Below are 144179 nucleotides of genomic sequence, written 5' to 3'. Positions count from 1 at the left end.
CTTCTTATTGAATTGGTCCCTTTACCATTTTGTAATGGCCTTCTTTGTCTCTTTTGATCTTTGTAGGTTTAAAGCCTATTTTATCAGAGACTAAGATTGCAACCCCTGGTTTTTTATTTTGTTTTTGTTGTTGTTGTTGTTGTTTTTTTGTTTTGTTTTCCATTTGCTTGGTAGATCTTCCTTCATCCCTTTATTTTGAGCATATGTGTGTCTCTGCATGTGAGATGGGTCTCCTGAATACAGCACACTGGTGGGTCTTGACTATTTATCCAATTTGCCAGTCTGTGTCTTTTAATTGGGGACATTTAGCCCATTTACATTTAAGGTTAATATTGTTTTGTGTGAATTTGATCCTCTCATTATGATGTTAGCTGGTTATTTTGCCTGTTAATTGATACAGTTTCTTCATAGCATTGATAGTCTTTACAATTTGGCATGTTTTTGCAGTGGCTGGTACTGGTTATTTCTTTCCATGTTTAGTGCTTCCTTCTGGAGCTCTTGTAAGGGAGGCCTGGTGGTGACAAAATCTCTCAGCATTTGCTTGTCTGTAAAGGATTTTATTTCTCCTTCACTTATGAAGCTTAGTTTGGCTGGATATGAAATTCTGGGTTGAAAATTCTTTTCTTTAAGAATGTTGAATATTGGCCCCCACTCTCTTCTGGTTTGTAGGGTTTCTACCGAGAGATCCACTGTTCATCTGATGGGCTTCTCTTTGTGGGTAACCTAACCTTTCTCTCTGGCTGCCCTTAACATTCTTTCCTTCATTTCTACCTTGGGGAATCTGACAATTATGCGTCTTGGGGTTGCTCTTCTAGAGGAATATCTTTATGGTGTTCTCTGTATTTCCTGAATTTGAATGTTGGCCTGCCTTGCTAGGTTGGGGAGGTTCTCCTGGATAATATCCAGAAGAGTGTTTTCCAACTTGGTTCCATTCTCCCCATCACTTTCAGGTACCCCTGTCAAACGTAGATTTGGTCTTCTCACATATTTCTTGGAGGCTTTTTTCATTTCTTTCTACTCTTTTTTCTCTAACCTTGTGTTCTTGCTTCATTTCATTCATTTGATCTTCAATCACTGATACCCTTTCTTCCACTTGATCGAATCAGGTACTGAAGCTTGTGCAAGCATCACAAAGTTCTCGTGGCATGGTTTTCAGCTCCATCAGGTCATTTAAGGTCTTCTCTACACTGTTTATTCTAGTTAGCCATTCGTCTAACCTTTTTTCAAGGTTTTTAGCTTCCTTGCAATGGGTTTGAACATGCTCCTTTAGCTTGGAGTGGTTTGTTATTACCGACCTTGTGAAGCCTACTTCTGTCAACTCATCACAGTCATTCTCCATCCAGCTTTGTTCCTTTGCTGGCAAGGAGCTGTGATCCTTTGGAGGAGAAGAGGCACTCTGGTTTTTAGAATTTTCAGCTTTTCTGCTGTGTTTCTCCCCATCTTTGTGGTTTTATCTACCTTTGGTCTTTGATGTTGGTGACCTACAGATGGGGTTTTGGTGTAGATGTCCTTTTTGTTGATGTTGATGCTATTCCTTTCTGTTTGTTAATTTTCCTTTTAACAATCAGGTCCCTCAGCTGCAGTTCTGTTGGAGTTTGCTGGAGGTCCACTCCAGACCCTGTTTGCCTGGGTATCACCAGCAGAGGCTGCACAACAGCAAAGATTGCAGAACAGCAAATATTGTTGCCTGATCCTTCCTCTGGAAGCTTCATCCCAGAGGGGCACCCACCTATATGAGGTGTCTGTTGGCCCCTACTGGGAAGTGTCTCCCCATTAGGCTACATGGGAATCAGGGACCCACTTGAGGAGGCCGTCTGTCCATTCTCAGAGCTCAACAGCTGTGCTCAACCACTGCTCTCTTCAGAGCTGTCACACAGGGACAATTAACTCTGCAGAAGCTGTCTGCTTCCTTTTGTTCAGCTATGCCCTGCCCACAGAGGTGAAGTCTAAAGAGGCAGTAGGCTGTGCTGAGCTGTGGTGGGCTCTGCCCAGTTCAAGCTTCCCGGTGGCATTGTTTACCTACTCAAGCCTCAGTAATGGCAGATGCCCCTCCCTCAGCCAGGCTGCTGCCTTGCAGTTTGATCTCAGACTGCTGCATTAGCAGTGAGCAAGGCTCCGTGGGTGTGGGACCCACTGAGCCAGGCACAGGAGAGAATCTTCTTGTCTGCTGGTTGCTAAGACCTTGGGAAAACTGCAGTATTCAGGTGAGAGTGCCCGTTTTTCCAGGTACAGTCTGTCCCAGCTTCCCTTGGCTAGGAAAGGGAAATCCCCCGACTTCTTGTGCTTCCCAGGTGAGGCAACGCCCCACCCCATTTCGGCTTGCCCTCCATGGGCTGCACCCACTGTCCAACCAGTCCGAATAAGCTGAACCAGGTACCTTAGTGGGAAATGCAGAAATCACCTGTCTTCTGCATCGGTCATGCTGGGAACTACAGACCGGAGCTGTTCCTATTCAGCCATCTTGGAACGGATCTCTTCTCTACAGTTTTATAATATAAATTCTATGTCACAGAAGATAAAATCTGTTATACCTTTTCCTACTTAATTTGTATCATAAACATGTTTCCATATTATTTTCTTATTTTTTCATATGAGGCAGGAGAATCACTTGAATCTGGGAGGCAGAGGTTGCAGTGAGCCAAGATTACACCACTGCACTCCAGCCTGGTGACAGGGCAAGACTCTGTATCCCCCCCCAAAAAAAAAAAAAAAAAAAAGGATAGTGAAGAGGTAGGATCAGAAGATTTTTTAAAAAATCTACCTTTCTACTAAGAAGAAGTATCTTCTCTCCCTTTTAAAAATGACTATATAACTTTTCATATTGTGGCATTTCTACTGTTGAACATTTAAGTTGTTTTCAATTTTTTTCCCAGTATGAATAATATTTTGGGGAGTATCTTTAAATAAATATCTTTCTTTAAAATTATTTTCTGAAGAGAAATAATTGGGTAGAAAGGAATGGATTTTTTTTCATTTATTTTATTCTTGCTTATCAAAGTAAGATGAACTTATCACAAACAAGTAAAATATGATTAAACTGGGAAAGAAGAAACAAACACTCAAAATCCTCCACCCAGTTGCCAGAGGCAACTGATATTAGCGTTTTGCCACAACTTCTTTGGATATATGGAGCTACAGTATTTTCTTTCTTAGGAGGTTTCAAAGATATAAATATTTTTAAGGCTTTTGATAATACTGCCAAAATTGCTTTCAATTTATCAATTTGTTCTTCTTCTTGAAGTGTATTTGTGACTATTCTGGAACCATCAACATCTGAAAATTTTTGCATGAGCATGATTGTTTCAAAACTTCCCATGATTTTAGGTTGGCTCACCGAAAATCTGTCTGTGAACATGGGAAATGGCATAAAAAATATTGAACAAAATGTTACTTGGAAAACTCATCTCCAGCTTTGTTTTTGTTGTTGTTACTGGCGTTCATTTTGGGGCAACTGAAAATGTTTACTTGACAAGTAATTGTGGAAGTCAGCTCACTGGTTTTTCTAGATGAAGATAGGCTATTGGTTATTTATTAATATTTGTTTCCTGGGAGAGATAGAAAAAAAATAATCTTCTAGTTAGGAGTTCCCAATCTTTTTCATGGCATGGCATAGATAGAAAATAATAGTTGTTGCATGCCTTGGTCTCAGCTACTCAGGAGACTGAGGAGGGAGGATTGCTTGAGCCCAGGAGGCAGAGGTTGCAGTAAGCTAAGATTGCACCACTTCACTCCAACCCGGGTGACAAAGCAAGACCATGTCTCCAAAAAAAAAAAAAAAAAAAAAAGGAAAATAATAATTGTTACATTTATATATGTGTGTGTGTATATGTGTATATATATATATACACACACAATTTTTTAATATACATATACACACACAATTTTTTAAGAGACAGAGTTTCACTCTGTTATCCAGGCTGGAGTACAGTGGCATAATTGTAGTTCACTTTAGCCTCAAATTCATGGGCTCAAGCAATCCTCTTGCCTCAGCCTCCTGAGTAGCTGGGACTACAGACATGCACCACCATGCCCATATAATTTTTTAAAAACTTTTTGTAGAGACAAAGTCTCATTTTGCTGCCCAGGCTGTTCTCAAACTCTTGGGCTCAAGCAATCCTTCCACCCCAGTCTCCTGAGTAGCTGGGGTTACAGATGCGAGCCACCATGCCCAGCTTGATATTGTTCTATATGGTGAAGTAAATGAATAAGGCTAATGTAGTCCTGGGGCCCACCTGGCTGCCATGAGGGCTGAGAGATCAAGGTCTCAGTCTCCTGTAATTCATTGATGGTATGTCCCAGACAACTCTGCATCCTGGGGGAGTTATAATGTTATGAAAAGTGTATCTTTCTTTCGCTTTAAACATTGTTTCCCTAGTTCTTCTCTCCCACCTATTTCTTGCACCAGTTACACAGGGAGTTTACAACTGTGACACCCTTCCTTAGTAGAAAGGTAGATTAAAAAAAAAAAAAGTCTTCTAATCCTACCTCTTCACTATTTTTTTTTTTTTGATGGTGTCTCGCTGTGTTGCCAGGCTGGAGTGCAGTGGTGCAATGTTGGCTCACTGCAACCTCTGCCTCCCAAGTTCAAGTGATTCTCCTGCCTCAGCCTCCCAAGTAGCTGGGACTATAGGTGCCCGCCACCATGCCTGGCTAATTTTTGTATTTTTAGTAGAGACAGGGTTTTACCATGTTGGCCAGCATGGTCTCGATCTCTTGACCTAGTGATCCACCCGCCTCAGCCTCCCAAAGTGCTGGGATTGCAGGCGTGAGCCACTGCGCCCAGCCCCCTTTTCAATATTCTACACAAAATATGCTCAATTCCTTTTTTAAAAGCTTTGTGTATTTGGTTTCTCTCACCTGAAGTCATTCATTCAACAATTACTGAGTTCTATTATGTACTGGGCACTTTGATAAACACTGGAAATATATAGATGGTAAGGACAGCTTCTGACTGCAAGGTGTTCACAGTTAAATGGCGGGAAAAATAGGAAGGGCAAGGGAAAGTGAGAAGCACCTGAATGGCGGTAGGTCCAAAAGTCCAATGGCATTCTCCCTGGGGCAGGTTGGAAGGCTGCCCAGAAGCAGCGACATTTGAGGTATGACTTGAAGGAGGAATGGAAGTTTGACACTCTAAATCAGGAAACAGAGTACTGGATAAGAGACAGAAACTTGTGGGTTTGAGATATGGGTAAGCTTCTTGTTGGTGTAACTGGAACACCAATCCCAGGCAGCCCCTGGAAGAGTGACAGAGGGCAAGGCTGGAAAGGAAGGAAGGTGAGGCTGGTTTTTGAGGGGCTTTGCCTATCACATGGAACAGTTAAGATTTATGCCCTGAACCACTGGAAAAAATTTTTCAGCAGGAGACTGACACCTGCAGACTTGTTGTTTTGGACTATCGCTCTCACATCAATATGGAGAATGGAATTGGTGGTGAGTAGGGAAGTCCTTGGGAGACAGCTGCAACTTTAAAAACAGAAGTGATGAGGGTTTGACCTAGGGCCAGGGTGACAGAGGTGGATGAAAGAAGGCGGTGGTGATAGAATCCATGTGAATGGGCTGGGCGTAGTGGCTCAGGCCTGTAATCCCAGCACTTTGGGAGGCTGAGGCAGGTGGATCACGAGGTTAAGAGAATGAGACCATCCTGGCCAACATGGTGAAACCCCATCTCTACAAAAAATACAAAAATTAGCTGGGTATGGTGGCGCATGCATGTAGTCCCAGCTACTCGGGAGGTTGAGGCAGGAGAATTGTTTGAACTCAGGAGGTGGAGGTTGCAGTGAGCCGAGATCGCGCCACTGCACTCCAGCCTGGCAACAGAGCGAGACACTGTCTAAAAAAAAAAAAAAAAAAAAGAATCCATGCGAATGGCTGTAGGGGAACAGGAGGAGGGGCCAATTTGGGCAACTCAGTGAATGGTGATGCTGGTAGCAAAGACAGGGAGAAAGGCTTTACTCCACTTTCAGCTCCTCACATCCAACCTACCCTTTTCCACCCAGCCCAAGGACACTTTTCTTTACAAACCTTCTTCCATCCTTATTTCCTTAGAGACCACTTCTTCCCAGAGTGGCTATTCTGGGATTCAGCTGTGGGCAATTTGCTCTCTAAGCATGAGGTTATTATTTCACCTGTATTAGGTCTGTTCCCTGCATGGGATTGTAGGACTGTTCTCAGGCCCAGGTCACATGCTTCTGTGCTATTCCCCCCAGCCACTATTTCAGTGCCGGGCATTTACGAAGTCCAACAGGCAGTGGGGACTTGTGCTGTGCTTGCAAATGAAATCTTAAATATAAAATACATACCAAGTGGAGCTGCTCTGGTTAGTGTAGGGGGAGAAGGCCCAGAATCCAGGACCCTCGGCCTTCTCCTGTTTTTAGCAGCAGCCCCCGAGAACCTCCACTGTACCTAAGACCTCATTTCCTCTTCTAGGACAGAACTGGAAAACTTCTGGTTATGTGGACTGATCATGGGTTTTCAAGTCAGATAGATCTGGGTTCATAATCCTTGCTCTGTCACTTACTTAGGTATAATAGAGCAGACAAATGATGAAGACAAATGACAAGTGGCTCTAAGCCTCATTTTCCCCTCTGTAAAAAATATAACATTTTCTTTGTAGGGTTATTGTCAGGATGAAGTAAAATAATGCATGTAACAATCTCTGGCACTTATGAAATGCTCACTAGATTTTAATTGTCATTGCTAACAGTAAGAAGACACTTGTTAACTAATTGAGTGTCTGATCCTTATTGAATTGGTACATGTTCAGTCTAAATAAACTTCTTCATCCTCAGGTTAAGAAAAGCTAGGGTTGGGGTGAAGTCATGGTGAGCTTGGGATTATGAGAAGAATCAATCTTGTCTTACATTCCATCCACTCCATCAAACCAGAATCGCCTGCCTTTTCATGAAGGTCTATCAATATTTAATGTATGGGTGTCAGTTGCTGTAAACTGACCATACCCCAGCAACAACTTGAATTAATTATATGCAGGAGGAGAGAAAATAAAATGCCTTTTTCTCAGAGGCCCAAGTTTTACCAGCTACACGGAAAGCTGGAAACCACAAGGTGAACTTTCTGCAGATGGAGGACCCCGAAAAGAAAGTGAATCAGAAGAATGATGGCAAACCCCGGAAAGTACGATTTAAAATCTCCTCCTCCTACAGCGGTCGAGTACTGAAGCAGGTCTTTGAGGATGGGCAGGAATTAGAGTCACCAAAGGAGGAATACCCTCACAGTTTTCTGCAAGAGTCTCTTGAACCAATGGATGGTGTTTATGGGACTGGGGAAGCCCCCAGGCCCAGGGAAGCCCCCAGGCACCAGCTGTACTCCCCTAAGCTGACTGCTCAGAGGATCAGTGTGTTTAGAGAGGGTAATGCCTACACCTTGGCAGGCGGCCAGCCTCTGTTCAACGATTACAAGGCGAATGACCATAAGGTTGGTATTGTGCATGGCACATAGGCTTTAAGGGTAGGGCTTCCTAAAATGTGTTTAGAGAAATGCCTAAATGGTTCAGATTTGTGTCTTGCTCACCCTCTGGTACCAACGAGAGCAATTGGTGCACCAAATGGGAAGCTGTTATTAGACGAATATTTCCGGGGTAAAAATAACATGCTTGTTGACTACTAATTGGAAAGTGCAATGAGCATATATAGTATTCAAATTCCATCCAAGGTAATACATTGTAATTGGATCTTTGACTGAGTTTTCCTGGAATGTAAATTAAATAGAGGTGCAGTGGTTTTCAGGTTGTCAGACTGCGGTTTTAGACAATTATGCAGTCTTTTTGTTTCCTGAAAGAGCTGAGTATTTGAAAGTGCTCATTTTACTCCAGCCAATTATTCAGCTTGCAGTTTATCCATGTCTTGTTTTTTACCCCCATTGCCTTCCTCCTACTGCCTACTTTGTCTCTTTATTTTTCCTTTCCGTTGCTTGTTAGCATAAGCTCTGGGTAGTTGGAGTCCTGGGAAGGGATGGTGAAACGCAAATCAGCCAGAGGACATGTTACGTGGGGAAGAAGTTTGAGCTAATGGTTCAATTGAAACATGTGTTTAATCTATGAATTTCAATTACTTTCCAGTACCACAGATAATCAAAAGTCCATACATGATTTTCTTTTAAGGTAGTACCTGGAAAACATTCACTGATATCCAAAAATTCATAGGAGATGTATATATGCTGTCAGTGGGACCATTAATGCCTTTTTAAAAAAGATAAAATACAATTATGTAATGTATCCATGGTATTGATGAATAGCACACCAGGATGTGTTCTCATCTTTAAAGTGTGAGAGCCAGATAATTACTCTTGAATTATTTTTATTGTTAGTTTCCTAAGGGAATAGATAATGCATCTATTGCAGATAAATGTATTACTGGCTTTACTGGCATTGGTAATTATAGGCATGTTCACAATTACCAAAGATAACAGTAGGCTTGTTTTTGATATTAAAGGGGGCTGAAATGAATGACCTCTTATCTTAATGGGGTGACTTACGCATTACAAAGTGTCGTCACATGCTATCTCTGTCTGTATCAATGGCATTGGGTCTTCACCATAACCTTGGGGAGAAAAGCCAAAGTATGGTCATTCCCATTTTGCAGATGAGAAAAATTGAGGGCCAAGTTGTTAAGGGATCCATCTGATACTACAGGATCATTGGGTACAGAGTCAGAATAAGAATCCAGATCTGATTCTACAGATGTTTTTCTTTAGGGCATGTTCCTTTTTTCAGAGAACCATATTATTACATGATAATAATAGCTACCATTTGTTGAGTGCTTATTAGGTCCTAGGTACCTGGCTAGTCTTGTACTTACACTATTTCTTTTGAACTATGTCTTACTTGTAGATTTAGAATTCACAAAGTCACAGTTCATTCAAACCTTATACAAGGCCACAGTAGATACATTTTGGGTTGCTTGATCTTTATAAGTCATGTGCTAAATTTAGCATTGGTGTAAATGTATAATTTTTTTTTTTCTTTTTTAGAGACAGGGTCTCACTGTGTCACCCTGGTTGGAGTGCAGTGTTATGATCATAACTCACAGCAATCTCAAACTCCTGGGCTCAAGGGATCCTCCTGCCTCAGCTTCCCTGGTAGCTAGGACTATAGAATTTATAAATCTAGGTAAATGAGTCTCCATGGCAGCATGGCTCCGTTGGTTAAAACACAGTACTCTATGAGTTTTAGAGGCCACGTTGAAGGTCCAATTCCTGCTTGGCCTCGTTATCTCTGTTTTCTTTGTTTCCTGATCAAGTTCCCCATCCCAATCATAGCCAGCTTCTGAGCATGAGAGTGGCCAGGATGGATTCATGCAGCTCCATACCCTGGAACCGTTTGTCAATGTGGTATTTATGAAAAAGAAGAAAATGAGAGCTAATGTCATGACTTTTCAATAACGAATCCAAGTGTAAAACACCTCCTAGTAAATAGTGACTATGAGACTACATTGGGTAGCAATTAAGTGCAATAATTGAAAGCAAGGGCTCTGAACTCAAACAGATATATGTACACCATTGTTCATAGCAGCATTATTCTCAATTGCCTAAAGGTGGAAAGAACTCAAATGTCTATAGATTGATCAATGGATAAACAAGATGTGGTTTGTACATACAACACAATATTATTCAGCCTTGAAAAGGAAGGACATTTTGACACATGCACAACGTGGATGACCCTTGAAGACGTTATACTAAATGAAATAAGCCAGTCACGAAAACACAAATACTGTATGATTACACTTATTTGAGGTACCTAGAGTAGTCAAAATCATAGAGACAGCAAGCAGAATGGTGGTTGGCAGGGGCTGGGGGGTGGGGGCAGGGGAGAAGAAGAGTCATTGTTTCAATTTGGGAAGAAGAAAACGTTCTGGAGATGAATGGTGGTGATGGCTGCACAGTAATGTGAATGCGCTTAATGCCACTGAATTATACACTTAGAAAGGGTTAAAATGGTAAATTCTATGTTATGTACAGATTACCATGATGATAAATAGATATATTTTATATATGTATATAAAAAACAGGGCTTTGATGCCAGTCAAACCTGAGCTTGATGTTCAGTCCTACCCATTTACTGCCTAAGCTTGAACAAGCTAGTTAACTCTGTTGACCTTCGGCATCATTGTGATATGAGGGTAATCAAAGGACTTGCTTAAGAGAGTTGTTGTGATGATTTTAAAAGATAATACATAAGAAGCTCTTAGTATTGTGCCTGGCACATTTTATGCACTTAGCAAATGTTACCCACCATTGTAATAACGAGCAGGTTCTTATCAAAGAAATGTTGAGTCTTTTAAATTTTGTGTGATGGGTAGAGGAAAAGGTTATAAATAATTAAAATATTTTAAGCAATTAAAACTGAAGTTTATAAGGTTCAAAGAAAATGGAAGGGAAAAGGAAGGGAGGTAACATTTACTGAACACCTACTTTAAACATATTGCATAATTTCATCTTCACAAGATTTCTATGAGAGTTTTACAGATTGGAAAAACAGAAGTTCATAAGGGTTAACTAACTTGCAAATCTCACACAGTTGTCAAATAACATTTTAATACAATTTAAACTCAGGTCTGTCTATCTCCAAAGCCACTGAATTTCTAGTACCCAATAAGGCATTTCTGCATTTAAAAACAGAACAGTGGAAAGATTTAATAGTGCCTGATCAATAATCTCTAGGCATGTTGCCACAGACAAAAGAGTATTTACAAGTGCTCAATCACACAGGTTGCCATTCTGTGCACTAGGAGGAAATGAAAAATTCTTGGCTCTGTCCTGGCCCTCTATCATGTAGGAGTGGGTGTTCCTCATTGACATTTGATGTAACCACATAATGTGAACTTTCATTACACCCAGAGAGTTTCCTTAGACACAAGGAAGAATTTGCCTATCAGGGTAACTAAAACTTTTACACCTTAAAAGTGATTTGAGACCCTCCATCTTTGGGGTACATCAAAAAATAAACTTGCTATCTTGGGTGTCTCACTGAGCAGCTCAGAAACAGGGGTTTGGAGTAGGTGATCTCAGATTCTCTTAGCATATTGAGAGTTTTGTCTTGAAAAAAAGAAATCAGCTCTAGAAATGAAAAGCTTCCTAGTAACTGAACCTCATTGGCTATTACTAGTAGTAGAAATGGAACCTTCCAAAAGTACCACCATCCTTATCTTCTGATATTCAGAAACTGATAGTCCAGAGTGTGAAATAAGAATCCAGCCTGCATAAAACAATAGGAAATGGAAGCTGCTACACGATCCCTTGAAGAAAGGGAGAGAAAATAGGACCAGATAGGAAGCTTGTGGCTTAATAAATAATTATTGCAAACTCCATGGGTGTTTCAAGAAAGAGAGCCTGAATATTGAAGTCTTGCTCAAGCCAGGTTATGGCTGAATATACAAGGGCCTTAAATACAAGACTGCTTAACTGTAGCATATAAATAGATTTGGTTTATACAGTCTTACAAGCAGGGCAGAATATTTCATGCTGAGGTATTTAGTTGTGTAGTATGATTGTGCATGCACTACAGAAGAATAATTTTAAATAACAACAATGGCAACAATACTCACAATCTGCATAGTATCTCCAGCTTTTGTGAACACTGTTTTACAGGTTTTTCATGGCACCTCCCACCCCCAGAAGTTGACACAGGAACCTTGCTCAATCAGCAGAGAAGCCAATAGAGTGTTGGAGAAGGTACTGAGACTTGGGTTCCTAAGTATGAACTCTTACATCGCTAGGTTTAGGGATGTTAGAGGCTCCCTGAGGGGAGGCTGGGGTAATTGGAGGGCACTCAAGAGTCTCAGGACAACACATGTTTACCACTCATTTCTGTATTTTAATTACTAGCTTGTCTGTGGCGATGCTGGATGTCAGTCCCTTTGCAAATGAGCAAACTAAAGTTGAGAGGTTACATGACTTTCCTGTATGTCACAATCACACTACACAACTAAATACCTCAGCATGAAATATTCTGCTCTGCTTACAGAACTGTACAAACCAAATCTGTTTAGATGCTGCAGTCAGGCAGTCTTTTATTTAAAGTAATTTCTAAACAGTTACCCTCCAGTCCTCTTTTCTGCACTGTGGTATTGTCCAGGTTTATTCCTGAGCAAATGATTAAGAAACACATGAAAAATCCATGCAAGAGAACAAAAGCTATTAATAATGATGCTTTAGAAGTCTATTTATTGGCACAGATGATTTTCATATTATATAGGTAATGAAAAAATAGGTTGCAACAGAGTATATATTATGATCCTATTTTTTTGGGGGAGGAAATACTTTTAAATAGTGTGATATAGGTGTAAAAATATGGGCTTTAGGATGACAGATTGGATTTCAATTCTAGTCACAGTGCCCGAGTAACTCTGTCACCTTGGTGAGGCACTTAACCCCACTGAGGCTCAGTCTCCTCACCTTAAAATGTGGAAACCATAGCATCTGCCTCATAGGGATGTTTGGGGAGAAACCGAGACAATGTTGGTAAAATGCCTAGCATGATGCCTGAGACACAAATAGTGCCAATAAAAGGTATCTACTAATATTATTATTTATGCTGATAAAAAATTGGAGAGATATTTATATAAAACAAAAAAGTATCCCTCTGTATTTATTAAACACTCATTGTACCTAGTCCTGCATTGGCTGTTGGGGTATGCAGTACAAATAGAAGCTCTAGCCCCTGCCCTCCAGACTCTCATACTGAGTAGTTCAGCTTTGATTGGTCACCAGCAACAGGAAGAAGGAAGCTGGCTTTCATGGCTTTTAGAGAGAGCAAACAGACCAGGGAATGAACTGTGACTTTGGGGTCTGATGGGATCAAAAATGCTGGGTGGTGGAAGTTCCTTCTCTGCTCTTTCCTGGTGTGTTGGACAGGTTCTGCAGCCCTCTACTTGGTGATTGGTGGTAAAGTTTCCATGCTCATTCTCCATTTCTCTAGCCCCTACCTATTATAGATTTTGGAAAGATAATCATCTACACTAATAACCTGAAAATCATTCGAACCCCAATGGACAAGAGAGACTTTGTGAGGAAAATTCTCCAGAAGGAAGAAGAGGCTGAAGAAGAGTCTCTGATGAACAAAGAAGAAAGCTGTGGAGGCAGGGACCAGCAAGATAGACCTTTGGTGGAGGCAGAAAGCACATTCCCCCATAACCGGTATACACAGGTGCGTTGGGGAGCTTGACTGTCCTACTTGGAGTTGGCCCTACAGCAATGGTCTCCAAGCTGGCTTGATTGTGCACTGCTTAAGTAAAACCTTTTGAATATGAATACTTAAGATATCTAAATTTGAAGATATGAGGAATTTTAACATTTGTTATATTTTAATGGTACATTGTTAGCAATAGCAGTTATAAGTCCATATTTCAGATTCTCTAAATTTTTAATTTTTTGGCTGACTTCTTTTTAGATTTGATTAAATATTTATTGTTTTTGCTGTACAATGTGGTTTATGAACAGCTGGTTCTAGAGGTGGAAAAAAATCAGCCCTATTTTCTTTTTTCTTTCTTTCTTTTTTTTTTTGAGAAGGAGTTTCGCTCTTTTTGCCCAGGCTGGATTGCAATGGCATGATCTTCGCTTACTGCAACCTCTGTCTCCTGGATTCAAGTGATTCTCCTGCCTCAGCCTACAAAGAAGCTGGGATATCAGGCATCCACCACCATGCCTGTCTAATTTTTCTTGTATTTTTAGTAGAGACAGGGTTTCACCATGTTGGCCAGGCTGGTCTTGAACTCCTGTCTTCAAGTGATCCGCCTGCTTCGGCCCCCCAAAGTGCTGGGATTACAAGCATGAGCCACCACACCTGGCCTGGCCCTTTCTTTTCTTATAGGTTCACTTGTTCTTCTGTTATTGGTGTTATCCTTGATCCATAGTCTCCTGGAAGACATTATGTAAAGTCATGATTCCATTTGGCAGATCAGTTTAGTTAAAACTAAGGAGTATCCTTTGTAAATCCACTAGACCAGGCACAAGTAAACTGCAATATGTTGCAATGTGCTGAAAGTGAACAAATGAGCTGGACGCCACTGTCAGCAACATTTGAACGTCACTCTTACTCTAGGGTCCCTTGAGTACCACACTTGTCTAGTGACGGCCTAACCTAATATGGCTGTCGGTGTCCACCAGTTTATTAAAAGTTAGTATAAAAATTCCTTTAAAAATGTGAATAAAGCTTAATATCTGCCTAATTGTAGATAAAAAGCAAATATAAATAGTTCCAATGTTTTCCTCTCATACCCCTTAGAAGTGTGTACACACCACCCTGGAAACCATTGCTCAGACATGCTCACACTGGGGGAGGAGGGCTGATAGTCATTAATTCACAGTGTGAGGTTGGGGGTGGAGGAAGCAATTTTGATGAATTTAAGCCAAAAGATTAAAAGCTTGGGTAGCTGGATAAATGAATTTTCTCTCTCTTAGATTCCATCTCTTGGGACTTGATGTTTTCACTTTAATCTCCTGGGATCGCTATGGAAAAATGGGTCAGGGGCTTTCTGGAACTTGAGTGATGTCTCCACTCTGGGAGGGTTCAGATGATGGAACAAGAAGGTCATGACTGGGCTTTGAGTGATGGCCTTAGACAAGAGGCACCAAAGGCTCCTTCTTATCTCATTTCTCCCATATCATGAGTCTATCTACCTCTCCACAATTTCTCTAAAATCTACTTTTTTCTTTCTTCCTTTCTACCTCTCCTTCCTTTCCCCTAGAGCATAAGCAACTGGGACTCTAGCAAAAGGTTCTGAAAGCTCTGCTCACATCCACTCACGTACTTTCCAACCTGCCCCCACACTCAAAAATATATTTTTAAATGTAATCTGATTAGGTCATCCCCTTTGTCACTGTATTAGTCCGTTTTCACATTGCTATAAAGATGGTACTTGAGACTGAGTAATATATAAACAAAGGAGGTTTCATTGACTCACAGTTACAGATGGTTGGGAGGCCTCAGGAAACTTACAATCTTGCTGGAAGGTGAAGGGGAAGCAAGGCACGGCTTACATGGAAGTAGGGCAGAGAAAGAGAGAGACAGTGCTTGAGAAAGTCCCATGCTTTAAAACTACCAGCACTGGTGAGAACTCACTTATCACGAGAACAGCATGAGGGAAACCGCCCCCATGATCCAATCACCTTCCACCAGGTTCCCCCCTTGACACATGGAGATTACAATTCAAGATGAGATTTGGATAGGGACACAGAGCCAAACCATATCAGTCACCCCCTCTAAGCTTTCAGTGTCTTTTCATTGCTTGGGAGAAAACCCCAAACTCCTTACTTGTCCTAGAAAGCTCTGTGTAGCCTGGCCTCTGTTGGCCCCTCCAGCATCATCTCTTACACATCTCTTCTCATGCTCTTGGCCCCAGACACACTGCCCATCTCTCCATCTCCATCCCTCATGTATTATTTTCTCTTTCCTACCAGAGGCCAATCCCCTCTGCCTTGAATGTCCCCAGACTCCCTACCACCTTGCCTTCAGCTTCTGAGATCTCAGAAGAGGCATCACTTCCTCATAGGGAGGAAGTGATCCTCAGAGGGATCTTCCCTGGCTTCCATGAGGAAAAAATCCTATAGGATTGACCTGTCAGTGCACCTTACACCCCTCTTCACAGTTGCAATCTTACTTTAATTTGTGTGATTATTTGCTCTTACCAATTAGGTCTCCATGAGGGCAGGCCTGGCCATGTTTACGCTGGGTGCAACATTGTAGTTCCAGTATCAGAAAAATACAGCCTGGCATATAACAGATAACCAGTGAATATTAGTTAAATGTTTGTGGAAAGAATACTGGAATTTGAGACCAAAGTGCCAGCTGGTAAGAAGTCTGGCCATTACCTTCTCTCATCTTCTATGCAGAACTATTAAGAACCTATCCTGGGCCGGGTGTGGTAGTTCAGGCCTGTAATCCCAGGCAGAGGAGGGAGGATCCCTTGAGCCCAGGAGTTTGAGACTAGCCTGGGCAACATAATGAGACCTGTCTTTACAAAAAAATTTTTTTTTTATAAAAGAACCTAACCTGGCAGCAGGCAGATGACTGAACATGTTGATCCAAAGCGCTACCTTCCCACTATAAAATTTTTAAATTCTATTATCTATCATACTATATTGTAAGTTGTAGGAGCATGTATTTTCAGAAGAGGACCAGAAATGATAAAAGGCAGGTTATACTTCAGGCCTGATTACAAAAGCAAGAGTAAGCCTGATATGACAATTACCTTTAAGCTCAATTTGGAGAGATCTGTGTTTTTTAGCTGTAATACTATAAACTAGGACAGAGGTGTGCAGCAGAAGTTTGCTGTGAAAAGTTATATTTCACTTGTCTGTCCTTTAAACTCTGTTTTAAATTGCTATTTGTTTGCCCAATCCCTCATGCAGTAAATGCTCAGACAAGTTTTATTTCAAAAGAGAAGGTCAAAGAACATCAAGGAGCCCCTTCTGACCAAGACCCTCTTTGTTCTGTTAGGTGGAACGGGGCAGCAGTGAGAATCTGATGAAAGAGTAGCGCAAGGCTGAAAGCCGGGCCAGACTTGAGCCTCTGTATTAACTATCAAAGAAGAGGAGAGGAATAATTGAATTGAGCCACAGCAAAAGGTGGAAGGGGAAAAATTTGGCTTTGTGCTCAGTGAATTTGAGGCCATAAATCATCTGGGCTTCTTTATGCTTTATGTGATCTCACTCTGAGATAATAGCAATAATCATCTCATCATAATCAAAAGCATAATAGCTGCCATTTATTGAGGACTCACGATAGCTAGGCACCATGACCAATGCTCCATGCAATAGTTCATTTAACTCTTTCAAGAACCCTGTGAGGTAGATATTATTAAAAGTCACATTCTGCAGCTAGGGAAACTGAGGCTCAGAGAGGTTAAATAACTTGCCAGAGGACATTACAGCCAGTAGTCAAATCTAGGTCCATCTGTTGAACAATCTCATGACCATAACCACCCTATTTTGCAGTCTCAATTGGCGTTGGTTACCATCTTCAGGGCTACACAAGCCTTGGAGTCTTCAGTAAAAGATCAAGCCCCTCTTCTTGGTCATGGAGCTAGTAAGAGGTGGATTGGTGGGTCTGTTGGGTTCTAGAATCTAAGCAATGCTGTGCAACTATGTTCTATATCCTACTAAATATTTTCTGAGAATAATTTAAAAGATAGAAAGGAAGAAAGAGGCTTATAGTATATAAGTCTTGTATAGAGTGGTACTTATTAAATACTTGCTGAATTAACTGAATGATTAAAAAGAGCATGTTGAGGGTAAGTGGTCAGAGAGTGGTAACCCAGAATAAGAATGGAAACTCCAGTGAAACTTCTAATAATGTAGCGCACCCTAGAACTATATGACATTAGGTATAATTTGATGGGAGACTTGTTCTTATTCTCTACAGCAGGCTTACTAGGTCATTTCATTAATCTTTCAATATCTGATCTGGCATTTTATGCAAATGAATTTTTGGATCACATGTATAGCATTATGGTAGGATTTTACTGTACTTTCCCTTGCAGTGTGGACTTATATTATTAAAATCTCACGGGTATGAAGTACAAAACATAAAACCTAATGGATTTGGCAGGAAATGAATCGTGGCAATTTGTTTTAAGAATATTTTTGCAAATACGTATTATTTTGAATATTTTAAGAGAAGAAAACAAATTCTCCACTGTTAATATACTAAAATATGGTAACAATCAATAAAATATTAACAAAAGGGTACATAGACATGATTTGAGTTTTTGTCAATTGGGTAATTACTTTCACTCCTTAAATCTAGAATAAATAAAATTCGGTACCTTCTTAGGCAATTTGCAGCATGATGGAGCTATTTTCAAAACTTATGCCTCCCTTTTCAGGGATTATTTTTATTCTTACATTATAAATGAAAGCTGAATGAGTTGGGTAGAGCTACCCAGTGGACTCCTGCTGTCTTGTTGGTCCCTAGAATTTAAGAACAGGAAGGGTTCTCCAGACATCAGTGTTCATTTGTTTATTCATTTGGCACAAGTAGTGTGCCAGGCACTGCACTAGGTGTTTGGGAAGTGATGGTGAAATGGTACAAGTCCAGAGAGCTCCCTGTCTAATCAACAGGAACTTTCATTGGAGTATGGGATACCTGTCACGCCAGGGACAGTACAGGTGGCCATGGGGGTGGGGGAACTCCTGGTCCAGAGTGGTGGGTGGGCAAGGCTTCCTGGAGAAAGAGCTGCTAAGCTGATTTCTGGGGACAAGTAGGAGTTGGCCACATTGGGAGTGGGGAAAGGTCCCTAGAGACCAAGTACAGAGAGGCCCATGAACAAGATCCTGATGAAAGAAGTGACAAAAAATTTAAATCAGCTAAGGAGACTGGGTTTTATCCTGAGGTTTTATCTGGAGGGCAAGTGTTCATTAAAAAGTTTCCTGAGTGCTTTCTATGTGGCAGTGATACTGCAGGCAACTTAATGAGCATCAGTGGGGAGAACATACTACAAGACCAGAGGCATGGGTCCACACTCAGTTCATGCCATAGTCAGTGGGCTGTTGGGCTAGGATTGTAGTTCTGGGATGAAGAAAGCAGGATGGATTTGAGATTTTCAGAAGCTGAAATGGCCAGGACTTGGTACTGGATTCGCCAGGTTTCAATCTAGTGTCTCCCTTTATTTCTGGGAAGGTTCATAGTCTATAAGGAGTACCAAGATCACCAATTTCCTATGGCTTTAAGGGGGACAGCAAGACAATAGCCAAGAAACATTTTCTGGAGAGCGGGAGTCAATAACTGGAGATTTGTTAGCAAGGCTTAGAAGTGAACTAACTGTTATGGTAAACCTATGATCTGACAGATAATATTGCATTATATATATTCTCTCTTTAATGTTCCAGCTACTCAGAAGGGTAAGCATTATTATTCACATTCTATAAATAAAGAAACAGATTGGGAGAGGCGAAGGGAACTATTCAAGTTGCATGGCTGATGGCAGACATAGCCTCAGTCCTAGTCTATTAACTCCAAAGTACAGAGCTCTTAATCACTGGGCCTTAGCTCTCAAAGAGAATAAAGATATAAGTACTGTAGCATTCAGAGCTAAGCTTTGAAGGATTGTAACATTTATTGATTCATTCATTTCTCCACTCAGTCTCTCAGTCACACAGAACAGTCTTTCTTGGGCACTTACTATGGACAACTACAATGAGGGGCTGTGTACATAGGCATTAGGAGCATGCATTCTGGTGCTCAAATCCCTGGGATGAGAGCCCACCTCTTCCTCTTTCAAGCTGTGTGTGTGACCATTGGTAAACAACTTCTTAGTATCCCATTTTCCCATCTGCAACACAGGGATAATAATACACTATCTCACTGGGATTTTGTGAGGATTAGATGGATGATATATAGGAAGCTCTTAGAACAGCACCTGGCACCTATCAGGCATGCTACAAGGGTTCACTCGTAGTATTTGGCAATAAGGAAAATAAAGTCCTTGCCCTTTATGGAGCTTACAGAAAAAACAGGTCAGAGATAGTGACAAGGGCAATGAAGATCATGAAGTCTCGGAATGCAAAGTGTGGTGGCAGGGGATGCCATCTTAGAGATGTCCACCAGGGGAATCCTCTCTGATAAAATTGCTGTGACTGTTCTGGGTCCCAGCCGATTCTCTCACTGACATCCATGGGAAGCATTTTCCTCTATTCTGTCCCAGTCTTTGCTGTAGTCTAGTACTGTTTTGATCTGCATGTGAACAACAGACTTGAACTGCTGCTTTAACTAAACCCTAACCTGTTTCTTGCAGGAAGGGGATATTCCCGAGGACAGCTGTTTTCACTGCCGAGGGTCGGGCAGTGCCACCTGCTCTCTGTGCCACGGCAGCAAGTTCTCGATGCTGGCCAACAGATTTAAGGAGTCCTATCGGGCCCTGAGGTGCCCTGCCTGCAATGAGAATGGCCTACAGCCTTGCCAGATTTGCAATCAATAGTCCGTGGCTTTTGCATGTCCACTGTTATCTTACCCTCCCTGAAGTTCTTTCTAATAAACCACCCCCTTCTCCTTCTGCCTCTCCCAACAAGGAGGCCGCAGTGGCTGCAGTCACTCCCACTGCTGGCAAAACTCAATTATCTGGTGACATTTTGTGAGGCTGGTAACATCTCTGTGTGGGTCTAAGTGGCAGGGGCATTTTCGAATTAGAGTCTGCTTTGAAACTGGTTCTAAAATTATCCTTCCAGGATGGTGTGAGTGTATCTCACTTGACTTAGCTCAGTTTTCTCCTTGCTTCAGTGAACAAATACATGTACACTTCAGGCATCAGGTTGGGAGTTATTTTGCAAAATTATGTGGTGAGAAAGGAATAAGAAAGGCAGGTTTCTGATACACTGAATTCTTGTTGCTTATAATGCATCTCAAATGATTGTTGGTCAAATTGAATTTCTGATTAAGCAGAAGAAGAAAGAGGCAGCCAATGCTGAACGCACTAACAGGCCACAGCAAGCGAAATGGGATGTTCATTCTGGAGACAGGCAAGCCAAAAAGCCTTCCCTTTCAAAGTCCTGAACCTCTTCCATGCGGTGTGCTTGGATAATATTTATGCAGACGGTGAGCAATACTATTTCTTAAGTCAACAGGAGATAAGACATTTTTGCGTGCCTCTCACTACTGAGGTTATAAGCCAAGTCAAAGCTATTTATGATAAATTTGGTGCTCAAATATGTGTGTATGATATAACTTCTTCCAGCCCCTGAATTACTACCAAATAAATAAATCCACTTGAAGTCTAGAACCTAGCTATGATCTCTTCATAAAGGACTGCAGGTATTTTATAGATTACCTACTGGAAATCTCTAAAAGAAAAGAATTAACCAAGGCTGATTTTTAGCAGTAATGTTTCTACTCTCCATGAATATGCATAGTAAGGATGATTCTTTCCTCTTGAGGTTGGTTATAAAATTAGAACATACTTTTGTTAATGAACTTTTGTAGCTCTAACACCCACTCCCCAAGCCCTTAAGAATAACACTGCAAAATTTATCTCTTGAGACCTGCTGCGTTCTGTGATAATAATTTTGATTTCATAACTTAATAATTTCTCAGGATTTGTTTGTTATTCTCTAATATTCAGCATTTAATATAATTTAACAATGGAATGCTTTTCAGGCAATATAAATACTTCTAATAAAAAAGATTAAAATATTTTTGAAGCCATGATAGTTTTGCCTGTCCTTTCATACTCAGGAGTTACCATATTGCTCACCAGTTTTCTTTGCTCCTGTCCTTAACCATTATGCCTCCTGCTTCGGTTTATGTTTTCTCACAGCTGTTGGCTCTTCTGCCTTTTCAGAAGGAGGGATGTCGAGAGTGTATTCTGCTTTAAAATTTTTTTTTTATGGGAGACAGAGTCTGCTCAGTTGCTCAGGCTGGAGTGCAGTGGCACGATTTCGGTTCATTGCAACCTCTGCCTCCCAGGTTCAAGCAATATTCCTGCTTCTGCCTCCTGCGTAGCTGGGATCACAGGCACTCGCCACCACTCCCAGCTAAATTTTGTATTTTTAGTAGAGACGGGGTTTCATCATGTTGGCCAGGCTGGTCTCCAACTCCCCACCTCAGGTGATCCGCCCACCTCGCCTCCCAAAGTGCTGGGATTATAGGCGTGAACCACCACGCCTGGCCCTATTCTGTTTTTTGACAAGAACATTCCATCACAAATATTGTTTGAGCCCCGCTGCACACAGGACAGTATTCCAAAGTGCTTCATGTATCGTGTTACCCAGAGAGGCATCATCCCTTTGGTATCTCATGGGACTTAGTTTTAGAGGAGGAGATAGATACATAAATGGATAACTGAAATGCACTGTGACAAGTGCTGGGATAGGATCATTACAGGGAGCATTTGGAGCATGCAGAAGGGGCATCTAATTTAAGCCTTAGTGGGGTTATGGAGGTTGCCCAGAGGAAAAGGTGTGAGCAACCTCAGCTTCTGTAAAGAGCCTTTAATGTTTTTCATCACATAATAAATAACCTACTAATGATCACATTTATTGTGTTCATTTCACAAGTATTCATTTATTATTGTGGTAGGAACATTTGACATGAGAACTACCCTCGTAATGAATGTTTAAGTTTACACTATGTTATTGTTGACTATCCACAAGTATTTATGGAGCACCGAGGACGAATCATAGACAAACTAAATGCTCCTGCAAGCTTACATTTTGGTGAAGGAATGTAGACAACTAAATATATAGATTTATGAAATAATATATATGTTTATGCAATAAATATAGCCTATAGAACAAAATATATATATTTATATATAATAAGCTATATATATAACACATAAATTACATACATACATACACACACATATGTAAAATATAGTGTTAAAAAGGATAAAAGGCTGGGCGCAGTGGCTCACACCTGTAATCCCAGCACTTTGGGAGGCCGAGGCGGGCGGATCGCCCAAGGTCGGGAGATGGAGACCAGCCTGACCAGCATGGTGAAACCCCGTCTCTACTAAAAATACAAAAATTAGCTGGGCATGGTGGCAGGCACCTGTAATCCCAGCTACTCGGGAAGCTGAGCCAGGAGAATCGCTTGAATCCAGGAGGCGGAGGTTGCAGTGAGCCAAGATGGCGCCCTTAGGCTCCAGGCTGTGCAATAGAGTGATACTCTGTCTCAAAAAAAAAAAAAAAAAAAAAAAAGGATAAGAGGATTTATCCCTTTTCTGAAGTAAAAAAGAAAACACTAAGGAGGATGGAGGACTAGATCAGGTTGCAATTTTTGGTCGGGCGTGGTGGCTCATGCCTGTAATCCCAGCACTTTGGGAGGCTGAGGCGTTCGAGACTGGCCTGACCAACATGGTGAAACCCCCGTCTCTACTAAATACAAAAAAATAGCCAGACGTGGTGGCACATGCCTGTAATACCAGCTACTTGGGAGGGCGAGGCAGGAGAATCGCTTGAACCCGGGAGGTGGAGGTTGCAGTGAGCCAAGATTGTGCCATTGCACTCCAGCCTGGGCAACAAAAGCGAAACTCCGTGTAAAAAACAAAACAAAACAAAAAAACCCAAAAGGTTGCAATTTTTAAATTAGCTTGCAGGGAGGCTTCTTGAAAAGGTGCCATTTATCAGGTTGAGATTGATGTCTAGGACTACAAACTAAAAATAAAAATAAAAAATAAGAAAAGGTGTCATTTAAAGAAAGGCCTAAAGGAGTTGAGGGAGCGAGCTGGGAAGGTGTCTGGAGTAAGACTATCCCAGGCAGAGGAAACAGCAAATGCTAGACTCGGGAAGAAGAGCGCCCGCACCTTTGAAGAGTAGGGAAGGAGCCCCCGTGGCTGGTCTGGGTGAGCATGCGACAGCAGCGGGGATGACGTCGGAAGGGAAGGTTCTTGTGTGTCACGGCAGGGGCGCCTCGCTCTGAAGCCACCATGAGAACTCGGGTTTTACTCTGAGTGAGGGCCTGCTGTGGATAGAGCCTGTTTTCTGTTACAGCCCTCCTCACTCCCTTTCAATCCCCCGCCCCCTTGCTGCTGGGGCAGGAGAACTGCAAACTGCACTTCCCAGACCCCCTTGCCCGCTGGCTTCCTGTTAGGTGCGCCAGGACGCTGGGAGAGGAGAGGAAGAGCCTTCCTTTTTTTGAAACGGGTTCCCGGCAGCCTTCCCGTAGGGCAGCTGTAGGAGCAGCAGCAGCTGGAAATGCTGGCCGGCTGCTTGCTTCCACCGGTAGCTGCTTTAGTGACTCTGGTTGTGGGCTCGCTGTAACACCATTTTCCTTTTTGTTCCTCCTTCCTAGGGGTGGTAGTTGGCTACCTGCAATCACAAATCTTTGTAACCAGTTCCCTGTATTTCCTCTGTTGGAAATATCTGGAATGGTTTCTGTTTTCTTGATTGGACATTGACTGGAGCAGAGGAGGGTCATGGTCTGATGATTTATGTTTTAACAGGCCACTCGGGCTGCTGTCTTGAGAGGAGACACCACTGGCAAGGGCAGAAATGGGAGGCCAGCTAGGAGATATTGCAGTAATCTTGGTGGCAGCTAATGGTGCCAGTGTGGTATCAGTGGACGTGATAAAAAGTGGTCGGACTATGGATATATTGTGAAGATAGAACCATAAGCTCTACCGTCCTTTGAACTCAGGAATATTGCTGTGACCCCTTGTATGCAAAACATACATACCTGAGTTCTTTGCCTATTACTGGAGACAAGTTTGCACTAAAATATCCACTTCCTGATTTGTGAACTGTAAGTATTTGCCAGTGGGTTGGGCAGGGTTAGGGGTAAGTTTAAACAAGGTTAGCCAACTGGTACTCCACTAAGACTACAAGAATCCTTTCAGAGCTAGAAGCAAACACGAAGGTTAAAAAAATATCATCATGATGCTGTGATTAAAATAATACTATATCCTTAGAAAGCTAAAAAAAATTTAATAAATACACGTCTTAAAAATGTAACATTTATTCATTCATTTATTCATTGAATACTTTTTTGTTAGATTTCTACTATGTTCTGGGCATTTGTACTAGGTCCTCATAAGACAAAGATGAAAAAGGATTTAGTACTTATCGTTAATGAAATTACAGTCTTGGGCCTCTAGTTGGCATAGTAACTGAATTTGGCCCCACAGTTTGGGGAGGACACTATTGCTACCCTTTGCTACTTAGTCCAGTAACTTTCATTCGTCTGCTTGAGGTCAAGTTAGATTGGCCTGGTTTGGGGGCTGTGTTTGTTACAGAATGTATGTATGCTTTTATTTAAATTATCAAGCACCTATTAGCCTTAACTGCAAGCAAGGCATTGCTCTAAGCAGTTCACACTTAACCGGCTCCTAAATCGTCTTAAAGTTGAATTAATTCAGTTTATTGACCATCTCTTAGTCTCACTCATACTGTTCCTTTCCATGCCATGCTCAGCCAGAGTAAATACACAGGTCCTTTCTGTGATCCTCACAAACATCTTGCCTTACTAGGCCTTTGTGGGTGTAACTGTACTGAAACTGGGGATCTACCTAGGGGACTGATACTGCATCATAGTAATGAGAGGACTTCACAAGACTTCTGTAGACTGTGCCAGCCACTTAGCATCCTTCTTCTGGTTCCTCCTTCCCTCCCTGCCTTCCCATCCCAGCTGACCCTTATTCTTCTTACTCTGTTGCCAGAATGACTCATCTTTATGGCTCCTATTTCCAACTGTGGCTCAGCCTCAAGGCTTATCTACTCTTCACACACAAAGATCTGTAGAGACCAGGAAACTTCTTTTTCACAGACCCCACCCTCCTTGAAGGACACTTGTGGTTTGAAATGGCAATATGTTCCCCTCCCTACCTGCCTAAGGGGCTCTGTGCAGCGGGAAGGGCAGAGTCCATAGGCCTTAAACCTTTGCTCCTATAGCAACTCTACTTTTTCTTCCTTGTTTTCATTTTGGTTTCCAGGTAAGATCCCTGCTGAAGATAGCATAGTACATTTAAAAATTTTTGAAAACAGAGTTAACTATTTACTTTGTGATCCGTACTTTACTTTTCCAAATTAAACTGGCCAAAGACATCATTTAAACTTCAGTTCATAGGTAAGATGATGTTTTCCTAGTTTAACTCTTCTACAAATATGAATTGCTCTGGTAATATATTCATTTAGATGAGTGCTGGCAACATTTATAAAAAAAATTCTGTGGTTCACTAGAGCTTAATCGGAGTGAATTTTATGCTAAAGGTAAATTTGAAAGAAATGTTCGCAGTTGTTTTTTAATCACCTGTCCTCATTAGTTGCATCTCCTCATTTTCTAATTAAACACAATAATTATAGAGAGTCACATTCATGCAATTATGTGAGAGAGAAATGGAGTTATGTCAGTGTCAAAATTATGGCATATAATTACTGCCTGTGTTAAAGAACACATAAAACCAAGAGAAGAAAAGACCTAGAAACATAATACAGTAGAACTTCCTTATTGCTCGAGAGTTGGGGAAAGGAGGGAGGAAAGGGACAGTTAAATCAGACCTTGACAAAACTAAAATCTATGTTTATCTCCTTTCACACTATGAGTTTCCTCTGTGGATAGTCCCCTTAGCATCTCTTTTATCCAGCTCCCAGACACATTTGCCTCCATCAGTGATTATTTCCCAGAAGATTAGGACCATTAATTCACACTAAGGTGTAGATGACTGATAGATAATTGACCATGCCTGCTTTCTTAGGTTCAAAGTGTTATAATTTTTGAAGGCCTCCTATGTATCAGGCCATGTGTAAGTCATAAGCAGTCACACAGATGAAAGAGACATAGTATCTTCTCTCAAGGACATCATGGTCTTACAGGGAATTAGAGAATTAAACAAACATTTGCAAAATAAAATAATACATCCATATGAGGGGAAGAGAATAAAGATTGGTTAACTCTCCTTTCATTGTTGGTCTCCCTCATTCAACTTTGAGCTTCTTGAGGACAGGAACTGTGGCCATGCATCACTGTGTCCCCAGCATCTACACTGTGCTTGGTGCATAGAAGGTGTTCTATAAATATGTGGTGGTTTGGTGTTTGCAGAGACATGACATTTAATTGCATATACAGAGCCCTCAGTGTATTGTTGTATTATGGGCCAATGCCTTGTGAAAATTTCACCAGTGGACAGCTTCTAAAATGCCTCCCAATGATCCCCACCTCCTGGTATTCCTGGCCTGTGTAATCCCTTTCCCTTGAGTGTGGACTGGACCAAGTGACTTACTTCTAACAATAGGATATGGCAAAAGTGATGCGATGTCACTTCAAAGATGGAGTTGTCAAAGACTATGACTCTTTCTCTGGCTTTTTGCTTGCTCACCTGTTGAGGCCAACTGCCATGTTGCAAGGTGCCTTATGGAGAGGTCCATGCAGCAAGGAGCAGAAGATGGCTTCCAGCCAACTGCCAGCAAGGAACTGAGGCCCTCAGTCAGCAGCCTGCTGGGAATGGAATTCTGCCAACAGCCACATGAGTGAGCTTGGAAGAGGGTCTTTCCCCAGTTGAGCTTGAGATGACTGCAACCACAGCTGACAACTTAATTGCAGCCCATCAGAGACCTAGAGTCAGAACCACTCTGCTAAGCCGTGCCCAGATCTCTGACCTGTGGGATACAAAACGGTGAGATAATAAATGCTGTTTTGAGCCAATACATTTTGGGATGATTTGTTACATAAGAATAGATAACCAGTACAAGGTAAGACCATCTTCTGTCTAGGTCTTTGTTGATGGAGCCTTATATATCTGAAGGTTTTTCTCATGGAGAAGAATACTAGCAACCATTTGTTCTTTGTTTAATGCTCAATTTATTAAGCTCATAAATCGAACACCAAAAACTAATAACCAATTTTTCTTGGGGCCTTTAAACACTGATCACAAATTTATTAAGAAAACCACCGTAAACAATTTAAACAAACTGCAGTTAGATATTTGGAATGGCTAACCCTTTCAAACACTTCAAAACCATAATTCGCAAACAGATAGAAACAAAGACTACAGAACATATTGCTGTGGTTTCACATAAATTTACTTTAAGGCATCAATATCATGGGTTTGATGCTTTTCTTATTTCTGTGCTTGTTTTTCTATGCTTGTTTTGATATACCCTCAGGATTTCAGTGTTATTATTTTTATTTCTTTCTGGGGTCACACAATTTTTAGAAGGCCCAAAGAAAAGATTATCTTATCAGAACAGCCTAGATTGCAGGACTTGGTTTATTGACTGATTAATTCTTGGTTAGATTTGTTGCTTCTCCCAAGGTGATTCTAACCTAAACCACCTTTTTATAGTAAGCTTTTCTATAGTTCAATGATATCTGTTATGTCAGCAAGACTATTTCAGGCCTTATCTTACGCCTAGGGTTTAATTTTGCAACCTACTATCTACCCCTGAAATTGTTTTTGTAATTATCACTTGGCTGTTCTTACATAACTGATTCTCCTGTCATAATCAAATATCGATTTGGTCTCTTAGCATTAAAAACAGACAACTTCCTTATTAGCACTGAGATTTAATCTCCTAGGACTTGAGGATTGAGTCTGAGTAGTTAGCCTTCCTCTGTAGATTGTCTGGTAATTCATTACACTGGCAAACACTGCAAAACCGTCTTTCTGGTGGGTTATTGTAGGTATTCACTCAAACTGAATAGTGTTTTTGGCTTGCAGTTCCCAACATTTATTCTCCTTAAACAGACATAGAGAGACAGATGACTGTGTGTCATAAACACATAAAGTTAATGGAAGAAATATCAAGCCCTCTTCATTGTTAAAATCAGTAAGAAAATAAGTGTGCTCTATTATATTCACTGTTTTCTATTACAATGACCTTTTGCACAGACTTCATATTAACACATTTCTGTTTTGAGTTATTTTGAATGCATGGCCTTTGATAAGACTCACCTTTTTCCTATAATTCATGATGATGATGGTGGTGGTAATGATGATGGTGGTGGGAAGAGTGATTTTGATGCTCACATTGTAACTTAATCTTGAAAGGCATATCATTGTTTTAAAAAAATTGGAGAGGCTAAACTATAGTGTTTAGGAGTGCACATTCGGGTGATAATACTATAAAACGACAATGATGTCATTACTATTAGAGTGACGATATGCAGAAAGAAATGGGGATGTGGTTGGCATGAGGCTCATGGAAGGGGCTTATGAGGTGGGCAGCAAAGTTCTATATTTTTGACCTGGGCCTACATTTTACTTTTTTGGGGGCATATGTGCTTTCTTTTTATAAGGCAAATTTTATTTTTAAAAATTGTCACCATATAGTTAGTGGGGGCGCCCTGTATGCTGGCTCCCTTATTCTTTAACCACTGTCCCTGATGTTCTTGAAAATATTCTTGCTTTTTGGCAACAATAGAAGATTGAAGAAATGTTCTGATTTATTTCCATCTTAAATAATGAAATTAGCTATTCTCCAAGGAATTCTTTTTCCTTTTAGCAGGAAATAATTGTAAAGTCCGGGAGCTGGGATCTGGGAGTTGCACATGAGAATGTGTGCTGAGCCAGAATGCTATTGATGTGGCTGTTAGGCCACTCAGAGTTGAAAAAATACTACTTAAGCTTATTATTTCACACTGATATTTCCAATTTAACTTACTATGTTGCTATTCCATACTTTTTTATACTTTATAAGGTTTCATCAGCTACAAATCTTTCTCCTGAATTGACAATCTTTTCGGTGTGATGAAACTCCTGGATGGAGCTAAGACATGCCTTCTATCAATTCTCCTCTTTTGTATAGTAATTCATAAACTTCTGTCATTCACATAATTCATATTTTTGCCATATTTGTCAAATTTCTAATTTTGTACCACCTGTATTGTTCTTTTCTTAATATTTTATTTAATCAATTAAATTGAACCTCTTAAAATTCTTAGCTTCCTATTAAGCAATAATCTCTGTGAAATTGTAGGGTTTAATTAACTGGCATATATTGTTCCAGTTCACATTAAGATGAATACATAAGTATTGAGATTTGAATAGACTCAATAAATGTTACTTTCCCTTACTCAAGTTCTGCACCATCTGACAGAGAGATGAGAATCAGGAAGGTGGAGCTCAAAATAGTAGCTTCATTACTAGTGAAAGTTGAATTGGAGGATGCGGCTTAAGTGCTGGACAATTATGGGCTCCTTAAGAGTAAACTCCAGGTGTGGACAGACATGTACACTCATAGGTCTTCCCTGCAGTGGAGTGCTATTGATCTCACAGCCAAGAACAGTGCAGAATTTGTCCTCCCTGAAGGAGATAGAGTCAAAAAGTACAAGGAGTGAATGACTGAGCTACTATACTCAATTTTATTATTATTATCAATGAATTAACTTATTTTAATTGTCAAATAAAAATGAGATATGTGTATGGTGTACCATATGTTGTTTTGAAATATGCATACGTAGTGGAATGGCTAAATCAAGCTAATTAACATATGTATTACCTTGCATGTTTATCATTTATTTGTGGTGGTGAACACTTAAAATCTACCCTCAGCAATTTTGAAGTATACAATACAGTGTTATTAACTATAGTCACCTTGTTGTATGATAGATCTCCTGAACTTATTTCTCTTGCTTAACTAAAATTTTGCATTAAAAAAATTGAGACAAGATCTCACTCTGTTGCCGAGGCTGGAGTACAGTGGTGAGATCGTGGCTCACTACAACCTTGAGCTTCTTGGCTCAAGTGATTCTCTTGCCTCAGCCTCCCAAGTAGCTGGGACTACAGCCATGCACCACCATGCCAGGCTAATTTTTTAAATTTTTTGTAGAGATGGGGTTTCAGTATGTTGCCAAATTTTGTACTTTTTGACCAACATTGCCCTAATCCTTACCCTCACTCCTAGCCCCTGCTAGCCACCATTCTACTCTGCTATGAATTCAACTTTTTAAGATTCCACATATAAGTGTGATCATGCAGCATTTATGTTCCTATCCCTGGGTTATTTCACTTAACATATTGTCCTCCAGTTTCATTTATGTTGTTGCAAATGACAGGATTTCCTTCTTTTTAAAGGCTGAATAGTATTCCACTGTGTACATAAACCACATTTTCTTTATCTGTTCATCCACTGATGGCCACATCTAGTTATTCCTTCAAACTCACCAATGGGGCAGGTGTGACATTAAGCTAATGAACATTCCAGTAGGTAAAAATGCAAAATCAGGGAGTAACTACTAAGAATACATGTTTGTTCATGTATTGTGTCAGAACACCTCAAGTATACTTTTTGGGAATTTCTGCTGTAGTGAACAGTGCTATGATAAAGTGCCTGTGAAGTTCACCTTGTCAAATGTTGCTGGGTACCTTTTCTGCATCTCAGATTGCTATATATAGAGGAACGCATCTGATGTAGAAGAGTCTGTCTGAATCCAAGTCAGAGTGAGTCACATTGACCATGTGTCGCATAAACCATCTTGGCCATTTTCCAGATGCTTTTGTTAAAGAAACTACCAGTACAAAATCATAATCAAAAGCTTCTAGTCCTCATGTTACTGACTGTTATTTTACTCTCTTCATTCACAAATTGACCAGACTATGGCAAGGTCTTGTGTGTTATCATCCTGTATTTCCTTAATTGAGTCAGGAACATGTATCCCATTCAACAGTTTTGATGTGGTAACTTCCTGTGATTAGCCTCCATAGAATGTCAGTGCTTAAAGGAAAAGGAGAGACACCCTGAAAGTAGGAGGAGTGAGCTCCCCCTTGCTCACAGAGCTGAAGAAGTGAAGGTCTGAGGAGGCAAAAGACTTGTCCAAGGTCACATCCTACTTATTAACCAACTTAACCCCAGAACTGGAGTCTCCTTACTCAGCTTATGCCTTTTTTATGCTGCCCCCTGACGTTTTAACTTAAAGTCAAAGTGAGAAACCATGGGTTTTGGCAGAGAAAAATAATATCCTATCATTTTCTTTCTCTAAAATAAAGTTTGAATCTATCCATTCTTTTCTATGTTTTCTAACACTATAGACACAATCAACACCACCTGGACCACTGCAATAGCCACAAAACAGGTCTTCTCCATGTCAACCTCCAATTCCATTTCTTCCTCCAATTTAGTTGTTTCCCTTCACATAAGTTCTTTACTGGAATGCTTTATCTTTTATTTTTCACCATTTTCCTTGTACTCATATTATATGAGTTAGGGCTTTTTCTGTTTCTAAAGACAGAAAAACTTTGAAACTGGTAAATACAAGTCAGGATGAGCTAGGTTATGTTGCGGTAAAGAACAACTCTAAAATGTCAGTGCTTTCATTTCTCCATCTTGGTTGATGGGGAACTCTGCCCCCTGTCATGCTCTGTTAGGATCTTTAGGCTGACAGACTCCCCACCATTTGGAGTCTATTTGATTGCCATGGCAGGGGTGGAAAACATGGTGGAGTGTGCCCCAGCTCTTAAAGGCTTCTGCCTCAAAGTGATATATGTTACATCCGCTCACATTTCATTGGCCAAACCAAGTCCCATGTCTACTTCAAGGACTGAGGAAGTGCAGTCCTACCATATGTCCAGAGGAGCAGAACCAGAAGAAAAAAAAAATGCCTAGCACTAATGACTACCATGCTTTACGTATAAGGGAATGTGTGATGATTCATGACTGAACAGTTCATGGGTGGATATGATCAGGCAGAACTTAAATCAGGGCTTAAATGATGGCAAGAGGATATATTTCTTGACTAAGCTGTCTCTCAGTTATATGTCATTCTTTTCTTTTAGTGTCAAGGTTGTATCTTTAGAAGACTCAGTGCAGTGAAGAAGATAATCTGCTTCCCTGATAGATTAGATCAAAGATTCTAAATGGAAACTGGCTGCTGTTATTGGCCCAACAGAGGTCACATGCTCATCCCTGAATCAATAGAATCATTACTGTGGTCAGGGAGATGGAATACACTGATTGGCTGAGCCTAGGTCTTGGCCCCACCCTAGCAGCCAGAGATGGAAGAAATAGCTCCAAAACACTGAGGCTGAGAATGTGGTAGAGTAGTTTCTCCAGGAAGACTTGGGCTATGGTTATAGAAGAATGTGAATGGAAGTTGGATAAGAAAAAACACAAGACATCTATCTATGGGTCTTTTCTTTCAAGTCTCTTTTTAATGTCACTTCCTCAGGGGTCCTCCGTGGGCACACACAGAAACTGAATTAGATACATCTTTATTTTCTCTCAGCATTCCTTTTGTTTTTCTTTTAAGGCAAAATATGTAATTTTGTATTTACCTGTGTGATGATTTGTTTAGTGTCTGTTTCCCTCACTAGAAGGTAAGCTCCTTAAGGGCAATAACTCTACCTGTTTTGTTCATTGATGATTGCTCAGCATCTAAAAAAATGCCTAGGATGGAGTAGGCTCCCAGGAAATATTTATTGAAAGAAGCAACAGTAAATACTACCTATTTTGGATATCTACTGGTTGTAAGATAAAGATGGGAGCATGCGATGGTTAATTTTATGTGTCAACTTAAATGGATTAAGGGATGCTCATATAGCTGCAGATAGCAGGTCATTGGGCTTCTCGGCCTTTATAACCATACCAGCCTATCCCTAAAATAAATCCCTATTATGTATATCTCTATATATCCTATTAATTCTGTGTTTCTGGGGAACCCTGACTAATACAGATTTGAATATTAGGGGGTTTTAGCACAAAGATACATGGCGTAGTATGTCTAGGTTAACAAGTAGATAAATTTTAGTAAGACAGTAAAGAGAACAGATTGGGCTAATAAAAGTATGTATTATTAAATGCTTCTACAATAACCTTTAGACTGCAGCAAAATGAAAAAAATAGGTTTCCAAGAATCTGTAAATCAACATGACATATTAAAATGTTGTAAAAAACTAAGCAAATCTGTATTTTCCACCCTCTTATTTTGTCTAGAAGATGAAACACAATCTTGTTATGAACTGGCTTAGGTAAGTCCTATTGGTTGAGGCATGAGACTTTATGATTCTGTTTTTGTAAGTCATTAATTATCTAACTACTGAGCCCTTTTATCTTAAGCAAACTGTTGTATATCTTAGTAAATGTGTTGTGCCTCAGCTTCCTAACCTGTAAACTATGGATAATAACTATACCTGGCAATTGTGGTGAGAGTTAAATAAACTAATACACATAAATTACTCAAAGCAATTACACAAATAACAGTGTCTGCCACATATTAAGTGCCCAATAAATGTTAGCTGTTATTATTAAGAACTTATTTCCTTTATTATTTTATTTGAATAGCAGCTTCTACTGCCAGAGCACTTACTTACACATTATCTTATCCGAATTGCATGAGGTGTTCAGCATTTGGTATTTGTTGAGTGCTAGAGATACAAAGAAACGTGAGACCAAGTCCCATCTTTCAGAAATTTGCAACGTAGTTCCAACAGTATTTTCTGCTATGGCTTGATTTTAGAAAATACATCTCCAGGGGAGCTAAACATAGACTGCTAACTTTTGACCAATTAGGATTCTTTAGGTTGCAAGTAACAGACTCCAACTCGAAGTAGCTTCAAAAACAGAGTGGACTTGTTTGTATGGGTCAATGAAAAGAGTGTGTCTTTTAGGAGTGGTTGGTCCAGGATCTCCACAGTGTTCACTGAAAGCCCAACTTTTCCCCAGCTGTTGGCTTCTCTCATCACAGGGATGACATCAAACCAAGGCTATCTACCCATAGGATGTCTACTAGCCTTAGCTTGGGGCATTTCCTTGTTCATATCTGGGGGAGGGGAGCTAATTTCCAGAATCCCCCAGTAAACCTCTCTTCATGTCTCATTGGTCCAGTCTGCGCCATATGCCTGTTCTATTGCCAGTCCCTGGGAGTGGAGATTATCCCTGGATCAATCAGGCCCACCTTGGAAGCTGGAAGTGAGTCAACCTCCTTTCAGGTCCCTGTGCTAGTGCTTATTAGGGCTACGATAAAAACTTGAAGGCAGAATGAATGCTGACTAGATAACCAACAATTCCCAGTCTACTCTTTGAGAGGAAAATGATACCTTACTTTTATGTTCTAACATGTTCTGAGCCAAGTGTACAGAAAATGCTTAATAAATACTGCAGATAGAGTGGAGAGTAAATAGACCTACCAAAGAATTATTTATCCACTTTACGTAAGTCTCTGAATCCTAGAAATATTTGTCTTAGGAACTGGCACTATCAGTTTCTTTCTTGTTTAATTGCCCTCTCTCTCAGCAACATGACCGTAGACTCCATCTAGTCCCAAGAGTGTTGGAAGGGCAGTTGGGATTGACCTTTTCTTTTGGAGTCTCCTTTATTGATTGATCATAAGCTGTGATATTTGTAATTCATTCCCAGGTCAAGGGGCACATTTTGGCTGCTTGGTATCATATGTTGTAGTAGATGAATCAATCTTTTAAGATTTGTGCCCAGAAAATTTGGCATTTAAGCTTTCCCTTTATTCCAGCTCCGAGGTTAAGGAAACAGCTGTTGATGGACTAATTAGCATCTTAAGGGGACTAAGAATGATCTCCTATCCTTTAACAGTTGAATAAGCAGTTGTCTCAGGGAGATTGTTCGAGCATCACTGGAATATTATTTCATGCAGAACTACAGGCTGGCCTGACTTCCTGGTCACCACATATAACACAATGGCAATAGCTATAGTAAAGAAAAGGAAGTTTGTCATGCCTGGTCATGGGAAAGGATAATGGTAGGGTGCATTTGACATAGGAAAGTTTGTAACTTCTCAGGAGTTAACCCTTCGACTGGCATGCTTAGCATCTGTTTCGTCTCACTTCTAAGAGAGGGTCTATGTCTTAGGAGTAGATGCAGGAAAACCAAGTGCATACAATCAATGCATAATATCACACACAATAGCCACTAAGGATATTGGGAAGCTGAAGCAAAATCAGGAGCCACTTTATTCATTCTGAAGTATTACTACTGTACCAGTTAGTAACATTCTCATTGATAAGAACAGCTGGTTTGGTGAGCTGACCAAGACGGGAATCAGGCAGTTGCTTGAGGTAAATCTTTTTCAAAATTTTTGTTTTATCTCAAGCTCCAACATGATCAATGAGGTTAATCTTATGTATTCACTTATTTGTTTTACTGCTCTGAAGGTGCATCAGCATGGGTCAATCTTTTTCTTTTTTAGACAGGGTCTCACTGTGTTGCCCAGGCTGGAGTGCAGTGGTACAGTCACAGCCACTGCAGCCTTGACCTCTCCAGGCTCAGGTGATCCTCCCACTTCAACCTCCCAAGCAGCTGGGACTACAGGTGCATACCACCATGTCTGGCTAATTTTTCTATTTTTTGTAGAGACTGAGTTTCACCATGTTGCCTAGGTCAATATGAAATCCCAAGTTCCTCTGCCCTCCTCAGTTTCCCACAGTGCTAGAATTATGGATGTGAGCCACCAAGCTCACCTGGTTAATCTTTTATTATTATTATTTTAATTCTGGAACAGATTAAGATGAGAATGGCTTCATTAATCTTGATGTGACCATTTTAGGAAAATAAATATTTTTTCAATGGGAAAATAACTAAAGTCCTTGCCTGAATCTTCTACTTCTAGGTATAATTTCCCCAATATCCATGTTTACCTATTATTTTCCCATTATTTCATAGTGGCCATCACCTCTTCTGACTGAAGTTTCTTTTTTAAAGAAACATCAATGTCTTTAATCTGGACACTCTTGTGTGTTCTGGTTTCAAATCATTCCAGTTTTCAAGTACTGACTTTGAACCTATTAGTTTACATCTTTGCAAATAAAAGTTTAGTGAAATGGGAGTCTACTCCCTTTGGATGAGTTAATTAGCCCCTCCATGCTTCAGTTTATTCGTCTGTGAACTGTGGATAATAATGGTAATGAATGTGGCAGTACTTCACTCATGCCCCCTCTGCAGGGTCTGTGCTCTCCATCCTCCTCAAAGCTGTGCTCCTTTCTGAGGCTTGTCACCCAGCCTCCTTACCTTAATACCCCAGCTCCAGGGATTTCTATAGGATCGGTTGAGGCCTCAACTGGAACCAAATTTTGGAGCAGATTGTCTTATTGTCCAACCCTCCATTCCTCACTTCCTAAGGGGTGTATCTCCCTAAAGTACCCCCATCCTCATCTCTGTATGTAATTCCTTGTCTCATAGTCTGTTTCCAAGGAACCCAATCTGAGACAAATACCTACTTCTTCAGATTGTTGTAAAGATTGAGTGTCTACATAAAGCCCTTCAGATAGCACTTGGGTTTGGGAATAGATTTATTATTTGATAGCTGTCATTATTCTTGGGTTGTACTTCATTGATAACATTGCCATTTCTGCTTATCTCATCAATCAGATAGTCCTTTGGAAAAATAATGTAATAACTAGCCCAAGTCAAAGTTGTTAAGTTTGCTATTTTTCTGTTAGTTTACTCTTCCTTTGCCCTGGGGCCCTTCATGGCTGCCTCCTTCCCTGCCCCTTCTCTCCTTTCCCCTTCTCCTACCCATTCCAACCTACAGTATCTGACTGCTCATGGCTTCCCCTGCTGGAAAAATATGTGGGAAAGGAAAGGACTTGCTAAACTTACTCACATTGGAGGCTCAGTGTGTTATCCCTTCGCTTTCTAAGTTAAACTTCATCTGAAATTCTCTCTGTATGCCTTTGGTTTTATTATTACTATTATTATTACCTGCAGTACCACCACAACTGGCCTTCTGTAATTTTTGACCTTCAGTCTGTTGTGAGATCATTTTTTAAAAATTGGTCTTCCCAGATAAGAAGCATCTTAAATAGATGCTTTTAAAATGCATGCCATTATGAGCTTCAAGTCAGTGAAATTTTTTTTAAAAAAGAAATAAAATGCATGCCATTAAGATAAAATAAAATGCATGCCACTAATTGCTACCTGCTATTACAAAGAAAATGTCCCCTTTTGTACTCATATGGTGAGGCGAATTGGCCTTAAAGAATGCAATTTTACCAAACAAACAAGATGAATAAAATTCTTATTGGATTTCCAAACAATCAAGGTGAATAGGGTAAATACGGAGAGTTGAAAACATAATGTAAAAGGCAGCTCGACTTTCAAAGATCTCAAGAGCTGGGTCGATTTGGAGATGGAAAAAGAGTGGGCAATAAATAGTCTTTTTTCTTTCCTTTTCTCTTCTTTTTCTTTGGGCACATGAACTCACAACAGCTAAATTTTTCTTCCACATCATACTAGATAGGAGTCTCAGTTCAAAGTGCTAGAAAACTCAACTCAAATTAAGCTAAGCACAAAAGGAGATTTCCTGGAAGGATCCTGACCAAGCTCAGAGAATCTAAGAAGGAGCTGCAGAAAACATGGCAATTCATGGGATTCAGGGACCAGAACTGGAGGTCCGATGCCTCCAGAATCTCTCTTCATCTTTCGTCTCTGCTTGTGTCTGATATTACTGGTTAAATTGTGTCCTTCAAAAAGATGTTGAAGTCCTAACCCCCAGTGCCTATGAATGTGGTCTTGTTTGGAAAGAAAGTTTTATCAGATGATCAAGTTAAAATGATGTATTAGCTTGCTAGGGCGTCCATAACAAAGTACCACAGACTGTTTGGCTTAAAATAACAAGAAATTTATTTCTTCACAGTTCTGGACCCCAAAAGTCTGAGATGAAGGCATCAGCAGGATTGATTTCTCCTTGGCTTGTTGGTGGCCTTCTTCTCTCTCTTTCTTCACATGGTCTTCCTTCTGTGCATGTTTGTGTCCTCAGCTCTTCTTCTGATAAGGGCACCAATCATATGGGTTATTAGGGCCCAACAATATGACCTCACTTTACATTAGTGACCTAGTTACCCTTTCAAAGCTCCTGTCTTTAAATACAGTCACATCCTGAGGTACTGGGCGTTAGTACTGCAACATATAAATTTTAGGGACACAATTTTGTGTATAACAGTTGAGGTCATTAGGGTGGCTCTTAATCTAATGTTCTTATAAAAATTTGGACACAAAAACAGACATGCATAGAGAGAAGACAATGTGAAGTCACAAGAAGACCATCCACAAGCTAAGAAATGCCTGGGGCTATTAGAAGCTAGGGGAGAGGCATGGGACAGATTCTCCCTCAGAGCCCTCAGAAGGAATCCATCCTGCCAACAACAGCTTGATTTATGACTTCTGGAATCCAGAGCTGTGAGACAATAAATTTCTGTTTTTTAAGCCATCCATTTGTGGCACTTTGAAAATGAATACATCTGGCTTTTGTTCCCTCTACAGTCAGACAGGCTTTCTCCAGGTGGTGACCAGACTGGACCTTGGCTCTTCCTCTTCCCACTTCTGATCTTTCAGCACACGTTTCCATTTCTACTTTCACAACGGATCCAGAACCTAAAAACTGATCACTACCTGCGCTGATACCATTGTGGTCTCAGCCATCATTTCCTCTTATCTAGATTATGGCAATTGCCTCTTGAGGGGAGAACAAGCTCAAATTGTGATTTTTTCCTGTGCTCTCACCACAAAAATCATCAACACAGAAGACATTCTATATTTTGTAGAGACCGGGTTTCACCATGTTGCCTAGGGCAGTATGAAACTCCCGAGTTCCTCTGCCCTCCTTCAGTAATGGCAGTTGTGGTGAGAGTTAAATAAACTAATACATACTATTATTATTAATAATATTGTTATCTACAGTACCACTACAACTGCTCTTCTGTAATTTTTTGGCCTTCATGTATGATGAAATATCTCTGTAAGACATTTGGTATCTTAAAGACCAAATAAGGTTGGCAACACACATGCAAATGTGTGTGTGGTTTCTCCCCATACAGCAAGCAAGCACTCAGGTCTGCAGTGGACACCAGCTAGTTGTCCTCCAATTCAATTCTGACACTACCTGGAGATAGTTCAGATCCCACAAGTTGAGGACCCAGTCCCACAAGATCACTCCGCTGTCCCCACCGTTCCCCATTCAGATGCTAGTTGCAAGTCCTGACCTCCAGAACTTCTGACTCACCCACTTCAAGACGGGCTTCCCATGACCCTCTCTTTGGATTCAATTAATTTACTAGAGCAGCTCATAGAACTCAGGGAAACACTTACTTCCATTTACCAGTTTATTATAAAGGATAGTGCAAAGGATGTAGCTGAAGAGATGCATAGGGCAAGGTATAGGGGAAGAGGCGTGGAGCTTCCATGCTCTCCCTGGGTGCACCATCCTCCAGAAATCTCCATATGTTTGGCTAGCTGGGAGCTCTCTGAACCCTGTTCTTTTGGGTCTCTTAGCAAGACTCCATTGGATAGACATGATTGAAGACAACCAGGTAGAAATATGATTAGCTAAAAAAGGGTATGATCTAATACTAACAGACTGAGTCAGGAAACCTAGTAAGGCCCATCTGTCTAGATTCTTCGTGGCCTTCCCGTGCAGCATTTCTTCGTGCAGGGTATGGGGCAGGATGCTCTCTGGAATGAGAAATCAATCAGAAAAGCCAGGAAAGATTAGAGTCCTGCCTTGGGCAGGTGAAGGGAAGTCAGAAGAAGGTCAGAGAGAGAAAAGCCTGCTTCTGAGGCCTAAAGTGCCCCCAACATTATAGCAAAAGACTGTAGCAAGGGCTATGGGAGTTATGAGCCGGGAACCATGAATCTATATTTATATATAGAGGGAAGAGTGGAGTTTAGTGAGGAGTGGGAGTAGGGGAGGAAATTTTACATATGTATATATGTAAAATATCATACCTCTTAATTGGTCTTTTTCTTCACTTTGCCTCCCCATATTCACTTCTCCAAACTGTAAGTAGCCAGAGTGATTCTGTTAAAATATAGAGTTGAGATCATGTCTCTCCTCTGCTCAAAACTCTTAATGGCTTCCCATCTCATATAGATAAAGCCAACATCTTTACCATGGCCCGGAGGACCCTGTGTGACCTAGATCCATGTTTTCTGACCTTATATCTCAGGAACTCTGCAACAGCCATACTGGCCTCCTTGCAGTTCTGAAATGTATCAGGAGAATGCCTGTTTCAGGATCTTAGAACCTGCCGTTCCTTCTACCCAGAATGATCCTCCTCCAAATACGAGCATGACTTGCTTCTCCTCTTCTTTCAACTTTTCTGCTTTAATGTAATTTTCTCAGAGAGGTCTTCCTTAGCTCTTTTAAAAAATTTAAACACTGCTCCTCTCTCCCCTGCCCTGCCATCACTTCTCATCCTTCTTCTCCAGTTTATTTTTTCTCCTTAGTACCCACACTTACTTATCATACATGATATTTTACATATTTGAATCTATTCTGAGATTTTGCTTTGTTTTCCTTGCAAGTTATCATTCTGTACCCTGGTTTCAATAACTATATCCCTATTCCCTGCCTTGGCTTGTGTCTCTAGCCCACATCTCAAATGTAAGGTTGCTGGATTTTAGAGACAGTCTTGGCCCACTCAGTTTCTGCCCCTGCATTTCAGTTTTCGTTGGTGGAAAAACTGAGCTGCAGGGGCAGGAAGGATTTTGTTCAAGGTCATATTTTATATTAAGTACATTCGGGAGTTTTTTCAACATATACTAGGTGTCAGGCATTTTACTAAGCACTGGATAGAGAAGAGTGAATAATATACACAGTTCCTCCAGTCTTGAGAACGTCACAGTAACAGTGAAGTGTTTACATATACAGATAATTATAAGACTGGATACAAAATATCATTGATAGAGAGATGGTCAGGATGGTCAGAAGTGGGAACTGAACCAACATGAAGAAGGTGAGAAAAGCAGAGAGACAGGGTCAGGGCTGGAGTTCTGTCTCACTTAAATCTTGCAGCATTTACAATCATTCATTCATTCATTCATTCATTCATTCATTCATTCATTCAACCTGAATATATTGGATGTCTACCATGTTTAAACTATTGTGCCTCCCTTTGAAGATACAAAAGGTATTTGATATCTTATAAAAGCTCTTTAGTAAGATATTTGGCATCTTAAAGACCAAATAAAGTCATGAACTTCTAAGGTCTGTCAGCAAATTTCCATCCTCAAGTCCCTGCCCAGTTAAGCCAAGCAATTTAAAAGCAATTGTTTCACAGTTTCTTCTCTCTCCCTCAGAGGACCCAGCAAGTAAGATTACTATTGTGCAAACCGGCTGTGATTCAGAGCTACAAGATTATAGGCTCATGTTGTCAAGTCTGGCACACGTTTCAGAAAGCCCCAATGTCCTTGGAATGGGCAGGTCGCATTTGTTCTTACACAAGTCACTCAGCCAATCAGCCCCAAGTAGAGGTAGCAGGTGGTGGGGCCTTTAATCTTTCAGGACACACCATTGGCCTTTCAAGGTTACTTAATCAGGAGATGAAATCCTGCTTAAAGATACACTCTGGGAGAAACTGATGGTCAGAGTGGATTGAGGATACAGGGCCCAGGACCCACGCTAGCGGTTTGTATGTCACATCTGGTCTCCAGCTACTCTGGTGAAAAAGGCAGATACAAAATACCATAAACTCTGCAGATAATTGAACTCTCTTTTGTGGGCCTGTGTAGTCTCCCTGTAAGACTGTCTTTTGTTTTCCCATAAGGAGGGATTGGTGATATAGTGGAGTGACTTTTCAACATGCATCCAACACATGTAAGAGCATTTGCATCTCATTCTCCTCTCCACTCCTCCCTCTGTATTTCAAGGAAACGCTGCCTACAGGCTTAGTAAGGTGGGGATTAAGAATTAATTATTGGATTTAGCAATTTGGTCATTGATGACCTTGACAACAGTAGCTTCAGTGAAGTGGTGGGGGCAAATACTGATTGGAATGGACTCAAGACATTACAGGGAGCTCTTTTGAGAAGCATCAGTGGAGCAGAGACTTGGAATATAGCTGGAGGAAGATAGTGAAGATAGGGGGTTAAGAGGGTTAGGAGTGTTTTTTTTTTTCTTTTTCTTTTTAATGGAAGAAATTACAGTGTACTTGTTGTGCTGGCTGGAATGGCCCACTAGAGACAAAGCTGATGATGCAGAAAGGGAGATATTGCTAGAGCGATGGCCTTGAACAAGAAAGAGGATGGGAACTTTTAGTGATGTACTAGAGCTGGCCATTCAACACAGCTATTATTAAAGCATATAAATTTACAATCACATAAATTACATATAAAAATTAATAAATATTTATTTATTTGAGATGGGTCTCACTCTGTGGCCCAGGCTGGAGTGCATGGCACCATCATAGTTCACTACAGCCTTGAACTCCTGGATTTAATAGATCCTCTGGCCTTAGCAACAGGCGTGTGCCACCACACTTGGCTAATTTTTATTTTTTATTTTATTTTTTGTAGAGATGGGGTTTCACTATGTTGCCCACACTGATCTCAAACTCTTGGCCTCAAGTGATCCTTCTGCCTTGACCTCCCAAAGTGCTGAGGTTACAGGCAGGAACCATAGCAGCCTGGCCAAAGAGTAATAAACATTGAAAACTCATCCCTTCCTACTGCATTTTTCCATTATCTATGTTCTTGGTTCTTTATGGCTGTTGTATGTAGGTGGTGAAAATACCATGTGATGGTGTGCTTCTGTGCTTCCCTCCCCAACTCCCACCCCTCACTAAACTCCATGTTGCTAAATCCCCAACTTGTGTTTAGTGACATCGAGTTGGCATCTTTAAACATGGTAGGAGTATTTACACCACAGGAATCAGCAACCTTTGGAAATCAGGGCCTTGCGTGATTTATGCTTTAAAGGAGAGCTGTTTGTTAAACATTTTTCAGTTCACCTCAGGATTCAGTGGACAAATGGAGACACTGGTGCTAAAACAAAGTGCTGACAGTTCAGCCACAGGAACAAGAGGGAAGGCAGGGCATTTGGTCTGGTTGGTAGAGAGGTGGCAGAGCGATGTGACCTACTGACTAAGTGAAAATGGAAGTAAGGTAATGACTGGAGTATAAGACTGGGAACAAAGATGTGAGAGGTGTGAGGTGAGAGGAATGTGGGAGAGTAAGTGGATTAGAGAAATTCAGTACTTTCTTTTTTCTTTTTCTTTTTTTTGAGATGGAGTCTTGCTCTTGTTGCCCAGGCTGGAGTGTAATTGGTGATCTCTGCTCACTGCAACCTCCGTCTCCCTGGTTCAAGCGATCCTCCTGCCTCAGTCTCCTGTGTAGCTGGGACTACAGGCACCCGTCACCACGCCCAGCTAATTTTTGTATTTTTAGGAGAGACGGGGAGAGACGGGGTTTCACCATGTTGGCCAGGCTGGTCTCGAACTCCGGACCAGGTGATCCGCCCACCTTGGCCTCCCAAAGCGCTGGGATTACAGGCGTGAGTCACCGTGCCCGGCCAGAAATTCGGTACTTTCATAGTGTATTTGGTACCATTAAAAGGCGCCATAGGGTTAGTGGTTATGAATTTATGCCTGTCACAGTGAGTGTGTATTTTCCTCCAGCCCCTTCCGGTGGCTTGGGTAGGGACAGTCAGAGGAGAGCTAGATTCACACAAGGCTAGGGTTTTGCCAGACCAGTGTGACTGTGTACAGCAGGGGCGAGCAAGATGGCAAAATCGTAAAAGTCATCACCTCGGAGACCCTCCATAATCACCCTCGCTAAAATCATGCCCGCGCCCGTGTCACTTTAACCGATTATTGTGTTTATTTTCCCAGCTTGTTGATTGGGTGTGAAATCAGCCGGCTCATCAGCAGGGCTGGTGTTTCCTCCCGGCAGAATCCGCAGTGCCCACCGCAGCGCTGGGGCATAGGAGGTCTCAGAACCGTGCTGAATACACGGATGAACGTGCTGGTTCTCCTAACATCTGGGCGTTGCAGTAAAGAATAATACTCGCAACTCTTTTGTATCCTCTAGTTCCCTGCTCCGTGGTGTTTAACCTCAGCGAGCAAAGGAACTTAACTGCAGGGTTGGATGCACTAAAACGAGGTTCTTATTCCCGAGGCAATCTTGACCTTACACAAGGCCCAACCCCAAGCCTCAGAGGCAGCTGCCTGGTGGCGTGAGTAATGCTGGTCTTTGTCACACCAGACCTTCCTTATTAATATTTTCCCGTGCTGCCAACCACGGCTTATTCTGTGACTCCAGGCGGTGATACCATAAACGCACAAGCCCAAGGTCCAGGTTTCCTGGGGCGGGGCGTGATGGCTTCCAGGCAGAGAAGCTTCTTTCGGCAGGCGCGGCCGCGGGAGGGTACCAGGGCGGCTCAGGCGCCGCCAGCGTGGAGACCGCGGGGCCCTAGGTGCTCTGGGCGCGCTCCAGCACCTCCCGCGCTCTACAACACCCGCCTCCGTGACTCTGGGCGTAGGGGCAGGGGCGTGGGCGTGGCCCACTGCGCGTTTCTCCGAGTGGCCAATAAAGTTTCGAAAGTTTGAAAAGCGGAGGAAAAAGGCCACGCCCATGTGGCTGTCCGAGTGTGGGCGCCTGCGGGCCTCGGCGGAGCCTTGGGCTGCTCTGCGCTCGCGGAGGCGTGGCCGGTGCGCGGGGCCCGGGGAGCGCGGGGATGGGGGTCTCGGTGGACGTGCACCAGGTGTACAAGTACCCCTTCGAGCAGGTGGTCGCCAGCTTTCTCCGAAAGGTACCGCCCCGCTTCCACCCTCCGGATCCCGCGCTGCCTCCGCTGCTTGCCCCCTCTCCTCTCCTCCATCCACGCGGAAGCTGGCATCGTCCGTCTCTCTCTCCAGCCGCGGGCTTTGCTTCAGGGATGTGTGGGTCGAGAGGGATTTCCTCGAAAACTCCCCTTACAGGGAGCGGGAAAAGGCGCCCTGCTTGGCATCACGTTCACACCTGCCCCAGCTGAAAGAAGAGGCTTTCCTTTCAGGAAGAGCCTCGGGGAATGCCAGCTCGCGAACTCCGTGGAGTTGCAGATGACCGACGTGTGGAGCTTTCCCGTTCATCACTGACCCCTTAAAAGCGAGGGGAGGCCATTGGGCAGTCATCCTGGTTTACTCAGCATTATCGTTCTGCCGCCTCTCCACTTCCCCTTATTAAACAGCTGTGGGACTTCGCGCAGCTTGCTTAGTCTCTCTGTGCCTTAGTTTGCTAATGTGTAAAATGGGGAAGATAATAGTACCGACTCAGAATTGTTGTGAGGATCCAGATGAGGTAACTTACGTAAAGTGCTTATCACAGCTGTGACCTAAATGAAGAAACTGAGGCAAAATCAATATAAAAAGAGAGTTTATTTGAGCCAAGTTTGAGGACTGCATCCTGGGAGTGAAGGTGCCCTGAGTACACATTCTGATGAGCAGAAGTCGAAAGTGGGTTTTTAAAGGAGAATAAGAAGCGGTTCCTAAGTTGTTTACCAAGAATTTATATTAAAATAATATAAACTATTGATTGGCTGTACATTGTTCTTTGTATCACAAATTCCGGGAACTTGAAGGTAATGGGTAAGGCATCTAACTGGTCGGGAACAAAATTGGGCTCGCAGGAATAGGTTGCTCGCAGGAATAGGTTGGGTGAGGAGGGCACCACCGAAGTCCTGTACTCTTGTCTCTCTGGGCTTGATCGGTTTTGCGTATTTCACTGTAACTCACACAATCTGCTCTGAGCTTTTTTTTTTTTTCTTTCTCACTGCTACTGATGTTTAGTTAGGGCTCTAAAATGTTATTGTTGTTTGTATTACTACAACTGATTTCAATACAAGTAATGAACTCTTCCTCAATATTGAGTGGCCCTGAATCCTAAAGACTGTTTCTAGGGTTGTGGGTCCTGATAATAGGAAAATGGGAAATGTCTTTGAGAAATCGAAAGCGCCCAGGCCTGGGAGGTAGGACTCCTGTACTCTGGTCTGGTTCTATGTGTGGTTAGTTCTCTGGGTGACCTTGGCCGAGGGTCTTTTCTCTAGGCCTTAGTTTCCACATCTATAAGATGAAGGATTGTACCAGAAGATCTTTTAAGGTCCCCTTCAGTTTTCACTTTCTTAAGCAAGATTTGCAACAATTGCAGTTTGCCTCGGTTAGCAGCCACGGGACATTGAACTCCATATGCAACCCGGAAGCCAAACTAAGGGAGATGCTGGGAAGATGAAGGTCATTTGTTAAACGATAAGGCATAGCCTCCATTAGAGGAGGTGACACCGTAGCCCTGGTCACAGAGGAATGAGGAGGACACTGGTTAACATTTTTTTGCTATAGGGGGCCTCTTTAGAAGGAATGTCAGCTTGCTGATATGTTCATTGATTTTCAGTGTCTAGACTAGTGCCTAGCACCTACTAGGTATTTAATAAAAACCTGATCAATGAATAAAGGAATGAGTGATTTACAGATCTTTTGTAGACTTTGCCTTAGGCCAGGCTTCTGGACCCAAAAAGTAACAGCCAACACCCAATGTTTTTGTTAGGACTGGCACTTTGGAGTCTGGGTATTCTTATGCCACTGCATCTTTGTAAAGTCTTTTTGGATTGTCATCATCAAGAGTTAGTCGATCTCCACCTTCTCAGAACTCTCAGGGCACTCTGTCTAGGCCTTGCTGACCTTCTGCAGTGTCAGATGGTGACTTCTGTACGTGTTGTATTTCCCATTAGACTCTCAGGTTTTTAAAGGTGAGACTCACTCCTGCAGAAGCACACAACACAATGCCAAGTTCTCATTTACGGAGGTCTCGGTGCATTGTCAGCTTTTGGAAAATGCTTTTCTTTTGTTGAATAGATACTTATCTTCTGTGTGCTAAGCTTTGTGCTAGGTGCTAGAAAAATGTGGGAGGTCACCACAGACCCTGTTCTCATGGAACTGATGGTGTGTAGTGGGTGAGATTAACATAAATAAATGATGAGCAAACGAACACAAAATTCAAATTGATGCTGTGTACTTATAAAAGGAAAATACATGGTGCTCGAATACAGCAGGGAGGCCTGCTGAAGTCAGACAGGGTGATCTTTAGGAAAGGCTTCCCTGAAGAAGTGGCACTTGTGAAATGATGGCTGAAGCATGAATAGAAGTTTCCTAGGAAGACTGGGTGTGTGGTGTGTGGTGTGGCATGGTGTGTGTGTGTATGTGCGCTCATGTGTGCTTTCCATACTTTATCATGTTTACTGCTGCCAACACCCTCAGGAAGTAGTTATGATTAATTTCCATTTTACAATATAGAGAAACTGAGGACCAGAGAAGTCCAAGTGTCTTCCTCAAGTTCCTACAGCTAGCAGGTAGGACAGCCAGTATTTTAACACACGGATCCAAAACTCACACCCTGAGTCACCAGGCTCTGCTGCATTGCATATAATAGGCGCTTCCAACAATCATTGAGGGAATACAGTGTTTCAGAATCAACTTTGCTGGCCGGGCGCAGCAGCTCACGCCTATAATCCCAGCACTTTGGGAGGCCGAGGCTGGTGGATCACTTGAGGTCAGGAGTCAAGACCAGCCTGGCTAACATGGCGAAACTCCATCTCTACCAAAAATACAAAAAATTAGCCAGGTGTGGTGGCCTATGCCTGTAATCCCAGCTACTCAGTAGGCTAAGATGAGAATCACTTGAACCCAGGAGGTGGAGGTCGCAGTGAGCCAAGATCACGCCATTGCACTCCAGCCTGGGTAACAGAGCAAGACTTTGTCTCAAAAACAAAAACAAACAAGCCCAAAAAACTTTGCTGTGCTCAATCTGTTTTCTTTTGTTCACAGTCTTCTCTCAGAGTTTGCTTAGCTGTGTGGATCTGTTGTCCCTGATATAAAGGTATAACTTGGATGTATGTTAGGGTGAGAACACAGAATGTTTAAGTTATCTATTGGTATGTAACAAACCACTCCAAAATTTAATGACTTAAACCAACGACAGGCTTTTAATTTTCACAATTCTGTGAGTTGACTAAGCTCATGTGGTTGGTTTTTGTGTGCTGTGTGGTATAGCTGAGGTCACTTATATAGCTATATTCAGTTAGAACCTGTTGTAATTCTTATAAAATATTTAGCAGAGTACCTGGTACATAGTGAACAAGAACTATGGAAGGGAAGAACTGGGAAAGGCAGAACTGAGAAAGGCAGAACTGGGAATATCAGAACTGGGAAATGGAAGGCGGAACTGGGAAAACAAGGGACAAACATTTGGAGACTAAAGATCTAGTGATGGAACAGTGTTAACGTCATGCATGTCACTGTACTTCCTTTCTTTCTATTCATTCATAAAGGAATCCTTCAGAGATTTCTTGGAAGGAGCTATGTGGCTATTTATAAGATGTCAGTAAATCCATTTGCTGGGTGAATTTTCCCCTTATGTTATTCAAAGCCATGAACTGGAATTCAGTAGACCTGGATCCTAATCATTATGCTTTCACTGTTAGGTTGGGTGGCCATGGAAAACCGTTTTCACCATCCTATACTGTGTCCTTGTCCAAATTAGAAAAGGCATCTTTTAGGGGTCCACTTGATAAGCTCACAGTTCATAGGGCTGGTGGAAAGCAAATGAGACTATTTATGCAAATTAGAAAATGGTACTCCTTCCTCTAGGTGGGTGCAGTCCTGTGCCCATGGGTGCACTTGACGAGGAGCCCTTGTGCAGTGAGTAACATCACAACTGTGTAAGCCCTAGTTTCTCCTCTGTGAAAATGGTAATGCCACCTACCCCACCTACCTTCCAGGGTTGTTGTGAGGATATCACATGTGTTGACAGTTTGAAAAGCATAAGCTTTTTTTTATAAACCTAGGGTAGTAATAATTATCTTTTTGGCAAAATACACTTTTATTTTTCTTTCAGTCTTTATGATTTTTGTTTCAAAGGAAAGCATTTGGCAGAAGGGACAATCATCTGAGGATCCCTGGGAAGTATTTAATCTGATTTTGCACAATGGTATGTTTGAAGCTGCTTTAGCACTGAAGAAGTTCTATTTTAAATCAAATCTACTGATCTATGGCTTTTGGTTTGTTAGCAGTTGCCTTCCAAGTTATAATATACTACTGTTTTTAAAACCTGAAGAATGTTTGCTCTTCTTACATCTGCCTGTTGAATACCACAGGCAAAATATTAGCTGCATGCTTTCAAAGCTAAATGACACTGTGAAAACAAACAATATGATACCCTTTGTTCGTGAAATATAGTATTTCTCAATAAACTTCATGGAGGAATGTTATGAAACCCAAAATGGTTTATTCATTGGATGCTGAACTGTATGTATTCCAAGAACTATAGTGTCAATGCACTTGACGGTGTATTTTGGTTTCTTTCTTTGTGTGACTCTTAGCTTTCTAGCTCTCATCACTTACCACTGTTTCCTTCCTTTTACTTAAAATCATCTACAAAGAGAACACAAAGTTGCATAGACGAATGTAGCAATGTAGAAAATAGGTCTTCTTTGGAATCTCACTTAGACCTTTCTAATGGGCTTGCCTTTCGTGACCTGGATTCAGAGAACTTCTTAAATTTCATCTGCCTGAAATTTAAAGTCATTAAAAAGGATCCAGAGAGCCATTATATTGACTATGTTTTCTTGTTTGTATCTAAATGAGGCCAGAGAAGTAAAGATTTTTCTTACCTTTGCAAGGTTGATTTTCTTTTTATGCTGTGGTCAAAAGAATCATAGTGAATAGAGTATCACCTTCATAGGTGGTGATTTTTGTCATGTTTCTGATGTATCCCAAGTACCCAAAGAGATCCTGGAACATAGTAGGTACACAGCAAATCCTTGTTGAATGAATGAATGAAATAACTCTTTTGGGGATTAGCTCTGTGCAATTTTAGATTGAAGTCAGTATGGGATTCAGAAACATGTCCTTACTTTTGGTACTGTAATAAAATGGATAGATTAAAATATTAATAATTTCTTTGCTTCAACAGAATGACCCTGGGTGTTATTTATTTTGGCTGGGAGCCTGGTATGCTGAACAAAATGGTTTGAATGTTTACTCTTAAGCTCATAAAGGGGATTTATGAATGGCTATTTCCATTTAGAGTAGAAAGTTGATTGGGTAATTAATAATGTTTCCATTTCTGATCCTATCTTTTCTCCCTTGCAAATCTGACACTTACATGTGTGGAACATATCTCCTTGCAAAGCTCCAGAAATATTTGGGGGTGAACCTGCATTTCTAAAATAAACGATCTGATAAACCATAGGCCTAGTTTAACATAATGATTATTTATCTTTTGTCACATGCTGTACTAATCTTTCTTCACTTTTATCTTCCTGTCTTCAGTTCCACTAGAAGATTAGGCATGATGTACAGGAGAACGGTGCAGATGTGCAGAATGTGGGCTCTGATATCGGATGGGGTGGGGAAGACAGGGATGGAGCGCTGTTAGCCCTGTGAGCTTGGATGGATCATTTCATTTTTCTATGCCTCGATTTCCTCATCTGCAAAATGAGAATAATAATCACTATCTTCTGGAGTTGTTGGAGAAATTAAATTGGATAATGCATACAGTTACGCATAACATACCTAGCTTAATTTCAGCACACAGTAGGCTCTTTTAAAGTACTTGTTGAATAATGATAACAACAACAACAACAACAATAATTTGTTGCATTGATTTCATGAGCCTGAAAATAAAAAGCTGAGAGAAGTGGCCTCAGAAATCTTTACCAACTTAGAGTAATAAAGGGGAGAGTGAGCGTGAATAAAGATACACATTTGAATGAGGAATATTTTCTAAATGCCATTTGAATAACTGTAAAGTATACTTAGAAACTTATCTAGTGGAGATTGCTGCTTAATCAGTGTATAAAAGATAGAAGATATTGGCCAGGCATGGTGGCTAATGCCTATAATCCCAGCACTTTGCAAGGCCGAGGTGGGTTGATGAATTGAGCCCAGGAGTTCAAGACCAGCCTGGGCAACAGGGCAAAAACCCCATCTCTAACGACAACAACAACAACACTCCAAACCACACAGACACAGAAACAAACAACCCCCGCCCCCACCCAAATTAGCCGACATGGTGGCACACACATGTAGTCCTAGGTACTCGAGAGGCTGAGGTAGGAGGATCGCTTGAACCGGGTGGCAGAGGTTGCAGTGAGCTGTAATTGCATCACCACTACACTCCAGCCTGGGTGACAAAATGAGACCCAGTCTCAAAAAAAAAAAAAAAAAAAAAAAAAAAAATTTTCACGATCTAAGTACATGGACCTGTCTTCAAGGAGTTCACTGTCAGAAGGGACAGAGGAGGATGTAATAGTTTTCATGATAAGGCTTTCTCGGGGGCATATGGCAGACGTTACATTATAGTATGGGGCTAGATTTATATTTTAACTATAAATCCATGAAAGCATTTAAACTATTTAGAAATAGTTGCCTTTAAAAAACCAAGTAAATACTCTCTCTTGCACTCTCGCTTCTCTGGTGCAGCCCTTTCCCTAATGCTAGTGCAGAGTGAAGTGTCAGGAAGGCCTTGTATCTCACACAAATTCTGAACTGGTAAAGTATGAGCTTGTGAGTTTTTTTTAATTAGTCTAGGAAAATCAGATATATTATCTTCTAATCATTTTAAAATCATTGTTTAAGTATTTTTGGATTGCAGATAGATGCCAGCAATATATTTAATGCCATACCACAGTAAATCGCAAGGTAAAAACCGAAGTCTTGAAGCTTTTTAAGTTTTCAAAAGTGTTGATTCATTTGTTAGTAGCAAAACCAGCTACATTGATTTTCTACTTGCACAGTGCTAGGTATTATACTGTAATTAAATTGTTTCCTTTAATTCTTGTAACAACTCTTTGAGGTAATTATTTATTCTCACTTTACAGATGAAGAGACTAGGGCAGATTAAAATGATTTGTCGAAGCTTCTCACAGATGAGATTCCAATTCAGATCTCTTGGGCTCTAAAATTCACCATTTTCCAAAATCCTGTCTTTAATTTTGTTTTTTATTTCTTAACTTTTCCTTTAGAAACAATTTGACTTATAAACCATTTCAAAATCAATATGGCAAAACAAATAATTCCCGTATACTTTTTTCCAGCTTCCCCGAACCACAGTATAGTTTTTAAAACCAGGAAATTAACACTGATACAATGCTATTAACTAACCTATAGACCCTATTTAGATTTTGCCAATTGTCCACTGATACTGTTTTTCCAGTCTAGGATTCAGTTCAGGCCCCTACAGTGCATTTAGCTGCCAGTCTCCTGCAGTGTAGGGCAGTTCCTCAGTCTTTCCTTGCATTTCCAGACCATGGTGATTTTGAAGAGTGCTGGGCAGTTATTTGTAGCATATCTTTAGCTGCACTGGGTTTATGCATACATTTGATGTTGTGATAAGAGGATTTTCCTCTGTGTTACAATGATAAACTGTCTTTTCAAAACCTTCACTATGCCATTGCTGATTATTGGGCCATTTTTGAAAGAAAGAGGCTGATGTGCTGTTGGTTGGCCTTTGTTTGGAATCATAGCTTTTCCTGGCCAGAAGGACCTCGATGGTCACCTGGTGGTTCACCACCCTGGCCTCACAGATGGCAGCGTTGTAGTCTGCATGTCTTGGCTAATTGCCCTTTGTTCTTTCTATTTCATCATCCTATTGAAAGACCAATGAACAGCCATTCAAAATACTTTTCAACTTAATTATGTTTTGTCCTTGATCTCGTCTTGGTATAAAATCAACTTTGCTTTTCTTCTGTGATAGACTATGATGTGTGGAGCTCATAAAAGGAATTTGGCATAGCTCGTGGTGATGTTTTTCTGCTGCTAAACACCAAATCTCTTTTCAGCAGCCCCATCTCTTTGCATGTACATGTTTGGCAGCAGCCTAGATAACAGATTCCCTTAATGCTTATAACACGGGGATGTTAATATACCAGACTGACGGTAGGTCTTCTTTGCCTTCTTTGCAGGACTCTTCAGACACATCTGTCACTCACCTGCTTCCTTGTACTCTCTCGGGTAACCTCATTTGAAAATTGGTAGGCAGTGACTCCTTTGGATGTCATTGACTGTTTCTGAGAGGGGGAGAAAATGTTATAAAAAACAGGCATTGGCTTCTGAGCTTTTTGGAAAGTTGATATTTTAATAACTCTTTTAAGAGTAGGCTTTCTGAAAGCTTATGGGTTTTTTTTTTCTCTCAGCACATATGAATGCTAAATGTTATATCTTCATTAAGCTTCTCCCACAAACATATTGAATATGATTTCTGTAATTAGATGGACTCAGTTTCTTGGACTCTTACTTTTTATATGTGTGTGTTTGCTTTAATGCTTATTCCCCCCGCCCAATATTATGGAGTTCTTGGCTTATCTTTTAATATGTAAAAAATAAAGCAAGCAGATACAACAGCTTTAGGAGAGTCTACATTTTACCCTTGTTAGACTGTAACATACATATGATATATACAGTGGTATTTGCAGTAGCTTCATGGCTTGGGGAAAGGAAAATGAGTTAGTTTACATATTCTGTGAAGAAAGTAAAAATTATAAGGATATGCAAAATGAAGTCAAATATACCTTTAAAAATCCCTTAAATCATCCATAAAGTAGTATAGCATACATGGCATATGTATGCAGCCTGTGGCATCATTCTCATGCACACTGCAGTTTGTGATCACCTGAGTCAGGATCAAGAAAGACAAGGACTTTTGGCAGATATCTGGGTCTTCAGATCACATTGCTTTCATGAGAGTCTCTAGTATGAAATGGTGATTGAAGAATCCCAGTGTGACCCTGCTTGTCTGCAGGCTTTATACTATTATATTTATAGCATTAATACTTGATAGATTTTCATGCTTTGAGAAGGGCTGAATGAAATCATGTGCATGGCGGCTTCTCTAGGATAGCACCTTGCATGAACACAGTAGCTGCTTGGTAAGTCTTTGATGGGTGTGATCCTGATTTAGCTTGATCAATTCTGCAATCATACTGGATTGTGTTTGAAAAGGTGTCCAGAAAAACCTGGCCACTTGCCTCCTGTCTCCTTCCCAGGTAAGTGTTTCTGGTGTTGACCTCTGAGAAACCTTCCCTCTTTCAACTCTTTCTCGTGGGAGTTTTGGTAAATTTTCATGAATTAAAACATGAATATTCAAGTTACCACGAGATGGCGTCAGATCATTTCAAGTAACGCCAGGTAGGGGGCGCCTCAGTTCAGTAAATCTTTAAAGAGGTTGAAATACGTGCCTTTCATAATAGGGCAGTTAGCTATTGCAAATAAACCCCTACTTTCTTCTACTATTCTTCTATGGAAACTTGAGGCTCATGACTCTTCAACTCCAAAAATTATGTAAGTGTGAAGTATTTGAGTTTATAATGTTTAAGAATTTCTCTGATAACTTAGTGAAGTAATCAGAACTTGAAAAATTTGATCACCATGTCTCAAATGTGATTACATTTTCAATGTCCTTTATAGTTTAGTTGAGTCATCTTCCTACAACTTATGGTGAATGTATAATATTCAGTCAATATATATTTATGGGTATGTAATGAACAAGCTAGAACTGTAGTAAACGAGATAAGCCCATTTTACTTTAGTGAACATGTTACAATTTACACACATATAATCACAATTCAGAGGACCTGTGTGAGTCTCAAATATCTCCCTTACTTTAGGGGTACTATGTAAGCGAAAGTCTCCTTTGCTGAGGAGCAGAGTATCTAAACCTGACCCTCTGTTACGGGCATGTAACTTGGAAGGGCTGAACTTCAAGAAACAATCATTGTAGTTCCAAGCATTTTTTTTTTTATTTGAGACAGAGTCTCACTCTGTCACCCAGGCTGGAGTGCAGTGGCATGATCTCGGCTCACTGCAACCTCCGCCTCCCAGGTTCAAGCAATTCTCCTGCCTCAGCCTCCTGAGTATCTGGGACCACAGGTGTGCACCACCACATCTGGCTAATTTTTGTATTTTTAGTAGAGACAGGGTTTCACTATTTTGGGCAGGCTGGTCTCAAACTCCTAACCTCAAGTGATCCACCCGCCTCAGCCTCCCAAAGTGCTGGGATTACAGGCATCAGCCTCCATGCCCAGCCAAGCATTTTTTTTTTCCCTAGGGCTAAAATGAATGAATGAATGAATATATAAATAAATAGATTTTTTTTTTTTTTTTTTTTTTTTGTGATGGAGTCTCGCTCTGTGGCCCAGACTGGAGTGCCATGGCACAATCTTTGTTCACTGCAAGCTCCACCTCCTGGGTTCAGGCCATTCTCCTGCCTCAGCCTCCTGAGTAGCTAGGACTACAGGTGCCTGCCACTGTGCCCGGCTAATTTTTGGTATTTTTTAGTAGAGACGGGGTTTCACCATGTTAGCCAGGATGGTCTCGATCTCCTGATCTCATGATCTGCCAGCCTCGGCCTCCCAAAGGGCTGGGATTACAGGCGTGAGCCACTGCGCCCGGCCATAAATAGATTTTTAAAAACCAAGTTTTTCATCAGTTAACAAGATTGCAGTTTCCAGGATGGAAGTGTGAATAACAGAGTTTACCAACATGGAACATGAAGAGATATTGAGGTTGCCAAAAGCTGAGCCACTGCTCTCTTAATAGATTGGTTTCTGACTGAAGGCAGGCTCATTTTCCAAATTGATCCCTGAGGTCATTGAGGTTTATATTCCAAATTGTTTATTCAGAAAATATTGACTGAGTGCTTTCTATGTGCCAGGCATTACGTTGGCTGGTAGAGATATAGGAGTAACTGAAATAGACAGTATTCCTGCCGTCAGAGAGCCTGTGTTCTAATCTACTGTCTTTTTGGGTCATAGATATCTTTAAGAATGTGTTAAAATGTGAACTCCTTTCCCTGAAAAATCCGTTAATAAATCAATATCTCTCTCTCACACACACACACACACACACACACACACACACACACACCTGCTGTGGGTGGAGACCCACAGTCAGAGTTTTGTGTTTCACTTCCTAGGGTTCAGAAAACTTAAAGCTCAAGTTTGCAAAGTGAGGGGACTTTCTTTTTTCTCCCATCAAGCTGCCTGCTGCTCTTGCCTTCTGCTCAACACTTTGTGATGTCATGGATAAGACTTCTTGCTAATTTTCTTTTCAGATTTGATCACATGATACATCGGTAAACCTCAGGGAAAAGAGTCCAAGGGGGCTTAGTAGGCTCGGGTCAGCAGCTACCTTGTCCTGTGGCTTCTAGGAGGTCACTTCTGCTCCCAGTGTCTCTCTTTTCACATCTGAGTAATGGAAAGGATTGTGTTAGGTGAACTTTTAGGCGATTTAGTGGTAGGTTTGGTGGGCAGGCTTTGTAGGCTGGCAGAAAGTATCAGGGGGTAAATTATGTTACCCCCAGATATACTATTCATTAGCTGGACAATTTGAACAAATTATTTAATTTATCTAAGCCTTATTTTTCATATATGAAGTGGAAAAAGTAACACCTTATAGAATGGTTTTGTGAATTAACTGAGCTAATGTATCTAAAGTATGTAAATTGCCTAAGACAAAAGCAGTGGCTATTATCAACCTTGTCACAGCCAAATTGCTTTTCAGGGGAATTAAATCAGCATGTTAAATATTTATTGAGCATTTACTATGTGCCTAGCAAAGCATACTTCTATGATTATCCTACTGTGATGCTAACCCAGCCACCAGACAATGATATTAGACCATAGTGAAGAGGTCCACTCTATATTAAACAGGCCTGGTTTAATTCCCTGGCTCCACCAGGAGCCAGCTGGGTGACCCTAAACAATCCAGTCTTCATTCAGTTTCCATATCTGAAAGATGAGGATGATGATATCACATAAATCAGTTATAACAGAGAGGCTGTTGGATTTAGACAAGATTGTACAAGGAAAGCATTTAGTACAGTGCCTAACTCAAAGAACACTCTTGATTTATGTTAGGCTGGTTCAATATTAATACTATTATTATTTACTGATTAGCTTAACCTCATCCCCCTCAGGGCTAGGTTGGATCTAAAGAAGGTTTTCCCCAGATTTCGTGTAAGTCGAGATGATGATAGCATCTCACTTATCTAGGGCCAAGTTATAAAATTAGGATCCATGATTCAAAACTGGGCTTTGTTTAGAAGTTTCTTGGAAAATATTTACTAGTCCTGCAAACAGCTGTGGTTACTACTAAATAATTCACCTTGGTAGATTAATGGTAATTCTTTTTTATGTGTTTTTGTTTAGTACCCCAACCCCATGGATAAAAATGTCCTCTCTGTAAAAATCACGGAGGAAAAAAGAGGTAAGTTCTCTGTACAGTTTTTTTTCAGTAATGACCGTTAAATGATAGTGATTTTTGTAAAGATGTGTGTATGTGTGTGTGTGGCCTATTAGGTTTTTAAAAAAATTGTTCACCTACAGTCCCTTTCCATTATTAGTTGTTAAACAGGTATATTTCTGTACTTGAGGTGACTTAGAAAGGTGTGGCAGGTAGAGCACCAGGATTTACGATAGTAAAAGGCCTGCTGATGCTTTTTGTCACTTTCTAACTAATAATTGATGACAACATTGAGCTATATATAACTGTAACCGCTAACATTTTTGAGCCCTTAATATGTGCCAGGTACTCTTACTTTTATTAATTCATTTAATCTTCAGAACAATGTGTGGGATAGGTATTAGACTGCTCATTTAATGCATGGAGAAACTGAGATACAGATAAGTTAAGTGACTTGCTCAAGGTCACATGGCTGTAGCCTATTATATCATTTTGTAGATAGCAAAATGCATATGATTAAATATGAGATGTGACCATAAAGTGATTGCTTATGGAATCCCAACTACTTGGCAATGTGGTTTAGCATTGACTAAATCAGGAGTTGACAAGCTATGGCTCGCGCTGTCTGTTTTAGTAAATAAAGTTTGATTGGAACATACTCACATTTGTTTACATGTCATCTATGGCTGCTTCCTCACTATAATAGCAGAGTTGAGCAGTTGCCACAGAGACTTTATTGCCCACAAAACTTAAATTATTTAACATCTGATTCTTCACAGAAAATGTTTACTGATTCCTGGTCTAGAGCATAGGAAGCTCTTCTCTTCTGTGTTATCCCTATCTCCACAAAAACCATTATCAGTGTCAGTGTTTAAACCTGAGAACTGGGCAAAGCAGGAAGCTGTGACGATGCACATAGTCAATGTACAAAGCTTTGGAGACACTGGGGCCTAGGTCCAGCATGCCCTTTAGCCTTCTTAGGAATCATGAGATGCTACTGTTTGTTGTGTGACTCTGGAGCCCTCTCTGTGCTTGGCAAACATAACTGCCTTTTGCTTGTATATGCATTTTCTGTACTTGTATAACCATATAGATGTATTAAAAATATTTTCTCATGTACCTGCAGTGTGGGAAAAACTTGTTATTTGTCATCAGACAAACTGGATTTCAAATCTTGGTTTCATTACTACCTTGGTGACCTTTTTGGAGCCTCAGTTTCTTCATCTGTCAAATGGGAAAATAATCTTGTTTTTAGGTTGTTACGAAGACCAAATGAGAGAACACTGTGCATATTCTAAATTGAAATGTTAATTATAATTTCTATCATTGTCAGGGGCATCTTTGCCGTTGGGAGTGGCTAATCCATTTCGAGTATTTGTGAAGCAAGCACTAGATGAGATGGCCAAAGGGAGGGCCAGTGGGCAGAGGGGTTGGCACCCTATCAACAGCTTCTGGGCAGTCAGGGTTTTTGCATGAAGGGTTGGGACTACTATAGCTAGAGCTTTGAGAAAACCTGTAACAGAGTGGCTAAGTCACAGTGATTCACAAAGCAGAAGACTGCACTTCAGAGTTTATTCTTTTCTCTGCCTCTGCCTTTCTTTTTCTTAACATTGTTTTTTACATCCCTGGTTTAATTCTGGAAACTTCATCGCAGACCAAAATGGTTGCAGTCCTAGTGTTACAGTAGGTAGCTAGTCAAGTATGAGCAGGATAGAAGAGGGCTTACACACACACACACACAGAGAAGAGGGCTTACACACACATACACAAGAGAGCTTACACACACATAGAAGAGGACTTACACATACACACACAGAAGAGAGCTTACACACACACACAGAAGAGAGTTTACACACACATACACACAGAAGAGAGCTTACACACACACACACAGAAGAGAGTTTACACACATATACACACAGAAGAGAGCTTACACACACACAGAAGAGGGCTTACACATTTATACGCACACACAGAAGAGGACTTACACACACATACACACACACGTAAGAGAGCTTACACACACACACACACACACGCACCCACCCAGGAGTGTTGGGTGACCATCAGGTGATGGTCAGGCAGTTGTTAACTGTCTCACTAAAGTAATAATTGGTCACAGTTGGCATCAGGCAAAGGCACGCTCCTAATAGATAGAAAACACCTGAAACTGATGATCAGCAGCTTCCTGATAAGATCTCAGGATTTGGGAGAAGTGATGTAAGACCCCGGACGTATGCCAACGCGTAAAACCCCAAGTCAAAAGGTCAGACCACACACTTGCCTTTCAGGTTGCCCGCTTGGCTGTCTTCCAAGTGTCCTTTCCTTCCTTTCATTCCCATTCTAAAGGAACCAGAATAGCTTTTTCCTGTTTAGGAAGGTTTATAAAAAGAATAGGAATAGCCATTTCCTATTCTTTTTAATAAACGTTCACTCCTGCTCTAAAACTTGTCTTGGTCCCTCCTTCTGCCTGATGCCCCTCAGTCGAATTCCTTCTTCTGAGGAGGCCAGAATTGAGGTTGCTGCAGACGCGTACAAATTTGCTGCCGGTAACAACAGGAAGTCTACTCCCTTATGAGAGATAAATGTGGCTGGTAAAATGAGTTATAGGTTTAAATTTTGTAGCCAGATATCTGTGCTTGAAAGTTAGGTACAGAAAGTAGCAGCATCAGGTTCTCCCCCTTTTTGTTGAAACATTCTCTTTGGAGTTGAGCAGGAGTCCCACTGGTCATCGTCATTGGGGCACTGACACGGATAGTCCAGAGCAGTGAATGGTTGTGATTATTTCATCCTTGACACTGGAATGTGCGTTCTGAGTTACTGTTGTACCCTTATTCCTTCATCACAGATAAGGAATATCTGATTTGGCCCAGGAAAGTGTCAGGGAAACTGAATTTTGAATTAAACATTTTCTGTAGGAATTCTGCAAATAGAAAATTGAGATTGACTTTAAAAGATTTATTGCGGGAGGCTGAGGCAGGAGAATCGCTTGAACCCTGGAGGTGGAAGTTGCAGTGAGCCGAGACCATGCCATTGCACTCCAGCCTGGGTGTCTCAAAAAAGAAAAAACCAAAAAACAAAAAACAACAAAACCCCCCCCAAGATTTATTGACACTAAGAAAAGAACACATTTCCTTAATTTTTTGTGTATAAAAATTTTTCTTTTTTAGATGAATCAACAGGGGTCATCTACAGAAAGAGGATTGCAATCTGTCAGAATGTGGTTCCAGAAATTTTAAGGAAGGTAAGTTCATTTTAAAGTTTAATCACAGTTGTTGTAACATTGAGTTTTTTTTAATAGTCATGAAAAGGAACAGCATTTTCTGATGTAAAGGAGCATTAGAAACTTCCTCTTCCTTTTACTTCACAGCCTTCTGAGGAAGAAAGCTCTTTCTTATCCAACCTCAGTTTTAGCAGATGCCACTGGAGATACTTTGTCTCTCTGTCTTGTGAAGGACTCTTAATGGACATAGAGATGTTGTGCAATTACTTTAAAGATACTTTTGGCATTTTGCATGAAGTGACTAGTCTTTTCATGATTAGAAATGACTCTTAGGTGAGAATGATCAGAAATGGGAAGATTGTAAATATTTAGTCTCATCTTTAATAAGAAAGAGAAAAACTTCAGTTTCTAATTCACTATCAGAGATAACAGCTATTTACCAGAGAATAATGTTCTCCACGCCCTCTGTTAAGTCTTTATGTGTATTTCTCTAAAGTAATATCATTGATGATGAAATCTTCATGATAGCAAATGTTTTCTCTCTTTGAAGAAGAGCACTCTGGTGATTCTTTGTTGGAAAAAGGTGAGTGGAAATTTTTAATCACATTGCTTGAACTATAGAGGGATTTTCAGTGGGAGTCCTTTTAGAGCTATGAGGAAGTCAGAGGAAAGCATCTGGATATGCCCTTTCAAACAGGTCTCAGAGGGTAGTTTCAACCTGAGAGAGATTCTGTGTGTGATGTTGTGTTAGTCCATTCTCAGGCTGCTAATAAAGACATACCTGAGACTGGGTAATTTAATAAAAGAGTTTTAATGGATTCACAGTTTCACATGGCTGGGGAGGCCTCACAATCATGGTGGAAGGTGAAGGAGGAGCCAAGGCACATCTTACGTGGCAGCAGGCAAGAGAGTGTGTGCATGGGAACTGCCCTTTATAAAACCATCAGATCTCGTGAGACTTATTCACTGTCATGAGAACAGCACGGGAAAACCCGCCCCCATGATTCAGTTACCTCCCACTGAGTCTCTCCCATGACATGTGGGGATTATGGGAGCTACAATTCAAGATGAGATTTGGGAGGGGACACAGCCAAACCATATCAAATGTGGAACCCAGCTTGGATCCTGCCGACTAGCTTGCAAATTAAATTGCTGTGTTGTAGGTGGAACAAATGGCAGCTTCCATCACTTCCTTATCATGAATTAAAAGACTGTCACATTCTTCAGTGTAATAAAACTGATATGACAATGAAAATTAACTTTCTTTTTTCCAGATGGTAAAACTTGTTGCACTGTAGCAGCAAATTATTACTGGCTTTTTCCAGAGTGTGTACCCTGCCTTTGCCCTCTATACTCACTCTGAATCTATTATTTAAAAAGGCATTCAACTTTGTCTTGTATCTCAATTCTTAAATAATTTAAGGACACCTCTGACTTGTACAATTCTGCCTTTGTAGTTTTCCATGTCTTCACCTAGGAAACCATACATTTCTACGTATTGGACAGAGTTTAAAATGAACAAAATATTTTACCTGATATTGTTCTGCATGTAAGCCTGTAAGTGGGCTCGATTAGAATCCATCAATTTAAGAAGGCCATAACCAGCCTTAGAGGAGATGCGAAGGAGGCTGATAATTTGCTTAGTGTTTAGCAGTTAGGGAAATTAGGCCAGGGACTGTATAGCCTACATAAATCCTGGGTCATTTGCATGTCCTCACCAGCACTTAGTAAGGTCATAGTATGTTTGATTATCAAAAACGTACAGCCACTGGTGAGCCATCATCCATATATCAGGATTACTTGTCCTCTTGGTTATCCAAGACTGAGAGTAACTCTGGATGTGGTCATTATGTAGCCTGCTCTTCCTAAATTGAGAAAGCCATTCTCTTTCTGTTGGGCAGGTGAGCATTTTGAAAGTACCTAATATCCAATTAGAAGAGGAGTCATGGCTCAATCCTCGGGAAAGAAACATGGCTATACGGAGTCACTGCCTTACGTGGACACAATACGCATCCATGAAGGAAGAGTCTGTCTTCCGGGAAAGTATGGAAAACCCAAATTGGTAAGACTCGTGTGTGTGTGTGTGTGTGTGTGTGTGTGTGTGTGTGTGTGTGTTTTGGATGCAGGGATGGACACATGAGTACATACATTCAAAATCTATGGTTCTATACTTATGACCTTTGTTTATAACTCATATGAATTCCACATTATTAATTTTTTAATCACAGTAATTAATGAATTTTTTGGAGGGGGATCAGGAAATGATAGAGTTCAACTCCCATCTGACCATCCCTCCCAATCCTGGTGTCTTTTTCACCCTCTCGAGAAGTAGTGTGTGTTATCAGTTTGCTGAATATTCTTCCGGACCTTAAAGAGATACCTTTAGATACTTACATATATACTCATAGAGTCTGTATAGTGTGATTTTGTATACATTTTTAAACATATATTATAAATTATTTTGTAAATTGTGAGTTTGTAAATTGTGTACTTTTTTTTTACTTAATGGAATGTTTCTGAGCTTAAACCATGTGATATATAAATATATATATAAACAAATATATATAAATATATACATAAATATATAAATATATATATAGCTTATTCCTTTATTGCATATAATTCAATCCTGTGACTGTATGACATTTTATATAGCTACTACTTTTTTGATAGAGAGATGGTATCTAAGTTCTTTTTTTTACAAACAATACTATAATATTTGTGAAGCGTATGTTCCTTGTATGTGATCCTTTATGTTATGTATGAGTTGTTTATCTAAAGTAGATTTTTTTTTTTTTAAATGCAGTCACGCTCTGTCACCTAGGCGGGAGTGCAGTGGCATGATCATGGCTCATTGCAACCTCAACCTCTTGGGCTCAAGTGATCCTCCCACCTCAGTCTCCTGAGAAGCAGGGACTACAGGCATGTGTCACCATGCCTAGTTAATTAAACAAATTTGTTTTGTAGACATGGGGTCTCACTCTGTTGCCCAGGCTGGTCTCAAACTCCTGGGCTCAAGTGATTCTCCTACATCAGCTTCCTAAAGTGCTAGGATTCCAGGCGTGATCCACTGTGCCTGGCCTAAAGTAGAATTTTTAAATATCAGGTTTATTGAGATATTATATGCATACAATAAAACTTACTTTTCTTAGTGTATAGTTCTTTAAGTTTTGACAACATATAGTTGTGCCACCACTGCCACAATTAAACTATAGAACATTTTAGATAGGTTTAAAACCATTAATATTATAAGACCAATCAATGGGGAAAGAATATTTCTTTCAACAAATGGTGCTGGGATAACTGGATATCCACATATGAAAGAATGAAGTTAGATTCCCTACCTCGTGTAGAATACAAAACTAATGCAAAATAGATCAAATACCTAAATGAAAGAGTTAAAACTATAAGACACTTAGAAGAAAACATAGGTATAAATCTTTGTGATCTTGGGTTAGGTAGTAATTTATTAGATATGATAGCAAAAATTTAAGCAGCAAGATTAAAAATAGATAAAATTGACTTCATCAATTAGAAACTTTTGTGTTTCAAGGGACACTGTCAAGAAGGTGAAAAACAGGCTTGGCGCGGTGGCTCATGCCTGTAATCTTAGCGCTTTGGGAGGCCAAGGCAGCCCGATCAATTGAGGCCAGGAGTTCGAGACCAGCCTAGTCACATGACAAAATCCCATCTCTACTAAAAATACAATTAGCTGAGTGTGGTGGCGCACGCCTATGATCTCAGCTACATGGGTGGCTGAGGCACAAGAATAACTTGAACCCAGGAGACGAAGGTTTCAGTGAGCCAGGATCACACCACTGCACTCTAACCTGGGCAACAGAGTGAGACTCTGTCTTGAAAAAAAAAAAAAAAAAAAAAGACACACAATAACAAGTGTTGGTTGTGGATATGTGGAGAAATTAGAACTCTTACATGTTTCTTATGGGAATATAAAATGGTGCAGCTGCTTTGGAGAACAGTTTTTCAGATCTTCAAAAAGTTAAACATAGAATTACCATTTGACCCAGCAATTTCACGCCTAGGTACTTCAAGAGAAATGAGAAAATATATGTCCACACAGAATCTTGTACAAAACTTTCATAGCAGTATTATAATAGCCAGAATGTAGAAACAAGCCAATGTCCATCAACTGATAAATATATAGCCCAATGTAATATATTCACAAAATGGAATATTATTTAGCCATAAAAAGGAATGGAGTGCTGATTCATGGTTAAACATGGACAAATTTTGAAAATACGCAAAATGAAAGAAGGCAGTTACAAAAGGCCACGTATTGTATGGGTCCATTTATTTGAAAAGTCCAGAATGTGTAAATCCATAATGACAGAATGTAGATTATTGGTTGCCATGGGTTAGGGAGAAAGGAGAGTGATGAGTGACTGCCAGTGGGTATGGAGTTTCTGTTTTGGGGTGATGAAAATGTCCTGGAATTAGTGTTGATGATTGCAGAACTCTACGAATATACTAAACCTCACTGAATTGTGTACCTTAAAAGGATGAATTTTATGGTAAGTGAATTATATCTCAATACAGAAAACTATATAGCTGATTCTCAGAACATGCATACTTTTATTAGTTTATGTAGTGTTTTAGTTTGGGATGCTATAACAAGAATACCATGAACTGGGTGGCTTACACAGTAAACGTTAATTTCTCACAGGCCTGGAGGCTGGTAAATCCACCGTCTAAGCACTGGCCTTTCCAGTGTCTGGTGAAGGCCATATTTTTGGTTTGCAGATGCTGCCTCCTCATCATTGCCTCACATGGTGGATAAAGTGAGTTCTAGTCTTGGTTTCTTTTTATACGGACATCAGTCCCATCATGCAGTCTCTAACTCATGACCTCATGAAAACCTAACTACCTCCCAAAGACTCAGTCTCCTAGTACCATCCCATTGTAGGTTAAAGTTTCAACACATGAATTGGGGGTGGCGGGGGAGGGTACCGACATGCAGTCATAACATACAGATTCTGCCACATTGCCTTCCAATGTGTTAATATGCACATTTTACACTGATCAACAACACATGAGAGGGCTCATTCCCTTACAACATTGTCAGCACTTATTCACATGCTTTTTAACTTTTGCCAGTATAATGGGTGAAAGATGATTAATTTTTTTGAGACATGTTTAAAAATAAGCAAAATATAAGCACTAAATGTTAACAGTGATTTTTGCTGTGAACGGTTGTTGCTGTGAACTGGATAATTATCTGTGTTTTTTGTTATTGTTCTATGTGGTTTGAATTTTTTATTATATACTTATCATTTTATGGAAACAGTAAAGCCCTCAAGCCCAAACAACTATAAACCAAAAATCTAAAATCCATTCTTAAGCCCAAACACTTGTCCAAATCATTACTGCTCTCCATAACTTTGGTCCTGTAGTGATAATTCTAGGATGCTGCAGCAGCCCGCTGAGTGGGTGTGAAAGCCATGTCTTATTAGCATCAGAGGTGGGCTTGCTCTGAACCACCCACTATTTTTTCTGTCTTAGTCTCTCTCATGACAAGAGTTTCACATAGGGCATAGATGTTTGGGATTAAGTGTGAAGGCTGTGGCCAGAAAATAGAGCTTCTTTCTTTGTATGAAGAAATAGCAAAAGGATGGAATTGGCTGATTTTGTGCAAAAAAATCATTTCATCTACTTTGTTTTAGCCTTAATTTTTGTGCATATTTGAGCTATTAGCTAGTCTTAAAAGGTGAACTAAACCTTCATCTGTGATATGTAAAATGACAATTAACTCTGAAAGGGAGGATATCCTTTAAGAACAATTTTTCTTTGTGTGTTTTTCAAAAAGTATTTTAAAATAGTCACTCTGATTCTAGAAACAATAATGCATGTGTCTTGTAAAAATATTAACGAATTCTGAGAAAAAAAGGAAATATTATCATACCTGGAGATACTGTCTGTTTACATGATTTTCTTGGTCCATTCCTAATTGATACTTAGATTGGTTTTGCTTTTACAAACAGTGTTGTGATGAAAATCTCTATGATTACATATTTTCCCACTTATTCAATTACCATTTAAGGTAGATTGAGCAAAGTGAGATTTCTTGGTCAAAGGTTATATGCATTTTATATTTTGGAACATATGACCAGACTCCTGTATAAGAAGGTTTGACCAGTTATATGTTTTTTTTTTTTTTAAATTTCTTTGGTTTGTTATGTTCCAGTCCTCTCCAAAACACTACCTTTTCTATCATTGACACAGAGGGCTAACACTTATTGATGCCTACTATGTCAAAGTCAAAGCTATATCCTTCATGTGCATTCTTTTGAGGCTTAGGTTAAATAACTTTCCCAGGGTGATACAGTCAGTAGATTGCTAAACCAAGATACAAATGCAGGTATCGTAGACTCCACCTTGAGCACGGTGGTGAGGCAGGAATACGAACATTTGCAAAGGATGGGTTTATCTTGTTCTGTAGAGTGCTTTGGATCCCAGGTATGAAGGATGGGTTTTGTCCCTTCAGCAACAAGCAGTCACACAAAGGTTTCTGAGTAGGGGCTGATATGCTGAAAACTGGGATCCACATTCTAGAGAACTTATGTTTCCTTAGCTCTTGACATGCATTTAGAAAGGCATTTAGGCAGACATTCTAAATAAATAGGTAATGGCATGGGATGGGGGCATCCAAGAAAGATTCATTATTACTTTAATTTCTTCCCTTTGCTAAGGAAATATGAGAGTAATGGCTAGCTACTGCACCCAGAATAGGGACAATTGTTTTTTAAAGGGAATAAAAAAGCTGTCAGGGCTACTAAGTGTAAAATTAGACTTTCAAGCTGTGTGTTGGTTAGCAGGTGTGGGTGTGTGACTAGAAACCAGATGTCACTCTGTCCCTGTGCATGGCCTGTTGGCTCAATTCAGAGATGGGCTCAAAACAAGTTGCCTTTAGAAACTAAGCCTTGCTCTATGTCCTCTTTACATAGTTCTGATTTTGGCTTCCCACTGACATCTCTACAGTTGTGGCACCTTCTTGGGTGAGAGAACTACATTGGACTTTCCCCCATCTGTACTGTCACACAACAGGATAGCTCTAATATGCTTTCTTCCTTCACTAATTCTATATGACATTGTCTTCCTGTAGTTTTTATGGAATGGAATTTCTATTCTCTCTGTAATAGGTATGGGAAGATAGGGTGATGTCCTGTTTCTCACTCATCTGACTCTCCCAGAACCCAGGTTGGCACTCCATGCCTCAGAGAAGCCCTCCTGTACTTACTTTATCCCTCCTCCTGTATCAGTTAGGCTGCCTTGTGCTGCAAATAGCAGAAACCCTGACTCAGACAATACCAGCCATCCCTTACATGTGTTAACTATGTGCAGGCTCTGCTTTAAGTACTCAGTGTACATATGTATATGTGTGTGTGTATATGTGTGTCTATATTTAATCCTCATAATAACCATGTGAGGTTGGAACTATTATCTTTGTTTTACAGACTGAGGCTAGAGATGTCAAGTAACTTGTTCGAGGTAAGATGACCAGTAAGTGGCAGCACCAGATTCAAACATGGGCTGTTTGGCTTTCGAATCTAAGCGGTTGGCAGTGACACTGCCCTTCCTCTCACTAAGGAACTGCATTATCTCATACCCAAGTGGGCAGTATTTCCATAGCTCTTATTCTTTTGGCTCTACCTTTGTATGTCAACTTTTTTTTTTTTCAAGTTTGGATTCCTCATGACTATCAACAGCATCTAGAATCAGCACACTAATTTGTCCACATTTAGTGAGAGAAAGAGCTATGTCGAGGAGGGAACCTGTCTCCTAGCCGTGAGGAAAAAAGCCCTTCCCCTGATGCTGATTGAGTCAACTTAGGACACCTGCTCCCCCAGATCGATCAGCGTGTTCAGAGGAATGATATGGTTGTATTGGCAGATCCAGTCAAGATCTGCTCTTGGAGCAGGGGGTGAGGTCGTCTCCCTCTGAAGCACATGGGCTGCATGGGGGTGAGTAGACAACTGAACAGAAATAACTGGGGCATAGTAGAAGGGGACTCTGCACACATTTTTTCCTCTTCATGTTTTCTTGGCATCACGTTGCCCGTTGTCTTTATTTTGCTTTGGAGGTAATGGAGACTCACTACTGCAGATTATTACAGGGATATTTCTGTACCAGTGATCAGGCCTCCTGAGGGATAGGAACCAGGAATTGGAAAGCCAGCAAGACCTAAGGCAGCCTCATAGTCTCTTATTTTTCTATGTCTGACTACTTTGTCTAGTAATTTACTTATCTGCTTTATTTACACGGCCAACCTGACTCCCTCCAGGCCTGCACAGGGTCTCTCCTGTCATGTCCTATGCCACAGTAACTGAGTAGGCTTCTGTGTTCAGAATCCTACCACTGGGCCAGGCGTGGCTCCATACCTATGATCCCCGAACTATGGGAGGCCAAAGTGGAAGGATCTTGTGGCCAGGAGTTGGAGACCAGCCTGGCGACATACCAAGACCTTGTCTCTACAAATAATAAAGTAATTAGCCGAGTGTGGTGCCAGATGCCCGTGGTCCTAGCTACTCAGGAGGCTGAGGTGGGAGGATCGCTTGAGCCTGGGTGGTCAAGGCTATAGTAAGCTGTGATCCTGCCATTTAATTCCAACCTGGGCAACAGAGCAAGACCCCTGATATAGTTTCGCTGTGTCCCCACCCAAATCTCATCTTGAGTTGTAGCTCACACAATTCCCATATGTCGTGGGAAGGACCCAGTGGGAAGTAATTAAATCATGGGGGCAGGTCTTTCCCGTGCTGTTCTTGTGATAGTGAATAAGTCTCACGAGATCAGATGGTTTTATAAAGGGGAGTTCCCCTGCACAAGTGGTGTTTTTTTTTGTTTGTTTGTTTTTTGCCTGCTGCCATGTAAGACATGCCTTTTGCTTTCCCCCATGATTGTGAGGCCTCCTCAGCCTTGTGGAAGTGTGAGTCCATTAAACCTCTTTCCTTTATAAATTACCCAGTCTCAGGTATGTCTCTATTAGCAGCATGAAAATGGACTAATACAACCTCCGTCTCAAACAAAAAAAGAGGAAAAAGAAGAATTCTGCCTGTGAAACTGTAACTATGTGCCCTTGTACAATTTGTGTCACTTCTCTACTCCTCAGTTTCTTCATCGATATGATGGGGATGATAACCCTTTCCCAGAGGGTGGTTGTATGAATTAAATGAAGTCGTACCTAGAGAAAGCTTAAAATAGTGCCAGCCCGTAGTGGTCAGCAGATATTAGTGTTTTGTATTATTACTTTTACAATTGTTATTTTCATAATCCTAAAAATTCTGATAACTTTTGATTCTAATTCTCAGTGTGTATTTAGTATAGAAACAGTGTTTGTAATGATTTACTGTTACACTGCAGAAATATGTTCATGTTGGGCTTTGCATTCCCTCAGTACTCATCTTTGGGGCTACAAGTGCCTCACTTTGAGAGGCATGGGACTGGGAACCTTGTATTTTAGTTCCAGAGTGAAATTTAAGCTCTGGAGAGAATAGTATTCAGGCTCAATGCAAGCAATTGGCATGGACTGAATCTGCTCACATTTCTGGTTTTCTTCTAGGTTCATGCAATGATCTTGGCAGTTGTAGATTCAGGGGCATCACATAGGGTCCTCTGATGCACTGCTTGAATGTGTAGAATGAGAGATGCCATGCTCGTGCTCTGTTTTGCATTAAGACACTTGGGCCAAATCAGAAAAAAGATAAGTGAATCTTAATCTGAAAAGAGGAAAAAATTAAAGTCAGCTTTTGTGGGAATATGCTTTATTATGTAGAGCAGGACGCAGGCATTTACTTTGAAAATGGAGAATGAAGTGTATTATTTTAGACTTTTCAGAAGGAAGAAAAAGTCATGATTTTTACCCTCCAAAGCCTTATGTTCTGAGATAGGTTTGTTAATTTCTTATCATTTTGTGTTTGTGTCTGTTCTTTAAAATATATTTATTTGTTAGTTTCTGGTTCTTATTTATTACCCTTTTCCTTTTAATAGGTGTTTGTTATACCATGTGGGAATATAATTGACATGCATTTGATTTGGTTTTAGTAATTGACATTTGCTTTATCCAAGTACTACAATGTAATTCTGAAAGATAATCACCCTGTAAAAGTATTTTCTTTGGCTTTACTCTTTCAGCATATGTGTTTTTATGCTAAGTAAAAACTTTCTGGTATCTTCAAGTTACTACTATCAGTGGGAACCTATTCTATTCATGATGTTGTGGAACTGGGTTTTTCCTCAAATGTAACAAGATTATTCTTCTACATTCAACACAGCATCTCAATGGCCATGTCTGTAGCTTTCCACGTCTAAAAGCTTCTGCTAATCCTCTGATGCTTATTTTTGACAATAAAAATGCCCAGCCAGGCCAGGCACGGAGACTCACGCCTGTAATCCCAGCACGCTGGGAGGCCGGGAAAGGTGGAAAAGCAAAAGCTCTCCCAGGGCCCTGCATAGGCCCATGGACAGGTTGGAGGCTGGCTTTTTGTCTCCAGGTACTTATAGCGTCATTGCATGAAAACCATTTTAGGACCCCGTTTGGCCCACCCTCTCCTGGGCACAGTGGTTGGGCATAGCTGGGCCATGGCAGTGTGTCAAGACTTGATGAAGGGGCAGGGCACAGCTGGCTCATGCCTGTAATCCCAGCACTTTGGGAGGCTGAGGCAGGCGGATTGCTTGAGCCCAGGAGTTCCAGACCAGCCTGGGCAACATGGAGAAACCCTGTCTGTACTAAAAATACAAAAATTAACTGGGCGTGGTGGTGTATGCCTGTGGTCCTAACAACTGGAGGGGCTGACTGAGGTGGGAGAATTACTTAAGCCTGGGAGACGGAGATTGCAGTGAATCAAGATTGCGCCACTGCATACTCCAGCCTAGGTGACAGAGTAAGACCATGTCTCAAAAAAAAAAAAAAAAAGGTCAGCTTAGCAAAATGTGTGCTAATCATTTGAATATATCCCTCATGGAATATAGTAAAAAACAAGTCAAAATCAAACTTAAACACAGCATTACATTAATGAGATGAGAAACTGTTCTTTTTTTTTCTTTTTTTTTTTAGACAGGGTCTCCTTCTGTTGCCCAGGCTGGAGTGCAGTAATACAGTCACAGCTCACTGCAGCCTTAAACTTCGGGGCTCAAGCAATTGTCCCACCTCAGCCTCTGAGTAGCTGAGATATAGGTGTGTGCTATAATGCCTGGCTAATTTTCTTTTTCTTTTTTGTAGAGACAGGGTGTCACTGTGTTGTCCAGCTGGTCTTGAACTCCTGGCCTCAAGTGACCCTCTTGCCTTGACCTCCCAAAGTGCTGGGATTACAGGCGTGAGTCCCTGCGCCTGACTGCAGCTCTTGTTAGGTCAATACATTTTCATTACTACTGAAATTACTCATGAATCTTCTTCACTGTGTAATAGATATGTATATAACTTTTTGAATGTTTTATTTTTGAATTTCTGGATTAAAACGTCCTAAGTCTCAAGTGTTCATCTGCAAAATCACAAATAATATAATTTGCATGTGCTGAGAGGTAATTGGACATATTTTTTGGTGTCCATTGTTTCACCCTGCTCTGGAGTCTTTTTAGTTTTTTTTCCATGAGTGAATTCGGTAGTCTGGTGACTTCTGTGTGTTTTTAAGATTAGTAGTGGCATTTTTGATTGACCTCCAGACCTGCTTTTACTGAAGTATTAAAATACTCTGGCTCTGCTGACTTAGGAATTATTTCTAAGCCCAGTCCTGGAGCTAAAGGGCTTGAGGGTGTAGTTAACTAATAGCCTGAATAAATACTACGGTATTCGTCCCAAAACATGACTCCCTCTGCTCATATTGACCTTGATTTCCAGTGCACCAGCGGATAATCAAACAATTAGCAGAAAGCACCACCAATTGTGAAAAGCCAAGCAGTAAAGGCTTTTCTATACAAATATAATCATCTGGGCTGGAGCTTTATTTTTGGCTTAATAAGACTGCCCTCCAAAAGATACTCATTTGCCATTTGATGTTTGTGTTCATATAATCAGAGTCTCCTCTGGTTTTTTTTATCCTGTACTAATTGTTTTGTGGTGGCTGTGCACTGAGGTCACAGTTTACCACTGTATCCCACGTATTTAGCACAGTGCTTGGCTCACAGAAGATACTTCATCACCATTTGTCTAATGAATGATGAATGAAAGTCTGCTAAAGGGGATGCAGATAGTACTTGTGGGCTGAAATGAGAATGGCAGGGAGGGTTGTGGGTGGGAAAGGGAAAGAGAAGGAATTTGCTGCAGGGCAAGTTCAAACTGGGGAAGCCCAGTAGGATTTGGTAGGAAATGACACGTAGAGAGAATCTGTGCATTGAGCCAGTAATCTGGGAGCTTCTCTTCTTGTTTCTGCTTGGTCATTTTATGTGCTCTTTGACTCTGGGAAAAGGGATAAAGCTAGCCTGAGCTCCCTCACAGAGTGAAGTGAAGACTTAATAAGATAAAAAGTAGACATGCTATGCACATTTATAAAGCACCGAATAAATATAAGTTGTTGGAACTAATGGGATTAAATGTTGTTTTCAAGGTGTGGTGACTGTTTAAAGTTACTAATTTTGAAAATTAAAGTAAGCTGTTTTATTGAAAAGGGAAGTGATAATTGAGCTAGAAACAATGATGTTTAGCCAAGAGAGCATTCAATGACAAAAGTAGGAGCTTTTGAGATACAGTCCAACACTGCCTACAACATTTCAGTCTATGGCAGACTGCATATATTAAGGTGGTACCGTAAGATTATATTGGAGCTGAAAAAGTCCTAGTAGTAGTAACATCACAGTCATCTTAATATCATAGCATGATGCATTACTCATGTGTTTGTTGTGATGGCAGTATAAACAAACCTACTGTGCTGCCAGTTGTATAAAAGTGTAGTATATACAACACATAATACTTGATAATGGTGTATTAGTACATAATACTTGACAGTGGTATATTAGTCCTTTTTTATACTTCTATAAAGAAATAACTGAGACGGGGTAGTTTATAAAGGAAAGAGGTTTAGTTGACTCACAGTTCTACATGGCTAGGGAGGCCTCAGGAGACTTACAATTATGGCAGAAGGTGAAGAAGAAGCAAGCACCTTCTTCACAAGATGGCAGGAGAGAGAGAGAGTGCAGGGGAAACTGCCATCAGATCTCATGAGAACTCTCTCACTGTCAGGAGAACAGCATGGGGGAAACTACCCCCATGATCCAATCACCTCCCATCAGGTCCCTCCCTTGACATGTGGGAATTACAATTTGAGATGAGATTTGGTGGGGACACAGAGCCAAACCATATAAATGGTAATAAATGACTGTGTTACTGGTTTATGTAATTACAATATTGTTTATTGTTGTTTTAAAGTGTACTCCTTGTAAAATATTTTAAAAAGGTAACTGTAAAACAGTCTTAGGCAAGTACTTCAAGTGGTATTCTAGAAAGCATTGTTATCACAGGAGATGACAGCTTCACATGTGTTATTGCCCCTGAAGACTTTCCAGTGGGACAACATGTGGAGGTTGAAGACAGTGATATTGATGATCATGACCCTGTGTAGTCCTAGGCTAATGTGTGTGTTTTTGTGTTAGTTTTTAACCAAAATATTTTAAAAGTAAAAAAAAAAAGAAAAAAGTTAATAGAATAAGAATATAAAAGAAAATATTTTTGTACAGCTATGCAATATGTTTATGTTTTAAGCTAAGTGTGCTTGCAAGAGTGAAAAAGTTAAAAATGAAAAAGTTTATAAGGTAAAATAATTACAGTAAGCTAAGGTTATTATTGAAAAAAGAAATTTTAGAAATAAATTTAACGTAGCCTAGGTGTACAGTATTTATAAAGTCTACAGCAGTGTACGGTAATATCCTAGACCTTTGCATTTACTCACTACTCACTCACTGACTTATGCAGAGTGACCTCAGTACTACAGGCTCCATCATTCATGGTAAGTGTGTATCATTTTTTAATAAATGGTATATATGTGGTATGTATCTTTTATACTGTACTTTCACTGTGCCTTTTCTATGTCTAGATATGTTTAGATACACAAACATGACTGTGTTGCAGTTGCATACAGTATGCCGTATAGTAAGATGCTGTGCAGGTTTGAAGCCTAGGAGCAATAGACTCTACCATTTAGCCTACGTGTGTAGTAAGCTACACCATCTAGGTTTACGCAAGTATACTCTATGATGTTTGCACAACGATGAAGCTGCCTAATAATGCATTTCTCAGAACATATCTTCATTGTTAGGTGGTACATAATTGTATCTTAGTGGACGCCTGTTGACATTTTTTCTTTCATCCTCCTTTTCCTTTTGAGTTGTTTTGAGTTGTATGTTGGCCCAAGATTCAGTGGGGGAGTTAAAAATGTAGATTCACCTTGGTAATTCTAGTTTTGTATTCCCGGACTGACTCCTGAAAATCGACATTTTTAAAGTTCTTCTGATGAATCTGTTGAGTAGCTAGATTTGGAATCCCTGATATCTAGTAAGTATCCCATGGTCCCAGTGGTAAGCAAACATACAGCTGGCAGCCCTTTTGGAACTTCATTTTTTGTAAAATTCTTGTTAATCTTATAAAGCATGATCAGTTAATATTCTGGCTATCTAGCAAACACTAAACACTCTTCAGTGGAAACACCTGCTGAAAAGTCAAAATTCAGATGAGGGCTCTACTGAATTTATGCAAGAATGATCAATGGAAATAAGGGATGAGGAGGGGAGACTTTAGTGAGTATGATTAGTGTCAAAATTATGTTGCATTTTCTGCTCTTAGGAAACACAGATACCAGTTAAATTTTTTTCTTTTGTTTGGTTAGCTTTTGTAGCTATAGGAAATAAAAAATTTTGGTATTAAAAATTACGATACTTTATTAACCAGGCACTGAGATAATGCAGGATAACCTAAAGATCTCGAGACAATAGAGAGGAACCTGGTGACAATCTAGTCTTAGGGTCTACCTCCTCCATTGGGCAGACAATCAGCACCAGCTGTGAGTGGGATGCATGCACTGTTGGGCCTGATATCCCAAGACAAGCCTCCACCTAAGCTAGTTTACAAACCATTGTGTAGTTTGAAGCTTCGCCATCAACTCGGGATGCCCGTAAACTTTCACTAAATAGACACTTTTCTAGGTAGTAGGGTTGTGGGAAGGGACATGGGATCTGAAGTTAACTGTGTTAATAGTGGCCCTGTCACTTATTTTTGTGTGACCCTAAGTCAGTTTGCCTCTTTGAACCTCAGTTTTTTTAATCTGTAAACTCAGGTTAATATTATATACCTTCTAAGACTGTTGTGAGAATTAACTGAAAGGCATGCATATAAAAAACTTAATACAATGCTTTACCACAATAGGCTCTGAAAATATGTTAACTGTTTTTATTAATAATCACCTCTTTTTTTTTTTTTTGAGACAGAGTCTTGCTATGCTGCCCAGAGTGGAGTACAGTGGTATGATCTCGGCTCACTGCAACCTCCGCCTCCCGGGTTCAAGCAATTTTCCTGCCTCAGCCTCCCAAGTAGCTGGGTTTACAGACATGTGCCACCACACCCAGCTAATGTTTTATATTTTTGGTAGAGACGGGGTTTCATCATGTTGGCCAGGCTGGTCTCGAACTCCTGACCTCATGATCTGCATGCCTCAGCCTCCCAAAGTGCCGGGATTACAGGCGTGAGGCATATTAATAATCAATTCTTAAATACCATGTTTTAAGAGACAGAGCCAGACTGTCCTGAAATATGTACCTGTACTAACCTGCTGGGCCTCTGAGATTCTACCATTTAATTTATTTCTTAGTGTTATGGCATACCCTGTTGATACTCATTGTTAATAATTTAGGTAACAAGCTGTTGGTTTCTGGCATGGGTTAGAAGAACAGCTCAGAGGGAAAGCACTGAGGAGAGGAGGTCAGAGAAGGATGGTAGAGTGTTTGGTTTCACAGTGCAGAGTGTAGGGTAGCAGGGTGAGACAGGAGGCTGGGAAGTTGGGAGGCTTCTGCTTCAGGAGCTTTGAATGTCAGAACTGGGGTGGGGATGGGTTCATTCCCTTCATTGCCGAGTGGTTTATGGTGATTGAGTGCCACCTAGAAGTTAATGAATTGCAGAGTCTTGGAGTTGGCTGGGGCTGGATTTTCACAGTGGTTATTTGACTTCTCAGCCACTGTGCTTTTTTTTTTTTTTTTTTTTTACTTTAAATGGGAATAATAGGGAATAATAATGGTGGTTGTAGTAGAACAGCATTATTGTTACTAGTGTTAGTACTGTTTACTCACATTTGTTGAATGCTTACACATAGTACCTTGAGTGCTGTCCACATGTTGCCCTATTCAACCTTGAGACAATTCATGAAATAGGTATTATTAACCCCATTTTACAGAGAAGAGCAAACTTCACAGAACTTCAGGAACTTACTACATGGGTGGGTAGGCAAGATAAAAGAAGACGTGAATGTAAATGGTCTAATTCCAGGAGCCACACCTTTGTTCCCTGTCTTAAAGATATATATATATATACACACGCACACACATACACACATATATATATATTTTTTGTGAGTGTGTGTGTGATTTTACACGTGTAAATACACACATTCATGTTAAGGCTGAAACTACATAGCACATATTGAGAGCTCTGCAAATTGCATTGGTTTTCTGTGGAGGCAGTTATGTAAATGGGTTCAGACAGACAGCATGGGAGTGACTACATAGTCTGGCATGGTGGAGCAGCAATGAGTCAGGAAGTCTCTGCAGCAGCAGCAGAGCCAGGGAATTGGGCAGGAGTGAGTGGGCCATCTGACTTGAAGACCCTGTGTTTCCTTTGGGACCCCTATTTCTGTGTACTTACAGGAGAATGCTAAAAACATGATTAGAACTGAGATGTCATCACAACAAGAGTATCTGTGGAAACTTTTTTTCCTCCTCAAAGACACTTTAATTAGATTCGCATCATGAAAACAATTAGGCAAGATTTGCCATACCTAACCAGTCAATAATTCAAGGACAGGATCTCATTAAGAGCTTTTGCTTTCCTGGAAACTGCCGTTTTGAGGATTCAGCACTGGTGGCTGTGTGCTCTGGGGATTAATTCCTGATCCATATTTCCCCTGAACTTTTTTATTTTCTCAAATCCAGAAGAAAACAAATTTTTAAATGACTGTATAAGCTGCCCTTCATTTTCACAAAGGTGTTCTGGGATTTGAGTTGTGCTTTCTCTGTAACAGTTCCATTGGGTTCTGTTTCGAATTACACCCACTAAGTGGACAAAGCAAGAGATGGGACTCAGATACAGGTGCTGCTTGAGTGGGTCAGCCTCACTCTCAGATTTTGTAGGTGGCTTATCCCACAGCCAGGTGAAGGTTGTCTTCTGTTGACCTGAGCTGGTGGAACTCCTGAGACATCTGGTTCATTTTCCCTGACACAGGTATTGAGATGTACTATACATTTCTTCCCTTCTTTTGCTTCTTCACTTTCTCTTCCCTACAACTCTTTCCATCTCTTCATTCTTTCCTTTCTAAATGCATTATTGATTTCCTACCATGGGCTAGTCTTTGCAATTGGAATTGAGGATGCAATGAAGAAAAAATAGATACAACCATTTAGAAAAACATTTGGCCTGATCTATTAAAGTTGAAACTGTGCATGTGCTATGGCCCAGGTAATTGACTGCTGGATACTCCAGAGATACTTGTGCACATATATATCTGGATACATTATAAGTGTTTTCATAATAGCACTGTTGATAATAGCCATAAGCTGGGTCCATTCTAAATATCTTCTGTAGAGTGGATAAATAATTTGGAGTATTTTCAATCAGTAGAACACTATGTAGCAATGAAAATGAACAAACAACAACTACATGCAACACTGTGGATGAGTCTCATACACATAAAACTGAGCACATGGGCATTATTCACCCTGCCTTAATAGGCAGTGACATGATAGGTGTGTGCTTAGGAAGTTGGCTTTTGTCAATATGGAATATAGGGAATTCATGCTGGAGACAGGACGCCATTGGGAGGCACTTTGCAATGGTCCTGGAGAGAGATAATTCCATGCCAAGCCAAGGCAGTAGCAGTAGCAAGGAAGAGAGTAACATGGATTGTTGAGGGATGTTACAAGTGAAATAAGCACAATTGGGTGACTTATTGGATGTTTGGATTGATTATAGAGAGGGGACCATCTAACATGTTGCTAAGATTTCTAATCTCATGGACTAGAAAGACAGTTGTCATTCACTGAGAGCAGAGGAAGACTAGGATTTTGAGGTGATAGCTAATGAATCCTCATGACATTAAGCTATGTGACCTTGGGCAAGTTATTTAACATCTCTTTGTCATAGTTTCTTCATGCATAAAAGAGAGAAAATAATTTTCAAAGCATAGCAACCTCAGAAGATAATACAATGTCTGATATAGAATGGACACTGTTACAATACTGAGTTTTGAGGAGTAGGTATGACCCTGAATTTGTAATACCATAAATGTAATGGAGAGTCCTCCCTGTAGGCTTCTCAGAGATGAAAAACAGGTGAAGGAAACCTTGAATCATCCTTTTATGTCTTGCATATGATGAAACACTATGTACTTCAAGTACAGGGTGAGGAGAAAGTCTTAGGACACAGCTACAAAGAAATGAGATTACATAACGTGGGAAAAGGAAAGCCAAGAGGTGATTTAACAAGACTTTGAATGAAGAGGAAGCCAGAAGTTAGCAGGTACCATTGCTGAAAATGGTTTAAAAGGCACAGAGTCATTTATAAAATGCCTTATTTATTTATATAAAAGTGATACTCAGGGTCTTTTTCCTCAATAGACATTTTTTGGCAATTGCCAAAGGAATACGTATTTTTTTAAATAGAAAATTTATAAACCACTAAAAAGAAGAACAAAGCACGTAAATAACATATAGTTCTAATGCCCTAATGTTGTTAGCATGTTAGCTCTGTTCAGTTACTCATCTGTCCGTCCGTCCGTCTGTCCATCCATCCATCCATCCATCTTTTTTTAAAAATGAAGCTGAAATTAAACCATATGTTGTTGTGTAAACTGCTGTGTTTTGCATGGAACTTAAATGGAGATGAATTCTAGTGTGAGGGATTTAGGTTAGCTATTTGTAGTAAGAAGAGTGTCTGATGTGCTTTATCAATGAGTTACTGAGGGAAAGTGCAATATTTTCTTCTCTGGCAGTCTTAAAATATAATAGGATAAACTCTCATCTCATTGATGGCAAGGGCATGACCCTGTTTTACTGCCCTGTTATTCTCTGATATGTGGACAAAACTCGAGAGTGCTTTTCTGAGGACTTACTTCTCCCAAAAGTGGCAGAAAGCAATATTGGTTAGAATATGATGTAAGAGACTTTTATTAATCTCTTACCTACATTTGCCTTCAGGACTGGGGACTGAAGAGTTCATCTCTCCCAAGAGTGTGAGACTGCTCAACTTTTCATTTCTTAATATTAAAATCACTGTAAAATTGTATTCTGACTAATCCAGAATAAAGACGGAAACGATTAGTGTCACCAGGATACAGTTTTACACGAGCAAATCATTTTAAATAGGCTTAAATCTAAGAGGTAAAAACTGCTTAGATGGAAGGTATTTATGTCAGATTGGATGGGATAACTCCTGTGTGTGTGTGTGTGTGTGTGTGTGTGTGTATGTGTGTAAGAGAAGGTGAGGAAAGGGAGAGGGGAGAGGGAGAGAGGAATTCTGAAGGCTTCCTTTTATTGTATGCATGATCTAAATGTAGAGGCTACTGCTATTAGCGAGGTCTAATTAAGAGGTTTTAGTAACCATTTGACCAAAATGACAGTTTGCCGGATCCAGCATTTTCTCAGATTTTTGTTTGTTTGTTTCAGTGCATGTGCTCACCTATGCATGCATATAAACACATGCCAACTATACATACAGGAGACGTGGCTCTCATTTCCTTTCCACAGAGATATAAGGTTGGGAAGATGTATTATGTGTTGAATATTTTTGATTACAAAGAAATTGAATTAATTAATTTAACAAATGCTCATTGAACTCTTTCAGTGTAAGCACTGTGGTGAAAATGGGGGATAGGAAATTGTCTAAAAGCATCAAGGAATGGCAATGAGCGTTTTAGTCAGTGGTGCAGGTGTGACTATTAATCTATACCTGGTACTTAGTGTCCTCAGAAGAGACACCCCCTTTACCTTCAGGGTAAAGCCTAAACTTCTCAGCCTGAGGCCATTTGCAACCTTGTCTTCAATTATCCTTTCAGTCTCATATCCTAACATCTGCCACACCCACCTTATGCTCCAGTCATTCCTGTGGGAAGAATTTATCAAGCCCCATACCATGTACTGGGCAGTTTTAGATAACTTGTGGCTCCTCAGACATGTCTCTTCCTTCATGTCTCCTTACCTGGGTCCTTGTGGTTTTCCTCTGATGGAATGCTTCACCTCCAATTGCTGACACTCTCCCACTTGTCTATTTGTCTTTTCCACTAGCCAGTGAGATCCTGGAGGAGAGAGACCATCTCCTTCTCTGTGGGCCTCTAGCAGTCGGTATGGCACTTAGCATATAGTAGCCATGCAGTCAGTGTGTTGAACAAATGAATGAATGAGGCAAAGTTAAATGTAATCCAAATCTTTAGTGGTGATGAGCTCCCTTAGCTTTTGTTTATTTAGGAAAGTCTTAATTTCTCTTTCATTTTTGAAAGATAGTTTTGCTGGATATAGTATTTTTGTCTTGTAGATTTTCTTTTTTTTTTTTTTTTTAATTTCAGTATTTTTAATATGGCATTCCATTCACTTCTGGCCTGCAAAGTTTCTGCCAAGGAATGTACTGAAAATCTTATAGGAGCTTAATGTGATGAGTTGTTTTTCTCTTACTGCTTTCAAGATTCTCCCTTTTTCTGTGACTTTTGACATTTGATTATAATGTGTCCTGGTGTGAGTCTTTATATATATATATATATATTTTTTTTTTATTTAAGTTCTAGGGTACATGTGCACAGTGTGCAGGTTTGATACATAGGTATACATATGCCATGTTGGTTTGCTGCACCCATCAACTCATCATTTACATTAGGTATTTCTCCTAATGCTATCCCTCCCCCAGGCCCCCACCCCATGACAGGCCCTGGTGTGTGATGTTCCCCACCCTGTGTCCAAGTGATCTCATTGTTCAGTTCCCATCTATGAGTGAGAACATGCGGTGTTTGGTTTTCTGTCCTTGTGATGGTTTGTTGAGAATGATGGTTTCCAGATTCATCCATGTCCCTGCAAAGGACATGAATGCATCCTTTTTTTATGGCTGCATAGTATTCGATGGTGTATATGTGCCACATTTTCTTAATCCAGTCTATCATTGATGGACATTTGGGTTGGTTCCAAGTCTTTGCTTTTGTGAATAGTGCCGCAATAAACATACATGTGCATAGGTCTTTATAGTAGCATGATTTATAATTCTTTGGGTATATACCCAGTAAATGGGATTGCTAGGTCAAATGGTGATTCTAGTTCTAGATCCTTGAGGAATCGCCACACTGTCTGCCACAATGGTTGAACTAATTTGCACAGGTGTGAGTCTTCTTGAATTTATCCTAGTTGAAGTTCATTGAGATTTTTCAATTTATTTGCCAATTTCCTCCCTCAAATTTAGGGAATTTTCAGCCATGATTTCTTCAAATAGGCACTCTGTTTCTTTCTCACTCTCTTCTCATTCTGAGATTCCCATAATGTGGATAATGATCTGTTTGATGCTGTCTTGTAAGTCCCTTAGGCTCTCTTGACTTTTCTTTATTCTTTTTATTTATTTTTTGGTCCATGACTCAATAATTTCAAATAACTTATTTTTAAGTTTGCTGATTCTTTCTTCTGCTTGATCATGTTTGCTATTGAATGAGCCCCTCTAGTGAATTGTTTTTTAGTTCCATTATTCTTCAACTCTGGAATTTCTCCTTGGTTCTCATTTTTCTCATAGTTTCTCTTTGTTGATAGTCTCATTTTGTTCTTGCATTTTATTTTTTCTTAATTCCTTTAGTTGTCTATTTTAGTTCATGGAGAATTTTAAGATGCTTATTTCAAGTTCTTTGTGAGGTAATTCATAGATCTCTGTTTCTTTAGGGTTGGTTTCTAGAGATTTGTTTTGTTTCTTTGATTGGGCCATGTTTACTTGTTTCTTTGCATGCATTGTGATCTTTTGTTGAGGTTCGGGTATATGAAAAAACAGCCACTTCTCCCAGTCTTATGGACTGGCTTCATATAGGAAAGACCTTCACTGATGAACCTAGCTTGAGATTCTGGGGGCCTCTCAAACCTTTTCGGGGGATGCAGCTTCTCTGGGCTTGTGGGTAATTTCCCAGTCAGAGAGGACTGCCCCTGTTCTCAAGAGCCAATGATCTTTTGTTACCCTTGGTGTCCGTCTGAGGTACTGCAGTCTCTCTAGTGTAACAAGCCACCATGCTTGCTTTTGAAAGTATATTGCCATTTCCTTTAGCACTCTGAGTCATGCCCCTCTTAAAGACGGAATGTTGGATGCACAGTTAGCACTTTTCTATCCCTTCTGAGGGAGAAGCCAGAAGCTGGGAATTTTTTCTTGATTGCGTTACACTATGCTAGGTGGGAGGGAGCTATCATAGGTAAAAGTAACAAAGTGTCTTATCCGCTTGGATGTGGCTCTTCTTGGCTTTGCACTCACCTGGGGTGCTGCTAATTCTTGAGGGAGTTCTCATAAAGGCAATTTGGTTTGTATATTGTTCTTAAGTCATTATCTCTGGGGGTAATGAGGGCTTGGGACTTCCTATTCAGCCATCTTACTTCTATCACTCAAGTGTAATCTAGATCCCTGTTTTATGACATGAAGATAATTTATATTGATATAATTTTGGTAATTAAAATTGGTAGAGATGGTGACATATCTCTTCTGTCTCACCCCCTTCTCCAATCGAGGATTGAAAAAGTCATTCCCGGCTTCTGGTTTTCTAATCTTGTCTCTATCTGACTCTATTTAGTAATAGTAGCTAACATTTAATAAATACTTATGTGTCAGGAACTCTTCATATTCCTGTGATGTGTGATAAGTCATTTACTTGTCACAATAGTTGTAAAAGAAAGATACTATGGTCGTTCCCATTTTACATGTGAGGAAACCAAGTTATAGAGAGTCGAAATTATTTACCTAAGGTCCTATCATTGATAATTACCTCAGACTCAATTTTAACAAGAGATTTTGCAGCATGAGATGAATATTCTTTAATTTGAATAAGACTGTTGTTAGTATTATATAAACTATAAATTACTTTAAACAAAATCTTCTTAGGCAGTTGTTGAATTATTATGGATATTATTTTGTATTGATTATAAGTGGTAATTATGCAGCTAGAAATGTCTGTCGTTTACATATCCAAGCATAGAATGACATCGAAGATGTGTTTTTTGTTTTTTGTTTTTTTGCAGGACAGAGTTCATTCAAAGAGGCAGGATTTCAGTCACAGGAGCTGGATTTCTCAACTGCATTTTAGAAACTTTTGCCAGCACATTCTTAAGACAGGGAGCCCAGAAGGTAACTTTATTTCTGCTTTGAACCAACATTAATTTTAAAAAACAATAGGAGTTCCAATAGGGTTATTGAATAAGACTCATGAACAGACATAATGAGAAAAACATATAGTTAATAAACAAATATATGCAAAAATAATTACTCTCAAAATTATTACATAAATTCAAATCAAAGTAAAACTAAAGTGCCATTTATGGCTCATTAAATTAAAAATATGCCAATGAAGAGTATGTGAAAATTTGGAGCATACTTATAATCTAATTAAAAGAAATAATCAGAATGAATAATAATGTATAGTATGATGACAACTATTTAATAAAGATAATGATAGTTAATATTTATTGGGCACTTACTATATACTACTGACTGCTAAAAGCATTTGTATTTATTAACTCATTTAATCCTCACAAACCTTTGCAGAAGCTATTACTGTTGTCTTAATATTATGGTTGAGGAAAATACAGAGACCCCAATTGTCCATTCTTGTAGTTTTCAAACTCTATTCTCAAGGGAGCTTAGCCTTCCATGAAAGTGATTCAGAAGTCATGTTGGAGTTCTAAGGTCCTGTGTGCTCTATTTTAAGTAGAACTGTTCCATTTTAATCTGTCCTCTATGATATTCCATATGACATTTTTTTTTTTTTTTTTTTTTTTTTGAGACGGAGTCTTGCTGTGTCACCCAGGCTGGAGTGCAATGGCCAGATCTCGGCTCACTGCAAGCTCCGCCTCCCGGGTTCACGCCATTCTCCTGCCTCAGCCTCCCGAGTAGCTGGGACTACAGGTACCCGCCACCTCGCCCGGCTAGTTTTTTTTTTTTTTTTGTATTTTTTAGTAGAGACGGGGTTTCACCGTGTTAGCCAGGATGGTCTCGATCTCCTGACCTCGTGATCCACGTGGATCACGAGGTCCATATGACATTTATATCTCCTATTTTCTTGCCTTAATAGCATTATTTTTAAAACTTCATGTCAAAACCCATGGCTTATGCATCTTTATGTGCTTATTGCAGTGCTCAGTATAGAGCAGTTTCTCCAAAGTGTTTTATTATTGTTATTAATTGCAATGATAATTATACTCACTTATTTCCAGATTTTACTCGGGACTCATTTTGTTTTGTGGGATAGAATTAACCGCTGGTATAAAGAACCATTGTTATGACCCTCAGAGACTTCCTAGTAATGGACCCTTGTTTTCATTTTTGCATGTCTAGGTTCAAGAATGAACCTGTACTAGGAGGCGTTCATTTGGGAGGCTGAGGGCGGTGCATGAATATTCAGTACTGTCGTGTACACCATAGACATACTGTCATGATTGATGATGTGTTCTTGCTCCAGTTTGAGGTGGTTCCTGGTGCATATTCAGACTGGTCCAGCCTCTTTAAACTTGAACTTGAAGGGAGTAGTTGAACTTCCAGAAGATGTTATGTCACCTTCACTCACTCAGACATTATTGCACATTTTCCTGCTATATTGCAATTTATGCATTTGTAAAAACTCCCATGTTCTACAGCATTGCACTCTAAAAATAGTGGAACTGATGAGAAAAGTAATTTCATTGCCATGTTTCTTACTGAGTTGACTTCTTGTGCATCCTTTAAACTCTGTATGATAATAATAGTAATAATAAATTGAATTTTTTAATAATACAGATATATTAACTAGAAGAATGGGATTTTTTTGAGAGAGAGGGATAACATTTAGCTGAAGTAGGGTTCAAAGTTCATGTTCCCTATCATCAAATTGATTGCAAATGTTCATTTATAAAAACCATTCTTGTAGGCCATATAAAAACAGGTGGTGGGCTGGATTTGGCTTGTAGGGTATAGCTAACCCCTACTTCAGATAAATATTATTTCATTAACTAAAGTGGGTCTGTATTTGACGCATCAGTTAATCAGATGAACCTAATAATGACTTTTAATTGCACAGTGGTTATGTACATTCTGATCCTCTGAGATACATAGAGTGAAATTTTTTTCCCCATTTTATTAATGAGAAATGACTTGAAAGATAAGCATACACGATATGTGGTAACTGCTTTCCCTGCTTCCTTCCTCTTACAAATATATATTGAGCACCTGCTTTGCACTAGGCACTGCGTTAAGTGTGGGCTAAATGTGTTTCTTCAAGGTCACAGAACTAGCAAAGCGTGGAGTCTGGACTCAAATCCACATCTTTTGTCAAGAAGAGTTCCCTCTTGCCACTTTACTATGCAGCCCTCAGATGAATGAGGTGAAATCCTTGCCTACCTAGCATCACAAACTTCACTTATACTTTTGTTCATTAGATGAATTTGTGTTGTGGTTACTCCCTTTGGATCTTGTTAGGTCTATTTGGTTGCAAGTAACAGAAACCACTTCAGGCTAGCTCATTGTAAGTGTATAAGGGTGGTGAGGCTGGCAGGCTTCAGAAAGGTCTTTACTGGGAACTGAACACTGCCAGGAACCCAAGTGATATTCCTTCTTCAGCTCTTGTCTGTAAGACTATATGTCTGTTTTATTCCACTCTTTTTGTGTAGTCTGGTTTTCTCTGCTCCCCAGGCCATATAATGGAACATGGGCCTCCACTGTCAAGCATACATATTATATATTGATAGAATTCTCACTAATAATAAAATAGCTTATTTTTTTTCTTTATTAATTCTTTAGGAAGGACTCTCATTGGCCTCCCATAGCTCAGGCACCACCAGGAAGATGGAAGTCAGGTTGTCCAGTTATGGCTCATCCTCTGCCATGACCACATGGACCAGGGTTAGGGGGACACTTCTCAGGGGAAGGGGTTGTGGGGCGGATATATACTCCCCAACATTTCTAGCATGATCCCACATTTGATTCTATGTTCCTTGATGGCAGAGAGGTGGTTTTATTCACCTTAATTCTTATTCCCTCCTCCCAACCTGTAGTACCTTGAACAGAATTCCATCCATTCGTGTGGGAATGAGTAGAAAGGAAATGCCCAGGGAGGTTCACAGTTGGTTTCTGATGAATATTATCTGGAAATAATTAGGTGACTTCAACTTCTTAAAGTGATTCCTTTTTATTCTCATTTATTATGCTCAGAAGTAAGAATATATTTTTCCTGCTAGCTTTTGCCTTTTCTGACTTACTTTTTCTTTTTGAAGAGCCCACGTTTAATTAGCTTTTTGATTTTAGGAGCCATTTATGCTTAAGTGTCTTTTTTCTTTTATCCAAGTGGTCATGTTTTCCAGTATCAGCCTGACTTCCTGATAAACCCTCACAGCTGAGCCTGCATAAATGGTTTCTGTGGAAGTCACCGTAAGAGTGTTTTAGGTGACTTTATTTTCACTTTAGGACTTATCCCTGAGTCTGTTGAGTAGTGGTAATGATGGGATCTGATATCTATTTTTTCCAGAAAAATCAAAACTAGGTACTCACAAACTTTTTATTTTTATGTTTGTAAATTAAAAGCTGGCTTTAGCTATGGATCCCCAAGCTGAGGTCATACGTATTCTGTGCCTCTGAGGACTGGCTCAATTGCTTTTTTCTCCCTTCGCCACTCTTAAAGGGAGGTAACTTGGAATTTGGGAGCCTTTGTGTCACAAATGCTGACTTTTCACACACCAGTCAGACCCCTCCTTCCTCCTGGAGTGGAAATCTGTGGGCAGGAGAACTGGGATTTCCCTTTGGCAGTCAAGTTGACAGATGTATCCTTGAAACAGAAGTGGTTCTGAACTTACAGCCCTCTGGACTCGCTCTCCTCACCTTTGTGACCCAGCACAAATCACTCTGGCCCTCCCTATTGTCAGCTTAATTATCTGCAAAATGGGGATTTTAATGTGTTCCCACAGATACATGTGAAACTAAGTTTGATAGCTTTCTGTAAGTTGGTAAACACAGGACAAATATACAAAATATGTTTTAGTTTTCAAGAATTAAAACTCACTGCCACATACTTCTTTAACATATTTTCTTTTTATGGTTATATATTTTTTATCCCCCTCAAATTCATGTAAACATATATAGGCTAGACAACTAGATTTTAAGTTTAACTCTACCAGCACTTTTTGAGTGTCACCTATGTGCCAGGCATTGGGTAGAATGCTGGAGACACAAGTAAGAATTAAGACGTAATTCTTAAGATAGAGATTGTGCCTTAAGCAGCTTTACTTCTGGGACATCTAGCTCAGGGCAGAAAGCAGGACAGACAATGAATAAACATCTGCTGATGCAGAAAATTTATCGAGCCTTGCTTGGTGTTCAGTGCCAGCACTGTGATCACTGCTGAGAAGCATATTAAAATAACAGCTAGTGCTTATAAGAGCTTAGTAGATGCCAAGCACTGTCCTTGGCATGCATTACCTTATCTGATTTTCTGGACAACATAATGAGATAGGAATTGTTATTTTCATTTTATGCATAGGGAAACTGAGGTCCCAAATGGCAAAGCAGTTTTCTCAAGGTCACAGGATTAGTAAGTGGTGAACCTGAGATTTGAACCCAAGCCTGTCTGACCCCAGAGTGCTCTTGATCTCTGCAGCACAGAGCTGCATCCATGATCAATGCACTTAAGCTACCTGCGTGGGGCAAGCTGTGTGTTCTTGATATAACCAGAGTAAGGCAATGTGATGCACAGTAACGACGGAGGAATGCAAGCGTAGGGAGCTCAGTTACAAGAGAGGAACTTGGAATGGGCCAGAGGAATGGGGCCATGCTACTTGAAACGGCCTTTGAGGGGCAAGTGAATGTCTTCCCTTCTGTTCGGAGGCCCCAGCATCTATCGTCCACACTACAGCTGGCCTGAACTCCATGCAGCTCAACACTCTCAACAGTGCCATGCAGGTTGAGAGTATGTTAGCTGACGTTTCTCCCATTTTTATTGTAATGACATATCCTCTTTTCTGCTTTTTTATGTACTGCAGATTTATGAAAATACTTTTGTATTAAAAAATAGTATTAAAAATTTGTTTTTCATTGTGGCAAAATATACATAGCAAAAAAATTTACCATTTTAACAATTTTTAAGTGTACAGTTCAGTGGCACTAAGTACATTCACATGTACTTAATGTGATGGTGATGCAGCTGTCACCATCATCTGTCTCCAGAACTTTGTTCCTCTTCCCAAACAGGAGCTCCTTAGCTGTTAAACAATCACTTCCCATCCCATTCACCTCCTAGCCCCTGACAACCACCATTCTACTTTTTGTCTCTATGAACTTGGCTAGTTTAGTTATGTCATATAAGTGGACTAATACAGTATTTGTCTTTTTGTGACTGGTGTTATTTTACTTAGCATATGTTTTCAACGTTCATCTGTATTGTAGCATGTGTCAGAATTACCTTTCTTTTTAAGGCTAATATTTCATTGTTTGTATATATCACATTTTGTTTGTCTAGTCATCTGATATGATTTGGCTATATGTTCCCACCCAAATCTTACCTTGAATTGTAATAATCCCCATGTGTCAAGCACGGGGATCAGGTGGAGATAACTGAATCATGGGGGCTGTTTCCCCCATACTATTCTCATGGTGGTGGATAAGTCTCGTGAGATCTGATGGTTTTATAAATGGGAGTTCCCCTTCACAAGCTCTCTTGCCTGCTGCCATGTAAGACATGACTTGCTCCTCATTCACCTTCTGCCATGATTTTGAGGCCTCCCTAGCCATGTGGAACTGTGAGTCAATTAAACCTCTTTTCTTTATAAATTACCCAGTCTCAGGTATGTCTTTATTAGCAGTGTGAAAACAGACATAATCCATTGGTGGATTCTTTTTTTTTTTTTTTTTTATTATTATACTTTAAGTTCTAGGGTACATGTGCATAACGTGCAGGTTTGTTACATATGTATACTTGTGCCATGTTGCTGTGCTGCACCCATCAACTCGTCAGCACCCAACAACTCGTCATTTATATCAGGTATAACTCCCAATGCAATCCCTCCCCCCTCCCCCCTCCCCATGATAGGCCCCAGTGTGTGATGTCCCCCTTCCCGAGTCCAAGTGATCTCATTGTTCAGTTTCCACCTATGAGTGAGAACATGCGGTGTTTGGTTTTCTGTTCTTGTGATAGTTTGCTAAGAATGATGGTTTCCAGCTGCATCCATGTCCCTACAAAGGACACAAACTCATCCTTTTTTATGGCTGCATAGTATTCCATGGTGTATATGTGCCACATTTTCTTAATCCAGTGTGTCACTGATGGACATTTGGGTTGATTCCAAGTCTTTGCTATTGTGAATAGTGCTGCAATGAACATACGTGTGCATGTGTTTTTATAGCAGCAAGATTTATAATCCTTTGGGTATATCCCCAGTAATGGGATGGCTGGGTCATATGGTACATCTAGTTCTAGACCCTTGAGGAATCGCCATACTGTTTTCCATAATGGTTGAACTAGTTTACAATCCCACCAACAGTGTAAAAGTGTTCCTATTTCTCCACATCCTCTCCAGCACCTGTTGTTTCCTGACTTTTTAATGATCGCCATTCTAACTGGTGTGAGATGGTATCTCATTGTGGTTTTGATTTGCATTTCTCTGATGACTGGTGATAATGCACATTCTTTCATGTGTCTGTTGGCTATATGAATGTCTTCTTTTGAGAAATGTCTGTTCATATCCTTTGCCCACTTTTTGATGGGGTTGTTTGTTTTTTTCTTGTAAATTTGTTTGAGTTCTTTGTAGGTTCTGGATATTAGCCCTTTGTCAGATGAGTGGATTGCAAAAATTTTCTCCCATTCTGTAGGTTGCCTGTTCACTCTGATGGTAGTTTCTTTTGCTGTGCAGAAGCTCTTTAGTTTAATGAGATCCCATTTGTCAATTTTGGCTTTTGCTGCCATTGCTTTTGGTGTTTTAGACATGAAGTCTTTGCCCATGCCTATGTCCTGAATGGTACTACCTAGGTTTTCCTCTGGGGTTTTTATGGTATTAGGTCTAATATTTAAGTCTCTAATCCATCTTGAATTAATTTTCGTATAAGGAGTAAGGAAAGGATCCAGTTTCAGCTTTCTACTTATGGCTAGCCAATTTTCCCAGCACCATTTATTAAATAGGGAATCCTTTCCCTATTTCTTGTTTCTCTCAGGTTTGTCAAAGATCAGATGGCTGTAGATGTGTGGTATTATTTCTGAGGACTCTGTTCTGTTCCATTGGTCTATATCTCTGTTTTGGTACCAGTACCATGCTGTTTTGGTTACTGTAGCCTTGTAGTAGAGTTTGAAGTCAGGTAGCGTGATGCCTCCAGCTTTGCTCTTTTGACTTAAGATTGTCTTGGAGATGCGGGCTCTTTTTTGGTTCCATATGAACTTTAAAGCAGTTTTTTCCAATTCTGTGAAGAAACTCATTGGTAGCTTGATGGGGATGGCACTGAATCTATAAATAACCTTGGGCAGTATGGCCATTTTCACGATATTGATTCTTCCTATCCATGAGCATGGTATGTTCTTCCATTTGTTTGTGTCCTCTTTGATTTCACTGAGCAGTGGTTTGTAGTTCTCCTTGAAGAGGTCCTTTACATCCCTTGTAAGTTGGATTCCTAGGTATTTTATTCTCTTTGAAGCAATTGTGAATGGAAGTTCATTCATGATTTGGCTGCCACATGATTATCTCAATAGATACAGAAAAGGCTTTTGACAAAATTCAACAGCCCTTCATGCTAAAAACGCTCAATAAATTCGGTATTGATGGAACGTACCTCAAAATAATAAGAGCTATTTATGACAAACCCACAGCCAATATCATACTGAATGGGCAAAAACTGGAAAAATTCCCTTTGAAAACTGGCACAAGACAGGGATGCCCTCTCTCACCACTCCTATTCAACATAGTGTTGGAAGTTCTGGCTAGGGCAATCAGGCAAGAGAAAGAAATCAAGGGTATTCAGTTAGGAAAAGAAGAAGTCAAATTGTCCCTCTTTGCAGATGACATGATTGTATATTTAGAAAACCCCATTGTCTCAGCCCAAAATCTCCTTAAGCTGATAAGAAACTTCAGCAAAGTCTCAGGATACAAAATTAATGTGCAAAAATCACAAGCATTCTTATACACCAGTAACATTGGTGGATTCTTGGGTTGCTTCTGCCTTTTGGCTATTGTGAATAATACTACTATAAACATGGGTGTATAATGTTCCTGCTTTAAATTCTTTTGGGTATATATATATATAGACCCAGAAGTGAAATTGCTGGATTAATTATATGTTTAATATTTTGAGGACCAATTTAAAGGTTTTTAAAATTTTTTAAGTTAATTTTTTGTTTTTAATTGACAAATTATAATTGTATATATTTATGGGATACAATGTGGCATTTTGAGATACACACACACACACACACACACATATAATGTGGAATGATTAATTCAAGCTTACTAAAATATCCATCACCTCACATATTTAACATTTTTTGTGGTGAGATCATTTGGAGTTTACTCTTAGCAATTTTGAAATTTACAATATATGCTTATTAACTGTAGTCAACATGCTATACAATAGATCTCAAAAACTTATTCCTCCTGTCTAACTGAAACTTTATGCCTTTTGGCCAACATCTCCTCATTCTCTCTCACCTCCCCCAGCCTCTGATAACCACCATTCTACTCTCTACTTCTATGAGTTTAACTTTTTTAGATTTTACATATGAGGTATTTGTCCTTCTGTGCCTTATTTCACTTAACATAATATTCTCCAGGTTTATCCATGTTGTCACAAATGACAGAACTTGCTTCTTTTTAAGGCTGACTAGTACTCCACTGTGTACATATACCACATTTTCTTTGTGCATTCATCCATTGTTGAACACTTAGGTTGATTCCATATCTTGGCTATTGTGACTAATGCTGCAGTGAACATGAGGTGCAGCTGTCTCTTTGACATACTGATTCCAAATTCTTTGGATAAATACCCAGAAGTGGGATTGCTGGATCATATGGTAGTTCTATTTTGTGTTTTTTGAGGAACTTTCATATAGTTTTCCATAATGGGTAATTTACATTTCCACCAACAGTGTACAAGGGAATCCTTTTCTCCGATTCTTGCCAACACTTTTTATCTTTTATCTTTTTTATATCAGCCATTGTAACAAGTATGAGGTGATATCTGATTTTGGTTTTAATTTACATTTCTCTGATGATTGGCGCTGTTGAGCATTCTTTTTTTCATATACCTGTTGGCCATCTGTATGTTTTCTTGTGGGAAATAACTATCTGGTTCTTTGCCCATTTTTTAATTGGATTATTTGTTTCCTTGCTATTGAGTTGTTTGAATCCCTTGTATATTTTGGATATTAACCCCTTATCAGATGTATGATTTGTAGATATTTTCTTCCAATTTTCAGGTTGTCTCTTCACTCCATTAATTGTTTCCTTTGCTGTGCATAAGCTGTTTAGTTTGATGCAATCTTATTTGTCTGTTTTTGCTTTTGTTCCCTGTGCTTTTGGGGTCAAATCCAAAAAATCGTTGCCTAGACCAATGTCATTGATTTTTTTCCCTTATGCTTCCTTCTAGTAATTATATAGTTTCAGTTCTTATGTTTAAGTCTTTAGTTCATTTTGAGTTGATTTTTGTATATGGTGTGAGATACAGGTCCAATTTTATTAATCTGTGTGGATATTCAGTTTTCCCAGCACCATTTATTGAAGAGACTGTTTCTTTCCCATTGTGCATTCTTGGCATCTTCCCTGAAAATCAATTGACTGTAAATGCTCGGGTTCATTTCTGGGCTCTCTAATCTGTTCCATTATTCAATGTGTCTGTTTTTATGCCAGTATTGTGCTGTTTTGATTACTATAGGTTTGTAATGTATTTTGAAATGGGGTAGTGTGATGCTTCCAGCTTTGTTCTTTTTACTCAAGATTACTTTGGTTATTTGAGGTCTTTTGTGGTTCCATGTAAATTTTAGAATTGTTTATTTTATTTTTTGTGGAAAATGTTGTTGGAATATTGATCTCTATCATTGCATTGAATCTGTAGATTGCTTTGGGTATTATGGATAAGTTAACAATATTAATTCTTTCAAGCTGTGATCATGGGTTATCTTTCCATTTATTTGTGCCTTCAGTTTTGTCCATGTTTTATGCTTTTCAGTGTAGAGATCTTTTACCACCTTGGTTCAATTTATTCCTAAGTATTTCTTTGGTAACTACTATAAATGAGATTGATTTTTAAATTTTTTTCAGAGAGTCTTTGTTAGTGTATAGAAATGATACTGATTTTTGTATGTTGATTTTTGTATCCTGCAACTTAACTGAATTCATTTATCAGTTCCATTTTTGGTGGAGTCTCTATGGAGATATATATATATATATATACACACACACACACATATATATATATATATATATAAAATCATGTTGTCAGCAAACAGAGATGGTTTTACTTCCTACTTTCTACGTGGATGCCTTTTATTTCTTTCTCTTGCCTAATTGCTCTAGCAAAACTCCCAGTATTATATTGAATAGAAGTGGCGAGAGTAGACCACTTCTTTTGAGATAGTTGTCTATCTGTGTGCGTGACAGCAATGGGGTATACCATGTCTGTGAATTTTTTCTCAATTCTATACAGAAGAATGAATATATGCTGTCAGCCAGTGAGCACTGGTGAGTGTGCCATACAGTGTGTTCCTCAATCTGAGAGGCATTCACTCATCTCTTGACTGTGCCATAGTCTCTCTCAGCCTTGATTTCATGTGCTGGTGGATAATTTTGACCCATGGTGGCCAATAGAAGATAGTATATTGGAAGTGCCAAAAACATGCTGAAGACAAGTATTTGCTTATCTCAAGTCATGCTAAAATATGTAGTTATCTTTTAATATGCCTTGAGATAAGTAAGTACATTCAGAAAGCAGATCAAAAAGGTAAAGTTCTGAAGGAAAATAGTGGTTGGTAGAAATCTGGGACACATGAAAGGCTTCATACACATTTCTACAGCTTTGGGAGATGGCCCAACCACTGTGTGAAGCAGAGCTGGAGATAACCAGGCCAGAGTCAAGTCATGATCTCAGACCTCAGGGACCCAAAGAGAAGGAAACAGAGACATCACTGATGCTCTGCAGGTGCTCACCAGTTGAGGGGGGCTTTCCTTAGGTCAGTGTTGCTCAACCCTTTTTTCATTATCAACCCCTTCAGGAGCCTTTTTAGACAATTTCCGCCTAATTATTCTTTTCACCATGAAATTTTAAGACCATACATATACTGATTATTTGTTCATGCACTATATTATGTTCAATTTATACATAAAAAGTGAAGATAGCTGGGTGTGGCGGCTTGTGCCTAGAATCCCAGCACTTCGGGAGGCTGAGGTGGGAGGATCACTCGAGCTCAGGAGTTTGAGACCAGCATAGGCAACATAGGGAGATCTCATCTCTACAGAAAACCAAAACAATTGGCTGGACATGGTGGTGTGTGCCTATAATCCAGGCTGCTCTGGAGGCTGAGGTGGGAAGATTGCTTGAGCCAGGAGGTAAAGGCTGCAGTGAACTGTGATGGCACCACTGCACTTCAGCCTGGGTGACAGTGAGACCCTATGTCAAAAAACAAACAACAAAAAAAGTAGCCTCTTTTCAGTATTGCCCTGCTGAGACAGTGTGGCATTTACTATTTTGGGCATACTATTTAGGGAGCTTTCATCTCTACCCCTCTAAATTGAAGTGAAAAAATTGCTAGCTCCCCACTCCCAAAAAATCTCAAACCAAAAATTTCCAAACGCAAATCAAAAGAACGTTTTGGTGAACCCCCACATATTTGCTTACAAATTCCACAGTTTGCTTCTCTGGGGAGGCTTAGGAGATAACATGGGTGATAAAAGTCTTGTTATGCAAGCATTCTTTTTTTAGCCCAGTTTGTCTGAATCTTTAGAGAGTACTACAAGTGCTGTGGAAATGCAGAGCTCTCTTTATGCAATCGCATAGACGTGGTTTTTTGTTTTTTGTTTTTTGTTTTTTTTTTTTTTGAGTTTGTGAAATACATTTTCAATGTGTGATGAAATAATTTGTTATTTCAGCCACTCTCCTGGCAAGGCCCCATTATTAGTTCCATCATTATTCTTATTGTGTTGATCAGGAGGCTGAAGCAGAGAAAAATTGAATTCAACAGTGTGTGAAATATTTGTCACTGAAACAATGCGGGCAAGTCAAACAATTTGAACATCGCTTTGAGGAAGGTCTGGCCTAGACATGCTACAGCTAAAGAAATCAGAATATGCTGTTTCCTTGGGGTGTATGTTTGTTGTTTTAGCCTTATAGAAATCCATTTTAGTAGTGGGAGATAATTTCCTGGGACTCAAGAAAAAAGTGGAGATACTACATATGTAGTTCAAGTAAGGCATTTGAAAAACCTTGAGACATTTGGTGGCACTATTTTCGTAAACTAACTGTATGAGTTATTTATTGCTGTGTAGCAAATTGCCCCAAATTTGCAGCTTGAAACAACGTATATGTATTACCTCTGTTTCTGTAGATTAGGAGTCTAGGCACAGTTTAGTTGGATCTGTTTCAGGATTTCACAAGGATGTAATCAAGGTTTTAGCTGGGGCTGCAAACTCATCTGAAGGCTCAATGGGGAAGCTTCATCTCCAAACTCACATGGTTGCTGGTAGGATTCAGTGGGCCTCCCTTGGTTCCTTGCCACATGGGCCTCTGTATAGATGATCTCAGAATGTGGCAGTGCGTGTGACAGCAGGAGATTGCTACCAAGGTGAAATATCAAGTTTTTTATAAACTAATTGAAGTGAGATCCTTTTATTTTCTGTATTCTGTTCATTAGAAGAAAGTCACAGCCCACACTAAAAAGAAGGAGATTACACAGGGGCATAAATACCAGGAGGCACAGGTCACTAGGAGCCACATCAGAAGCTGCCTGCCACACTGACCTTATCCAACGTGTATGCTGAGTTGTAGGCAGAAGTGTTAAGTTCTTTTTGATACATACTGGGTATTGATGATAATGAGAGGTTGCTGAGGGTCAGCTGCATCCCTGAAACCTCATTAACAGTTTATGGAAATTTCTGTGACACATATATTGTGACATTTATTAGTCATTTATTTATAAGTAGGCACAAAATAGTTTACCTGTTCTGTAAGTTTGATTAAGTCTTCATCCTTTTGGGTGCTCTGACCATGAATTCAGGAACAGCTCCCTGAAGGCAGAGCAGACAATATTCCAAAGGCAGGATTCAGCTATTTTATAGAGAGCATCAGGTAACCAGAATCTTCTGATACAGTAGCTGGCCCTGGGACCATGTAGGCATAAACTGTGGGTGCCATTCCTAAAGTTGGAGGGTGAAGGGCTTGCTGGATAGAGACTTAGACCCTGATGGCACAAGGATGGGTGCGCGTTTAGAATTTTGAGCTAATCCACATATCTTAAGTTCCATTTATTGAGTTAATGACAGTCCGTTTCTAATATCCATTATGCTAGTTAACAAGCCATTACTTTTACCAGTGCAAATTTGCAATTTTAACATTCCTTGTGCTAATAATCAAAGCCTTTGGTGTCTGACTGAAGTTTCTGGAGCATGAGCTTGCTGATTAAAATGCCCACAGACAACCTCTGGCATGTGAGGCCTGCATGAGGGCATCTGGCTGTACCTAGTGTATAACTTGAACTAACACTCATGCTATCTTAGTCATGTGCTGAAGTATTTTAAAGCAAATTGTAGACATCTTAACAATCATATACCAAATATCAACTTCTGAACTAAAGCATAGTATGCTGTGCCTTTAGAAAGATTGTTGAGTGTGAAACAAAGTTTTGTCTGTGTGTTTAACATAGGGATTGAGTATGAAACTTTAGAGAAAAGCTTCTCGGCCATTGATCAGGCTTTCTCACATTCCACAAGCCACACTTTTCTCTCTGACCCTTAACTTCCTCTCTCTAGAATGAAGTGATCATAAACCCTATTTTACGGGATTTTTAAAGGATGAAGTAAGGTTACATATGTGAAACATGCCTGGCACATAGTAAAACCTCAATCATTGTTAGCTTTAAGAGACGTTCTCTGCTAGGAACTATATTTTTATAGATAATACCTTTTAAATACAAACATTTTAGATATACAGTGGTACAGGGCAAGTTTATGGTGTTTCTCTTAAAAATGATATATTTTTATCATTTTCTTGAATTATAAAAGTATTAAATATTCATTATCAATTTTTAATTAAAGTGCAATTAAGATAAAATCATTCATAATTCTAATACTCAGTGTGTTCACAGTTAACATTTTGATGTAGATCTTTTTATATGTCTGTTCATGTTTGCATATGTATGTATATGCATTTGTTTTTTACAACCAAAGTTGGGATTATTTAGCCCAACTATTTCATTTGTGGACATATTATAAACATTTTTTCTGTGTCATTACATATTCTTTGAAAACATGATTTTTGATGCCAGCATAATATTCCATCCGCATAATAGCTGTTGTTGGTTTCTATTTTTCTTCACTATTATGAGTAATATTGGAATACATTTTTGAATATAAATGCTGTATAAATGTGCACATTTCTTGTTGCTTTCTGAGCTAAGACCTTTCATGCTTATTGCCAGATTTTCTCCCAAGAGAATTCTGCAAATTTGGCGCTGGGTATCATCCATATTCTTGCTGTATAACTTGAATGAAGGACTTCTTAGAACTTTCATTTATCATTAAGAAATTAGGCTAATCTCACTTCATAAAATTGTTGAGAAGAAAACAAAATTGTAAGGTCTTGTCTTCTGATATCTACTTTGAAGGCTACTGAAAGTTAATGATTCTACCATTAACTAGTTGTTTGATCTTTGTTTCCCTCCATTAATTTTTTTCTTTAGTTTCCTTTTCTTTCCTTTCTTTTCTTTTCCTTTCCTTTCCTTTCCTTTCCTTTCCTTTCCTTTCCTTTCCTTTCCTTTCCTTTCTTTTCTTTCCTTTCCTTTCCTTTCCTTTTCCTTTTTCTTTTCTTTTCCTTTTCTTTTTCTTTTGTTTTCCTTTTCTTTTCTTTTTCTTTTTCTTTTTTTTTCTTGTTCTTTTTTAGCTCACCACAACCTCCGCCTTTCAGGTTCAAACAATTCTTGTGCCTCAGCCTCCCAAGTAACTGAGACTACAGGCGTGTACCACCATGCCTGGCTAATTTTTTTGTGTTTTTAGTAAAGACCAGGTTTTGCCATATTGGCCAGGCAGGTCTCGGACCTATGGCCTCAAGTGATCTGCCCACCTCGGCCTCCCAAAATGCTGGGATTACAGGTGTGAGCCACCATGCCCCAGCCCCGCTCCAAGCCTTTCATACATCCTACCTTGGACCAATTGCTCTGAGGTGCTCAAATCTTTATCTGTGAACTTACTGTTCAGGGTAAGTTACATACAAGGGTAGTCGCAACTCTAAAAAACAGTGGACATTTCAAAATTCAATAATTCTGAGATAGAGGAAAAGAGCAAATAAAACTGTCATTGGAAAGAATAAGAAGTCACAAGTGTGATAGAAGAACAGGGTGTGATAGTATACTGACTGTACATTGGAGACTTGCATTTCCTGCTTGTTCATGTGAATCCTTTCAAGATTCTTTGTTACTTGACCCACATGAAAAAACTGATGAAATGTTTTTTTCCCTGTTTCAGAGGGTTTATTTCCCAGTTCAAATTTACCTCTGTTGATACTTTTTAATCCCACCCTTGAGTGCTCAGATAGATTGATTTAGTTGATATTTATTCATTAGCTGTCCTGAGAATATTACCAAGAATTCTGATTTTTAACAGTTTATTTCTAGACCAGGTAAATCATAGTAGCTGCTGTCTTCTTACACATCTCCCTCTCCATCAGCCCTGCTACTACTGTTACCTCTAGAGTTTTCGTCTGATGAAACATAGCTTTTGCAGGGAAAACAGCTTCGTGGAAATGAGTATTCTGCAAATGATACAGTTTTTTGTTCCTTCTGCTGAGTTTAAATCAATGCCTTTACCTTGACTGTGAAACCTGGGAATCCAAAATCCCTTGATGGCTCATTTGAATTCATCCTCGTTGTAATAGACTTTGCTCAGTGGTAAAGCTTTTGGGAATTCCTGGTTGATTTATCAGCTGAAATTCTGGGACGTTACCTTCTATGAAACTAGATGAAATCTCAGAAGTCAAGCTCTTGCCTGAAATGACAGTAAGTGGTTTCCTGAGCTCCAGATGTGTTGGTGCATAGCGATGGGAGAAAGTGCCTCTCCACACAGTGTGGTGGGGAGCCTGTCAACCCAGCCAGAAGTCAGGAGACCTGGGCTCTGGCCCTGTCTTGGCGGCTCTCTAAGGGCTGTGTTGCTTGGACTACTTGCTCTGAGGTTCACTAACATTTTCCATAAAATCAGACTGAACTGGGTAGGTCATTTTCAATTAGGCCATTGTATGACTTAAAAAATTTTTTTTCTCTCCCTTCCTTCAATGTCTGACCAAGATTTTTCTGTCTCACAAGTAGTCTTTAAACCCTGCATCAAAATGCAGTAGTTTAAGCTAACTAGGGATCTAAGAGCATCAGAGGTAATTCATTTAGCAAGTTTGTAGTCAAGGGTTGAGATGGCAATAAAATATTTAAAAATAAGAAATATAATTTTATAAAATGCTAATTAGCAGAAGGCATGGTAAGCATGTGGTAGGGTTGTTACAATTTCATTTTATAATTTGATTCACATAAATATGTTGGCTTATATTTAATCTATGCCTTCTATAAACACAGCCTTTGGAAACTTTGGGGAAGACCAGATATAAGAGTAGCTGTAATTATTGAGTGTTTACCATGAGCCAAGTGCTACACTGTTCTATGAACATTTAGTTTTCCCAGTTACCTTCTGAAAGAGAGACTGTGGTTACTCCCACTTTTCTGTTTTACAGATGAAGAAATATAGGCGCACAAAGGTTCAATTCCATGCACAAAGTCATCAGCCAGTAAGTGGCAGAGCTGGAATTTGAATCCAGGTGGTCTGACCTCAGAGCTCATCCTCTCAACTGCCATTTACTTTGATTCCCTCACAGGGAGGTCTGAGTCCCAAAGAGTTCAGGTGAAGGAGACAAGACAAATGCATGACTTGTCTCCATGAGCACTGGGTGTACATATGACATTGAAGTAGATACTTGTTAGACTATAGGGAAAAATGTTCTCATCTTCAAAACACTTAATATGATACCTGCTTTCTTAGTGTTCCTCTACTCTCACACCCATTAGTTCCTCTAATGTCTCCAAAGAGATTTGGGAGCTGTGTTCTCTCTACTATTCTTCCAATATTGGTTGGGATTTCCAACCAATCTATTAGTTTTCTGAACCTGTTATCTCACTCGTTTGTGCTAAATTCAAAGACAAAGACAAAGACAATGAGAAAATAGGAATTTGTGGCCACTATAAATCTTCATGTACCTTGTATAAACCTAAGGCAGGCATAGAATTGAAAGCTGCAACAGCTCTGGCCAGGCTGCATTGAAATACCAAAACAAATTGTGTATTTGGGTGTGTGTGTATGTGTGTGTGTGTGTGTGTGTGTGTGTAGCATATATATACATACATATATAAAAATATAAATATAGGGGCTGCATCTGCACATTGTGTGGACTAAGTGCCTCTAGGAACACATCTGTTGTAAATCAAAGGCATCATTACTTACATCTTGGGCTTGGACTTTTCTAGGCTCTTTGTGTTAAATTAAACCTTTTAATTTGACCAAAAAGACCAGGAAAATGTCATTCAGACATATCAGCTGAGGGACTAATACAGAATTCTGGGTAGAGCTCCTTGAATTGTAAAGGTGATTTCATTTAAGGATACATCTACTAGTTTAGCAACAGCTGTGTCCTTAAGCCCTGCAGCATGCTACTTCAATGCTCCTTGAGCTCTCTGAGGTATCCAGCTGTTCCCCTGGAGCCTTCTCCCTCCCTTTGTCTGTGGTGATTTCTCATCCCGGCTCCCCACTCTAAGATAGAATTTCATCGTCCCCGAAAGGCCCCTTTGGTTGTACCCACCCATAATGGGCAGCAGGCAGTGACCCAGGAAGGTGGTGGGGAGGAGGCTGCAGTGTCTGCCTGTTGTTAGGGAAAAAGGAAGCATTGTGTCTAGTGAAGCTGGGTTTGTTGGAGTGACGTTTCTTTGTCACTTTCAGTTTTTTTGAATTCCATTTGCTGTATGGGATTTGACTCCTTTTTCCTTGGCTAGCTTCTTTCCTTAGATTCCAGCTCACCGTCTCTGAATTTCCAAAGGAAAATGATGGCTTTTTGAAAGTTAAGTAACTCCTTTGCTTCGGCCTCCCAAAGTGCTGGGATTACGGGAGTGAGCCAGCATGCCCGGCCCCCATTGTTGTTTTAAGAGACGAAGTCTCACCATGTTGCCCAGGCTGGTCTCGAACTCCTGACCTCAGGTGATCCACCTGCTTTGGCCTCCCAGAGTGCTGGGATTACGGGAGTGAGCCAGCATGCCCGGCCCCTGTTGTTGTCTTAAGAGACGAGGTCTCACCATGTTGCCAGGGCTGGTCTTGAACTCCTGACCTCAGGTGATCCACCTGCATTGGCCTCCCAAAGTGCTGGGATCACAGGAGTGAGCCAGCATGCCCGGCCCCTGTTGTTGTTTTAAGAGATGAGGTCTCACCATGTTGCTCAGGCTGGTCTCGAACTCCTGACCTCAAGTGATCCACCTGCTTCGGCCTCCCAAAGTGCTGGGATTACCGGAGTGAGCCAGCACACCCGGCCCCCCATTGTTGTCTTAAGAGACGAGGTCTCACCATGTTGCCCAGGCTGGTCTCAAACTCCTGGGCTCAAGCTAGTTGTTATTAACATTACTTTAAAAGCAAAATACAAGATAGTTAAAAACAATAACTTATTTTTCCCATTATGACATTATAAACAAATGTTTAGTGGTTATGATGAGCCTGTCTTTGGAATCAACCCAATGTGGATTTAAATCGGAGTGCCCTGCCTCATAGAGTGTGGATGAACTTAACCTCTCTCTGGGTGAAATATGAATAATACTGTCTATCTTATGAGAGTGAAGGAGATATTATAAACAAGTACTTAAAATACTCTGGCACACAATAAATACTTTATAAATGATAACTGTTATCTTTTCATTTTGACCCAAATTGGCATATTTCCTTCTAGTCTCATATGCAAATTTTAAACACAGTCATAATTAAACAGTGTTAGTACAATTTCATTTCTTGCTTTTTCAAGTAATATTTTGTAATAAATGCCGTTCACAGTAACTACATAAACTTGAAATTCATTTTAATAATTATATAATATTTCATTAAATAGTTATATAATAATTTATATCACCGTTTAGTGTTGAGCATTCAGGTTATTTTCACTTTTACCATTATAAATGACACCATGTGAAACAACTTTATATACATATAACCTTTCATATTTTTGTACCATTACCTTAGAAAAGATTGCCTGAAGCACTCTTAACTGTATGTGACTACTTTCTTGATCCTTTGAATGTGTTTTTTTCTCTCTCTCACTGAAAGATAGGCTTCTGTTTAAGGCTTACCACGTTATCCTTAGTACCTAGCACATCATCAATGCTCAATAAATATTTCTTGAATTAATGGACAAATGAACATATTATAATATTATTTTCCAAAAGTGGTTAGGCTTTATGTTTTCATTCTATTATCTTTTAACAACACTCTTACAAGCAGAGGTGCTTTCTATATGACACAAGGGTAATCAGAAAGGTAACAGCAACAGGTAATATTTTTTGAGTATTTTCTATGCCCCGGGCATCAATCATCCTGAGTATGTTGCATGTATTACCTCATCCAATTTGCTTAGCATCCACCATACAGTTCACTATGGTGAGTACTATTGTTACAGGATCTTTGGGGTATCACTTTTCTGGCTGGAAACCTGTGGCTGGTGACACCTTTGCCTGAGTTTTGCTTGGGCCTGCTGGGCTCATTCCACCCACTCGGCCTGGCAGGCTGTGCTCAGTTCACACTACTGCCCTGGCTTCCACGCCTCCAAGGGAGACTGTGAATCAGGCGTGGAGCAGCGAGGGGTGTGTGAGCAGGCGTGGAGTACAGCCACTAAGCAGTTGGACACACCAGCTGCTGCCATGGGGCAGGCAGTTCTAGGTGCTGGCATGGGTGCCAGTTCTCTGCAAAGCTGTGGCTGGGCCAGGCACAAGCAGCTTCCCCGGTTGGCACTGTTTATGTTATAACTGTTTCAGCTTGGTGGGTACTGAGTTCTTGTTCTGTGATCAGGGAGAATGAGATACACAGACAAGTGGAGGGTGAATAAGTCAAAAAGGAGCTTTACTGAGTGATAGAACGGCTTAGAGGGAACTCACAGTGTGTAGCCCCTTTCCACAGCCAGGGTGTCCCATAGAGTGTTCAGTCCCTAGCAGAGTGGAGACCCTGGAGTGGGAAGCTCCTCTCTGCAGGCAGATCGTCCAGTCGTCCCTGTAGCTCTCAGCAGAGAGGAGGCTCTGGAGTGGGTTGCTCCCCTCTGCAGCTGATACTCCTATTTCTACATCTCTCAGCAGAGAGGAGGCCCTGGAGTGGGTAGCTCTTCTCTATGGCTGGTTGTCCCAACATCTGCTCAGCTCTGATTGAGCCTGGGTCTTTTATGGGCCTCAGAGGGGAGAAAGTGTGCACTGGTTGGTCCATGGGTGGCCACAGGCAGGCCCAGAAAAGGCCCACAAATTCCCACTCTGGTGGAACTGGCAACCCCGCCCCCAGCCTTCAGACCCTCCCTGGCCTGAAGATGGGGCTTCATCGGGGACCTGCTCCCTTCCGTCCAGGAACCTGTCTGCCTCCTGCTGCCATTCGTGGCGTTCAGGTTCGGCCCTGATGTTGCTCTGAGATTGGAGCAGGTCCTGACAGCTGAGAGAAGCCAAGCAGCAGGGACAGGCACTTCCAAGCCTGCGAATGCACGGGGGCCCTTCCCACCTCCTGGCCCCCAAGAGTATAGGGATGCCTTGGTTTGCAGCACGCTTTGGGTGGTTGCAGCTGTGCCCATGGGGGCAGAGTTTCTGCCTGCTCCGTGGAGCAGGAGGCCTGGGTCTGCAGCTGCAGCTTGGGCAGCTGTAGCTGCACCCAGACAGGTGGGGCTCCTGCCAGCTTCATGGAGCATGCAGCCCTGGCCGTGCCTCCCTGTTGCAGCCAGCAGTGATGGCAGTGGCGCGCCATTTGCAGCAGCTGCTGCCATCACTATCATTACCATTTTATAGATGAGGAGGCATAGAGAAGTGAGTTGACTTGCCCAACATCACACAGGTGGTGAGTGGTAGAATCCAGATTTAAAGTAGGCAGTGGGACTAAGACTGAGCACATAATTACTAGGCTGCATGACTTTAAGGTACTGAAAATTTCCTCTCATGCTAGGTGCCATGGCTCATGCATGCCTGTAATCCCACCTACTCAAGAGGCTGAGGTGGGAGGATTGCTTGAGCCCAGGAGTTCAAGGCTTCTGTGAGCTGTGATTGCACTGCTGCACTCCAGCCTGGGTGATAGAGTGTGAGACCCCATCTTTAAAACAAAAAAGGAAATTCCTCCTAATTTTACTTTTCCAGCAGCTCACTTCTTTACTTCATCCACTGTAACAAACTGTTTCCTCGAGAACCTGAATTTGTTGGCCAAATTCCATATAAGATGTGAATCAGAGCTGTCCCTCAGTCTTGGGAATTTTGCATCAGTCTCCAAAGGAGAGCCAGAATTGCTTACAGCACTTGGTTTTTTAAAGCAATCCCACCCTTGCAGTTGACCAACTGAAGGATTTGTGAATTTTTTTAAAGTGCAAGCCTTAATTTTTTTATTGAAAGGAAGAATTTTATTAGATTGTTTAACATTAAAGACCGATGGTAGATTTGGAACATCATCCATGTGGGAGATATTAATCCATGCAGGAATATCTCAACCAAATCATACAAAGAATATCCTAGGGATTAACCAAGAACACTCCCCACTTAGTTAGCAACTGAAATCATAGAGCAACTTTTAAGACATATCAACATTATTACATCTATTTCTTCAGTGTCTCCTTCTCCTTACCAGTTTATTACAGGGTTTGGGAGCTTTAAAGAGCCTTTGTATATAAAGTAGTCCCTCTTACCTTTGGTGGATATGTTCCAAGACCCCCAGTGGATGCCTGAAACCATGGATAGTACGAAACTCTACATACACTATGTACAAATTTCTTTTTCCTTCTTCACAGTTTCATGGATGGAAGACTTGTTCTTACCATAGATCTTAGCAACCTCAGCATATGATTTTTTAAATTTCTTCATTTGAGAACTTTCACCTTTTCACTTACAGGAAACATGTTGTGGCTTCTCTTCAACATATCTGAATTGCCAGCATCACTACTTTTGCACTTTGGGGCCCTTATGAAGTAAAATAAGGGTTACTTGAACACAGGCACAGTGATACTGCAATGGTTGATCTGATAGCTGAGAGGGCTACAGAGTGACTAATGGGCCAGTAGTGTCTACAGTGTGGATATGCTGGACAAAGAAATTATTCATATGCCAGGACAGAAGGTTTCATCACACTTCTCAGAATGTCATGCACTTAAAAACTTATGGATTTTTTATTTCTGGAACCTTCCACTTAATATTTTCGGACCACAGTTGACTGTGGGTAACTGAAACTGTGGAAAACAAAACTACAGATAAGGGGTGACTATTTATAAGCACTGCAGACATTTTTTTTCTTTGCAAATAGTTGACTTAGAAACAGCAGATGGTTTATTTTTAGGCTATTATCTGCTTATAGAGATTGTATTTTTTAATCATTTAGTAGCTTTCCTGTATGTAGCTTTTTTTTCTGATTACTTTTTTTAATTTGTAGTGTTAAATGTGTGGAATTAAAACACAAATGTCACCTAAACTTGCCATGGACTTGCTGTTCCTTCACTCCACAGGTAATGCAAAGGATGAGGAGTGAAGTCAAGCTATCATATTTATGTTGCTCTTGTTAATGACAGCACTCTGGCTAACCTTGTACTTCATTCACCCACTGCGGGTTTTGTCCCCAAGAAATGATGACCGTATTCAGTACTGAAAGGCTTTTAGTGGGAAGTGAAGGGCCCTCCATGTTGGCATTACACAATGGAATTCTAATAGGCAAATATTGTGTTAAAGCAGAAATGCTTCCCTGTGGAATGTTTCTCTTCTGGCTTCTCCAGAGTGCACGAGGGAGCTTCACTTAGTGTCAGCAGAAAACAAAATTCACTTGGATACATTGGGAGGTGCTTTTTTTATTACGGTAATTTCAAGAACGATATGTCCACTGCCTCTTCTATGTTAATAAAATTAAAACCACACAGATGTAGATGGAAATGATTTTTCGATTGTAGGAAGGAATGTGCCTAAGCTGACATGTCATTTTTTTGGTAATTTGAGAAAACCCTATAAACACACCTTTTCAAGGAGATAGTATACAGAAGACTCAGAGTCACAAAAATCAGGGTGTGAAGCTGGATTATGCTACTTTTTGTTGTTGTTGTTGTTTGAGATGGAGTGTCATTCTGTTGCTCAGGCTGGAGTGGAGTGGCTTGCTTTCGGCTCACTGCAACCTCCACCTCCCAGGTTCAAGTGATTCTCCAACCTCAGCCTCCTGACTAACTGGGGCCACAGGTGCACATCACCATGCCCGGCTAAGTGTTGTATTTTTTGTGGAGATAGAGTTTCACCATGTTGGCCAGGCTGGTCTCAAACTCCTGACCTCAAGTGATGCACCCACCTCAGCCCCCAACATGCTGGGTTTATAGGCATCAGCCACTGCACCTGGCCTGATTTTGTCACTTATTAATTGAGTGTCTTTGGTTACCTTTTTTAACCTAACTGAACTCCATTTTTCTTATGTAACTGACTTGTAGGTGGGATGTGAGGGTGAAGGCATATAATGTACTCAGTGCAGACTCGTAGATAGAGGCCTTAGCCTGCTTGCTAATTAGTTCTTTCCCTGGAACTGGATTCTAGTTCTGTCTCTGATCACCACTATGACCTGAGGAAACCTGGTTTACCCTGCTGGGCCTAGTAGTGTGAAACAGAAGTGTTAGTGACTCTTAGAGGTGATGTGAAGGGCAAGGAAAATGTGAACAAGCGTGAGGTGAGCCCCTGCTGGTATTTCCTATAGGTCACCAGCCTCTAGCTGAATGTGGGGAGGTGCCACACTGTGAGAGTCCCATTATAAGGGACCCCTAGTCAGATAGAGTCCATATATAAATCAGTAGCTACTTTTTAGGACACAGGAAGAATGGGAGGTAATAGTTAACAAAAGTCTGTTGTGTACCAGTAGCTTTATATGTTGCCTCATTTAATCTTCAGGAGTGATCCTGCAGGGAAGTGTACTTACTCTCTTCCCTCCACCCATTTTCAGGCACAGAAACACATTCAGTGAGGTAAGTAAGCACTCATTGTGGAATGAGGTGGAGAAATCCAGATTTAAATTCTAGGTCTGCCACTTGCTAGCTACATGACTTGTTCAACAAGTCATTTACCTCTCTGAGGCTGAGTTTTCTTACCTGGAAATGGTGACAGCAGAACTGTCTTACCTCACAAGACTATTGAGACGGTTAAATGAGATAATGTAGGTAAAGTCTCAGCATACAGTAAGCCCATAATAAATTATCATTAGATTAAATATTGAGGTTTGGTGAGATCAGTTTTTGACTGAAATATGGCTTTGAAAAATTCCGTTTTGTTGAAAGGAAACACCTGAATTAAAGATACAGTAGACCAACCTTTTATGTAAACAAGATCATTGACTTGCAGAAGTCACAGAATTGCATGAACCTGTGGGGAAGGAGAAGGGTAAAGATACAAGATAAAAGCAGAATTATCTGGGCAGCTTAGCATCAGTTGGATTCGTTTAGTCTGTTAAAGACAATTTGTTGATAAAATGTACAAGCATGCTGCTAACCACTTAACCTCAGAATAGGGAAGAAAAAGGGAAAATTATGACTGAGCTTAAGTCTGATGAACAGTGAAAAAATGGCTGATAAAAGGCAAATAATAGGAACCTTGTTGCTTTTTACTTTGGCACAGTTGAGAGTATAGGAGTTGGTGCTGGAATGCTCTGGTGCCAGCCACTAAGACAGTTCCTTACTCTTCAATGTGAGGAAGCACTGTGTCGTAATTAAGCACAGATGGACTAAGGAACAGTATGCTTCCCATGAATGGAGGTTTCCAGCAGGTAACAGATGATCAACTGTTATAAATGTCACAGATGGGCATGGCACTGGGGGAGAGGCCATATTTTGCGTGCAGTACAAGTGAGGAAAAATCAAATTATATACAGGTCACTTTTTTAAAAATTCAAAATGAAAATAGATTAATTGAGTCACATTGGAAGGTGGTAGAAGTAACTGTGTAAAGTAGAAAAACACCAGTGACTTAAATCTTCATGTTAGGTTAGGGTTTATTTGAAAATCAGCAACATGGAAATGATTTGGTAATCGATCTTTCATTCTGATATTTGATTGCAGGAAATCTCTTTAAATCCGATAGACCAGTTTTGATTCTTTGCTTAGAGTTTCCTATCTGGACTAGAAAATATAAGGTCACTTTCCAATTTTTAGACTTTATTATTTGGGGATATATTCTTTTCCATTATAAATTGTGAGAATTAAATATTCTCTTTAAGGAGAGAGAAAGCTTTATAATGTGAAGCAAAGACATCTGAATTATTGTATCAGTTTAATGTTCTACAGTTATACGTAAAGATTTTGGGTTACTTACAAAAATAAAAATGAATCTTACTCAAGAGTTTATTAGCTACTATGAGAAAATTATATTGAAGCCATACATTTTATCAGGCTATTTCTAATCGAAAAACATTGTCTTTAAAACAGTTTGTAGATGGGGTTAGATATTGATTCATATATTAAGATTCATGTTATTTTGTTTGGGAGCAGGATTAAAATACCTGATTTACTTATTAGGTTCTTTGAATACAGCCAATAAAGAAAGGAAAAAAAAACTCTTGCTATATACCTGCTATGGTTTGAATGTGTCCCCCCAAAGAATGTGTTGGAAACTTAATCCTTGGTGCAACAGTGTTGGAGGTGACCTAATAAGTGTTTAGCTAGTGAGGGCTCCACCCCTTTGAATGGATTCATGCCGATTATAAAAGGACTTGAAACTGTGAGTTCAATCTTTTGGTTTCTTGTACCTGCTCTCTTGCCAAGTGGTGCCTTCTGCCATGTTACAACACAGCAAGAAGGCCCTCGCCAGATACACTCCCTCGATCTTAGACTTCCCACCCTCCAGCACCATAAGCCAAATAAACTTTTTTTTTGTTTACAAATCACTCAGCCTATAGTATTCTGTTACAGCAGCACAACACAGACTAGTTCCAGCAGGGTAGTGGGGTTTTCAGTTTTGCATTCTCATTTAAACTTCCCATCCCCACAGTGTAGTAAGATTCAGGATCCTGGATTCTTGAGCCGGATTGCCTCCTGTCAAATTGAGGTTTAGTTACTGTGTGATTTTGGACAGGTTGTTTAATTTCTCTGAGCCTTGGTCTCATCAAAAAAATAAATAAATAAAAAGGAGATGGGAGGGTAAAATAAGTGATTGCAGGCAAAGTGCTTGGCACACAGTATGTGCCAATGAATTTTAGCTGTTTATTTTAGATTATTATTAGGTGTTATTCCACTTTCTAGATAAAGTTCTATGTCTAAAAGAATTAGACAGCATCAGATTAAAAGTTGCATAAAAGTTGCTTTATAGTGGTAGAAGATCTCTTCGTGGAGAAATTTCATGCAGTATTTCTCTTACCTTTTGATGAGAAAACTGGATGCAGATCCCTTCCTCCTTTCCTCCCTTCCTCTCTTCCTCCCTTCCATGCAGTTCCCACTCCCATCCATTTTCTTTTTCTTTTTTTTTTTTTTGAGATGGAGTCTTGCTCTTGTTGCCCAGGCTGGAGTGCAGTGGTGTGATCACTGCAATCTTCGCCTCCCAGGTTCAAGCAATTCTCCTGCCTCAACCTCCCAAGTAGCTGGGATTACAGGCATGCGTCACCACGCCTGGCTAATTTTGTATTTTTAGTAGAGACGGAGTTTCTCCATGTTGGTCAGGCTGGTGTTGAACTCCCGACCTCAGGTGATCTGCCTGCCTCAGCCTCCCAAAGTGCTGGAATTACAGGCGTGAGCCACCGCACGCAGCCACTCCCATCTGTTTTCTTAAGCCTCCTTCTGCTTGGTCTTTCCCTTTATCTCTGTGTGTCACACTCATGACTAGACTTTGGGTCTTACTCAAATCCCTCTTCTTCAGGTGGCTTCTGCAAGTCCTTCCTTCCTGCAATATTAGTTTCTTCTTATTTTCTTCCAGTATACAGTCACTTAGCAACAGGGATACATTCTGAGAAATGTATTATTAGATGATTTTGTCATTGTACAAACCTTATAGAGTGTACTTACACAAACCTAGATGGTAGAGCCTACAACATACTCAGGCTATATGGTACAGCCAGTTGTACAACATACCCAGGCTATATGGTACAGCCAGTTGTACAACATACCCAGGCTATATGGTACAGCCAGTTGTACAACATACCCAGGCTATATGGTACAGCCAGTTGTACAACATACCCAGGCTATATGGTACAGCCAGTTGTACAACATACCCAGGCTATACGGTACAGCCAGTTGTACAACATACCCAGGCTATATGGTACAGCCAGTTGTACAACATACCCAGGCATATGGTACAGCCAATTGTACAACATACCCAGGCATATGGTATAGCCAATTGCTCCTAGGCTATAAATCTGTACTCACTTACTGTACTGAGTACTGTAGGCAATTATAACACAATGATAACTATTTGTGTATCCAAACATAGCTAAATATAGGAAACGGTACAGTAAACATATGGTATAAAAGATTTAAGAAAAAGGGTAAAAGGGTACATCTGTATAGGATACTTACTGTGAATGAAGCTTACAGGATTGGAAGTTGCTCTGGGTGGGCAAGTCAGTAAGTGGTGAGTAGGAAGGCATAGGACATTACTGGACATTACTGTGCATTACTGCAGATTTATAAACCCTTTGCACTTTGGCTACACTACATTTATAAACAAATACTTTTGTTTCTTCAATAACAAAATAACCTTAGCTTGCTTTAACATTTTTTAACTCTATAAAATTTTGAATTTTAACTTTTTGACTATTTTGTTATAACCCTTGGCTTAAAACGCGAACACATCGTACAGGTATGCAAAAGTATTTTTTCTTTATATCCTTATTCTAGAAACTTTTTCCATTTTTAAAATTTTTAATTTTAATTTTTACTTTTTAAACTTTTTTGTTAAAAGCAAAGGCACAAATTCACGCATTAGCCTAGGCCTACACAGAATCAGTATCATCAATTTCATTGTCTTTCACCTTCACATCTTGTCCCACTGGAAAGTCTTCAGGGGCAGTAACATGGAGCTGTCATCTGCTGTGATAACAATGTCTTCTTCTGGAATACCTCCTGAACAACCTGCCTGAGGCTGTTTTACAGTTAACTTTTTTTCAGAGACAGGTTCTCTCACTTTGTTGCCCAGGCTGTAGTACAGTGGCATAATCATAGTTCACTGCAGCCTCAAACTCTTGAACTCAAGTGATCCTAAGTAGGTAAGACTACAGGCTCATGTCACTGCACCTGGCTAATTAATTTTTTTTTTTTTTTCTGTAGAGAAGGGGGCTTAGTATGTTTCCAAGGTTGGTCTCGAACTCCTGACCTTAAGCAATCCTCCCACCTCAGTCTCTCCCAAAGTGCCGCTATGACTGGCCCTATAGTTAATTTTTTTTCATAAGAAGAAGTACATTCTAAAATAATAAAAAGTACAACATAATAAATACATAAACCAGTAGTATAGTCATTTATCATCATTATCAAGTATTATTATATTATAATTGTATGTGCTATACTTTTATACAACTGGCAGTGCAGTAGGTTTGTTTACACCAATGCCACCACAAATACATGAGGAATGTGTTGGGCTATGATGCTATGACAGCTACAAAGTCATCAGGTGATAGGATGTTTTCAGCTCCTGTACAGTCCTGTGGGACCACCATCATATATATTATCTGTCATTGACTGAAACATCATCAAGCAGCACATTACTGTACTATTTTCTTTTAAAAGTCATAGTGTTTCTCAGAGGCTGTCTGTCTTTCAGTTATTTTTAATTCCTCTGAAGAGGCCAATGGCCCCTTGTGTAGAGGCATCTTGTCTTATCTGCATCCGTGCTCCACATAGCTTCCCTGCCCTTCCTTACACACAGTGGGCGCATCAGTTCATGGTATTTACTCCAAAGACATGACCCACAAGAAAGCATTATTTCCAGTGAGGGTCTTTAGCACCAATCTTTTATCACTGATAATTAAGTGAGCAATTCTCTTTTGTTAAGAGCTCCCTGTGGATGTACCTTTTGAGAACTGCTTTAGAAAATTGTTATTCGGTCTAATATTACTCTCTTCCAAGCCTCCTACATAAATCAGAGCTTCTCAAGGACGGATCAGTTTTATAACAAAATAAATATACTGTTGGAATTTAGCCACCTTTAGTTTCAACTTATTCCTGCTCCTCTTAAGACAAGTTTTGTGTTTTTAGTAATAATCAGCTATTTCTCAGAGACTCTTAGAGTGGAGAATTCGTGAAGTGTTTTGAATCTGAAAGACTCTGAGTCTCCTTTGTGGGGATACATTTGGCCAGCACAGCTCTGGTATTAGGGAAATGAACCTGCAAGATAGCTCACTTATCTGTACATTGGCAAATAGAGAAAGATAGCCTTGTAATAGAGAAAAAAAATCTCAGAGGGGAAAGAAATAATAAAATCAAGCTGGTTTATGGTTTGTCAGTCCAAAAAGCTTTTAAGCCTTATCTATAAAGGTAGATCCACTTAATGTTTGTTCTGCATTTCAGGCATCATTGTGTGATAAGTGGTGTAAATTTAGCCCCTTTAAGCCTGATCTCCTGGGGGTTGAGATTTAAGCGTTGGAACTTTATTTGAAAGAACTCTATCGATTGGGCTTTGATTTGGTCCTTCTTTACCAAAGAGAGGTGCTAAATCATGGTTTAGCTTCCCTGTTAGGGTTTTTTTTTCTCTTTTATTCATTTTATTGGCCTCTCTCTCCCTGCCCCCATTCTCCATGTTCCATTTCTAACTGTTCTGCTTAAAAAGACTAAAGTGGTATAAGAAAGGGGGGAAAAAGGAAAAGAAAAATCAACTGACACCCTGTGAACATAATTGATTCAATAAATAACATCTTTCAATTCCCAAGGAAAACCTCAGTCTTTGCTTATGTCAATTAGTGTTCAGTTCAATAAGTGGTGGAGGTCTTAATTTAGATGGATGGGAAAGTTTGCAGGTTCTTACCTCCTAAGGAAGGAGTGCTTTTCTTATTTCAAAGTCATCCTGTCTGGATTTATGCATCTACTCTGCAAAAAGAAGCTTGAAAGAGAATTAATGTGATAGTTTTTATTCTTCCTGAAAACAGAAAGAAGACATTTAATTATTGTCCAGAGATTTGTTAGAATACAAAAGTGAAACAAAGGAATGAAAATTTTCTGGAATCTACTAGACTGTAAACTCCATGAGGGCAGGAACTATCTTGTGCATTCACCATTTAATCTCCAGTGCACGTAGTAGGTGCATAGTACATATTTGTTAACTGGATCTGTTGTTAAGGGAATAAGAACAAAAAGGGGCACAATTCAGGTTTTCTGTTAAGAATTTAGTTAAATTTCATTTCACTGGTTGTTTCATCCCTTGGCCCCAATCCCCTTTCCCCTAATTCTTTTTTTTTTTTTTTAATGGAGTCTCACTCTGTCATCAGGCTGGAGTGCAGTAGTGTGATCTTGGCTTACTGCAACCTTTGCCTTCTGGGTTCAAGCAATTCTCCTGCCTCAGCCTCCCGAGTAGCTGGGACTACAGGTGTGCACCACCACATCTGGCTAATTTTTGTATTTTTACTAGAGACAGGGTTTCACTATTTTGGGCAGGCTGATCTCAAACTCCTAACCTCAAGTGATCCACCCGCCTCAGCCTCCCAAAGTGCTGGGATTACAGGCATGAGCCTCCATGCCCAGCCAACCATTTTTTTTTTCCTAGGGCTAAAATGAATGAATGAACGAATATATAAGTAAATAGATTGGTTTTTTTTTTTTTTTTTTGAGACAGAGTCTCGCTCTGTCACCCAGGCTGCAGTGCAATGGCACAATCTTGGCTTGCTGCAAGCTCCACCTCTGGGTTCACGCCTTTCTCCTGCCTCAGACTCCTGAGTAGCTAGCACTACAGGCCTGCCACCGTGCCTGGCTAATTTTTAGTATTTTTTAGTAGAGACGGGGTTTCACCATGTTGGCCAGGATGGTCTCAATCTCTTGACCTCGTGATTTGCCTGCCTCGGCCTCCCAAAGGGCTGGGATTACAGGCATGAGCCACCGTGCCCAGCCTCCCCTAATTCTTTAAATGGCAGGTACCTCTTAAGAGTGCAGTATATACTATATCTTCAGAAATGATGAAGGATAACCTATTTCATCAATTCCAAGACTGTCAGAGTTGGAAGAGATGGTGTAAAGTTGCTACTTACAAATTCAAGTAAATGAACTGATTGTGTTTCAGAATCACATTGAAACGGGATAGTTCCCTGACCCCTTCCCATGACTTATGAAGGGGTTGGCTCATTTAGTCAGCAAACAGCTCTCAACCCCTTGCAAGAGGGGGAGCGTGCAGGTGAGCAGGTGCAGGATGAGTGCTTCTAGGCAACCAGCAGGAGCAGAACTCTGTGCGGGCCTGTGGCAGCATCTAGAGGTTGCCTGTGACCCCCAGAACCCCAGGGGGTGTGTGTTATAGTGTGCTCTTTTAGCTTTGTCATTCATGGATGGCTTAAGTGTTAAACAGCTCAGTGGAGGGTCAGTGTGACAGCCTTTTGCACTCACACCCGGGTCCTTGTCCTGCGTCCAAGAATAATCAGGTGGCATGAACGAATTGAAGTGTGGTGAATGTGGAGGATTTTACTGAGCAGTGGAAGTGGCTCTCAGCAGGATGGGGAGCTGGAAAGGGGATGGAGTGGAAAGATGGTCTTCCCCTGGAGTTTGGCTGTCCCTGGCTGAATTCTCCGAGGTCCTGCCATCAAGCCATCCCTCTGAAATCAAGCTGCTTCTCTTTGATATCCAGCTGCTTCTTCTCCTCTCTCCTCTGCCACTCTGCCACTACACCGGTGGGGCCTGGGGTTTTTATGGGTACAGGATGGGGGGTGGGGTGGGCCAGGGTGGTTTTGGAAAAGGCAACATTCATGTGGGAAAACAGGAATACATGTTCTCACTTTGGGCCACAGGTCTAGGCTTGAGGGTGTGGCCCTCACTGGGACTGCCGTTTTCTACCCAGTATTTTCCTGCCACCTGTCCTTATCAACATGAGGTATGTCATACACATACAGACTCAGGCCTGAACCTTGAAATTTCTGACTGAGTCAAACACACTCTTGGGTAGACTCTTGGGAATCTGTTTTCTTTTTTGACTTTCCTAGTAAGGCTAGAGTGCAGCTGGGTATAGAAAGCACTAATCCCATCTGCCTCTCAGTGCCCTAACCTCTGTGGTCTATGTTACTCCTTGGTAAAAGTGATCAGCCTAAGGTACCCAGCGGAATGACTGGTGGAGTTGTGACTAGAACTCAGGTCTCCTACCTCTGACAGTGGTGCTCCTGGTCCTGTGGTTTACTGCTTTGGTTTAGCAAACACTCCTTACTACTCAGCATTCTCTCAAGATCCAGTAATACTTTTTCCTTCCAAGATAATGGTAGTATTTGTGGTGATGGCCAGGCAGAATCTGAAGGACCTTCTGAATCCTCAAGGAAATACTAACTTTAGTTTAGTCTACTTTGGTGTTAAATATATGTTATTGTCTTCTCTAGTGATGCCTTTGATTACCCTCTGTCCCCATCCCTGGTCTCAGATCCCAAGTGGGAAATCTCTGCCTTTTTCCTGTGGGACCACTTGATGTTCACAGCCCTGCCTAATCATAAGATGAATTATGGGTGCCTGTTAAGGGCATAGAGCTGTGGTGCCTGCTTGAGTCCCATTAAATCAGAATTTTCCTGGGAGGGGCCTGGGGATCTGTATTTTAAGTTCCCCTTATCATGATTCTCTGCAATAATTCTCAGGTTCAGGTCTCTGAAAATAGCACCTCCCCTTCCCATGGATCCAACCTTGATGTCCTGGAGTCCCCACTTTGTAAATTGCATCATAACCCTCTCTTCCCACTTGAAGGTTTATCCTCTGGTCTGTAAAACTTGTCCTTTAAGAAAGAAAGGAATTTCTGCTTTCTTCTTTCTTCCAAGGTAGAATTTTTCTGGACAGGATACTGAGTAGACAGGTGGGTATAGACAGTAGCAGAATGAACATTGCAAGAAGGCTCACGGATGCCTTTGAAAAGGAAGAGGGTGCCTATGCTCTTTCCCTGGCTTTATTACTTAATAGTTGTGTAACTTCGGGCAAATTATTTAAACTTCTTTGAGTTTCTGTTTCCTCATCAGTAAAATGTGGGTAAGAATAGTATTTATTTGGCGGTTTTATGTGTATTAAGGTGTCCTATGTCAGCTCTTGGGACACAGACTCAATTTGAGATTTGCCTGCAGCGGGTATTGGAGAGTGCACTCAGGAACAACTCTTGTCATGGGGTATGGGAAGGGATTTTTGAACTGCAATGCACTTGAAACAAAGGTCTTAGCTGATCCCTTGGGGAGCTTTGAGGGTTGGATGCTCCCCAGAGTTGTCCCAAATTAAGGGAAGGGGCCAGGTCTTTATACCCCTGTACCTACCAGTCATCCAATGTTGTAGGCTGCACCTGGAGGGACATGACTTCAGGTAAGGCAGTTCCGTTTGACTGAGGTTGTCTGTGTGCCAGCTGCAGCCTACAGTGTTGGTGGAAAGGGAAGGAGTGCTTTAGTTCTGGGAGGGATCTCAGTGGTACACCATAGCACTCGCTACCCCCAGGTAATGCACATAAAACCCCAGCAGTGAATCTAGCATATTTGTAAATGTTCAATGAATATTAACTACTGCCATTATCATTCTAGCTCTGGCGGGGCCACTTTCAAGAAGTTATTTAACTACTCTTGGGCTGTTTTCCTATGTTTAAAATGGAGATCGTAAGCTCTGTTCTGCCTACGTCGCTGAGTGGTTCTGAGCAAATGCGGAGATAATGTATGTGAAATTGCTGAGTAAAATATTATAAAAATGTCAGGTGTGGCTATGAGCCTACTTTTTTGAAACGAATCTATGGCCATGACCTGGATTCTTTGAAGGGAAAAGGTTGTGATAAATGTAAAAGTACTTGTCTGTGAAATAGGGCATTTTAATTTTGTTTTCCTTCTTTCTATAGGGAATTAGAATCATGGAGATGCTGCTAAAGGAACAGTGTGGTGCCCCCGTAGCTGAATAATCATCAGTGAGTACCAAAAGCAAAGTCAGAATTACTTACGCAAGCCATGTTTTCATGCTTATCAGCCTGGTATTCGAAAGCAGCCTCCCTGGGCTATTCACGCTGCACATTTCCCAGTTATATGCACAGAATACTATTTCACAGGTGTTTTATCTCTTCAGTACTTTTATTTACTTGGTCCTTTGATTTTCAGAGCAGTTTTGTATTACATGCTGGGTTACAACTCTATTCAAATTGTTAAAACTGTTGCACAATCTACCATGATTGAGAGCCTCAAGCTGTCATAGATTTGTAAAGACTGCAGCTCAGATTAACTGAAGCTTAATGTTTTTGTTCTGAAAATAATCAAAGGAAGGCTTTAAAAGTGTAATTGGAGCACGAAGAGAAACAAGGAAGGGGCATGTTGATTGGCCAGTGAAACAAATATCTCTTATTAGTCATCTGCATTTCCACTGATTATGGGTAGCTGCCTGAAATGCTATTGAAAGGGATTCTGAGGTCTTGAGAGTAATTCCCAGGCTCTGGGTAAGAGTGCCTTGATGGTTAACAGTGTCTGCCATGGGCAGAGGATGGAAGGAAGACAGCACTCATGCTGAAGCACGTGCCACATCTAGGGCAAATGGTACAGGGTTAACAGATAGTGGGAGATTGCAGAACTACTCAACTCCCTATCCCCACCCCCTAAATTTCTGTTGTCTAAATCAGGGAGAATGGTCTTTATAGTGGAAAGGGGGACAGAGTTATTTAAGAGAGAATCAAAGCCCAAAATAAATGAGTATGATAGATCTATATCTTACAGAATGTATAGGCTTTAGGTTTTTTTTGTTTTTTGTTTGTTTGTTTGTTTGTTTGTTTGAGATGGAGTCTTGCTCTGTTGCCCAGGCTGGAGTGCAGTGGCCTGACCTCAGCTCACTGCCACCTCTGCCTCCCGGGTTAAAGTGATTCTCCTGCCTCAGCCTCCTGAGTAGCAGGAACTACAGGTATGCACCACAATGCCTGGCTAATTTTTGTATTTTTAGTAGAGAAGGGGTTTCACCATGTTGGCCAGGCTGGTCTTGAACTCCTGACCTTGTGATCCACCCGCCTCAGCCTCTCAAAGTGCTAGGATTACAGGCGTGAGCCACCGTGCCCAGCCAGCCTTAGGTTTTTAACATCTGAGAGTTGAAACCTTTGAATAAAACAAACTTTGCCTTGGGTAATGTAGAATTACCTCAAATTTTCTTGTGTTGGTTTAATTGAGACATGTGGTCTTGTGTAAGCAACCTGGTATTCTAATTGTGATAAACAATAAAATTTGAGAGCAGTTAACCAATAAGAAGCAAAGGGAACATCATATAGAAGCACCTTGGCGTACAAAGCATGCTGTCCAGACCTGTGAATGAACATTATTTGGAGAATTGTAAAGTCTTTCTGCTTATTTGCAGGTTGGACTCCATTTTGATTAATATTACACCTCTGTCTACTTAATACATATTAATAGATTCTTATATTACTAGAAAAGCTAAACAGGATAATTTCATTTAGCATAGGCATACACACAGCAGGTGCTCATAAAATGCTGGAATTGGATCTAAATATGACTTACTCCTACACCCACCCTGTTCCTTAAAAAATTATAGAGAACAACTTGGCCACATCTCCCTGTTTTTCTCGGCTAGTATATTTGTGAGGCTCACTAAGCACCTCTTGCACTTGCATGCTTAAGCACAGATCCCATCTTACTCTGGGGGGTGGGATCTCGAGTCAGCTCCAAGGTAAATGAAGGAATGAGGGGTCTCCATTTCCATGGGAAACGTATACACCTATTGGTCTTCAAACTTCAAATTAGTGGTTTTGAAACTGTCTTGAGCATCTGAGTCATCTGGAGGATTTAACACAGATTGGTGGGCCCCACTCCCCAAGTCACGATTCAGTAGGTCTGAGATGGGGTCTGAGCATTTGTGTTTCTAACAGTTTTCCAGGTGATGGTGATCCTGGTCCTAGGGCCACACTTTGAGAATGGCAGTTTCAAATGAGTTCACATCTCTGGGTAGAGACAGATGAAATGTCAGGGCACTGAGAAAGCTAATAGGAGTTAGGAGTTAGATATTGTTGTCGTGCATTCGGTCAACTTTTGATTAATAGGAAGAATGATATTCTTTGTATGGCTTTTCCCTGATTTTAGCATCTCAGCTTCTTGTTTGCCCCCTTTTTTGTTGCTTAAATGTGGCCAGGCTCCACCCTTGAGAAAATGCAGTTGAAAAGAGGGGAGCTGAGATTCACATCAACTTGTACTTTAAATCAATTTGGATTTAAATTGTTGGTAGTGAAGATGAGTAAATTAAACAAGTTTATAGCATTACCTATTGTCTTGTTACCCATGTTCTGTGTTTTGTTTTGTTTTATTTTGAGACAAGGTCTCGCTGTTCTGTTGCCCAGGCTGGGGTGTAGTAGCGCAATCACGGCTCATTACAGCCTTAACCTCTGGGGCTCAAGCAATCCTCATACCTCAGCCCCCTTAGTAGCTGGGACTATAGGCGTGTACCACCACACCTGGCTAATTTTTTCCTTTTTTGTAGAGATGAAGTCTCCCTATGTTGCTCAGGCTGGTGTGTTTTGTTGTTGTTGTTGTTTGTTTTTTTGCCCTGTGGTTGAGGGCTAAGCCATGAACTTGGGGCATCGTATTGTTGGTGAAAAGCAACTTATTCTCCTCTCTTAAGTGAAATGGTCGAGGTCTGAATATAACTAAGAGTTTAGTACAGGACAGTTGCATGTAATGCATTCAATGCAATGAAATTTCCTGAAGGATTTACATAATTCAAAGTCTCAAAATTCATGACCAGTTTTCTCAGAGGAGTAACTGTAAAGTAGGGGATATATGTATATGTATGTATGTACTCTTACCACATAAATCTACAATTTGATGTTGCATCGAATGCTGCCAGCTTATTCCTTTACTTTTTTCCCATTTTCTTGACTATTCTTACAGAGTTTTTCAAGTTTGAAATGTGCCTATTTTAATGGAACTTTTTAATTTCTCAGAAATAACTGTATGGAAAATGGAGGGGGTGGTTGTAGGTGGGAGTACTATTGTTTTCATGAGTTGTAAAATGCTACATTAAAAGAAGTGGGGGAAATTAGCTCTATAGCTATAATAAAGTAGAGGCCAAAAAACTACAGCCTATAAACCAAATTTATCCTGCTTCCTGCTTTTATAAATAAAGTTTTATTGGAACACAACTATGCTCCTATGTTCTAAGCTACAACTCAGAGTTGAATAGTTGTAACAGTGACCTTACAGCTGCAAAGCCTAGAATATTTACTGTCTAGTTCTTGAAGAAAATTTTTGCCTACTGAGTTAGTATCCTAAATTGACATCAAGGAGTGTTGTGGTGAATGGCCTTTTAAAATACAGTTTGACAGTTTGTTTTTCTTGCATTAGCTCTAATATCAACACTTTGTGAAGACTTGGCTGATTTTATATTAAGACATAAAAAGGTATTAAAATAATAACAGAAAGTTAAAATACCAGCAACAGTGGTCACTAAAATTGCTCATAAAGTTCCAATGCACGTACACAATGGAGTAGACATGTAGGCATTTAGTTTGGCACATAAAGTGGCACTGTGATGAGGCTGTAGGGTAGATGCTATTTATAATTTACTCAATTTGCCAGCTTTGGAATTTTGCAATTTTTGATACTTAAAAGACGTTTTGTGGGATTTGAAGAAATGTGCATAAGGAGACAGTATTTAATATTTTTATGTCATACCATATTTTAAATTTGCATAATTTAAATTCACATAGGAAGTGACTACATTCCACATTGTACCTAACATTAAAGATACTTCACAGAACTCTCCGACCTGTATGTCCAAGTGGGCATTTGAAGATTAGAAAGCTTAGAAGGTGATTTTTGTCATGAGCCAAAATGGAGACACATAAATCTCACTAACCAATATGTTTGTGGCGTTGCTGTTGACACATCCTTTTGATAGATTTTTGATTTCCTGTCATTTTTGAATAAAACAAATAACCCTGACATCTGTCTGTTCTTGCCACTGGCGGTTGGGAGATCAGGCTTGTTGAGATTTGACAGCATAGCAGAGTTCTATCACATTGGAATGATTAAGACCTCAATTTTAGCTATATCTTAACTCTTCTCTGAACCAGCTCCTTTGGGTAGTTGGACTTAATAAAATGAGGTGCTTGCCTTGTTCGAAGATCATTAGGAGGGAGAAATGCAATTTCAAGAATTATCCATAGTGATAGAATTCAAGTGGACTCTGAAGAGTTGCTTCAGAAAAGAGGGCAAATAGGTATTGATTGGTGAGACATGTTTATGAGGTGATAAAGCCTGTTTGCTTTCTCTTGCAGGAGAGCTGTATCCATGTCTACTTTTTTATTTTTATTTTTTATTTTTGAGAATCACTTCTTGGCCACAACACATCACAGACACAGTTTCTGGAATACAGGTTTGAAGATACAGTGTCGGCAGCTTCAAGAAGAGAAGACTTTCTTGCCAGGACATAAAATGATATCCTCCTCTGGGATCCTACCTCGAATAGTGGAACTCAGGGAGATGAGATCTTCTTGCTGGATTTTTATGACACAATCTCTTTATAATTTTACAAATAAAGGAAAAAAGACCCAAGTAAGATGATGTGTGCCCTTCCTCAGGGTGTGCTGCTGGTTGTCTGGTGATGGTGTGAGGGCAGCTAAGGACAGGATAAAGGCCTGGAGAGGGTGCTTGTGCCCTTATGTTATCAGCACCATTGTTCATAGGATTTGTGAGGGGATTCTGGAACCAATAAGGGAGTTGAAACTGGTACCTGATTCACGGGTGGACTGGAACAAACAGGAATGTGCCAGACCTATGTTGAAGCTAAGCCGTATTTATAACAATGTTTAAGATTCTCAGAAATCAGGAGATTTTTATCCTATCCATAAGTAATAGGTAACTGCCATTAGTATAGCTTTTAGAATGTAACATGTAAACTGTGATTTGGTCCTCTGAAAAGAACATGAAATGAAGAGTGGGAAGGCAGTTTCTTGTCTGCTAATTCGTTCTGTGATGTGGAGCAAATCATTAACCTCTCTGTTTTTTATTGGGCAAATGGGAATAATCAGGCACAAGTCTTTCCACCAATGCGTTATGGTGATTAAACAAGGTAATTTTGTGTAGGTTTTTAAGTCAACAGACAGACCTGGGATTGAATCCAAGTGCTGGCACCTACTTGCTCAGTGATCATGAGCAAAATTTTAAATCTTTCTGAACCTCATTTAAAAAAATTTATGAAACAAGATGATAGAATTAACTTTGTGAGATTGTTGAACTGATCTGAGATCATGCCTATGAAGCACCTAGCATGATGCCTGGTGCATAGTAGAAGACCAGGAAATGGAAGCCATTATTATGTAAAACATTTTGCAAATGTACTTTTTAACTGTAATGTAAGGTGGTACTACTGTTTGAAACTTAGATGGCAGTAGTTTGCATTTCTCGTGATCAGAAGCCAAAATATAAATACATACCATCTAAAAAATCTTCAAGAGTGGTAATAATTTGGAATTCATCTTCTTAAGATAAAAATCAGGGCAGGGCGTGGTGGCTCACGCCTGTAATCCCAGCACTTTGGGAGGCTGAAGCGGGTGGATCACAAGGTCAGAAGTTCAAGACCAGCCTGGCCAATATGGTGAAACCCTGTCTCTACTAAAAATACAAAAAAATTAGCTGGGCATGGTGGTGCATGCCTGTAATCCCAGCTACTCAGGAGGCTGAGGCAGGAGAATTGCTTGAACCTGGGAGGTGAAGGTTGCAGTGAGCTGAGACTGTGCCACCGCACTCCAACCTGGATGACAGAGCAAGACTCCATCTCAAAAAAAAAAAAAGAAAACAACAACAACAAAAATCTGGCCATTACTGGAGAGTCTTGGGAAATTTTTTTTTTTTTTATTATACTTTGTGTTCTAGGGTACATGTGCACAACGTGCAGGTTTGTTACATATGTGTACATGTGCCATGTTGGTGTGCTGCACCCATTAACTCGTCATTTACATTAGGTATATCTCCTAATGCTATCCCTCCATGCTCCCACCACCCCACAACAGGCCCTGGTGTGTGATATTCCCCTTCCTGTGTCCAAGTGATCTCATTATTCAATTCCCACCTATGAGTGAGAACATGCGGTGTTTGGTTTTCTGTTCTTGCGATGGTTTTCTGAGAATGATGGTTTCCAGCTGCATCCATATCCCTACAAAGGACATGAACTCATCCTTTTTTATGGCTTCATAGTATTCCATGGTGTATATGTGCCACATTTTCTTAATCCAGTCTGTCATTGATGGACATTTGGGTTGGTTCCAAGTCTTTGCTATTGTGAATAGTGCCACAATAAACATATGTGTGCATATGTCTTTATAGCAGCATGATTTATAATCCTTTGGGTATATACCCAGTAATGGGATGGCTGGGTCATATGGTATTTCTAGTTCTAGATCCTTGAGGAATCACCACACTGTCTTCCACAATGGTTGAACTGAAAAAATGTCTGAAAAAATTTCCACGTAATTTATTGATGAATTTCAAAGTAATTGCATTTTTTCATACAAGCTTGCCACTGTGAGCCTCTTCTTATTGTATCTGAGCTCTTTGTGCTGCCTGAATTTTGTCTCTGAATTTCTTTTCAGCTTCATAGGGTTTCATTCTTCAATTGTGTTGGAGGGAAAAATAATGGTAGAAACTGAAATACACTTTGACCTTTTTTTCCAGCTTGTAAATGGCATTTGGTAGGCTTTTGGAGTAATAGCCTATTTCCAAAAATAAGAGGTGATACAAATTATTGTGGAGGTGAGAGACAAGAAATTTGTATTTGGAGGTTGACATTAGAGTAAGTTTAACCCTTCACACTCAACAACGCCCATCCTCTGAAGGGAGGAGTTCTCAACCTTGGCTGTCTGTTAGGATTGCTTGGGGAGCTTTCCGCAATTCTGATGCCTGGGTTGCTTCCCAGACCAAGAACTCAGAATCTCAGATAGTAGAACCAAGACATCAGCATTTAAAAAAACTCCTTAGGTAATTCCAGTGGGCAGCTAAGAACACTACAATGACTTCTAGGTATTTGCAGACATTATCCTATTTTTTTTTCTTAATATCTCTGTGGTTGGAAAGGATCTTTATAGCAGGATTTTTTTTATTAGAAATAGAGTGAGGCACAGAGAGGTTGAATTTCTACCTTGTGTGCAGGGGTGGCCAATGGTAGTGCTTGCAGGGATCAGGCAGCTGGTCTGAAGAGGGAGGCAGGCTGGGGCCCCTGGGGTGACGCCATTGGGAGCACATACCTGACTGAAAGTAGGCAGCTTTTGCCCAGTTCCAGCACAGTGTGGTTGTGTCGCTGGTCTTTTTTAGTACTTCCTATTTCCAATTTTCTAAGAAAAGACAAAATTAAAAAAAAATCTCCCAGTTTTTTATTGGCAACCAATTCAGAATTGTTTAAAACATTGTGCTGGCCAAAACAAAAAACATGTTTGCAGCCAGTAGTTTTTAGCCTCTGCTTCCAGAGTGTTAAGGACAGGCCAAAACATCCTGGCCAAGCTGTAATAGATTTGCATTTTTGTGTTCTGGATGCATGCTGCATTCTACCTCTCCTCCAAGACTACTTTTAGATGTATCTTCCTCCTCATTCCTAAATAATCCTCAAGGATTACTTTTCCTCACTCAGTATTTTTCCCCCTGCAGGCAGCTATTGCTTCCAGCTTCACATATATGGCTGAGAAATCTTATGGTCTTTTTTTTTTTTTTTTTTCATTTCCTTTTTTTTTTTGAGATAGGATCTCACTATGTTGATCAGGCTAGTCTTGAACTTCTGGCCTCAAATGATCCTCCTGCCTCTGCCTCCCAAAGTGCTGGGATTACAGGCATGAGCCGCTGTGTCTGTCCTCTTGTTGGAATTAATTAGGGTCTGTTAATTTTTTTTAAAATTATATGTTTTGTGATAAAACATTTAGAAGTCCATGTTTTTTATTCTGTACCGTGTAGCTTACGAACTGTCAGAACCAGGAGTACAGCCTTATTGGGCACACTAGAAACAAGAGTGGGAAAGGGTTAATTCACAAACCTGGACAGTCTCCTCCTGTCTTCAAGGCAATGATTCAGTCTGTGATTCTCAGACTTCCCATGTACCGGAAATCTCTGGGGAAATGTGCTAAAGTGCAAGTTCTCAGGGCCTTTCCCCAGTGATTCTGATTCATGGAATTTCAGTTGATCACTCAGCACACAGTATAAAGTTCTTATGCAGAGAGAAGCTGACTTGAACTATCACTATATGATTGAGGTGCTTTTACCAGGAAGGGGCTTTTATAGTTTCAATCATATATGGATGAAAAAGGTGCTGTATTCTTTTTCTATGAACTATTTTGTGTATTTTATAAGCAGTATATATGTACTGATATTCCGCAATAATGGTGAGGAATTGTAGGGTGCATGGTGTAGAAAACTCAAGGTTATTCTTTTAACTTGCACATCTTTTTTGCTTTATTTCAATCATTTACGTCAAACTATTTCTTAATTTAGTATACATTTCTCTGCTTTTGCAAACACAGTCTACTGGGGATAATTAAATCTTTTCAGAGTCGTCATATATGTTTTTAATTCTTTCAGGTCCTACTTAGTTTTGTTAAAGTCCCTACACTGAAGGCTCCAGATATGTTTGCTCTTTGAGTTCTACCATGGTTTTTTAGAGTTTTTCTTTTCCCTCACTTTTATCTGTCATTTATCTCTCCCATTACTGTTTCTACTTCTAGGAACCTTTCTCTAATTTGCCCTGGGGTTGGGAAATTGTGTAACTACATACTATGTGTTGAGTAAGAGTAGAGAGGATTTGAATGAGGTTTTGAGAGGCTGTTCTAGCAATAAAAATGAATGTACTTTGCTACACTGACTTGGTGACATTAATTTAGTGGCTTAACTCCCTTCCTCTAACTTACTTCTGTATCCTCATCTGCAGTTGTCATATTTGTGACCTCATGGCAACTGAGATATTGCTAGAAATAATTTCTCTTGATCAATAAACCATTGTCTCCCCCAGTTGTGTTAGTGTTTTTGTGTATTCAGTTCTATAATGTGAAACTTAAGAGGATTAAAACTCAAAAAATTCTCAGGCCAAGTTTTTGTGTGGGATGAAGTGTTTCTGATTCACTGTTACTGTGATATAGAACTATAAATTAGTTGTTTACCTATGAAATTCCTTCCTGCAGTCATTCTGAAATAAAGTTGTTACAACTAATATTTATGTGTGCATTCTAATTTGGGGGGTATCCTATCTCTCAGCCGAGCTTATGGTTATCGTTAGTAGTAATAATCCTAGTCCTTTTCAGCTGCCCCAGATGAGGTTGTTATCCCGACCATATGACGTTAGCTCCCTGCCTTCCCTCAAGGTGAGACATTAGAGTTTCTCCCAGAAATAAGCAGAGGCCACAATTATTGAGTGACCTGGGTGGGCCATGTGCTAATGGAACAAAGGACCAGTATCCGCAGAGGGAGAAGTAATGAAGCCCAACATGGACAAACAGAATGAAGCCAGGTGTTCCCAAAGGGTGAAGGAGAGAGAGAGTAGCTCCTTGTTGGCCTGTGAGGCTCAGCTCTATTTTCTGTACTTTATTTCCATGTTTCATATTTATCCTTTAATTTGTCCTCTTTTTACTTGAATGTGTTTGGGCTGGTTTCTGTGCCTTGTTACCAGAATACCTTGTCCATGCCCTGTTAATGCCCTTCCTTTGCTAGATTCCAGGTGTGGTGATGACCCTTTAGGAGTAGAGTCCTAAGTTCAGCCAGCATTTATTGAGCATCTGCTGTGTGCCCAAAAATGGCAGGATTTGTTTTCTCGTTTGACTTGATCCAGTGCATCACTAGAAGGCTTCTATCATTATATGAGGGGGCTTTAAAAATTCATAGAAAATGGGATTAAAAGATTATAAACTTTATTTATCAAAATAAGTTCTATCAAGTTCAAGACACTTTTTAAAGCAATGATACCAGCCATTTAGTCCATCCCTAAAGAACTGAGGGTCTTGGAAATTTAACCATGTCAATGCAGTCTTTTTTACATTATTAACTGAAGAAAAATTGGTTGCCTTTAAAGGTTTCTTTTAAGATTAGAAAACAAAAAAGGGGCTGGGCACAGCGGCTCACACCTGTAATTCCAGCACTTTGGGAGGACAAGGTGGGCGGAACATGAGGTCAGGAGATCGAGACCATCCTGGCTAACACAGTGAAACCCCACCTATACTAAAAATACACACACACAAAATTAACCAGGTGTGGTAGTGGGCACCTGTAGTCCCACCTACTCCAGAGGCTGAGGCAGGAGAATGGTGTGAACCCGGGATATGGAGCTTGCAGTGAGCCAAGATCGCGCCACTGCACTCTGCACTCCAGCCTGGGCGACAGAGCAAGACTCAGTCTCAAAAAAAAAAAAAAAAAAAAAAAAAAAAAGAAAGAGAAAAAGAAAAAGAAAAACAAAAAAAGTCAGAGGGATCCAAGCCAGGACTGGAAGGTGGATGCCTAATGATTTCCCATGAAAACTCTCACAGAATTGTCTTTTGTCTGACGAGAGCAATGAGCAGGAGCATTATTGTGGAGAAGGCCTCTGATGAAGCTTTCCTGGGTGTCTTTCTGCTAAAGCTTTGGCTAACTTTCTCAAAATACCCTCATAATAAGCAGATGTTGTTGTTTGCCCTCCAGAAAGTCAACAAGCAAAATGCCCTGAGCATCCCAAAAGACGGTTGCCATGACCTTTGCTCTGGACCAGTCTGCTTGTGCTTTGACTGGTCCACTTCTACCTCTTGGTAGCCATTGGCACGATTGTGGTTTGTCTTCAAGATTGTGCTGCTAAAACCATGTTTCATCTCCTTGTGCAATTCTTTGAAGAAATGCTTCAGGATCTTGATCTTACCTGTTTAAAATTGCCATGGAAAGCTCCACTCTTGTCTGCACCTGATCTGGGTGCAATGATTTTTACACTCATTGAGTGTAGAGTTTGCTCAACATTATTTTTTCAGTCAGAATTGTATAAGTTGAACCAATTGAGATGTCTATAGTGTTGGTTATTGCTTCTGCTAATTGCCCTCCTCTTCAATTGGGGCACAAACAAGATTATTTTTTTTTCTTGTAAATGATGTGGATGGTCTGCCACTGTAGGGTTCATCTTCAGCATCATCTGGTCCCTTCTTAAAATGAGCTATCCACTTGTAAACTGCTGATTTCTTTGCAGAATTGTAAGACATCAATGATTTCATCATTCATCCCAAGCTTCACCATAAATTTGATGTTTTTCTTTCAATCTTAGCAAAATGTATGTTGCTCTGGTAGAGGCTCTTTTCAAACTAATGTTTTAGCTTCCTTAGTGCCTCAAAGTAGATCCTGTTTAGACATATTATAACAACTGAGTATGAGTTTATTTTGGTGAAAAAAATTGAAATTCATGCATAGTTTTTCATAATATGCATTTTCCATGAATTTTTAAAAGATTCCATGCACTGACAGATGGCAGTAGTGGGAACCAATTGATGGTAAGACCAGACACCGTTACCTCTTGGGTATATCAAACAATGATTACTTATTTAAAGGATGCGGAATAAAAATTAGCATAGGATGCACAGTGGAGAGATCAGCAGAAATGCATAGGTTGGCGGCCCCAAAGCTCACCAGCAAATGCATGGTTGTGAATGATAATGTCTGAGTGAGTGAAGTGCATGTTATACCTTTGTAAGATAACAGTTTCTCTCTAGCCCAGCCTTATATACAGAAGGGTGGAGCTGGCTGCATGAGACCACATCATCTGAGTCAGGTAGGAGCTTTGCAGTACACAAATTGTAGGGTACAGGACATTGAGGTATAAAAGTTTTTTTACCTTCTAGCTGTTCAGATGGTTACAGCCTAGTTTGAGGACATCCTTGAATTCAAGCTGCAGTATCAGCAGTGATTCGCTAATGTCTCAGGGTAGGAGGGTAGCATGCGGACTTGTGTGGTCTAGTCCTGTGAGCCCCAGAACCTCAACACAAGCCTTGGAAAGACTGAGGAAAGTGGAAAGGGAGAGTCCTAAGAATGGCAAAGTCAGTGTGGTAGGGACTCAGAAGAGAAGTTAACTCAAAGAAACTTAATTTACAGAAGTTTGAAATGCTGTCTTCAAAATTTTAAATGCAGTATTTTATACCTTAGCTGCCAATTGGTAAAACCCAGGGAACTTTAAAAAACACTGATGCCAGGGTCTCACCCTCAGAGATTCTTTCTGGTTTATTGGTCGGGGTTGCTGGTCTGATGCAGGCTCCAGCATGAGGGTTGCATATAGCTCCCAAGGTGATCCTGAAGCCGTGGGCGGTGATTCCTACCAAAGCCGGAAGTCATGATATTCTCTTATCAGTAGTAACCCTTAGGAAGCTTGCTGGAGAAGGAAGTTTGAGACAAAAGAGCTCTCCCTTCTAGTGTTTTACCTCAAGTCCTTCAGGAAAATACAAGTTACTGTCCTAGAAAAAAGTGTTCCAGTGCCTCTTAAATGCTAATAGAAGAAAAGAGATTCTAAAAATACTACTTCGTGCACAGCCTGTTTTGTTATGATCAAAAGTTTTAAGTTGCATTTGTTGGAACAGAATCCCATGGACAAAAAGGATCCCACAGTAACTCCAGACCCTTGATTGTCTTGAAGGGTTAACCTGAGTAACTGCACTGCCGGACCTTAAGATGTAGCTGTGGACTGCATGCTGTGCAAGAGGCAGCAGAGAGAAAATAGCAGCCACTATCCTGTTAAATTAAACTCCACGGAGCTATTCTCCAGCATTCTCAGAGAAGGTTAGAGCCATTTCGTGCCTGCCATCTGTTAGGCTGCTGATGGTATCATTACTTCTTTGTGCCGGTGCCAGGATAAACTTTTAGATCCGATGACAAAGGAGAAAATGCAAACTTGTCCAGTTGCATGTTTTTGTTTTCCCATTTTGAGTTTAGGTGTCTCCCTACATTTGAAAACTCATCAATTGTTCAAACTTTAAAATTATTGCACTGCCAGTTTCTTCAGTGGTTTGTAGGGAAATTATTTTCTGGACTGAAGCCCCTTCTTTCATTTGTGTTTGTTTAAGAATGCAGTCATTAGTCTTGTGGAAACCAAAGTCATTCTTGGTCAATCAGAGAAAAAAGCAAAAACCAATTCCCTGGGCCTCAGGACAGGAGGCTTACAGAAAGCAGACAGGAAGGGTTTAATGAATGAATCACCCCAAAATATAGTTATTGTAAATGGCGACAGGATATGAGGTGAGGAGAGGGAGAAAGAAACGGAGAACCCTACCAAGGTCATAGCTGTCACTGATTAGATGAGGGTGACTGAGGAAAACCTCTATTGTCTGATATTTTCTTCACAAATGACATTTTAGAGAATTGGAGAATGTAGCATGGAGGTCTATGGTGTTCAATTCAATCCCGCCCCCTGAACCCTGCACCCAACATATCTTTAGGTATAGCAAAAAAGAGTTTAATGACGCTTTTCTGCTAGTTTCTTGGTGATTGGACATAAAGCCCTTAAAAAACTTGGAGTCGCATTAGTGGCACTCGATGGCCACAATTTCAAATTATGGTTTCAGATTGCATTAAGCAGTATGCATCAGATTACAATTGGAGCTATTCCAGTATGGAAAGTAGTCTTTCTGTATGTGTGAACTCGGAAGCTAGCATTGTAACTTGTTTCTTTAGGTGTTAATTGTTCTGTCAAGTGCTATGAGAATCGTTTCTTCTTGGAAAAATAAATGCTAACAATGTTTTTTGAGCCTTATTAAAGGAAAGGGTTTTGCAGAGAAGTATTGGGGAAGAGCGAGGAGTCAGCTAGACATGTAGTTTTCTGCTGGTCTACCTCTGAAACCTCTTTCTGGGGGGTTTCTCTTAGGGATCTGCAGTCATCTCTGTGAGGGGCGTGTTAAGTCACAAGATAGACCGACAAAAACTCTTCTTTTTTGAGATGGAGTTTCACTCTTGTCACCCAGGATGGAGCGCAATGGCACGATCTCGGCTCACTGCAGCCTCCGCTTCCTGGATTCATGTGATTTTCCTGCCTCAGCCTCCCCAGTAGCTGGGATTACAGGCACCCGCTACCATGCCCAGCTAATTTTTTATTTTTAGTAGAAACGGGGTTTCACCATGTTGGACAGGCTGGTGTTAAACTCCTAACCTCAGGTGATCCACCCACCTCAGCCTCCCAAAGTGCTGGGATTACAGGCGTGAGCCACCACGCCTGGCCCAAAAACTCTTCTTTTGGAGCATTAATTTTTCTCAAAGCTTTGTGGAAAAATAGTATTTTTATATTACAACAGGCAAATGATTTTGTAGAAAGTAAAATTGGAATGGATTCTTAATTTTTTAAAAGTGAGACTTAAATTGTGTTTGGGGTGCTGGAAATGCTTGGAATGCTGCCTAACACACAGCAAGTGTTCTGGTTGGTTGAATGTAATGGAAATACCAAAGAATGGCAATTGCATATGGGTCAGCCTAATACAATTACTTGCGATCCGTACATTGTCAAATGCTGCAGAGCTCTGTTCTGCTGGTAGGGACCTGGGGTCTCTTGGAAAAGTTGGAGAAACCCTGATTGAGGCCACCCCCAGTCACTGGAACTCCTAGAATTTCCATGTTGTGCAGAATCAGCCTATGTTCTTGCAGCATATCTGGGAAGCCTGGGTAAGCCTTGCCATCAGCAGCATCATGGGTTATTTTGAATACTGAGTTAATATAGAGCTCTTGGTTACTAAAGCTCTTAGTTGAGAAAGAAGTCCTGTATAGAAATATAATGAGAATTTATTGAACATTAAATTCTCCATGATTTTCCCTGTAGTGTATGTGTTTGGGCAACGCTGTTTCCTCTTTTGTTTTCCTGGTCAGAAAAAAAATGTGATTTGTCAATATAATGCTTGTAACATACCAGTTTTTCCTAAATGGAGGCAGTTCAGATATACCTATATACCGCAACATCTCTAACCAGTCAGTCTACAGTGTTTAATCCAGGGTGCTTGTTAAAATCAATGGGAATTGGTACAATTAGTCTTGAAGGGGTAAAGTAACAAACACAACGGAAAAAATTAACGAAACTGTGTTGTGATTCTTGATTCTTGTAATTATATTGGTGCAGCTGGTTCTGCTTTAGTGATGCTCTTACCATTTCCAAAACCAAACCTCTTTTCTGGTTTATTCTCTCGGATATATTTTAACTGTTATCTGAATGGGAATTGTATGGCAGTTGCCAGTAGGAATAACCTTTTTTAAAATTTACAAAATGCGCATATTTCTATTAAGAATGGCAAATACAGTACTATCCCAACTTCTTTGTTGAAATAGTATATGCTGGTCAGATCTGAATTTCGTGTTATAAAAGTGAAATTTGAAAATTTGGTAATAGATTAAGATGAAAACTTAAGAAATCTTAGCATTTGATTTGATTCCAATATTTTTTGAGCAATGGCCACAAAGCAAGCTCTGTGAAATTTAGGGATTGCATAATGTGGTGGGTGAGAATAAGGGCTTAGGAGCCAGGAGCTAAACTGGAATCCTGGCAGTGCTGTGTACTAGCTGTGTTATTTAAGCTCTTTGGGTTTCATTTTCCTCATATGTGAGGGAGTAATAATAGTGCCTACTTTGTGGGGTTGTTGAAAGGATTAAATGAGTTGAGACATGTAAAACAATTGGAGCCATTCCTGGCACATAATTAAACACTGGAAGAGATTGTAGAGTTGGTATAAATTCTTAAATGTTTAGTAGAATTCTCCAGTGACACCATCTCAGCTTGGAGATTTCTGTTTGGGGGAGATTTTAAATTATAAATTGCATTTTTTTCTTTTTCTAAATTTTATTTTATTTTTTAAATTTTAATTTAAGTTCTGGGATATGTGTGCAGAATGTGCAGGTTCGTTACACAGGTATACATGTGCCATGGTGGTTTGCTGCATGTATCAACCCATCCTCTAAGTTCCCTCCCCTTGCCTCCCACTCCACAAGAGACCCTGGTGTGTGTTGTTCCCCTCCCTGTGTCCATGTATTCTCATTGTTCAACTCCCACTTATGAGTGAGAATATGCGGTGTTTAGTTTTCTGTTCCTGTGTTAGTTTGCTGAGAATGATGGCTTCCAGCTTCAATCATGTCTCTGCAAAGGACAAGATCTCATTCCTTTTTATGGCTGTGTAGTATTCCATAGTGTACATGTACCACATTTTCTTTATCCATTCTTTCATTGATAGGCATTTGGGGTGGTTCCATGACTTTGCTATTGTGAACAGTGCTGCAATAAATATACATGTGCATGTGTCTTTATAGTAGAATTATTTATATTCCTTTGGGTATATACCCAGTAATGGAATTGCTGGGTCAAGTGGTATTTCTGGTTCTAGATCCTTGAGGAATCCCCATACTGTCTTCCACAATGGTTGAACTAACTTACATTCCCACCAACAGTGTAAAAGTGTTCCTATTTCTCCACAGCCTCGCCAGCATCTATTGTTTCTTGACTTTTTAATAGTCACCATTCTGACTGGCATGAAATGGTATGGTATCTCACTGTGGTTTTGATTTGCATTTCTCTAAAGATCAGTGGTGATGAGCTTTTTTTCTATGTTTGTTGGCTGCATAAGTGTCTTCTTTTGAGAAGATCTGTTCCTATCCTTTGCCCACTTTTTGATGGGGTTGTTTTTTTCTTGTAAATTTGTTTAAGTTCCTTGTAAATTCTAGTTACTAGACCTTTGTCAGATGGGTAGATTGCAAAAATTTTCTCCCATTTTGCAGGTTTCCTGTTCACTCTGATGATAGTTTATTTTGCTGTGCAGAAGCTCTTTAGTTTAATTAGATCCCATTTGTCAATTTTGCTTTTGTTGTAATTGATTTTGGTGTTTTTGTCATGAAGTCTTTGCCCATGCCTATGTCTTGAATGGTATTGTCTAGGTTTTCTTCTGGAGTTTTTCTGGTTTGGGGTTTTACATTTAAGCCTTCAGTCCATCTTGAGGTAATTTTTGTATAAGGTGTAAGGAAGGGGTCTAGTTTCTGTTTTCTGCATATGGCTAGCCAGTTTTCCCAGTACCATTTATTAAATAGGAGATCTTTTCCCCATTGCTTGTTTTTGTCAGGTTTGTCAAAGGTCAGATGGTTGTAGACGTGTGGTGTTATTTCTGAGGTCTCCGTTCTGTTCCATTGGTCTGTACATCTGTTTTGGTACCAGTGCCATGCTGTTTTGGATACTGTCGTCTTGTAGTATAGTTTGAAGTCAGGTAGCATATTGCCTCCAGCTTTGTTCTTTTTGCTTAGGATTGTCTTGGCCATACAGGGTCTTCTTTGATTCTATATGAAATTTAAAGTAGTTTTTTCTAATTCTGTGAAGAATGTAAATGGTAGTTTGATGGGAATAGCAATGAATCTATAAATTACTTTAGGCAGCATGGCCATTTTCTCGACATTAATTCTTCCTATCCATGAGGATGAAATGTTTCTTCATTTGTTTTTGTCCTCTCTTATATCCTTGAGCAGTGGTTTGTAGTTCTCCTTGAAGAGGTTCTTCATATGGCCGGGCGCGGTGGCTCACGCCTGTAATCCCAGCACTTTGGGAGGCTGAGGCGGGCGGATCACAAGGTCAGGAGATCGAGACCACGGTGAAACCCCGTCTCTACTAAAAATACAAAAAATTAGCCAGGCGTGGTTGTGGGCGCCTGTAGTCCTAGCTACTCGGGAGGCTGCGGCAGGAGAATGGCGTGAACCTGGGAGGCGGAGCTTGCAGTGAGCCAAGATCGCGCCACTGCACTCCAGCCTGGGCGACAGAGCGAGACTCCGTCTCAAAAAAAAAAAAAAAAAAAAAAAAAAAGAAGAGGTTCTTCACATCCCTTGTTAGCTATATTCCTAGGTATTTTATTCTCTTTGTAGCACTTGTGAATGGGAGTGGCTTGCTGTCTATTATTAATGTAAAGGAATGCTTGCGATTTTTGCACATTTATTTTGTACTCTGAGTCTTTGCTGAAGTTGTTTATCAGTTTAAGGAGTTTTTGGGCTGAGACGATAGGTTTGCTAAATATAAAATCATGTTGTCTGCAAACAAAGACAATTTGACTTCCTCTCTTCCTATTTGAATATGCTTTATTTCTTTCTCTTGCCAGATTGCCCTGGCCAGAACTTCCAATACTATGTTGAATAGGAGTGGTGAGAGAGGGCATCTTTGTCTTTACTGGTTTTTGAAGGGAATGCTTCCAGCTTTTGCCCATTCAATATGATATTGGCTATGAGTATGTCATAAATGGCTCTTATTATTTTGAGATATGTTCCATCAATACCTAGTTTATTGAGAGTTTTTAACATGAAGGGATGTTGAATTTTATCTAAGGCTTTTTCTGCATCTATTGAGATAATCTTGATCTTTGTCTTTGGTTCTGTTTATGTGATGGATTTCGTTTATTGATTTGCCAGCCTTGGTAATATTATTGATATCAATAAAGGATGTTAAGCCAGCCTTGCACCCCAGGGATGAAGCCCACTTGATCATGGTGGATAAGTTTTTTGATGTGCTGCTGGATTTGGTTTGCCAGTATTTTACTGAGGATTTTTGCATTGATGTTTATCAGGGATATTGGCTTGAAGTTTTCTTTTTTCGTTGTATCTCTTCCCAGTTTTGGTATCAGGATGATGCTGACTTCATGATATGAGTTAGGGAGGAGTCCGTCCTTTTTGATTGTTTGGAATAGTTTCAGAAGGAAGGAATGGTGCCAGCTCCTCTTTGTACCTCTGGTAGAATTCAGCTGTAAATTGATCTGGTTCTGGGCTTTTTTTGGGTAGTAGGCTATTTATTACTGCCTCCATTTCAGAACTTGTTATTGGTCTATTCAGGGATTCAACTTCTTCCTGATTTAGTCTTGGGAGGGCGTATGTGTCCAGAAATGTATCCATATCTTCTAGATTTTCTAGTTTATTTGTATAGAGGTGTTTTTAGCATTCTCTGATGGTAGTTTATATTTCTGTGGTGTTGTGTCCAGAATTGGTGGGTTCTTGGTCTCACTGACTTCAAGAAAGAAGCCGCGGACCCTCGTGGTGAGTGTTACAGCTCTTAAAGATAGTGTGTCCGGAGTTTGTTCCTTCAGACGTTCAGATGTGTCCGGAGCTTCTTCCTTCTGGTGAGTTCGTGGTCTCGCTGTCAGGAGTGAAGCTGCAGACCTTCGTGGTGAGTGTTACAGCTCTTAAAGGCAGCGCGTCTGGAGTTGTTTGTTCTTCCTGGTGGGTTCGTGGTCTCGCTGGCTTCAAGAGCTGTAACACTCACCACGAAGGTCTGCAGCTTCACTCCTGACAGTGAGGCCACGAACCCACCAGAAGGAAGCAGCTCTGGACACGTCTGAACGTCTGAAGGAACAAACTCCAGACACACCATCTTTAAGAGCTGTAACACTCACCGCGAGGGTCCGTGCCTTCATTCTCGAAGTCAGTGAGACCAAGAACCCACCAATTCCGGACACAGTGTCAGTGGTGATATCCCCTTTATCATTTTTTATTGTGTCTATTTGATTCTTCTCTCTTTTCTTCTTTATTAGTCTAGCTAACGATCTATCTATTTTGTTAAATTTAAAAAAAAAAGCTCCTCTATTCATTGATTTTTTTAGAGGGTTTTTCATGTCTTTATCTTCTTCAATTCTGCTCTGATCTTAGTTATTTCTTGTCTTCTGCTAGCTTTTTGATTAGTTTGCTCCTGCCTCTGTAGCTCTTTTAATTGTGATGTTAGGGTGTTGATTTGAGATCTTTCTAGCTTTCTAATGTGGGCATTTGGTGCTATAAATTTCCCTCTTAACACTGTGTTAGCTGTGTCCCAGAGATTCTGGTACATTGTCTCTTTGTTCTCATTGTTCAAAGAACTTCTTGATTTCTACCTGAATTTCATTATTTACCCAGGAGTCATTCAGGAGCAGGTCATTCAATTTCCATGTAATTGTGTGCTTTTGAGTGAGTTTCCTGATCCTGAGTTTTAATTTGATTGCACTGTGGTCTGAAAGATAGTTTTTTATGATTTCCATTCTTTTGCATTTGCTCAGGAGTGTTTTACTTCCAATTATGTGATCATTTTTAGAATAAGTGCCATGTGGCAGTGAGAAGAAAGTATATTCTGTTGATTTGGGGTGGAGAGTTTTGTAGATTTCTATTAAGTCCACTTGATTCGGAGCTGAGTTCAAGTCCTGAATATTTTTGTTAATTTTCTGTCTTGTTGATCTGTCTAATGTTCACAGTGGGGTGTTAAAGGCTCCCACTATTATTGTGTGGGAGTCTAAGTCTCTTTGTAGGACTCTTAGGACTTGTTTTTTGAATCTGGGTGCTCCTGTATTGGGTACATGTATATTTAGAACAGTTATCTCTTCTTGTTGAATTTTCCCTTTACCATTATGTAATGCCCTTCTTTGTCTCTTTTGATCTTTGTTGATTTAAAGTCTGTTTTGTCAGAGACTAGGAATTCAATCCCTGTTTTGTTTTTGTTTTTGCTTTCCATTTTCTTGGTAAATTTTCCTCCATCTCTTTATTTTGAACCTCTGTGTGACTTTGCATGCGAGATTGGTCTCCTGAATACAGCACACCGATGGGTCTTGACTCCTTATGTAATTTGCCAGTCTGTGTCTTTTAATTGGGGCATTTAGCCCATTTACACTTAAGGTTGGTATTGTTATATGTGAATTTGATGGGGTCATCATGATGCTAGCTGGTTATTTTGCACACTAGTTGATGTGGTTTCTTCATAGTGTCATTGGTCTTTATATTTCGGTGTGTTTTTGCAGTGGCTTGTACTGGTTTTTCCTTTCCATATTTAGTGTTTCTGTCAGGATCTCTTGCAAGGCAGGCCTGGTGGTAACTAAATCCCTCAGCATTTGCTTCTCTGGAAAGGATTTTATTTTCCTTTGCTGATGAAGCTTAGTTTCACTAGATATGAAATTCTGGATTGAAAATTAGTTTCTTTCTTTTTTTTTTGAGATGAAGTTTCACTCTTATCACCCAGGGTGGAGTGCAATGGCGTGATCTTGGCTTACTGCAACCTCCGCCTCCTGGGTTCAAGTGATTTTTCTGTCTCAGCCTCTTGAGTAGCTGGGATTATAGGTACCTGCCACCACATCTAGCTAATTGTATTTTTAGTAGAGATGGGGTTTCACCATGTTGGCCAGGCTGGTCTCAAACTCCAAACCTCAGGTGATCTGCCCTCCTTGGTCTCCCAAAGTGCTGGAATTACAGACATGAGCCACCTTGCCGGCCCAGTTCTTTTCTTTAGGAATGTTGACTGTTGGCCCCAAGTATCTTCTGGCTTGTAAAGTTTCTGCTGAGAGGTCTGCTGTTAGTCTGATGGGCTTCCCTTTGTAGGTGACCTGGCTTTTCTCTTTGGTCACCTTTAACATTTTTTCCTTCATTTCAACCTTGGAGGATCTGATAATTATGTGTCTTGAGGTTTATCTTCTCATAGAATATCTTAGTGGTGTTCTCTGTATTTCCTGAATTCGCATGTTGGCCTGTCTTGCTAGGTTGGGGAAGGTCTCCTGGATAATACCCTGAAGTGTGTTTTCCAGCTTGTTTCCATTCTCCCCACCTTCTTCAGGTACTCCAATCTATCATAGGTTTGGTCTTTTTATGGAGTCTCTTATTTCTTTGAGGCTTTGTTCATTCCTTTTAATTCTTTTTTCTCTAGTTTTGTCTGCATGCCTTATTTCAGCAAGGTGGTCTTCAAACCCTGATATCCTTTCTTCTGCTTGGTCGATTCAGCTATTGATACTTGTGTATGCTTTACAGAGTTCTCATGCTGTGTCCTTAGCTCCATCAGATCATTTATGTTTCTTTCTAAACTGGTTATTCTAGTTAGCAGCTCCTCTAACCTTTCATCAAGGTTCTTAGCTTCTTTGCATTGGGTTAGAACATGCTTCTTTAGCTCAGCACACTTTTTTTCTTACCCATCTTCTGCAGCCTACTTCTGTCAATTCTTTCATCTCATCCCCCGTCCAGTTCTGTGCCCTTGCTGGAGAAACGTTACAATCATTTGGAGAAGAAAAGGGACTTTGGCCTTTTGGATTTTTGGCATTTTTTTGTTGATGCTCTCTCATCTCTGTGAATTTGTCTAGGTTCGATCTTTGAGGCTGCTGACCCTTGGATAGGGTTTTTGTGGGGCCTTTTTTTTGTTGTTGTTGATGTTGTTGTTATTGCTTTCTGTTTTTCTTTCAATGGTGAGGTCCCTCTTCTGTAGGGTTTCTGTGGTTTGCTGGGGGTTCACTTCAGGCCCTATTCATCTGGTTCACTCCTGCACCTGGCGATGTCACTCAAGGAGGCTGGAGAACAGCCCAGATGGGTGCCTGCTTCTTCCTCTGGGATCTCTGACCTCAAGGGGCACCAACCTGATGCCAGTACGATTGCTCCTGTACAGGGTGTCTCACAACCCCTGTTGGAGGGTCTCATCCAATTGGGTGGCATAGGGAACAGGACCCATTTAACAAAGCACTTTGTCCCTTGGTGGAATGGGTGTGCTTCACTGGGGGGAAACCCACTCGTCTGGTCTGACCAGACTCCTCAGAACTAAGTCTGAGGAAAGATTAATTCTGCTGGGCCGCAGGAGAAAAGGCTAAGTCTCTTAGTCTGCAGAGACTGCAGCCACCCCTTCCGTGAGGGGCTCAGACCCAGGGAGATCTGGGTTCTGTCCCTGAGTCTCCGGATGGAGTTATGGGAGTTCCTGCAGAGACACCTTGCCCAATGAGGAAGGATGAGTCAAGGTCAGGCCTGAAGAGGCACTCTGGCCACAGTCTGCCACAGCTGGTGTGTTGGGCTATGGGGGATATGTCTTGGGACCAAGCTGTCCAGCCTCCCTGGCTCCAGCAGGGGAAAAGCATGGCCTGGAGCTATGGAGATGGATGCTGTCCTTCCCCCACCCATGGAGCTTAGCGTGTTAGGCAGTTGTGAGTCCCAGTGCTGGCCACTGCTCCTCCCAGAAGGAGCTCAAATGGCTTAGACAGCAGGCAGCTGGTTGTCCCTCCCACTGGGAGCTTGGTACGCTTAAGCAGATTGCAGCTGAGAGGCTGTTGAGAATCTGCACTGCTCCAGGGTTGGGATGCCACGCCTCTGTAACACAGGTTCGCCAGTGGGATCTTCCGACCTACCCGTGGAATTTCACTCATGTGGCCCATTCTGGAATGCAGTGGCTCAATCTCAGCTTACTGTAGCCTCCACCTCCTGGATTCAAGCGATTCTCCTGCCTCAGCCTCCCAAGTAGCTGGGATTACAGGCGTGTGCCACCATGCCTGGGTAATTTTTTGTATTTTTAGTAGAGACAAGGTTTCACCATGTTGGCCAGGCTGGTCTTGAACTCCTGACCTCATGTGATCTGCCTGTCTCGGCCTCCCAAAGTGCTAGTGTGTCCGGAATTAGTGGGTTCTTGGTCTCACTGACTTCAAGAATGAAGGCACAGACCCTTTCGGTGAGTGTTACAGTTTTTAAAGATGGGGTGTCCGGAGTTTGTTCCTTCAGACGTTCAGATGTGTCTGGAGCTTCTTCCTTCTGGTAGGTTCGTGGTCTCGCTGTCAGGAGTGAAGCTGCAGACCTTTGTGGTGAATGTTACAGCTCTTAAAGGCAGCACGTCTGGAGTTGTTCGTTCTTCCCAGTGGGTTCATGGTCTTGCTGGCTTCAGCAGTGAAGCTGCAGACCTTACTGGTGTTACAGCTCATTAAGGCAGCGTGGACCCAAAGAGCGATGCAACAAAGCTACCACATTGTGGAAGGGGACCCCAGCAGGTTGCACTGCTGGCGCGGGCAGCCTGCTTTTATTCCCTTATCTGGCCCCACCCACATCCTGCTGATTGGTCCACTTTACAGAGAGCTGATTGGTCCGATTTGACAGAGTGCTGATTGGCACGTTTACAATCCTTGAGCTAGACACAGAGTCACAGAGCGCTAGTTAGCTAGATACAGAGTTAGCTAGATACAGAGTACCAATTGGAGTATTCACAAACCCTAAGCTAGACACAGAGTGCTGATTGGTGTATTTACAAACCCTGAGCTAGACACAGAGTGCTGATTGGTGCATTTACAATCCTTGAGCTAGGCACAGAGTCACAGAGTGCTAGTCCTCCAAGTCTCCACTAGGTTAGCTAGATACAGAGTACCAATTGGTGGATTCACAAACCCTGAGCTAGACACAGGGTGCTGACTGGTGTATTTACAAACTCTGAGCTAGACACAGAGTGCTGATTGGTGCACATACGATCCTCCCGTTAGATATAAAAGTTCTCCAAGTCCCCATCCAGTTCAGGAGCCCAGCTGGCTTCACCCAGTGGATCCTGCACTAGGGCTGCAGGCGGAGCTGCCTGCCAATCCCCAGAGGCACCTGCACTCCTCAGCCCCTGGGCTGTCGATGGGACCCAGCGCCACGGAGCAAGGGGCGGCGCCCATCGGGGAGGCTCAGGCCATGCGGAAGCCCACCACAGGCGGGGAGCTCAGCCATGGCGGGCTGCAGGTCCCAAGCCCTGCCCCCCCGGGAGACGGCTAAAGCCTGGCGAGAATTTGAATGTGGCGCCGGCGGGCCGGCACTGCTCGGGGACCAGGCGCGACCTCCGCAGCTGCTGGCCCGGGTGCTAAGCCCCTCACTGCCCTGGGCCTGCGGTGGCGGCAGGCCGCTCAACGTGCCGGGCCGCCGAGTCCGCACCGGTGCCCGCCGGAACTCACACTGGTCCGCTAGCGCAGCGCACAGCCCCGGTTCCTGCCCGTGCAGCCCCGGTTCCCGCACTCGCTCCACACCTCCCAGCAAGCAGAGGGAGGGGGCTCTGGCCTCAGCCAGCCCCAGAGAGGGGCTCCCACGGTGCGGTCACGGGCTGAAGGGCTCCTCAAGCGCCGCCAGAGTGGACGCAGAGGCCGGAGGCTGAGAAGGCGCTGGAAGAGTGAGGTCTGCTAGCACATTGTCACCTCTCACTAGGATTACAGGTGTGAGACAAGGCGCCCCGGCCCTTATGGTTCTTTTGCATGGGAACCTATGATCACTCCAGTTTCTAGTCGGCCGTTTAGGCCCCGCCCCCTAATTTTCTTAATGCTTGAAAGGGCTATTCACATGTTCTATTTCTTATTGGATAAGTTGTGGTAATTTGCATTTTTTGAGAAATTGGTCAATTTCATCTAAGTTGTCAGGTTTTGGTCAAATAGGACATCTTTATTATCCATTTGGTATCTGCCTGGATTTTAGTGATATCCCATTTTATTCCTGATATTGGTAATTTGTATCTTCTATCTTTGTTCTTTGTCAGTCTCGCTAGAAGTTTAATTTTATTGATCTTTTCAAATAAGCAGTTCTTTGTTTTATTTTCTGTGTGACTTTTCTGCTATATCTCATTGATTTCTGCTCTTTATTATTTCTTCTGCTTACTTTGGGCTTATTTTTCTCTTCTTTTTCTAGGTCTTGAGTTGGGAACTTAGATTGTTTTGAGACTTTTTTCTTTTATAACGTATGCATATAGTGCTATAAATTCTTTTTCTGACTGCTTTAATTCTGTTCCACACGTTATGATATGGTATTTTTTCTTTTAAATTTAGTTCATTTTTTTTTTTGGTATCCCTTGAGACTTCTTTGGCTCCTAGATTTTTGAGAAGTGTGTTGTTTAATTTCCAAGTGTTTGGAGATTTTCCAACTGTATTTCTGTTATTAATTTCTGGTTTGATTCTACTGAGTTAGAAAAAACCTCTGTATTATTTCAAGTCTTTAAATTTGTTGAGCTTTGTTTTCTGGCTTAGGATGTAGCCAGAAAAAAAAAAAAAAAAATA

The 144179-nt window shown here is 40.5% G+C and overlaps 2 protein-coding genes across 4 annotated transcripts; both read left to right on the top strand.

The window, feature by feature from the left end:
• The first annotated feature begins 7077 nt into the window (after positions 1 to 7077).
• Positions 7078 to 21136, top strand: LOC102119501 (glutaredoxin domain-containing cysteine-rich protein 2). The gene is made up of 3 exons (XM_005558135.4): positions 7078 to 7431; positions 12932 to 13159; positions 19746 to 21136. Exons 1-3 carry the CDS (start codon positions 7078 to 7080, stop codon positions 19926 to 19928), a joined length of 765 nt encoding a protein of 254 aa, XP_005558192.3. The 3' UTR covers positions 19929 to 21136.
• Positions 21137 to 44687: 23551 nt separating this feature from the next.
• PRELID2 (PRELI domain containing 2) lies at positions 44688 to 123680 on the top strand. Of its 3 annotated transcripts, XM_065546915.2 has the most exons (8): positions 44688 to 44863; positions 57287 to 57344; positions 60491 to 60564; positions 61094 to 61126; positions 62445 to 62605; positions 83977 to 84082; positions 118341 to 118406; positions 122757 to 123680. In XM_065546915.2, the coding sequence occupies exons 1-7, from the start codon at positions 44789 to 44791 to the stop codon at positions 118398 to 118400; spliced, it is 567 nt and encodes a 188-aa protein (XP_065402987.1). In that variant the 5' UTR covers positions 44688 to 44788; the 3' UTR covers positions 118401 to 118406; positions 122757 to 123680. The 3 variants fall into 3 exon arrangements, with proteins under 3 accessions (XP_065402987.1, XP_065402988.1, XP_073851294.1); XM_065546916.2 differs by lacking the exon at positions 61094 to 61126; XM_073995193.1 differs by lacking the exons at positions 61094 to 61126; positions 83977 to 84082.
• The last annotated feature ends 20499 nt before the right edge of the window (positions 123681 to 144179 follow it).

The sequence above is a fragment of the Macaca fascicularis genome, chromosome 6 (assembly GCF_037993035.2).
Source record: "Macaca fascicularis isolate 582-1 chromosome 6, T2T-MFA8v1.1".
In the NCBI taxonomy this organism is placed as follows: Eukaryota; Metazoa; Chordata; class Mammalia; order Primates; family Cercopithecidae; genus Macaca; species Macaca fascicularis.
Note: the sequence above shows the minus strand (reverse complement) of the source record. Positions and strands in the feature narration are given on the sequence as shown.

Coding starts and splice junctions, on each gene's coding strand:
- PRELID2 (XM_065546915.2), top strand. CDS start 44,789: ATGGGGGTCTCGGTGGACGTGCACCAGGTGTACAAGTACCCCTTCGAG. Junction 62,606..83,976: donor AGTATGGAAAACCCAAATTG/GTAAGACTCGTG, acceptor GTTTTTTTGCAG/GACAGAGTTCATTCAAAGAG. Junction 84,083..118,340: donor TAAGACAGGGAGCCCAGAAG/GTAACTTTATTT, acceptor TTCTTTCTATAG/GGAATTAGAATCATGGAGAT.
- LOC102119501 (XM_005558135.4), top strand. CDS start 7,078: ATGGAGGACCCCGAAAAGAAAGTGAATCAGAAGAATGATGGCAAACCC. Junction 7,432..12,931: donor ACAAGGCGAATGACCATAAG/GTTGGTATTGTG, acceptor CCATTTCTCTAG/CCCCTACCTATTATAGATTT. Junction 13,160..19,745: donor CCCATAACCGGTATACACAG/GTGCGTTGGGGA, acceptor TGTTTCTTGCAG/GAAGGGGATATTCCCGAGGA.